We start from the raw sequence: 144,179 nt of genomic DNA, 5'->3' as shown, positions 1-144,179 counted from the left end.
ACATAAATAGACCTTTCCATACAAAGTTAAGTAATGATTAAACAACTCAAGGCAAAGGGGAACTGAAATTTCAGAATTATTTATAAATAAAAATAATGGAAATGAAGTATTATTTATCAGTATCAATGAGATACAATCAAAGTGAAGATCAGAGAAAAAAACCATAGCCTTAAATGGTTATACAGAAAAACATGAAAGGATGGCAATAAATAAATATCCACTTGAATTGACAGACATTTCTTGTTCTTAAATAGGACTTATTTAATACAGAGATGTCAATTCTTCACCAGTATATAAAATTTCACTTGGGAGTAATTAAAAATAAACAGAAAATTTAAAAAGGCAATATTAAAAATCATGGCAAAATAACGAGTTATAAATATAAAAAAGAATAAATTAAAATGTTCAGTGTTGGAAAATATTAGCAAAATAAGAATCAGCTAGCTAATTAATCAAGCAAAAAAGGAACACAAATATATAAAAGTAACAATTAAACAGGAACTTTTTAAAAAAATCATAAGACATTGCATGGTACAACTTTGCTAATAAACTATAAAACCTAGATGAAATATATACATTCAGATATTGACCCTAGTGTATATAAAATGTCCAACAAACTAATTTTCATAAAAGAAATAAATATACTTTTTCACAACAGTAGCCCACAGAAGGCACAAGGCCAAAATGGTTTCATGAGGGAATTCTAGCAAACGTCCAAAACTCTGTCTATCCTCCTTCTAAATACCTCTTTAATTATGATCCATACCCAGAACCATTCATTGCCTGAGCTCAGAGCTTCATAATCTTTTGCCTGGATGGTCCATTCTTTTTCCTCTATTTTTTTCCTATAATCTGATGCTGGAGTGCTATTTTGAAAATGAAAATATGATCACAATTTTATTTACTTTTTCAACTTTAATGTACTGGTAATTGAAGTCATAGGAGTGAAAATTACAATGGGGCAAATTCTGCCATCATCTTAAACACACTCTAGGAAAAGAAAGGAAAGTGAAGCTGCTCAGTCGTGTCCAACTTTTTGGGACCCCATGGACTGTAGCCTACCAACCTCCTCTGTCCAGGGGACTGGAGTGGATTGCCATTTCCTTCTCCAGGGGATCTTCCCGACCCAGGGATCGAACCCAGGTCTCCCGTGTTGTAGACAGACACTTTATCTTCTGAGCCTCTGGGGAAGTCCTTAAACACACTGTAATAAATCTTATTATCAATATACTTTCTGAGTATGTGGACTTAAGGTACCTTTGGTGCATTCAGACTGTTTCTTTGGAAGACATTAATAGTAAAGAATCCACCTGCAATGCAGAAGATGCAGGAGATGTGGGTTCAACCCCTGGCCTGAGAAGATCCCCTGGAGGAAAAAAAGGCAACCCACTCCAGTGTTCTCGCCTGGAGAATCCCATGGACAGAGGAGCCTGGCGGCTACAGTCCACGGGGTCGCAAAGAGTCATACACAACTGAGCGACCGAGCACACTCACAGAATTGAAATCACAGGCAAAGATGGAGTTCTAGATAATATATCAAAGGAAACTAAAGGGAAAAAAAAAAAAGAGGATTTAGTAGGGAAAAGATGAGGGCATAAGACACATCTTTCCAGTGATTTTATGGCATAGTCAGGTAAGTAACCATTTCAATCTTAAGAACCTTGTCTCAGGATAGTCAGGGTCATATAGCTAGCATGTGCTATAGCCAGAACAAAAGCCCAGATTGTAGCCATAGCCAGCATTCTGTAAATAACTGTCTTTCTTCATCTACTAGTCCTCCACATATCTATTCTTTGAAATGTCAAGACTTTTTATACTACCTGTATAAAAAGTATACTTTTTATACTTTTGATAACTCACTTCTCTTAAATTTTATTCTCCTTAAAAGCAAGAAACATATTTTATGGTACCCTTTAATCAACAAGGGTACCTAGCATAGTGAAGCACTAATTCATGCTGCTTAACTCTTGTATATTAGTAACTATTATTCTAAAACATATTTTCTTAAATCTATTAGATTTCTGTGAAGACTGGTACATATTTTTAATACAGTTTTGAAAATGTCAAACAATAATCAGTATTGATGCTGCAAAAAACAAAGAGCTTTATTTGGGGGTCTTAGGAATTGCAATTTGGGGACTTCCCTTGTTGTGCAGTGGGAAAGAATTCTGCCAGTGCAGAGGACATGGCTCAATCCCTAGTCTGGGAAGATTCCACATGCTATGGAGCAACTAAAGCCCACGCGCTGTAACTACTGAGTCTGAACTCTAGAGCCCATGAGGTGCAACTACTGAACCTGTGTGCCACAACTACTAAAGCCCGAACACCATAGAGCCTGAGCTTTGCAATGAGAAGCCATCACAACAAACCTGTGCACCGCTATGAAAAACAGCCTCTGCTTGTCACAAGTAGAGAAAGCCCATGCAAAACAACAGCAACAAAGACTCAGCACAGCCAAAAATAGATTAATTTAAAAAAAAAATTTGAAGAATTGTAATTTGGGACACACAGATTCAGGTGAAACCAAAAGACTGTTTTGAAGAAGAGAAAGAGGAGTTTAAAAAGACAAAAATCATAAGCATGTTAAATTGTGAGAGAATTGTGATAGATTCTGATGCAAATAGATGGGGAAATGATGAAAACAGTGAGAGACTTTATTTTATTGGGCTCCAAAATCACTGCAGATGGTGACTGCAGTCATGAAATTAAAAGACACTTACTCCTTGAAAGAAAAGCTATGACCAAACTAGATAGCATATTAAAAAGCAGAGACATTACTTTGCCAACAAAGGTCCATCTAGTCAAAGCTTTGGTTTTTCTAGTAGTCATGTATGGATGTGAGAGTTGGACTATGAAGAAAGCTGGGTGCCAAAGAATTGATGCTTTTGAACTGTGGTATTGGAGAAGATGTCTTCTGCAAGGAGATCCAACTGCAAGGAGATCCAACCAGTCTATCCTAAAGGAAATCAGTCCTGATTATTCATTGGAAGGACTGATGCTGAAGCTGAAACTCGAATACACCTGATATGAAGAACTGACTCATTGAAAAAGACCTTGATGCTGGGAAAGATTGAAGGCAGGAGAAAAAGGGGACAACAGAGGATGAGATGGTTGGATGGCATCACCGACTCCTTGCACATGAGTTTGAGTAAGCTCTGGGAGTTGGTGATGGACAGGGAAGCCTGGTGTGCTGCAGTCCATGGAGGTCACAAAGAGTGGACACGACTAAATGACTGAACTGAACTGAACTGATGCAAGTCAGGGGATATTTGTCCTTAAGGAATCACGAGTTGTTTTAGGGTAAGGATTCAGTAAGTATATAGGCTGTCACAAATTTATATTAGGGTACATGATGGATAAGTATCTTGAGTAGGATGATAAGTGTTCAAAAGGTCAGATTCCATCTGGACTGAGAGGTACATAAGTCACATTTCCTCAGTAGCTTCTCAGTCTCCACTTTAGAAAGCTCTCTTAGCAATACTGACTCTATTTTGATTTTCACAAAAGAGATTAAGAGGAAATGTGTCATGCATAAAACCTGTACACATAGCAATCTTATGGCTTAGATATTTTTTCCTTAAACCAGAGACAATTTCAAATATTTTGGTCCATTATCACAATAAAAAGTTCCAAAAATTATAGCAGCCATATATTTATTATTAGTTTGAACTGCTGTTGCATGTAAAAATTGTGCTGTAAATGAAGTCAGGAAAATCTAATGACGTGGAAAAATATCTCGACTGATTTAATAAAGTATTCGCAACCTAACGTGTAAATAATACTCTGCTTAATCTTGACTACTGGATATACTTCACACCCTCAGGCTAATACTGAATATCTGAAAGAAGTATGAAAGTATTAGTCACTCAGTCATGTCCAACTCTTTGCAATCCCACGGACTATAGCCCACAAGGCTCCTCTCTGCATGAGATTTTCAAGGCAAGAATACTGGAGGGGGTTGCCATTTCCTTTTCCAGGGGATCTTCCCAATCAAGGGATTGAATTTAAGTCTCCCACACTGCAGGCTGAGTCACTAGCTGTTAATCCATTATGTACATTCAAAGGTTAATTTTTTAATATTATATCAGGAAAAATGCTCATCAGTGCTCATCATTCAGACTAACTGAAGTAAAGGCTAATGTGGTAAAAAGTTTGAAAGATGTATTAAAGTAAACTTACTACTTAAAATATACACAATAAATACATGATACCTAGTTAACTGCTTCAGTGAATAATTGGAAATTAGCATTTTACAACTATGTCTTTCTGAAGTATATAAAGACCCATGGAAAGTTTGCTCTCTTAAGTAGTTTTTAACATAAACATGCAAATTTTATTAACATTGTTAATTTTCTTAGGAAACCCTTTTTACATAGATGGACAAAAAAATTTTAAGCAAATTATCAGAGTGTAAATTCAGCAACTGAACTGAACTGAACTGAAATTCACTAGATGTAAATGAATATTTATGTGCATATAGATTGCTGCCATTTAATTTGGTGTGCATTTCTAGATTATTTATTCATTTTTATTCAAAGAAATTCAAGTCGCCTTCTTTTTACAACCTGAAGAAGTGAAAATGTAAGTTTGTAAGAGCATTGTGACTCTTACTTAGAGCTACTATGGATAACAAAGAAGATTCCCATCATGGCGGCACTAAAAGGTAGTTTCTAGAAGTGACAGACTAGAAAAGAATCCAAAAAATCTTAAATAAGCCCCAGCTCATATAGATGCCAACAGGCCTCAGTTCCCCTCACCAAAGACTTCCTAAAATTCTATGCATTGCAAAAAGTCTGAAGCCTTGTCTTGATACTCAATTGAGCATTCAATACCAAGCAATAAATTATTCAAATGGAAAGACTGATTGTCTTTAAACTACCACGTATTTATGTGGTTTATTTTTTTTTTCCTTTATATTGAAAGTGAAAGTGTTACTCAGTAGTGTCTGGCTCTTTGTGACCCTCTGTCCATGGAATTCTCCAGGCAAGAATATTGGAGTGGGTTGCAGTTTCCTTCTCCAGGGGACCTTCCTGACCACAGGAAGCCAAGTCGAAGCCAGGTCTCCCGCATTGCAGGTGGATTCTTTACCATCCGAGCCACCTGGGAAGCCGAAATAAACAGAGTAGGAACCACTCAGGTCCTGACACAAAGAGATAACTCTGGATTAGCCTGAAATTGGATGACTGAGGATAATTTAATAGACTATAAAAGCATGGGAAGGGTTACAGGAAATCAATTAAGCACAATGCTTTAATCCAGGGCTAGCAGTTGTAGGGTGGTACTATTCCTCTATATCTGAGGGTATGAAGGGAGAAAATGGCTATTCAAACCTGGAGAGAGAAGGACACGACAGGATCTACATCCGCTGCAAGAAAGAGTAAGAACCCCTAAGAATAATAGGGAGTAACTGCCCTGACTTAAGCTTCCAGAGAGATTTCCATTGGCTGAACATAACCAGAAGCCAGAGAGTAATAGAACTCTCTGATGAAGTCCAGATAGGTTAGCCCTCTGGGGCATAGACAGAACGGAGAAGAGTAGGGAGTAAAGTTGGAGGGCAAATGGAACATATCTACTATAGTACTCTTTTGCAGATAACATAAAATCTAACTCAAGCTTATCTAAGTAAACAAGGGTATATATTCACCTAAGTATCGGAAAACTATAAAGGTAGCTCTATCTTCAGGCCCTTCTTCACTCAGCATTTCAAAGGATATCATGGGATTCAGTATCTTTCCATCTCTTAGCTGTGCTCCCTTCTGTGTAGATTTTATTCAAAGCTGCAAGATATTTGATAGCAGTTTCAGGTTGAAATTTTGAATTTCAAAAATTCTTTTTGAAAAAAGTAAAAGAATAATAAAATAAAAATAATAAAGTAAAAAAACAAACAAAAAAACACAAGATCCTTTCAACAAGTTTAAAGAGAGTTCCTGGGCTTAACTCGCAGTGGCCTAAGTCACCTGCTCATTCCTAAACCAATCAGTTTAAACAGGAATGAAACATGATGGCCTATAATGAATCACACGCCTATTCTTAGACTCAATAGCGTGAGCCACACAAAGCCCAAGTACAGAGGGTGGGGAAAAGGTGGGTAGTGTTACCAAAACTAGTAAAAAGATAGGCATCCGAAAGACAGCGAATGACCACAGAAGCCTATTTGGTAATCTAGTTCACATCTCAGCTCTAATTATCATGACCTTCAGGAATATATGAATCCACCAGTTTAGGCTGACCATGGAGCATTAGAAAAATATGGTAAAAACTTTCACTTTTCTTTTATTTCTACATTTGATGCCAATAAACCCATGGCACACTTATTAATATGTATATATTTATATGTACATATATGTAGATATCGCTATATATAAATATGTATATAAAACTTTTCATCTTGGCAATAATTTGATTTGATGTTGTATTAAACATTTATATTAGCTTTCTAGATCTAAAAGCAGTGTGCACATATAAGCATTCTCTTTAGGACACCAATTCTTGAAAAAAAAAGGAGGCATTTCTTTTTTAGTTAGTGTCACTTCTTTCCAAACTATTGGCATAGAAAGATGAATTAGTGAGTCAATTTGGGGCTAATAATAATAAAATTACACTTTGGGATATTTTTCTCTGAAAAGGAATCATTACTTTCAAACATAAACCACACTGTCACAGAAATTTAAAGCCGGAAAAGCTTGGATTATTTCTCAGCTTCTAGCTGAGAACCAAACAAGTTCAAGTGACCTAAAAACTAGGTAACATTTTAAAATCAAATCCTGAAGAAAGGAAAGTCTGTGTCCCATATAAATTAGCCAGGGACACTATATGAACTTGCAGTCCACAGTAAATTAAACCATGTGAGTGGCAAGTGACTATAAAGGCTGAGCCTGGATGTATACTCCCCTTAAATCAACCTGTTAAAGAAAGAAAAGCTCAAAACAGGTAGACACAGAATTTAGTTCTCTCAGATCACATTTATAGGGTAAATGGAGTTTTTTTAACTGCAGCTGTGTATTTGCTGATAAGACAAAGTAAAGAATGCAAGTACTTAATCATCACATCTCAAAAATGATACAGAAATTCATCTATTTTTAACTGTATACTGTGCTTTTTTTACCCTTTCCTCTTAATAACATACCTACATATTGTTTTGAAATTGCTTACCTACACAAAGCACATAGTTTCTCATAGGTTTATAGGCTGCTGCTGTTTATAGGCTGGCTTCATGTTTATTCCTCTACAGAAAGATCACATCTCTAAAATTATCCAGTAACAAATATAAAGCTAGATGATTAGAAAAGCAACTGGAGAGCAGGAAATCATTTTCTTTTAGACTGTTTAACAATAAACAAACTAAGATGTATCAAAATGAAGACTCATTCCTATTTAAGATTGCTTTCCCTTTCTCCTCTTCCTCCTCCCTGTTGAGCTGGAGGACTTAAATACGCCACGATGATATCTGGATACAAGAGCTATCCATTTTGCATTTTAATCAGTCTCATTTTTGGAAAATGGTATCCTTGGAGATCATGTTTCACCATTGTGTTGTTGATAATCCATTGAGATGTGGCAGCATCCTCTTACCTTCTCCCATCTCCCTAGGGTTCTTCTTACCCAGGCTGAGAGACTGGTGAACCTCCTGCCAAGTCTGCTGAGTCTTTCTTTCTCACTTATATTCTGGGCCCTTTCTTGTGAACACAGAGAAATGTTAACTGTTTGTTCATACATCTCTTGGACCACAAAGGTTCCATGGTTGCAGCAGGCACTTGCTGTGACATACCATCTCTAGAGAACACTCTGTTCCGTAATGCTCTCTTGTTGTCATAGTGTGGTAAACCTCAGCAAGTCTACCAAAGTCCCAGACAGAAACAGTGATACATAGAGAGCAAACCCATCAGAGCAAGAGGGGAAGGATTCACGACCATTCTCTCCTCTACCTATATGTGCTCCAGAATTTATTCCAAGGGTATTAGTTTCATTTACATAGAAAATAACAAAGTTATCTTTTCTCTATCTCCACTACCATTCTAAATCTTTATATATATTTATAATAACTGCTTTAAAAGTCCTTGTCTATTAATTCCATCATCTCTTCATTTCTTGGTCTATTTCTATTGATGGATTTTTTTTTTCACCTGGCTATGGGTCACAGTTTCATGATTCTCCATATGTCTAGCAATTTTTTAATGAATGTTTAATATGAAGAATTTTATTGTTGAATGACTTTTGTGTTTCATTAAAGGGAGCTGAGTTTTGTTCTGGTAAGTAATTAATTTACAGGCATATGTTGTTTTACAGCATCTCACTTTATAGTGCTTCATAGATACTGTAGTTTGTTACCATTTGCATTGTCAGATGATGGTAAACATTTTTTCAGGAATATTTTTAATTAAGGTATGTAATTTTAAGGGTTTTTTAGATTGCATTCTTTATAACAGACTCCAATATAGTATAAACACAACTTTCACATGCACTGGAAAACCCCAAAATGCATGTGACTCAATTTATTGTGATATTCACTTTAGTGCTGGGGTCTAGAATGGAACCCACAATATCTCTGAGGTATGCCTACACCTGAAGTATAACATGATCATTTTGAAGCTTCTATTTTAACTTTATTAAGGTTAGTCTGTTCTAACAGATTTTACTCTAGAGATAGTTTTAGCCCTTCTTCTTAGAAGTAAAATGAATGGCATATCCATTTGGTATCTCTATTGAATTCCCTGAGCATGAACAAGCCTTTCCATCCAATTGGTCAGAACTCAAACATCTACCAACCCTGTGAAACTCTGATGGTTTTTCAGTTTATAGCTTTCTTATAGTTGCTCCTTTGCTGGTAGTCATTTGTCTTGTGGAGTCTCACCTCATATATATACAACTTGTGGAGTTCTTGTGGAGTCTCACCTCATATATGTACAGCGTAGTATTCAGTCAAAATGCTCAAAGGGACATCCATACAAATTTCTGGAGATCTTTCCCTACCTCCCTCGTTTTTGGCCCTCTGCCCCATAAATTACAGTTTCCTAAGCCTCTCTGTATGCAGGTCAGGAAGCAACAGTTAGAACTGGACATGGAACAACAGACTGGTTCCAAATAGGAAAAGGAGAATGTCAAGGCTGTATATTGTCACCCTGCTTATTTAACTTATATGCAGAGTACATCATGAGAAACGATGGACTGGAAGAAACACAAGCTGGAATCAAGATTGCCGGGAGAAATATCAATAACCTCAGATATGCAGATGACACCACCCTTATGGCAGAAAGTGAAGAGGAGCTAAAAAGCCTCCTAATGAAAGTGAAAGTGGAGAGTGAAAAAATTGGCTTAAAGCTCAACATTCAGAAAACTAAGATCATGGCATCCAGTTCCATAACTTCATGGGAAATAGATGGGGAAACAGTGGAAACAGTGGCAGACTTTATTTTTGGGGGGCTCCAAAATCACTGCAAATGGTGACTGCAGCCATGAAATTAAAACATGCTTACTCCTAGGAAGAAAAGTTATGACCAACCTAGATAGCATATTCAAAAGCAGAGACATTACTTTGCCGACTAAGGTCCATCTAGTCAAGGCTATGGTTTTTCCTGTAGTCATGTATGGATGTGAGAGTTGGACTGTGAAGAAGGCTGAGCACTGAAGAATTGATGCTTTTGAACTGTGGTGTTGAAGAAGACTGTTGAGAGTCCTTTGGACTGCAAGGAGATCCAACCAGTCCATTCTGAAGGAGATCAGCCATGGGTGTTCTTTGGAAGGACTGATGCTAAAGCTGAAATGCCAGTACTTTGGCCACCTCATGTGAAGAGTTGACTCATTGGAAAAGACTCTGATGCTGGGAGGGATTGGGGGCAGGAGGAGAATAGGACAACAGAGGATGAGATGGCTGGATGGCATCACTGACTCGATGAATGTGAGTCTGAGTGAACTCTGGGAGTTGGTGATGGACAGGGAGGCCTGGCGTGCTGGAATTCATGGGGTCGCAAAGAGTCAGACATGACTGAGCAACTGAACTGAACTGAACTGAAGCCTCTCTGACTCTGTTATTTGTCTCCTCAGTTTAGAAAGCCTGCCATGTTTTGTCTGGGTCCCACATCTCTTCACAACTGTCTGTCTGTGAAGTGCCTCCAGCCAGAAAACTGGGAATCGTAGGACTAATCTAGCTTGATTCCCTTCTTTCAGACACTGTAGTTTTGCACTGCCCGTTGTACGATCTCTGAAAACAGCTGTTTCATATACGTTGCCCAGTTTTATTTATTTATTTATTGTGGAAGGGTGAGTCAAGGCTTTTGATCATCTCATTTATACAAATATTATTGACAACCCCTAAAATAATGGATATCCTTTTATGTAGGTGCCAACTGAGAAGAGAATCACCATTTAATCATTTATGCTAGGAAAAAAATCAATTAATAATTCATAAATCACACTATCAAAACCCACCCTAAATTTCAATAGGTATATAAAATAGATTGTATAGTCAAATTTTATCACAACTGCAATAACTATAATTCAGATACACCATGTAGAGATATCAGCTAGTAGATTTATTCATAAAACAGAACAAAAGAGAAGTTATTGGAAGAGAAGAATATGGGAATTAAAAATGACTTCCTGGAGAACAAAGGAAAAGCAATTTCCTAGAGAACAAAGAAGGGATTAAGTTCTCCTCTTTTCTAATAAAATTGAAAAGTTTCAGAATTTAATAATATGAGTTTGCAGTAAATAACAGGATAGGGAAGGGGTGTTTGTTCACTGCAAGGCCTTAGGATAATAAACCCATTAGAAGAGGACAAATAGGGATTTAAGTAAGGAATATCTAAGAGGATTTTCATGGTTCCCTCAAAAACTGAAAATGGGATAAGTTCAGACTATCCTTAGAGAAGACATTTTTAGAAAACTGAGAGAGTGTATGACCTAAATAGGACAAGCATGCCAAAAAGACGTGTATCCCAATGTTCATCTCAGCACTGTTTATAATAGCCAGGACATGGAAGCAACCTAGATGTCCATCAGCAAATGAATGGATAAGAAAGCTGTGGTACATATACACAACAGAATATTACTTGGCCATTAAAAAGGATACATTTAAATCAGTTCTAATGAGGTGGATGAAACTGGAGCCGATTATATAGAGTGAAATAAGCCAGAAAGAAAAACACCAATACAGTATACTAACACATATATATGGATTTTAGAAAGAAGGTAACAATAACCCTGTATGCGAGAGAGCAAAAGAGACACAGATGTATTGAACAGTCTCTTGGACTCTGCGGGAGAGGGCAAGAGCGGGATGATATGGGAGAATGGCATTGAAACATGTAAAATATCATATGTGAAACGAATCGCCAGTCCAGGTTTGATGCATGACACAGGGTGCTCAGGGCTGGTGCACTGGAATAACCCAGAGGGATGGGATGGGGAGAAAGGTGGGAGGGGGGTTCAGGATAGGGAACACATGTACACTCATGGCAGATTCAAGTCAATGTATGGCAAAACCAATACAACATTATAAAATTAAATTAATTAATTAATTTAAAAAATAAAAATAAAAAAAAGAAGAGCTAAGGCATCAATGTTTGGAAAAAAAGTTGGCTTGTAAATAATGAGATTGCCCAGAAAATTTCAGCATTTATATGCTGTTAATTCACTTTGTATTTCTTATACAAAATGCATTTGCATTTAATCATTTTAAATAGAATCTGTCATAAGAATACTTGCTCACAATTCAACATTCTCTATCTCCATGAATGCTGGGAAAGGGGATTATGTTAATTCAGAATATTCCATAAAACAAATTTCCTAGTAAATGGTATAAAAAATTCAATTCCAATAATTCAGTTCTTATCCACTAATTCCAAGGATCCTACAGATACTCTTTTGCTATATAGTACAGGAAATGAATTATCCTTAATTTAATAAGAGCCAATGACAAAGACTTGGAAATATTTTAATTATACAGAAATAATCAATGTAATGACATGTTACTTTGAAATGATACTATACTATTGTGAGGTTTATTCATCTCTAAATCTTTAAATTTTAACAAGAGTGCTAGTCCTTTTATTCTGTATAACTGATAAAACCTATGGAAATAATTCACTTTTGTATCCAGATCCATAGGTTTAGAATTAAGGGAGATTCATCAGGATGAAAGCAAAATACTAGCAATAACCATTCATGCTATCTTTTTCAAATGTGATGTTTCTATGACTTGTTCATCATTGAATTCCCAGCACCTCAAGATGCTTGGCACAAGTGGATCTTCAGTAAACACTAGGTGAATGAATGAATAAGTTACAACTCTTACACCCTTACTACTCACGATGATGCCAATAATGAATATGACAAATTCATTCAATACAAAAAATGAATACAATAAATTCTGGACCAACAGCTAATGAAAGGTCTAACTGTCACAGAAAAACAACAACAAAAAAAAACAAAATCAAAGACTTTTCCTAACATGATGGTTCTTGGTTTTGTTTGTTATTTCTGGGGATGGGGTTGAAATGTGCCCACAGAAATGAGCATGAGACAGTTTACAGTTAAGGCTATTACCATAAGAAGAGATGTTTTATTCCTGCAACGGGAATCACCTGGGGTCAACGATTCCCAGGCAGGGAATCAAAAGGCAGAAACATGTTCATGCAAAAGGCAGAAAATGTATTACTCAAGGCTCAACATGGAAGTTATTTTGCAGAAATCAGAAGACTGAATAAGAAATCTTCTTAAGTTCTAGATCTTGGAAATAGCAAAATAAAAAACTACAAGTGTAGAAATTTTGTTGATAAAGGCACTTAACTGAAATCAAAGTAATTTCAAGCCAAAGAACAGTGAAATGTCTACAGCTCATACTATAACTCTGACGTAAGATGTGATGATTCAACTCAGAAAGATACTGGGTATAAACAAGTGTGGAACCCAGTAGGCCAAACAACGCAGAATTTCTAAACAACCCTGTCCCTTCAGTTGTTCTTCACATGACATTGTCTCTAGCTGCTTTGCCATCATGGGGTTGCACAGCTCCAAATAAGCATCATTGTCTTAAAATGTGGCATTGAAGTACAACACAAATGTGATAGTTAATTTTATGTGTCACTTTGGCTGGGACACGTTGCCTGGATATGTAGCCAAACATTCTGGGTATTTCTGTGAGGGTGCTTTGAGATAAAATTAATATTTAAGTTGGTGGATTCTAAATAAAGCAAAATGCACTCCATTATGTGGGTAGGTCTCATCCAATCAGTTGAAAGGCAGAATAGCACAATAGACTGACTTCCCTCAAGCAAGAGAAAATTCTGCATTTATACTTGAACTGCAACATCAGCACTTCCTGGATCTCCAGCCTGATGGCCTTCAGACTTGAACCGTAGCATCAGCTCTTTCTGCCTGCCCACCCTGCACATCTTGGACTTGTCAGACTCTATAATCACATGAAGCAATTGCTTAAAATAAATCTCTTTATAAACATATATTTATTTATTTATAAATTTATATATATATATATATAACACACAGAATACTGCGAAGAGATTATTCCTAGTCACACCTCAGAGAGGACAACACTTAATCACAGATAAAATGAAATCAACAAAGATTAATACAAGATAAAGAACAACAACCAAATGTAAACCAGGAGGAAGAGAAAAAATTACATTTGCTTTTTCAGTTATCAAACCATTTAACTCATAATTGAGCTAAAGGGGAAAAAAAAAACTCCTTTTAAGTGTTTTTAAAATAAATCAATTCATCTGCCTCTGGAGTATCCGGTTACCATGCTCCTCTTACCTGTCCAGAAAGCACTTTTATTCCACATTGAATAAATAGTGTGAATCACTTTTTTGAAATACCACCTTTTCTTTGTTGCTATAACTCTCAGATGACATGTTTTGTTTGCCATGACTACCCTGCAAGGCAAGAGGTGGTATCACAGCCCAGAATGTGAAATTATTTCCAGGTCCTCTACATGGTTAATTAAGCCTCAGTTCAGTTCAGTTCGGTCGCTCGGTCATGTCCGACTCTTTGCGCCCCAGGAATCGCAGCACGCCAGGCCTCCCTGTCCATCACCAGCTCCCGGAGTTCATTCAGACTCACATCCATCAAGTCAGTGATGCCATCCAGCCATCTCATCCTCTATCGTCCCCTTCTCCTCCTGCCCCCAATCCCTCCCAGCATCAGTCTTTTCAAATGAGTCAACTCTTCCCATGAGGTGACCAAAGTACTGGAGTTTCAGCTTTAGCATCATTTCTTCCAAAGAAATCCCAGGTCTGATCTCCTTCAGAATGGACTGGTTGGATCTCCCTGCAGTCCAAGGGACTCTCAAGAGTCTTCTCCAACACCACAGTTCAAAGGCATCAATTCTTCGGCACTCAGCCTTCTTCACAGTCCAACTCTCACATCCATACATGACCACGGGAAAAACCATAACCTTGACTAGATGGACCTTAGTTGGCAAAGTAATGTCTCTGCTTTTGAATATGCTATCTAGGTTGGTCATAACTTTTCTTCCAAGGAGTAAGCATCTTTTAATTAAGCCTAGCTCAACCATGTATGTGACATGCTACATATATATGACATGCTACATATATATGACATGCTACATCCTATCCCTTACTCTGAGTGGGTGTGATATCTACATGTAAATATTTCTTCATTGTTATTCATTCACTCAAACATATTTCCTTAGTACCTTATATGCCCCAGACACTGAGCTATTGAGTATGTAGTCCTGAACAAGAGAATGTTCAAACTACCGCACATTGCACTCATCTCACATGCTAGTGAAGTAATGCTCAAAATCCTCCAAGCCAGGCTTCAGCAATACGTGAACCGTGAACTTCCAGATGTTCAAGCTGGTTTTAGAAAAGGCAGAGGAACCAGAGATCAAATTGCCAACATCCACTGGATCATCAAAAAAGCAAGAGAGTTCCAGAAAAACATCTATTTCTGCTTTATGGACTATGCCAAACCCCTTCACTGTACGGATCACAATAAACTGTGGAAAATTCTGAAGGAGATGGGAATACCAGACCACCTGACCTGCCTCTTGAGAAATCTGTATGCAGGTCCGGAAGCAACAGTTAGAACTGGACATGGAACAACAGACTGGTTCCAAATAGGAAAAGGAGTATGTCAAGGCTGTATATTGTCACCTTGCTTATTTAACTTATATAAAGAGCACACCATAAGAAATGCTGGGCTGGAAGAAGCACAAGCTGGAATCAAGATTTCCAGGAGAAATATCAATAACCTCAGATATGCAGATGACACCACCTTTATGGCAGAAAATGAAGAACTAAAGAGCCTCTAAATGAAAATGAAAGAAGAGAGTGAAAAAGTTGGCTTAAAGCTCAACATTCAGAAAACTAAGATCATGGCATCCAGTCCCATCACTTCATGGAAAATAGATGGGGATGCACCTGATGCAAAGAGCTGACTCATTTGAAAAGACCCTGATGTTGGGAAAGATTGAAGGCAGGAGGAGAAGGGTACAACAGAGAAGAGATCGTTAGATGGCATCACTGACTCAACGGACATGAGTGGGTAAACTCCAGGAGTTGGTGATGGATAGGAGGACTGGCATGGTGCAGTTCATGGAGTCGCAAAGAGTCGGACACAACTGAGCAACTGAACTGAACTAAAGTGAACTACCACCTTCTATCATATTACATTATTTACTTATTATGTTTATTGTTCTGTCTCCCTTCATCAGAAGGTGAGCTCCATGAAAGCAGGAATCTCGGTGTATCTTTCCACTATTATATCCCTAATATCTGAAACACTGCCTAATTCTCAACAAATATCTGATGGATGAATTAAATCATTCATTCAATTAACTGTATTTGGAAAATTGACCACTTGATGTCTACCAATAATCAAATGTCACATTTAAAGTGAATAGGATCAAAGTTGAATCTTTACCAAGATATGCTGGCTCTTCCAACAGATTCCATTAAGAAGGGAATATCCTAAAGCAATAATACATTTCTAGTCTCTGAAATTATTCTGTAGTGTTGCCATTAATAAAATAAAAAAGGGTTACTATTTAAAAATTAAAAGATGATCATCACAAGGATTTACTGTATAGCACAAGGAACTATATTCAATATTTTGTAAAACTCTATTCAATGTAATAGAAAAGAATATGGCACTATACACCTGAAATTAACACAATATTGTAAATGAAATACAGTTAATAATGTTTTTTAGAAATATGATCAATTACTTTTTTTCAAAGAGATGCCAAAATTGCATTAAAAATGAGTATCGAACCAACCCAAAATGTATTGACAAGAAATACTATTTCTTTAGCTTCAGTTAACCTGTCAATTTTTCTTGGTTATAACCATGTTCTCTTGCATAATATTCTGAGAAACTGCCACAAAAGGAGATTCCGAGAAGTGTATGTGTGTGTGTGGTGGTATCTTTATAAACAGTCATGACAAATTACACAAAGCTAAGCATACTGATATGTCCATTGCATGTAAGTATTGCACACATCTTTCAACTGGTCTGTTTTCTCAACAGTCATAATAGATTTGTTCTTAAATATCCTCATTCTATTTCCAAGTATTTTTTGTGAACAAACATGGATAAATGGCTAACTGAGAACAGCCCTGCAGGTGGCCACTGTGTGTGGTCAAGCATTACACATCTCTGGGAGTGCCACATGTATCATGCATGGACTATGATCCTAATGCGTTACCACCACCCTTCCGGAGTCGCACAGTATTTACCCATGGGTCTGTTCAGTCTAACCAGCCCAGAGTGGATCTAAACTCAATGACCTTTTCTCCCATTGCTGTTCAGTCACTCAGTCATGTCCAACTTATTGCCACCCCACGGACAGCAGCACACCAGGCTTCCCTGTCCTTCACCATCTCCCAGAGCTTGCTCAAACTCATGTCAGAAAAAGTAATTCAAAATTACTGAGTTAATCAATCCTAGACAATGAGATATGGACTGATTTACATTAAAATAATATCCTCAAAACATTTATCAGTAAGTAAAAAAGAGAAGGTGTTAGAGACACAACTATCTTTAAATGACTTTATGTGACAGGTCAGTTTCCAGTTCCTGAATTTTCATTTAATGGCAGTTGGTTTTCTGGTAAAGGATAGAGAATTTGATACTCATGATGATCTTATAGCACCCTCAAGTGGCAATGTTTTTCTTAGATGTTTTAGCTTTGATAGAAAATAAAATGAAAAAAGAAAGTGGTAGAAACAAATAATCCTGAATGAATGAAGATGTATGAACCCTTATCACAAGGGCTTGTAGCCATCAGCAGCTTATGCAGCTCAATACCAGAAAAACAAACAAATCAAAAAGTGGCCATAAGACTGAAATAGGCAATTCTCCAAAGAGGACATACAGATGGCTAATAAATACATGAAAAGATGCTCAACATCACCAGTCCATCCTAAAGGAGATTAGTCCTGGGTGTTCATTGGAAGGACTGATGTTGAAGCTGAAACTCCAATACTTTGGCCACCTGATGTGGAGAGCTGACTCATGTGAAAAGACCCTGATTCTGGGAAAGATTGAGGGCAGGAGGAGAAGGGGACAACAGAGGATGAGATGGTTGGATAGCATCACCAACACAATGGACATCGGTTTGGGTGGACTCTGGGAGTTGGTGATGGACAGGGAGGCCTAGTGTGCTGCGGTGGACAGGGGTCACAGAGTCGGACATGACTGAGCGACTGAACTGAACTGATCACGCATTATTAGAGAAATGCAAATCAAAATATGATGACGTATTACCTCACACTGGTTAGAATGGCGATCATCAAAAAATCCACAAAAAACAAATACTGGAGAGGGGGTGGAGAAAAGGGAGCCCTCCTGCACCATTGGTAGAGTCAGGGGAGTTTGCAATTTCCTCGGTTCTGTCTCATCACAACAAAAATTTGAAGCAATGGACAGACCAGTGTTACAGCCCTCAGACAGACCGGTGTTACAACCCTCAAATGGGACCAGTGTTACAGCTCCATGTTATAGCTCAGTTTGTTTTTTTTTTTTTTTTAATTAATTAATTTATTTCAATTGGAGGCTAATTACTTTTAATACTGTAGTGGTTTTTGCCATACATTGACATGAATCAGCCATGGGTGTACATGTGTCCCCCATCCTGAACACTCCTCCCACCTCCCCTGCTATTCCATCCCTTGGGGTCATCCCAGTGCACCAGCCCTGAGCACCCTGTCTCATGCATTGAACCTGGACTGGAGATCTGTTTCACATATGGTAATATACATGTTTCAGTGCTATTCTCTCAAATCATCCCACCCTCTCCCTCTCCCATAGAGTCCAAAAGACTGTTCTATACGTCTGTGTCTCTTTTGCTGTCTCTCATATAGGGTCATTGTTACCATGTATATACGCTAATATACTGTATTGGTGTTTTTCTTTCTGACTTACTTCACTCTGTATAATAGGCACCAGTTTCATCCACCTCATTAGAACTGATTCAAATGCATTCTTTTTATTTTTTTATTTTTTTTATTTTTTATTTTTTGTACATAGTCAGCTGGCCTACCAGGTCCTTTATGCAGCTCAACATATAAGGTGACACCAAGTTAAGACAAGTGAAGTTCCAATTTGGGTACTTGCATCTCCCTCCCTGTATCCTGAGCCAGTGCCTGTCAAACCCAGGAGGGGCTTGGAGTCAGGTGTTTGATCGTGGAGAAAGCTGCTAGGGTTGGCCCAGCAGATGGGGAAGGGGATGGCATCACTTCTTCACAATCTGAATGACATCCTCGTCCTCCAACGTATGGTCTTTACCCACTTTTTGAGGATTGTGTTTCACAGACAGACCCCACACCAGAGCATATTTAAATTCTTTGATAAGATTTTTGTGAATCTTCATGCAGAAATCCTCCACAGTGGTCCTGGAGTAAGGCAGCACCACTGGGGACGTGTAATCGGGCAACTGGCCCTTGGGTTTGGTGTAAATCCTCATTAGTTTCAGATAGTCCCAGATCTTTTTCAACAGGTCATCAAAATTCCAGCGGTGATGGGCAGAGATGGGTACACAGTGAGGCACCTTATAGATAATATCCAACTCCTCAATGGAAATCTGATCAATCTTATTTAACACATAGATACAGGGGATATAGACTCTATTTCCTTCCACCACGTCAATGAGGTCATCTGCTGTGGCGTCACTACGCAGGGTCACATCGGCATTATGGATTTTGTACTCAGCCAGAATGCTCTTCACAGTTTCAGCATCCAGCTCACTCTGAGGGCAAGTGGCTGTAAGATTAATGCCTCCTTTATCCTTCTTCTTAAAGCCAATGTTGGGGGGTTTGCTGTTCAAGCGAATACCAAAGCCTTCCAGCTCATTTTCAATTATCTTCTTATGTCCCAAGGGTTTCAGGACATCCAAAACAATCAAGATCAAGTTACACGTTCTGGCCACTGCAATGACCTGACGGCCTCTACCTTTCCCATCCTTGGCACCTTCAATGATACCTGGGAGATCCAGAAGCTGGATTTTAGCACCTTTGTATCTGATGACGCCAGGCACAGTGGTCAGGGTGGTGAACTCGTAGGCTGCCACCTTGGAATATACCCCTGCCAGGTTACTGAGCAGCGTTGACTTCCCCACAGATGGAAAACCCACAAACCCAATTCGAGCATCACCCGTCTTGGCAACATCAAATCCTTCTCCTGGTCCTCCACCACCACCACCTTTTGGAGTAATGAGCTCCCTGCGAAGCTTAGCAAGACGAGCCTTAAGCAACCCTAGGTGGTGTGCTGTGGCCTTGTTCTTCTGAGTCCGAGTCATCTCGGCTTCGATCTCCGCGATCTTAGCTAGGGTGCTGCTCATGGTGGCAAGCTGCGGGGGACTCAACGGCCTCCACAGATACACTTCCCCGCCTCACAGTCGCCGGCCCAAATGCATTCTTTTTAATAGCTGAGTAATATTCCATTATGTATATGTACCACAGCCTTCTTAGTTTTATTTAGAAAGTAAAAGAAAATACATCCTCGAGGCATGAGGGCATGCCAACTCAAAAGACGTCAAGAGAAGAGAGGCACCCCACCCCCGGCCCAGTTTTGGCTCCTCTTTTTATATGTTTTTTCTCCTTCCCCTGGACCTGCCCTATGTAAACTGGGCTAGCCAGGCGTGCTGTTTGTTTTACCTGAGGTCCTCACTCCAGTCCTCAGACCTTCCTTTGTTCTATTTTCATGGGCTTTTCCCTTCCTTGTCTTTTAGCCACTGCCATTCTAGACTCCGTTTTCCTATTCTAACTGCCTAACAGTAGGAATCTAAACTGATACAGCCACTATGTAAGACAGTATGGAGATTCCTTTAAAAACTAGGAATAAAACTACCAAATGACCCAGGAATCCTACTACTAGGTATATACCCTGAGCAAACCAAAACAGAAAAGACACATGTACCCAACGTTCACTGTAGGACAATTTACAGTAGCTAGGACATGGAATCAACCTACATATCCATCGACAGATGAATGGATAAGAAGTTATGGTACATATATACAATGTAATATTAGCCATAAAAAGGAATGAATTTGAGTCAGTTCTATGAGGTGGACGAACCTAGAGCCAATTATTATACAGGGTGAAGTAAGTCAAAAAAACAAATACTGTATATTAATGTATATATATATGAAATCTAGAAAGATGATACTGATGAACCAATTGCTAGGGCAGTCGGACACAACTACACTGACTTAGCATGCAATGGAGATGCAGACATAGAGAAAAGACTTGTGGACATGGGAGTGGGGAGGAAGGAGAGGGTGGCACAAATGAAGAGAGTAGCATGGAAATATATACACTACCATATGTAAAATAGATAGCCAATGGGAATTTGCTATATAATTCAGGGAACTCAAACCAGGCTCTGTGACAACCTAGAGGGGGAGTTGGGGTGGAAGGTGGGAGGGAGGTTCAAGAAGGAGTGGACATATGTATATCTATGGCTTATTTATGTTGATATATGGCAGAAACCAACACAATATTGTGAAGCAATTATCCTCCAACTAAAAATAAATAAATAAATAAACATCTTGTAGTTTGAATTATTTCTTTAATAATGAGGATGGATTTTGGCTGGTCTAAGCATACTTTCCATTTAATATTCTTCACTTTTTTTTGAGTCAATTTAGGAGGACTTTGAATAGAACTCTGAATAGACCAAAGCTACCCTACATGCAGAGTACATCATGAGAAACGCTGGACTGGAAGAAATACAAGCTGGAATCAAGATTGCTGGGAGAAATATCAATAACCTCAGATATACAGATGACACCACCCTTATGGAAGAAAGTGAAGAGGAGCTAAAAAGCCTCTTGATGAAAGTGAAAGAGGAGAGCGAAAAAGTTGGCTTAAAGCTCAACATTCAGAAAACGAAGATCATGGCATCCGGTCCCATCACTTCATGGGAAATAGATGGGGAAACAGTGTCAGACTTTATTTTTCTGGGCTCCAAAATCACTGCAGATGGTGACTGCAGCCATGTAATTAAAAGACGCTTACTCCTTGGAAGAAAAGTTACGACCAACCTAGATAGCATATTCAAACATTACTTTGCTGACTAAGATCCGTCTAGTCAAGGCTATGGTTTTTCCTGTGGTCATATATGGATGTGGGAGTTGGACTGTGAAAAAGGCTGAGCACTGAAGAATTGATGCTTTTGAACTGTGGTACTGGAGAAGACTCTTGAGAGTCCCTTGGACTGCAAGGAGATCCAACCAGTCCATTCTGAAGGAGATCAACCCTGGGATTTCTTTGGAAGGAATGATGCTGAAGCTGAAGCTCCAGTATTTTGTCCACCTCATGCAAAGAGTTGATTCACTGGAAAAGACCCTGATGCTGGGAGGGATTGGGGGCAGGAGGAGAAGGGGACGATAGAGGATGAGATGTCTGAATGGCATCACTGACTTGATGGATGTGAATCTGAGTGAACTCTGGGAGTTGGTGATGGACAGGGAGGCCGGGCGTGCTGTGATTCATGGGGTTGCAAAGAGTCTGACATGACTGAGCGACTGAATTGAACCGAACCCTATATGGTAAAGCGTTAGTCACTCAGTCATGTCTGACTCGTTGTGACCCCATGGACTGTAGCCCACCAGGCTCCTCTGTCCACGGAATCTTCCAGGCAAAAATACTGGAGTGGGTTGCCATTCCCTTCTCCCGGGGATCTCCCTGACCCAGGGGTCGAATCCAGGTCTTCTGCATTGCAGGCAGATTCTTTACCGTCTGAGCCACCAGGGAAGCCCATATGGCAGCAAGTCATAATCTAAACCTCTTGTACCACATGCTTTTGAATGAAACCAGTGTCCTCGTTACAGGAAAAAGTGTTCAAGATTATCTTTAGATGTTAAGATACTAGACCTGCTTTAAATAAAATAAGTTTGATACATATATACTTATAAATTACATCCTTAAGGAGCATAATTTCAGTCGACCCTATAAACGATACAGCATGGTAGAAAGAGTACCAGATATACAGTAAAATAATGTGTATTCTAAAATTATTTTTGAACAAATTATTAACCTCTCTGTATCTGTTTCTTCACACACACACACACACACACACACACACACACACACACACACAATTAGAGTAGAAACCAGAGCAGAGAGTAGTTGGTGGCTTCTTCATGTATTAGTCAAAGTTCTTCTGGTTCCAAGCCCTAAATTTACTCAAGCTGGCTTAGGCAATAAAAAAGAACTTTTTTAACCAAAAAAAAAAAAAAAAGAGAGAGAGAGATGCTGAAAAATTGAAGGGAGGAGTAGTAACACATTACTAGGATGTTTTCAGTTCTACTCACTCTTTTCTGATGTACACATCCCAACCTTGACCCCAGATGAGGAATGGGCTTTGCTGAAATTGTTTATATCAGTTCTAGAACCAGAAAGAACCCGTCTACAAATATTTCTTATAAAAGTCATAGATTAATCTGTGTAAATCTTTTCCAAATGGTAATCTACAACTTTCTGAGATCCAGACAGACCTTATCTGTGGCATACCGTGTTACCAGTAACCACACATGTTATTTTGGGAAAATTGGGGGATCTAAGAAAAGCTACTTTGTAATATGCTGTTTCTTTCCCTACTTCATGTGGCTACCTTTTTTCAGCTAAGTTCTTGTGTTCTTTGCTAAACAAATCAGGAACTTAATCTGTGAGTTGGTGTATGTGTGTGCATTCACACAGAGACAGAGGATCTCTTACCACCAATCTATAATTTGCCTGAAAACACTTAAATAATCAAAATGTCCATTCTTAAAATAAAAATAAAATATCCCTAATTCAATTTCAGTCTTGCAATCGCCAGAAAGTATTTTGCTTTCATACATCTCTACTCCTTTAATTATGTTGTTCCTCATCCTAAAATACACATACTTGCCCCTCATCCTAAAATACACATACTTGCCCCCTCCTCTCCTCTCTTACCTTCATCAATTCCCACTACCTCATCCCCCAGAAACAAAAGGGGAAAGCAGATGCATAGCAGGTGTTCACAACAATAGTACTTACCATTGTGCCATATTTGTTTCTTTTTGTGTTTATTCTTTTGTTGAATGGTGTGCCAGAAAAGAGCCAGATGTGTTTTTTTCATATTTAAATATCCAGAACCTAGAGAGCATTTATTAAAAGCTGTAAATATGTATTTATTTAGAAATGGAATTTGACATAAAAATATGCCCAGGATTAAGACACCAAAGATCTAGTTGTCTTTAATGCTCTGCCCTCTCTTACCTCCCATATATTCATGTAATCATTCATACTGCTTAGTGTGGAAAAATTATTTGAAACTATGTTTAATGGTCAAGCAAACAACCAAACAAATTAAATCAAGAAATGAAAAAAAGGGTCAGCTTTCTATGCCCAACTCAAAAAGCCCCATATGTAGGACTAGTTTCTCCTAGAAGCAAAACTAGTTTCCCCATTTTCTCTCAGTTCCTCCAGTCCTACTTCAAAGATCCAGTACTTGGTCCCCTTCAAAGCCAAAAGCAGCCATCCCAGCAGAAAATGACTAGTTTCTCCTAGAAGCAAAACTAGTTTCCCCATTTTCTTTCCTCACTTCCTCCAGTCCTGCTTCAAAGATCCAGTACTTGGTCCCCTTCAAAGCCAAAAGCATCCATCCCAGCAGAAAATGAATTGAAATACACTTGGAACTGTAAAAGGCTCAAACCCCTGCTGTAGGAGTGTTATTTGGAAAGTGAAGAACAATGTTGCCTCTACACTTAACTATCACTACTCCATTCAAGGCACTAACCAAAGATGGAAAACCCCAGCCTGAGCTTTGATTACCCCTGCTTGAAATTTATTAGCATTTGATCAATGTCACTTGACAACAATGCTTATCCTCTAAAAGCAGCTACTTTTTCCTATTTTCATGGCCATATCACAGCAGTTTTAGATGTTCAAAATATGGGGTAGTAACTCTGATGGAATTAGGAAAAGGAGTGTTGCTGTTTAGTTGCTAAGTCGTATCCAACTCTTCTGCAAACTGATGGACTGTAGCACCCCTGGCTCCTCTGTCCATGGAATTTCCCAGGCAACGATACTGGAGTGGGTTATTTCATCTTTCTCCAGGAGATCTTCCCCAACCAGGGATCCAACCCACGTGTCCTGCACTCGCAGGCAGATTATTTTACCACTGAGCCACCAGGGAAGCCCAAGAAGAGTAGCCAGATCCAATAGCAATGTTACTCAAGAATGGCTTTATAAGGGGACATTCTCAGAGTAGGTGCCACATCTGCTTCTCAGCCACTAGCTTCTCAGTCTCTCCAGAGATAATTAGATCCTTAATAACAGATCAACTCTAACTAAAATCACATACCTTATTTATCAGAAGGTCCATATAGTTTCTTTTTAGAAGTCAGTTTTCCTTTTCAGTGACAGCACCCTCTTTCCTAAAAATAGCTATTGTCTGAAGCTATAGCTTAACACAAGTCAGTCTGTACCACTGATTAAACTTTCCTGATGTGCTCCTCATGACTTGAAAGTTATTATCTTTTAAAGTTACACTCATTGTTTCATTTTCTGGAGTCTCAATAAACTGTTTACCTATTTGCCTGGGTTTTTCCCAAAATAGTGTGGAGGCATTCACTATATTCTGACTGGATCTTCTATCCAGGTGGTGAGAGGGCAAACTAAATTCCCCAATATACATAACTGAAGATGTGACAGAATAACCACCGCTATTTATTTTTGTTCAAGAGGACGATACTAAACTACACGATTTAAGTAGTACAGACGTCTGATATATTTTAATAAAACAAAGTCACATTATTTTAATATTAAAGACAAGCCTTCTAAATGATAAAAAATACTTTCTCCAGCAACTCTGCCGGTGTATATCTATTCAGTGGTAGGTTGAAATTCTAACTCTAGCATTTTGCCAGCTGGTGATATTGAGCAATATACTGAGAGTCTCTGGGCTTGTTTCCTCAGTAGAGCGGTTAGGATCCAAAGTCAGTAAGTGTGGGGTAGGAGGTGAGAGCCTGTCATAATTATCTTCGAAAAATCACTTGAATTACACAGTAAACCTTATGGGCACTAAATTTTGAGAAAACACTTAAACTACAACAAATAAAAAGGAATGTATATATACATTTGGGGCTTTCTAGGTAGCTAGTGGGTAAAAAATCCGCCTGCCAACACAGGAGAGGGGGTTCGATCCCTGTGTGGGGAAGATCCCTGAAGAAGGAAATCGCAACCCACTCCAATATTCTTGCCTGGAAAATTCCATGTCCAGAGAAGCCCGGAGGGCTACCAGTCCCTTGGTTGGCAAAAAAAAGTCCGACACGACTTAGCGACTAAAGAACAAAACAAAATATGCATATGTCTAGGCATTAAAGTCATTCTGGTTTTAACACTAAAATCACTAACAGTGAACAGGGTACGGCTAGAAAACACAGCTGCAGTGTTTAATAAATGTTAATGTTCTTCCTTTCTTCTGCCCTAAAGCCTAACAGGAAGTCTCCCAGAGCAGTCGTTTAAATGCGGTTATGCCTGAGGCATAGATACTTATCCAGCGATAAGGTAAGAAACTTTGTAACAGTTCAGGGTTCTTTTCCTGACACTGGCACTTAGAAGCGCCTCGCTAAACACAAGGATGAATTATTATTTACCACAGATTAGAACTTGGGCCATTTCAATGTAATAACACCTCAGAAATTTTAAAACGGAAACTTGTTACACACCTATCTCAGAGCCACAACCGGCCCTAAACTCCTGAAAAGTCTTGCCCCACTCCTCCCGGCTTCCGTAATCTCGCTCAATTTCGCGATACCAAAACTGCGCTCCGCAGCACCGCCGCTGGGGGCGGTTCCAGAACACTTCCGGGAGGCCACTCGGGAGGTGTCTGCGATGTGTGCTTCCGGCGGCTTCCAGGCCGCTTCCTCAGCCTCCTCGACCACGGCCTGAAGTTGTGGGCACCGAACCGGGGGCTAGCAGCCCACTGGCCTTTGGTCACGACAGTCTCTAGCCATGGACCGAGACCTCTTGCGGCAGTCACTAAATTTCCACGGCCCGTCTTTGCTCTCCCTGCTCCGGAGCGAACAGCAGGACAACCCGCACTTCCGGAGCCTCCTGGGGTCGGTGGCCGACCCTGCCCGGGGCCCGCCGGGCCAGCAGCAGTTCCCGGGCAGGTAATGGCACGGCGGCGCCGCTGCGAGACGGGAGAGGGGAGGCAGCTCCGGGCTTCATTACCGCAGTCCGGCTCCTGAGCCGAGGCTGTGAGCACGTGAGGACTGCGGCGCAGGTTTCGAGGGCAGGGTGCAGGAGGGTACCTTCTCCCTAATGTGGGCAATGCGGGATGTGGGTTGAACTTTTAAATCTAGTACTGCCACCAGAGGCGCGGATTCTTTAGCTAAAATCTTTGGGGCTTGTGTATATCTGGAACAGCGCGGCTGTGTGTTTAAGTTTCCGCGCCCTCCATCTACAGACTGGCGTATGAGGGGATCCCTGGTTAAAACTTTTTCGGAGGATGTGTGGCCAACAGCTTAGGATGGTCACGATTGGGCGATGAAAGCAGAGAGCAGAAGCTTGTACGTACTAAAAAGTTATGCAGAAAAACCAGTTTTCATAAATTTTGTTTTCTTTTTAAGAAAAGAGAGGAGAGTTGACAACATTGAAATACAAAAATTCATTTCCAAAAAAGCGGATCTGCTTTTTGCACTTTCCTGGAAATCAGATGCACCTACAACTGCTGAAGTTAGTGAAGACAATGATGGTGTGTTTAGTCTTAAAATCGTTGCGTTTTGGTTTAACAGCACTTTGATGAAGCAGAACACAGAGCTGTTGTTAGTAATTTTGTTACTTATTTTTTCAGATTATTATGCAGTCATGCCACCGTTAGAGCAATTCATGGAGATACCTACTATGGACCGGAGAGAGCTGTTTTTTCGAGATATTGAACGTGGTGATATAGTGATTGGAAGAATTAGTTCCATTCGGGAATTTGGGTTTTTCATGGTGTTAATTTGTTTAGGCAGTGGCATTATGAGAGATATATCCCACTTAGAAATCACAGTAAGTTACTCACCTTTTAGTTATTTGATTGTTTTTGTTTTTGATAAAAATGTCATCTCAGTGCAAAAATTATATCTTTTCATCCAGCTGTAATTAAGTGTACTCTGCAGACCTAGTTTTGAGAATTAAATAAGTATTAATAGAAAAATTAAGTACTTTTTTACTTTTAAAAAAATTATTAGCCGTAATGGAATTACAGTTTCTGCCACTGTTTCTAGTTTGGGGGATTTGGTCCTTTGGCTGGCAGAAGTGGGGTCCTGTTTTAAGTGCTCAGATATTAGTGGACCTGGTGAGATTCATTAGTAGCCTGGGTTATCTCTTCTAGCTGAAAAGTCTTTAATTATTTAGTACTCAGCATTAGATACTTGCATGTGGATAATTTAGAAACAAGTTCCTGTCTTTTCTGTATATTTCCAATAATTAAGTGATTTGTACATCATGATACTTTGCCCAAGGTGAATAGATATAAATTTGAAATACACTATGTCGCTTTTAATTTGAAAGGTTTGCTATTAAGACAGATAGGGAAGAAAACCAGAAGATACCGCAAACTCGATAACACCGAAACCTAGAAGAATTCACGTTTCATATTCTTGGAAGTCTCCTACTTTCTGGACACATTTTAATTTTATATTTAAGAAGCACAAAATATCTTTTTGTTTCATCATACATACTTATATTCTGTTTCTAAAACTAATTGCAAGTTTCATGAGAGTTTAGCTTTGACCTGAACCAGAAAACTTTTTTTACTTATGTTTGGGCACAGAAATTTAAATTTAGACTCTAGGGTGCTAGTTGTTTTCTTAATGTTCCTTTCAAGTCTTAGCTGTTTATACTGAACTGCTAGAATAAAAGAAGACACTTCTCTCTGAAGAATAGAATGTCTAGTGTTTTACAGTGCTTCTTGTTGCAGGCTCTATGTCCACTAAGAGACGTGCCTTCAATCAGTAACCATGGGGATCCTTTATCATATTACCAAACTGGTGACATCATTCGAGGTGATGAGTTTCCTCATATTAGTGAAAAAAGTAACTGTGGTTATGTTTATGTTAGTTTGCATTGCTTTGCTAATCAACTTAATTTTCTTATTTTTTAAGCTGGAATCAAGGATATTGACAGATACCATGAAAAGCTTGCAGTGTCTCTATATAGCTCATCTCTTCCACCACACCTATCTGGTATTAAGTTAGGTGTAATTAGTTCTGAAGAACTTCCTTTGTACTACAGGTAATTTTATCCACATTGTCTCAACAAGTTAATTGAAAAACAGTTTCTTGGCTAAAAAATTGCAAATTTTGCCCAACTTCTAACAAGAAGGTAGAATTCTAATTTCTCTTATTTCAAAATATGCTAATTTTATTTTTATAACCCATAAATCGGTTCAAACTTGGCAAAAGGAACCAAATCACAATTGCCACACTTTCATGTACAAAAATAGACTGAATATTTAAATCCCATATAATAATATTATTTCCATAATTAAAATGGGACATGCTATTTAATTGTCTTAATCATCTATATTTTGTGTTTTTTTTTTTTTTTTTTTTTTTTTTTAAGGAAAAGCGTTGAACTAAATAGCAATTCTTTGGAATCCTATGAGAATATCATGCAGAGTTCTTTGGGATTTGTTAATCCAGGAGTAGTTGAATTCCTTTTAGGAAAACTAGGAATAGATGAATCTAATCCACCATCTTTAATGAGAGGCCTTCAAAGGTATAGTAAATCAGTATTTGTTCTGTTAAGTGGTGAGGTCTGTGGTGCTGATGTGAGAAGCTGCATAACTGAAGAACATAATTGATTATCCTAAGCCTGGTGGCAGCAGTATGCCAAAGTTTGAATGAACTAGGTTATCCTTTCTCCTTCTGGAGTGGAGTCTTATCGGTGATTGATATGTGCCGTGTGACCAGGTAGATGCAGAAAAAATTTATAAGATGCAGAAAATTTACAAGAATTTCATGTATATGCTAACGGAAAATACTTCTTAATAATAATAGTCATTCCTGAGAGTCCAAAAATTTCGCATTATAAATGGGAATACAAGTTTCTTGCTTGAGATTCAGTTTTTATCTGTCAGGTAAAGTGAGATGTAGTTACCCAAAAAAGTATTTACATTTTGACTTTTATTTTCTTTAATAGCAAAAATTTCTCTGAGGATGATTTTGCTTCTGCGTTAAGGAAGAAGCAGTCTGCATCATGGGCTTTAAAATGGTATGAAGATTTTGTCATTCAACAATTGCATTATTTAACCTAACAGGTTAAGTTAAGGCAAGCATGCTTATGTAATCTTTAAGACAAAATTTGTTTATAAATGAATTTAAATGATACCTTTTTGAGATTAGCTTTTTTATAGATAGAAATGCTAGTATGTTGTAAACTTTAAAGATTTACATTTTAGCCAATGTTTTTTTAATTTTGTTAAAAAGGGATTAGTATATTGATATCTGGATTTCATAAATATTTGTTACAAAATTATCTAAAGACTGTTTCTTAGTTATACTGAGAATATTGAAGACTGATAACTAGTAAATTTGGTTTGCTTTAAAATTTTATTTACACTAACATTTTGTTTGGATATTCTGTGAAATATTTGTTATATATGCTTTAAAATATATTTTTAGTGTGAAGATTGGAGTGGATTATTTTAAGGTTGGACGCCATGTGGATGCTATGAATGAATACAATAAGGCTCTGGAAATAGACAAACAAAATGTGGAAGCTTTGGTAGCTCGTGGTGCATTGTAAGTGGATCATGGGTTTTGAGGAATATTTACAAGATAAATGTATATAAGATTTATGAATAGCTCACAAGATAAATTCCTCTAATTTTGTCTCATATCTATAGATATGCAACAAAAGGAAGTCTAAACAAAGCAATAGAAGATTTTGAACTTGCACTGGAAAACTGTCCAACTCACAGAAATGCAAGAAAATACCTCTGCCAGACACTTGTAGAAAGAGGAGGGCAGTAAGTGTCAGATTTGCTTAATAGTAGAGATCTAATATTTAATAGCCAACTATAAAATCTTGAACTTAAAGAAATCACATCTTTGACTTAGTTCAGATACTCTTAGTTTCAGTTTTGATTGAAAATGTTTTTTAAATATAGTTCTTTTTACATTCTCTGGTCCTTTTATTCTTCCTTATTAGTTACTTTCTTCATGATTGGAGATATTTTAGTGTCTTGAGTTCACTGTTCTGAGTATGTATTATAATACATAGAAAGTTAATAGGTAAATCTTATCCTGGACACACACCAAAAGCTTTTGTTTAATAGAAATTTCTAACTCATTTCATCATTCTAGTAATTATAATGCCAAAAATATAAATTGAGAACTCTGTAGTTCATTGTACATAAGATTTCACTGTTGTAGTCAACTTATTGCTCTACTTTGTCTAATAAAATCCATGAACTTAGATTAAATGAAGAGGAAAACATTAAGAACAAACCCTGTAACGTAACCTATATTATACTGTCCTGAGATACTGGCATAGTACTTGGCATAATGACTAACAGACTAGTCTAACTTATAAAATATTTTGAAGAAATATAGTACTTTTAACATAAATAATTTCGTAACATCCTGCTTTAATAATTAAGGGCCAGCATCTTCTTTGCTATCATTTTTTCTTAAATAGAATCATCCCCTTTCTGCCTCATGAATTTGCCAGATCATTACAGTTTGTATGATCATTTCAGAACTCCATATAAATGAAATTTTGCAATGTTTGTTTTTAACTGATAAGAACTTCTACTTGGACCCAAGTGATTGGAGCAGCTTTTTTCTTTCTTACATAGCTTACATAACTGTGCTTAGTCGTTCAGTTGTGTCTGACTCTTTTCGACCCAATGGATTGTAGCCTGCTAGGCTCCTCTGTCCATGGGGATTCTCCAGGCAAGAATACTGGTGTGGGTTGCCATGCCCTGCTCCAGGAGATCTTCCCAACCCAGGGATCAGACCCAGGTCTCCCGCATTGCTGGCAGATTCTTTACCGTCTGAGCCACCAGGGAAGCCCCTAGGTACATAGGTAATGCCTCGTTAGATGTGGTTGTCTTACTATTCACATACTTGTGATTTTTAGCTCTGTGAATGGCAACACCATCTATTGGGTCATCCAGTCGAGAAATCTTGATCATCTTTGGCTTATTCCTTCCTCCCCTCATCCTATCTGACACAGAAGTGATTGCATTGAAACTACTGGGTTTATTCATTTGTTTTACAGTGAATACCTTTTCTTACTTTCTAAAAACTGAAAGTATTGTGCAAAATCCTTTCACTGATCTGTGTCTAAACTTTCTAATTCTGATATTTCATAACATAGACTTGTGAGCATCATCTAATAATGATGACTATTATCCTTTCTGCAAGCTGGTTGTGATATGTGTGCCTTGGTATTTGTGATGTTAGCAGTGAATTTTCTGGAAAAATTGTTCTGTAGAAAGGAAAACTCTTCATAAACTACTAGGAGAAGCCAGCCTACATAATTCTGTGCTAAAGTTCAAGATCATAACTAAATTTCAGAGGTTGATAGTGTGTTTTCACAAATTATACTAAAATGCCACTGCTTGACCTACAATATGGCTTTAGTTATCAGTAATGAATTCCTGTTTGTTTTTATTTGTTTAATTGAGATTTAGTTGACACGTAACTTTATGTTAGTTTCAGGTTATGTTCAACACAGGATTCAGTTTATGTATATATTGTGAAGAGTTGACCATTGTGTCTGGTCATCATCACACAGTTATGTTTGTTTTTTTTTCTTGTGATGAGAACTTTTAAGATGTACTCTTTGCAACTTTCAAATATACAGTATGGTACTAACTCTAATCACCATGCTGTATATTACATTCTCAGGACTTTATTTTATACCTGGAAGTTTATAAAATGAATCATTTTCACCCATTTTACCTGCCCCCAACCCCATATCCAGCAATCACCAGTCTCTGTATCTTTGAGTTCAGTTTCTCTGATTGGTTTTATGTAGTTTTATATTGTCTTTTACAACAACACTAACAAAAAAATAGCAGAAGCACAGTATTTAAGTATTGTTCAATTTGGAAAATAATTTGCTAAACATAGTTTTCCCTCATGAACTCACATAAGCTTCTGCCCTATATGCATATTTGAGAACTCCTAATTTTTACCAAAAAAGCTAAATTTTTCTTTCGAATTTAGGTTAGAAGAAGAAGAAAAGTTTTTAAATGCTGAAAGTTATTATAAGAAAGCTTTGGCTTTGGATGAAACTTTCAAAGATGCAGAGGATGCTTTGCAGAAGCTTCATGTATATATGCAGGTGATTCTTTATTTCCTCTTAGAAATGTAGTCATTTTTAAGATTAATGCCAAAACTTCTAGGGAAACTATTCTAGATCACTTAATTATGGCATTATGAAAAGTTTTTTAGATACAGCTTTTCTTAATTGGGTTTGACATTACTTCATAGTTTTGTTGAGAAAATTTCCTTTGCCTGTTTGGTATGAAGTTGTCCTTGTAGAATTGTCCTTGTAGTGAGCTTTCCTGATGGTTACAAAATTCAGTATTATTACTGTAATTGAGCTAATTATAAAAACCATTCTGAAAAATATTTTAAACTGTCTTTTCCTGTAATACTGATGATGATGTTTTCTCATGCATTTTCTTCTGAATTGGACCATTGCTGCTGTGTCTGACATCTGGTGCTGCTCATCCCTATCCTCAAACTGGAAAATGATTTCTTATGTAACCATGCATCCAACTGGGCTGTGCTATTTTTTAAATGGTTTGTATTTGAACATGGTGATTCCCCTCTCAACTCACCATATTGGGATTTCTTCCTTTGAATTTTATTTATAAAATTTGTGTCCTGTTTCAATTTTTAATGGTTTTTTAAATATATATATTTTTTCATGTATTTTATTTTTTCTTTTTCTTGCACTCTGGGTCATGGGTATCAATGCAATGGCTTCCCTTTTTTTCCCATGGAATACCAACTGCAATATGGTCCTCAATACTGTTCTGGCTGTTTAATGATTAATGCCAAACACCTGTGATTAATTTTTATATGTTAAAAATACTTTTTTAATGCTGGATATATGGTGATTTGGGTATACCACATTTGGTTTCTGGTTGGGGGGTGGGTTGGTCTTTTGAAAACTGGATTTTACATATTCTGCTATTTTTAACGTGTGGTTTTTTCCGATATCTGGGTTCTAAAAGAAATCTTTGGAATTAAGAGAAAAACAAGCTGAAAAGGAAGAAAAGCAGAAAACAAAGAAAATAGAAACAAGTGCAGAAAAGTTGCGTAAGCTCTTAAAAGAGGAGAAAAGGTAAACTATAATATTCAGTATTTTTAAACTTAAAGCAAGTACTCAGTTCAACCAAAGTGCCATTTGGGAGATAAAGTAAGTAAAAAAGTGTTTCAAGTCATAATCAATGATTCTTAGCAAGTATGTATACCATAAGTTTTTCTGTAAAAGAGATAGAGCAAAGTAGAATGGATGGCTAGAGTTCTGCAAAAAAAAAAAAAAAAAAGAATTAAAATGTTATTTTAACTATCTGTATTTTAGGGAGAAATGTTTCAAAATTAGAGCAGTAGTTCTCAACTGGGTGTGATTTCCCATGGGACATTTTTGGTTTTCATAACTGGTAGGTGTTACTGGTATATAGTGGATAGAGATCAGAGATGCTGCTAAACTTAAACAATGATGTAGAATTTCCCCACTGCCACCCTACCCTCCAAGCAAAGTTATTTGGCCAAAAATGTTTATAGTCCTGAGGTGGTAAAACCATGAACTAGACATAGCCAAATGTAAAACTTCAGTTCTCCTTTATGTATTCAGATGCTCTTAAATTTTTAAGGTAATTTTAGAAATGTCACTGTGTATTTGAAAAATGATGGATTTGGTTACAGTGACAATTGTCTACACAAGTATTTTTTCCCAAAAGTCATGACTAAGGGTAAAATTGGATATTGTAGTAAAAACTAAACTTATTACTATAATTCTTATATAGGCTGCAAACTTTTATGAAATCTTTAAATAGAGAATAAAATAGAACTAAAATCTTTATGGGTAATTAAACATTTTTATACTCAACATATCTGATGAGTTAACTACATTTTTTTAGGCTAAAGAAAAAAAGAAGAAAATCAACTTCTTCTTCAAGTGTTTCTTCTGCTGATGAATCACTTTCTTCTTCATCCTCCTCTTCATCTTCTGGTCACAGAAGGCATAAGAAACATAAGAGGAACCGCTCAGAGTCTTCTCGAAGTTCTAAAAGGCATTCAGCTAAGGCATCCTCAAATCAGATAGATCAGAATAAGAAAGATGAGTGCTTCCCAGTTCCAGCTAATACGTCAGCATCTTTTCTTAACCAAAAACAAGAAGTGGAAAAACTATTGGAAAAGCAGGATAGGTTACCATATCAAAAGAAACAGGTAAAAGAAAAAGATAAATGTTCTTTCTCATCATCTTCTGTTGAAATTCCGGATGATTTTGGAGGTAGGTCTGAAGATCCAAGAGATTTTTATGATAGCTATAAAACTCAGGCAGGTAGTAGCAGAACAGAAAAGCCATATAAATCAGAAAGACATTTTTCTAGTAGAAGAGATTCCTCAGATTCTTTTTATAGGAATTCAGAGGATAAGGTAAAAATGTATGGTTATAGAAGATTTGAAAAAGATACAGAAGGAAGAAAAGAGCACTATAGAAAGTGGGAACCAGGTTCCACGAGACATGCTACTTCACCAGCAAGCTCAGACTACTGTTGGAAGTCAGGAGAAAAATATAAGAAATCCACTTACTCTGGATCACGTGATCTAAGTAGACATGAGCAAAGATATCAATTAAATAAAAATCAAGGAGAATATGAAAGAGAGGGTAATTATGAGGAGGATATTAAAACAGAGATTCAGGGAGAGGGACTCAATAGCAAAGACCATTCAGAAGGTGGAGTTAAAAAAAATTTACCTCAAAATTTACTCAATATATTTAATCAGATAGCTGCATTTGAGAAAGAAAAAGGAAATAAGCCAAAAAACTAATATGCCAAGGGTATCCTCAACATTACACTAAAGACTTTTAATAAAATATTTGGATCTTTTAGTAATACAGTCCAGTGCAGAAATCTGCTCCCGTGGTTATTTTATTTGTAGACATTATGGAAATCAATTGCTTTTTATAGCGGTTCTCAAAGTATATTTGTTTCAGTTATAGGTCCTCTTTTCATAGCTGATTTTTTTAATGTGTGTATGTTATGTACAGTTATTTCTTATTCTGATGATTTAAACTTCTTCACCTAAAGATAACTCTCAAAGTATTGTTTCTTCATTGTACTATGGTATGTTAGAATTCCTCAGGTTCACCTTATCCTGCTGTTTGACAAAATATTAAATTTGTGCATTGAACACTTGGATCATTTTTATGAAAAATTATTTCATTCTGTTAAAAGTTCTTGACTTTCTAAAGAGGTTATTTGAATGCTAAATACCATTTTATAATCGTTATTTGTTTAAAGGTTGATTTTCTTGCATAACATTTTTAAATGGTAGACAGATATGTGTCTTGTCTAATTGACCTCTAAAGCCTGATTTAATTACAATGATTTATGTTCCAGATGTTTTAAAGTACTCTAGGAATAAAGCCATGAAAGTTGAATAGGGGCCCATTTTGCTCATCTCTCTTTTTTTCTTCCTTGCTAGCAGTGTAGCCATAAGAAATTTCTTTAAATACTGACAAGACCATACATTCCAGGCAAGAATAGATCAGAGTAGGAAAGAGTCCTGGCAAAAGCAGCAGTGGCAAGTGAAGCACACTATAAATGTGGTCTTCCACTAAGGGAAAGGAAGTTAGGAAACTGTCCTAGTATTGCAGATGTCCAGTTGAGTGTGTTTTTTGATAGCCTGGAGCTGGCTTCCATTTCTGCTTTTCTTCCTAGAGTCTGAATAAATGATTCAGCTGACAGAAGCTGGACTTACTCAGAATTAATTTCAGCAACTAGAGCTGAAGAAGGAAGAAACTTGGATCATAATGATTCTTCCCAAATTATTAAAAACAGTATAGATGAGAATAGAGAGAGTATACATAGGAGTCATAGGTGTTTAGAATCTCATAGGCTTTAGAATGTTTCCAATTCATGATGACACTGGATGGGTGGGTTGAAGGGTAGCAAGTATCCCCATCTACAAATATCTAAGTGACAGAGAATGCTGGGGAAGAAGACACTTAGTACTTGTTCTCAGTTCTTGCCAGCAATAAAATACCAAAACTTAATATAACTTAGTTCAGTTCAGTTGCTCAGTCATGTCCGACTCTTTGTGACCCCGTGAATTGCAGCATGCCTGGCCTCCCTGTCCATCACCAACTCCTGGAGTTTGCTCAAACTCATGTCCGTCGAGTTGGTGATGCCATCCAGCCATCTCATCCTCTGTTGTCCCCTTCTGCCCCCAATCCCTCCCAGCATCAGAGTCTTTTCCTGTGAGTCAACTCTTGGCATCAGGTGGCCAAAGTATTGGAGTTTCAGCTTCAGCATCAGTCCTTCCAATGAACACCCAGGACTGGTCTCCTTTAGGATGGACTGGTTGGATCTCCTTGCAGTCCAAGGAACTCTCAAGAGTCTTCAACACCACAGTTCAAAAGCATCAATTCTTGGGCGCTCAGCTTTCTTCACAGTCCAACTCTCACATCCATACATGACCACTGGAAAAACCAACCGTAGCCTTGACTAGATGGACCTTTGTTGGTAAAGTAATGTCTCTGCTTTTTAATATGCTATCTAGATTGGTCATAATTTTCCTTCCAAGGAGTAAGCGTCTTTTAATTTCATGGCTGCAATCACCATCTGCAGTGATTTTGGAGCCCCCCAAAATAAAGTCAGCCACTATTTCCACTGTTTCCCCATCTATTTCCCATGAAGTGATGGGACTAGATGCCATGATCTTCGTTTTCTGAATGTTGAGCTTTAAGCCAACATTTTCACTCTCCTTTCACTTTCATCAAGAGGCTTTTTAGTTCCTCTTCACTTTCTGCCATAACGGTGGTGTCATCTGCATATCTGAGGTGATTGATATTTCTCCCTGCAGTCTTGATTCCAGCTTGTGCTTCTTCCAGTCCAGCGTTTCTCATGATATACTCTAACTTAACCATTCCACAAATACTGTGCTAGGCTTTGGTTGGTGGCTCAATGATAGGTAGAAGCTACTGTGCAATTCCAGGGCTTCCCTGATGGCTCAGTTAGTGAAGAATCCACCTGCAATGCAGGAGACTCCAGTTCAATTCCTGGGTAGGAAAGATCCGCTGGAAAAGGGATAGGCTACCCACTATGCTATTCTTGGCCTGGAGAATTCCATGGACTATATAGTCCATGGGGTCACAAAGAGTCAGACATCACTGAGCGACTTTACAGTTTTACTATGCAATTCCAGTGTGTTGGGCCCTGTGCCTTTATATAAATTATCTGATTTCAATCAACTTAACATAACTTTTACTGTCTCCATATTATAAATGAGAAAAAAAGCATAGAGAAGTAACTTTCCCAAGGTCACAGTACTAGTCCCTGCCTGCTTGGAATATACTTCAACTTCCAAGTAATTTGCAAAGTAAAATAGGGCAAAGAATGAGAATTTTGGTGAACATTCAAAGTGATGGTAAGATTAATCAGTTCTTATATTTCACAAATCTCACTGGAATAATGTTTTACAAAAAAAAAATCAGCTTTTTAGCCATCTTATTCATTGGACTTGGCTGTGCCTTTTGCTGCCTATTACAAGAAATGACAATACACCAGTGATCCAGAGAAACAGGTTTACTACCATTACTGCCTTTCAGAAGGAATTGCAAGTGACAGTTGTAAACAATGACGGTTTTTGTAAGAAATACTTTTTCCCAAGATTTGAAGGAGAAAGTACTCATTTAAGTATATATATTCTGATACATTTATTTGAAAACCAGTTTTATAACATAGTCATACTTCACCCTCTGTTCCAAAGTTCAAAGTGTTGGGCACATGTAATGATAAAGGACTGACAGAAATAACTAATTCTTAATCTGGTAGTCTATCTTTACTGGAAATTTACAGAATTCCTATTGCTAAGCTAATTATGCCTGGCTTTCTTTAAACTGTTCATTAAATCAAGGAAATATTGAAAACATTCTTGGTTGTATCTTGAGAGCAGAATCTTCACTATGTTTGACTTCTTTCAAGATCAGAGTGGCCTCCTAGAAATTTAAGTTCCACTGTTGATACATAGCGGTTCTCTTTCCTTTCAGCTGTTTTCTGGTGGAGGGAGGGGGGAGGTAATGCTAAAAGAAGAAACTAACAGATTTCTTCTCCTAAAGTCTGAGAAATATGTTTCTTGTTAATAAATAAAACCTACTTTCAGGATCATCTAGGCTAAAAGAAAATTTTAATAGTGTTGTAAACTATATAGTACAATAAATCTTAGAGATTTCTTCTGAAAAGATTCTGTTACATTAGAAGTGAGAAGTTTCATGGCTAGCATGAAGTTTTTACATTTTTCACTGGATAAAACTTTTCTCTGGTCATTTTGTATTTCTAACACTTACCTCATTAGGACTATATCAGTATAAGGCACCCAGAAATATAGGGTGTGATATACTATTTTAAAATTAGGAGACTTGGTTTTGTGTTAACAACTTGTTCAAGAGAGATCTAAAATTTTATTTGTTGGTCTTTCTGCTTTTACCGGTACTGGAGGCACTGCTAGCACTAGTTGGTCTGGAAGTGCTGCCAGTTAGCGGAGAGGCTGGGAAGTTCAGCTCTAATACTTTGATCGAAGTCTGAGAAGCAGAAGTGCTTGTACTCTTAGATGACCTAGAATAAAACCAGAATTACTGTAATTCAGAATTTTTATTTTAGTAGAGACCCCCTCATTAATTGCAAAGATGCCATAATCCCACAAGTACTTAAAGAGATCAAAAAAGATAATCCTGTTAAGAGTGCTAATAATGAATTTTAAAAGATGACCATTAATAGTATCAGGAAATTAAGAAAAAATGATAAAGTTTCAAATCAGTAGAAAAATAGTTCTGCAAATATATTTCTATTTAAAAAATGTTTCAACTATAACTAATTTAGAATCATTAGGTATTAAGTTTGCCAAATCATTCAACAAAAGGTAGGAAAAGAGGCAAGAAAATTTGAGTGCTGGCAAGAGTGATTAAAATGATAGATTATACAATTTGAGCCAAAAAGAAAAAAATGAGGGACCTATTGACAGGATAAAGTGGTGGGGTCATTTGAAAAGCATAACTATCCATACAATTCTGAATGCTAAGAATGCATGTAAGAATTAAAGATTTTAAAATTTAAAAAATAAAAAACTAAAAAAAAAAAAATAATAAAGTATGCTTTTATGAAAATACTAGGGTGGAATGGGTGAATTTAACTCAGATGACCATTATATCTACTACTGTGGGCAGGAATCCCTTAGAAGAAATGGAGTAGCCATCATAGGCAACATGAGTATGAAATGCAGTACATGGATGCAGTCTCAAAAATGATAGAATGATCTCTGTTCATTTGCAAGGCAAACCATTCTGTATCACGGTAACCCAAATCTATGCCCTAGCCAGTAATGCTGAAGAAGCTGTAGTTGAGTTCTATGAAGACCTACAAGACCTTTTAGAACTAACAGCCAAAAAAGATGTCCTTTTCATTATAGGGGACTGGAATGCAAAAGTAGGAAGTCAAGAAATACCTGGAGTAACAGGCAAATTTGGCCTTGGAGTACAGAATGAAGCAGGGCAAAGGCTAATAGAGTTCTGCCAAGAAAACGCATTGGTCGTAGCAAACACCCTTTTCCAATAACACAAGAGAAGACTACACATGGACATCACCAGATGGTCAACACTGAAATCAGATTGATTATATTCTTTGCAGCCAAAGATGGAGAAGCTCTTATACAGTCAGCAAAAACAAGACCAGGAGCAGCTCAGGTCATGAACTTCTTAAAGCCAAATTCAGATTGAAATTGAAGAAAATGGGGGAAATCACTAAACCATTCAAGTCTGACCTATATCAAATCCCATATGATTATACAGTGGAAGTGAGAAATAGATTTAAGGGACTAGATCTGATAGAGTGCCAGATGAACTATGGACGGAGGTTCATGACATTGTACAGAAGACAGGAATCAAGACCATCCCTAAGAAAAAGAAATGCAAAAAAGCAAAATGGCTGGCTGAGTAGGCCTTACAAATAGCTGTGAAAAGAAGAGAAGCGAAAAGCAAAGGAGAAAAGTAAAGATACAAGCATCTGAATGCAGAGTTCCAAAGAATAGCAAAGAGATAAGAAAGCCTTCCTCAGCAATCAATGCAAAGAAATAGAAGAAAATAATAGAATGGGAAAGTCTAGAGATTGCTTCAAGAAAATTAGAGATACCCATGCAAAGATGGGCTCAATAAAGGACAGAAACGATATGGACCTGACAGAAGCAGAAGATAAGAAGAGGTGGCAAGAATACACAGAAGAACAAAAAAAGATCTTCATGACCCAGATAATCACGATGGTGTGACCACTCACCTAGAACCAGACATCTTAGAATGTGAAGTCAAGTGGGCCTTAGGAAGCATCACTATAAACAAAGATAGTGGAGGTGATGGAATTCCGGTTGAGCTATTTCAAATCCTAAAAGATGCTGCAAAAAGTGTTGCACTCAATATGACAACAAATTTGGAAAACTCAGCAGTGGCCACAGGACTGGAAAAGGTCAGTTTTCATTCCAATCCCAAAGAAAGGCAATGCCAAAGAATGCTCAAACTACTGCTCCATTGCACTCATCTCACACACTAGTAAAATAATGCTCAAAATTCTCCAAACCAGGCTTCAGCAACACATGAACCATGAACTTCCAGATGTTCAAGCTGGTTTTAGAAAAGGCAGAGGAACAAGAGATCACATTGCCAACATCTGCTAGAAAACAAAAAAGCAAGAAAGTTCCAGAAAAAATATCTATTTCTGCTTTCTTGACTATGCCAAAGCCTTTGACTGTGTGGATCACAATAAACTATGGAAAATTCTGAAAGAGATGGGAATACCAGACCACCTGACCTGCCTCTTGAGAAACCTATATGCAGGTCAGGAAGCAACAGTTAGAATTGGACATGGAACACCAGACTGGTTCCAAATAGGAAAAGGAGTGCATCAAGGCTGTATATTATCACCCTACTCATTTAACTTCTATGCAGATTACATCATGAGAAACACTGAGCTGGAAGAAGCACAAGCTGGAGTCAAGATTACTGGGAGAAATATTAACCTCAGATATGCAGATAACACCACCCTTTGGCAGAAAGTGAAGAACTGAAGAGCCTCTTGAAAAAGAGTGAAAAAGTTGGCTTAAAGCTCAACATTCAGAAAACTAAGATCATGGCATCCGGTCCCATCACTTCATTGGAAATGGATGGGAAACAGTGGCTAACTTTATTTTACAATCACTGCAGATGGTGATTGCAGCCGTGAAATTAAAAGACGCTTCTTGGAAGGAAAGTTATGGCCAACCTAGATAGCATATTAAAAAGCAGAGACATTACTTGGTCAACAAAGGTCTGTCTAGTCAAGGCTATGGGTTTTCCAGTAGTCATGTATGGATGTGAGAGTAGGACTGTGAAGAAGGCTGAGCGCCAAAGAATTGATGATTTTGAACTGTGGTTTTGGAGAAGACTTGAGAGTCCCTTGGACTGCAAGGAGATCCCAACCAGTCCATCCTAAGGGAGATCAGTCCTGGGTGTTCTTTGGAAGGACTGATGTTGAAGCTGAAACTCCAATATTTTGGCCAGCTGATGCAAAGAGCTGACTGATTTGAAAACACCCCGATGCTGGGAAAGATTGAGGGCAGGAGGAGAAGGGGATGACAGAGGATGAGATGGTTGGATGGCATCATTGACTCGATGGACATGAGTTTGGGTAAACTCCAGGAGTTGGTGATGGACAGGGAGACCTGGTGTGCTGTGGCTCATGTGGTCGCAAAGAGTCAGACACTACTGAGTGACTGAACTGAACTTAGGGTGTTCAAGTGGGTGCTCACCATGTTTACATAGAAAGTGTTTTTGTTTTACTTAAAAAATATATTTTAGGAAATCCTTTCATGACATCTTGCTGTGGAGTAATGAAAAGTAATACGGTGCTGAATGTGGCAGATTGGGAATTTTAAGATGAGGATCATCTTTAATATTAATAATTATTATTTTGTCAGCAAGGCACAGGAATGTTGACTAAATGTGCACCTGATAGAATTCTGGATAAAACTAAACTTCAGAAGAAAGAATAATTTCCTTTTTAGCAAAACAAAGCAGCATAAATAAAATTCTGACTCCTTAGATTTCACAGTGGATTTTAATCTTATAAATCTTACTCAATATCTGTGTACAGCTAAGTGGTCCTTTTATGGATTAATCAATTCACCCCACACTCGGGATGACCATGCTATGTGTATCATCCAAAATTTCACCCTGCTTTATCCTACTGAAATATCTGATAGTCACAAAGCTCTACATGTCAAACTGGAAATGATAACTCCAGACAGAAGCCAGAAGGGAAGAGTCTTGTGCTGCTGGCTGGTTTCTGCCTCTGACACAAACATCAGAAGGTAGGGAAAGCTGGGGAGAGTACTAGCCGTGCACTGGCAGGTCCAACAGCTATGGCATATGAAGTGGCCGAATTTGCTTGGGATGGAAGCTGTAACTGAGTGAATCAGGAGATGGTGGTTTCTCCTTCCACTTACCTTGCTGATAACAGTGAAGTCTGGGAAGGAGATCTAGAACTGTGACGACTACCTTTAGTACTAGCTGTAGGCAGTTCTAAACCACTCTGGAAAAATATTCAAGAGCAATCATTAGTACCATGCCATTTCAGAATACTTTTCAGTAAATTTAATTTTATGTTGAATACCCTAAATTTTTCTTCATGAAATGTTTAAGAAATATTTGACTAGAAGATAAGTCTTATTACCTGTTGAAAGTATGTTTGAAGGATAACACTGATCTCAGCATTTTCTTGTGTGATATCAACTAACATTTCATCAATGATCTTGTGAAGCTGTTTCACTTCACGAAGTTTAATATCTTGTTCTTCTAATGTTTCATCTTTTGTATCTTTCAAAAGACGGACTTCCTTGGTGAGTTTTGCACACTGTTGGTCAACAGCAGTCAGTTATTTAAACCTGTTTTCTAGAACTAAGTATTTGTTAATGGATGAAGGAAGATGTGAGGTTACCATTTGGAACTCCAAAATATAAATATGACAGGTCAGTTTTTTAAAGTTTCCAATACCTGTTTAGTTACTCTCTCTAATTTTGGCTTCTGTTCCTCAGTTTCTCTTTTTAATTGAAGTACGTAAGCTTGCTTCTCTCTTACTTTTTCTTTGACATTATTCGTTAAGTGTTCTATAACTGTTAAAGTATTTTCCATGCTCTGCAGAAAATAAATATAAACAAATTTATTGGTTAGGTTCAGAAATAACTTTTATAGTTGCCACTTGTCAAGTATTTAATTCTGATTCCTTTGTTTTTGTATATATGTGCTCAGTTGCTCAGTCGTGGCCAACTCTTTGCATATATAATGTACATTCTGTTGGTAGATAATAAGTATAATGGTTTTATGGATTAAGTTTTATATATAATTCCACTGGAAGGTTATTTTTATGGTATTTGGGAGAAAAACAATTCAAACAATGACTATTGAAAGCACATAGTTTTCAAAGATTCCCAACTCATATAATCTATTTCTATTTCTTTAATCAAAAAAAAAAAAAAAAAAATCTCTGTAAGTGCACTCAGTAATGTCCAGGTCTGTGACCCTTTCAACTGTAGCCTGCCAGGGCTCTTCTGTTCGTTGTAATTTTCAGGGAAGAATACTGGAGTGGGTTGCCATTTCCTCCTCCAGTGGATCTTCCCAACCCACGGATTGCACCCCTGTCTATTGTGTCTGCTGCATTGGCAGGTGGATTCTTTACCATCAGGGAAGCCCTTAAATGTTTATATAGAGCCTGCTTATTACCAAACACATTGTTTTCTCATCTTTCAAATTTTTGCTTTAAGGAACAGTCTTTTAAGGTGATTTTAAAGGATTTAACTGAAAAAAAAGATTAGGGGATATCATAGTTAGCTAGCTATAATTTATCCACTGTACCAAGTAATTGTCAGGGCTTAGCACTGGGATTTTAACTAGTTAATACTTTGATCACTTTTTTCTCATTTAAGTAACTGCTTCTCTAAAAAATTGTATATTAACAAGAGTATAATAATTATAATAGTGATAGTTAACTTTTACTAAGGGCTTATTATTAAAGCCTATAGAACTTACCTGGATATCTTCCTGTAGTTCTCTGATTTGTCTTTGTTTGTGTCTGTATTTTTCATCAACAGCTCTTTTTTGTTCTTCTAGTTGAATTTTTACCTCATACTCAGCACCTAGAATTTAAAAGAATTTTTGCTTTAAATTTTTAACATGCTGTGTAGAAAGCAAATTTAAAATATTACATAATTTAAACTTCTAACATTTTTCATTATGAAAGGTCAACTTCCGTATGTCTAATTTTTGAAAAATAGGATGTGAAATAACTATTCTTATTTTGTCAACATACAGCACCCAGTATACTGCTGTTTTTTTCAGATTTGAAATGAACTCCGTAGAGGAGTACTATGCCACATCACTACAACTAGTAACAGGTGGAATTAACACCTTAGCACTTATTTTAAGTGGGGGAGGGAAGGGGGGTTGTGGTGATTAGGTTTTCCAGCTGAATCAAATATGATGCATTTGTTTTCCTTATCGCATAGTGATCCTCTTTTTAAAATAACTATGCAGCTTTCATAGCATGTACATTAATTTAAAAGTTTCAATAATTTCTGCATACTAGATGGAGTCACTTTCTGAAAAGATTGTTTGTAATTGTTGTTGCAGCTGTTCAGCACTTGCAGGGTGTTTCCTAGAGCATAGATTTCTTTTTCAGCTTTGTTGATCTTAGCATCCAAATTGTCACCTTCCCTTTGAAGTTCTTCTTTTTCTTGAGCAGCCTATTTAAAACAGAATAGAATAGATTGGTTAAAAATATTTTATCATGATGGGGGGGGGGGGGCAGAAGAATGTCTGTGATCAGGGCAGGAAGTACTTCACTCACAACAATACCAATTTGCCTTGGGACGTACATGCAGCACCAAGCATTTATTTCTTGCACTTGATTTACCAAATCCTGAAGGCCTTCCAAATATAGCACTTAGGATACAAAACCATGATGGGAGTTAATTAAAACTTAACATGAAAACTCAAACAAAAATGACCAAAAAATATAAACTTTACTGAGAAAAGAAAAGGTTAAGTAGAAGAGGTTTCAAACTAGATATTAAATAAAAGGAATGTATGTTTCTTGCCTGGAAGAGGCTTGGCACACTTTGTCATTTTATCTTAGGAATAAGAGGTTAGCAAGCTAAACCCATGAAAGTAAAAGTGTTAAGTTGCTCAGTTGTGTCCAACTCAGCAACCCCATGGAATGTAACCCGCCAGGCTCCTCTGTCCATGGAATTCTCCAGGAAGAATATTGGAGTGGCTTGCTGTTTTACTCTCTAGGGGATCTTCCCATCCCAGAGATTGAATATTTTTAAGAGGAAAAAATACTGCATGATTCTACTTACATGAGGCACCTAGAGTAGTCAGATTCACAAAAGCAAAGTAGATTGGTGGTTGCCAGGGATTTCAGGGAGGGAGAAATGGGGAGTTACTGTTTAACAGGTACAGTTTCAGTTCTGAAAGATAAAGTTCTGGAGACGGCTGTTGTGTTGACTGCATAACAATATGAATATACTTAATACTACTGAATTGTACACTTAAAAACTATTAAAACAGCATATTTTGAGCCCAATTTCATGTATATATTCCTGGAGAAGGAAATGTTAACCCACTCCAGTATCCTTACCTGGAAAATCCCATGAACAAAGGAGCCTGGTTGGCTACAGTCTGTGGGGTTGCAGAGTCATACAGAAGTGAGCAACTAACACTTCACTTCATGTATATATTATCATATTTTAAAACAGCTTTAATTAAAGACAATTATGATAAATGTGGCCAGGAACAAGTGAAGTGTAAACTGCTGAAAACCAAAAATTCCTCAGTAAGCAGTCAGTGGACTTCTGGATTAGGCCTTCTAGAGTTGTACCAAAACAGTTCCAAAACACTTCTCCAATTAAAGATTGAGAGAGATAATATGCATATATATATTTAAAAATGCCCCCATGAAAAGATGCTCATCACTATTCATTCAGTTCAGTTCAATTCAGTTCAGTCGCTCAGTTGTGTCCGACTCTTTGCAACCCCATGAATCGCAGCACGCCAGGCCTCCCTGTCCATCACCAACTCCCGGAGTTCACTCAGATTTACGTCCATCGAGTCAGTGATGCCATCCAGCCATCTCATCCTCGGTCATCCCCTTCTCCTGCCCCCAGTCCCTCCCAGCATCAAAGTCTTTTCCAGTGAGTTAACTCTTCGCATGAGGTGGCCAAAGTACTGGAGTTTCAGCTTCAGCATCATTCCTTCCAAACAAATCCCAGGGTTGATCTCCTTCAGAATGGACTGGTTGGATCTCCTTGCAGTCCGAGGGACTCTCAAGAGTCTTCTCCAACACCACAGTTCAAAAGCATCAATTCTTTGGCGCTCAGCCTTCTTCACCATCCAACTCTCACATCCATATATAACTACTGGAAAAAACATAGGCTTGACTAGATGGACCTTAGTCAGCAAACTAATGTCTCTACTTTTGAATATGCTATCTAGGTTGGTCATAACTTTTCTTCCTAGGAGTAAGCGTCTTAATTTCATGGCTGTAGTCACCATCTGCAGTGATTTTGGAGCCCCAAAATATAAAGTCAGCCACTGTTTCCCCATCTATTTCCCATGAAGTGATGGGACCGGATGCCATGATCTTCGTTTTCTGAATGTTGAGCTTTAAGCCAACTTTTTCACTCTCGTCTTTCACTTTCATCAAGAGGCTTTTTAGTTCCTCTTCACTTTCTGCCATAAGGGTGGTGTCATCTGCATATCTGAGGTTATTGATATTTCTCCCAGCAATCTTGATTCCAGCTTGTGTTTCTTCCAGTCCAGCATTTCTCACTGATCATTACAGAAATTCATATCAAAACTAACCCTAACCCTAACCTTACAACAGTCAGAACAGCCATCATCATAAAGTCTAAAAATAACACATGCTAGAGAAGATCTGAAGAAAAGGGAATCTTTCTACACTGTTGGTGGGAATGTAAATTGGTGCTGCCACTGTGGAAGACCTGTATGAAGGTTCCTGAAAAAACCAGAGTTGCCATATGATCCAACAATCCTACTCCTGTGCATATACCCATATAAAATGATAATTCAGAAAAGATACATGGACCCCTCTGTTCACAGCATTATTCACAAGACATGGAAACAACTTTTATGTCCATAGACAGATGAATGGATAGATGTGGTACATATATACAATGGAATATTAACTCAGCTATAGAAAAGAATGAAATAATGCAATATGCAGCAACATGGTGGACCTAGAGGTTATCATACTAAGTGAAGTAGAGAGAAAGACAAATATCATAATATCACTTACATGCAGACTCTAAAACAAGCCTATCTGTGAAACAAACAGTCCCAAAGACATATTAAACAGACTTGAAGTTGCAAAGGGTGGGGTAGAGGAGGGAAAGAGTGGGAGTTTGGGATTAGCAGATGCAAATTTAGCCACTGGTCCACCAGGGAAGTCCAGAAGACTATTGGTTTTTAATGACCAACAAATTTGGAAAACTCAGCAGTGGCCATAGGACTGGAAAAGGTCAGTTTTCATTCCAATCTCAAAGAAAGGCAATGCCAAAGAATGCTCAAACTACCGCACAATTGCACTCATCTCACATGCTAGTAAAGTAATGCTCAAAATTCTCCAAGCCAGGCTTCAGCAATACGTGAACCATGAACTTCCTGATGTTCAAGCTGATTTTAGAAAAGGCAGAGGAACAAGAGATCAAATTGCCAACATCTGCTGGATCATGAAAAAAAGCAAGAAAGTTCCAGAAAAAAACATCTATTTCCTTTTTATTGACTATGCCAAAGCCTTTGACTGTGTGGATCACAATAAACTGTGGAAAATTCTGGAACAGATGGGAATACCAGACCACCTGACCTGCCTCTTGAGAAATCTGTATGCAGGCCAGGAAGCCACAGTTAGAACTGGACATGGAACAACAGACTCGTTCCAAATAGGAAAAGGAGTACATCAAGGCTGTATATTATCACCCTGCTTATTTAACTTCTATGCAGAGTACATCATGAGAAACGCTGGACTGTAAGAAACACAAGCTGGAATCAAGATTTCCAGGAGAAATATCAATAACCTCAGATATGCAGAGGATACCACCCTTATGGCAGAAAGTAAAGAGGAACTAAAAAGCCTCTTGATGAAAGTAAAAGAGGAGAGTGAAAAAGTTGGCTTAAATCTCAACATTGAGAAAACAAAGATCATAACATCTGGTCCCATCACTTCATGGGAAATAGATGGGGAAACCTTGGAAACAGTGTCAGACTTTATATTTTTAGGCTCCAAAATCACTGCAGATGGTGACTGTAGCCATGAAATTAAAAGACGCTTACTCCTTGGAAGAAAAGTTATGACCAACCTAGATAGCATATTGAAAAGCAGAGACATTACTTTGCTGACTAAGGTCCGTCTAGTCAAGGCTATGGTTTTTTCAGTAGTCATGTATGGATGTGAGAGTTGGATGGTGAAGAAGGCTAAGCGCCAAAGAATTGATGCTTTTGAACTGTGGTGTTGGAGAAGACTCTTGAGAGTCCCTCGGACTGCAAGGAGATCCAACAAGTCCATTCTGAAGGAGGTCAACCCTGGGATTTGTTTGGAAGGAATGATGCTGAAGCTGAAACTCCAGTATTTTGGCCACCTCATGCGAAGAGTTAACTCACTGGAAAAGACTTTGATGCTGGGAGGGATTGGGGACAGGAGAAGGGGACGACAGAGGATGAGATGGCTGGATGGCATCACTGACTCGATGGACGTAAATCTGAGTGAACTCCGGGAGTTGGTGATGGACAGGGAGGCCAGGCGTGCTGTGATTCACGGCGTTGCAAAGAGTCAGACACGACTGATCAACTGAACTGAACTGATGGTAAAAGCAGGGTTCAGGAATCAAACCTCTAATTCTCGTTTATTCTAAGCAAGCAAAAAGTTCTCACAGTCAACATTACTGCCTCCTTCAAACCTTATCAAATTTTACATAACTTAAGATCTCCAGTTTTTCTTTTTAAAGTCCTTCTCAGGTTCACTGTTGTGAAATTAACTATATTTTAGTTCTTTCCCAAAGTGTTAGCTATTACAATTGGCTCAATTACACGCAAATTTTGATAAAATATATTTCTAAAAATAAACTGATTGACATAGAGAACAGACATGTGGTCACCAAGGGAGAGGAGGTGGGGAAGGGATGGGAGTTTGATATTAGCAGATGCAAACTAATATATACAGGTGGATAAACAACAAGATCCTACTGAATAAACCATAATGGGAAAGAATATTGGAAAAAGAATATATATATGTATAACTGAATCACCTTGCTGTACAGCAGAAATTTAACACTAAACAAATCAACTATACTTTAATAAAGTTTTTAAAAAAAAGTACCAAGACCTATTTTAAGGCAAAATCAACCAATAGTTTCTTTGGTAAAGTTATCCAATCCAAAGTATCTATCTTTAAATCAAAATGTGGTCTCTGGAAGAGTTTTGGTAACATTTCAGTTCTTAACATTTTCACTGTTTGGTTTATTATGCCTCAAGATATACATTTTATATCAAATAGTATGCAATAAAAAGCTTAGAAAAAAAATTCTGAGATAAATTACATCTAGTTCTTTCAAGTTGAGTTTAGAATTAGCAAACATTTCATTTAAAATATAGTGTAGTGGGGAAAAGAGCTAGAATGAGTCAAAACAGATTTCCCACTAGTAAGCTGAATAGCATTAAATAATTTACTTCACTACTCCAAGTTCAGTTTGTCAAATAAAGGCATTGGATTTGTTCATTTATACAAATTCCTGATCTAGTTCCATATATACCTTAAACTTCTAAACCTTTATGGTCCCATTTGCCTGTAAATCACCAATTATATAATGTTTACCTTTTATCCTGGATTAGAAGACAGTTATTTGGAAAAAATGTTTATACCTTTCTGTCAATATTTTTAAGTAATTTTATTGGGCTGTTTCATTAAATTCTGATCAGAATTGAACTGTTTCCTTATAAAGATAAAAGGGAACTTGGAAATGTGATTTGAAAGATGCTAGATAGCATATTGAAAAGCAGAGATATTACTTTGCCAACAAAGGTCTGTCGAGTCAAGGCTATGGTTTCTCCAGTGGTCATGTATGGATGTGAGAGTTGGACTGTGAAGAAAGCTGAGCATTGAAGATTTGATGCTTTTAAACTGTGGTGTTGGAGAAGACTCTTGAGAGTCCCTTGGACTGCAAGGAGATCCAACCAGTCCATTCTGAAGGAGATCGGCCCTGGGATTTCTTTGGAAGGAATGATGCTAAAGCTGAAACTCCAGTACTTTCGACACCTCATGTGAAGAGTTGACTCACTGGAAAAGACTCTGATGCTGGGAGTGATTGGGGGCAGGAGGAGAAGGGGATGACCGAGGATGAGATGGCTGGATGGCATCACTGACTCAATGCACGTAAGTCTGAGTGAACTCTGGGAGTTGGTGATGGACAGGGAAGGAGGCCTGGCGTGCTGCGATTCATGGGGTCACAAAAAGTCAGACACGACTGAGCAACTGAACTGAACTAGACCTTCACTGATTGCTGATTATATTTTTTTCTGACTCTTTTAAGAATCAGATATAGACTCTGCTAAGGTGGGAAAGATTAAAAGCAGGAGGAGAAGGGGACAGCGGGACAAGATGGTTGGATATCATCACCAACTCAAGGGACATGAGTTTAAGCAAGCTCCAGGAGATGGTGGAGGACAGGGAAGTCTCATGTGCTGTAGTCCATGGGGTCACAAAGAGTCAGACATGACTGACTGACTAAACAATACAAGGTGGGTAAAAGGGAACATGACCATGTGTGTAACATAGACAAGAGGATACTTGCAGGACCAAAAATGAGGACTGTGGGTTGAACTGTTAACCTAAAAAAAAATACAAGAAGTCCCAACCCTCAGCACCTCAGAATGTGACCATATATGGAAATAGGGTCTTCGCAGATGTAGTCAAGTTATGATGAACTCATTAGGGTAGGCCCTAGTCCACTATCCCTAGTGTCCTTACAAAAATGGGAAATTTGAACACAAACACAGACGAAGAAGAAAGGCTGAAGAGACACAAGAAGAATGCCATGTGAAGATGAAAGCAGAGCTAATGATGATGCTTCCATAAGCTAAGGAATTCCAAAAACTGCCAGCAAACCACCAAAAACTAAGAGAGAGGCATATATTGTCCCTCCCAACCCTTAGAAAGAACCAATCCTGCTGACACCTTCATCTTGGACTTCCAGCCACTACAACTGTGAGATGTCTATAGTACAAGCTACCTAATTGTGATACTTTCTTATAGCAGCTCTAACAAATTAATACAAGGGTTCACCAAACAGTATGGGAAAGAGTAAATATTTTAGGCTTTATGGGCCAGTCAGTCTCTAAACCACTAGTACTTAATACCACTGCTATTGTAGCATGAAAGCAGCCAGAGACAATAAATAAATGAATGAGTTTATGTATTGTGTGGTTCAGCGCTTATTTATAAAATGGTAGTGGGCAGCATTTAGCCCAGAGTCCTTGGTTTGCTTACCCCTGAAATAGAGTATGCAGAAAATAAGAGTGGTTTGCTGTATAACCAAACTCCTCTCCCCCTGTGCTATAAACATACATATATGCGCCTATCAGGAAAGACCACCTCCAGGAGGAATGTAAAGGGTATAAGGAAGGGAAAGGAGCCTGAGTTGAGTGAATTTACATCCTAAGTCTACGACATCAAAACTAGAAATGATGTTTAGCTTCTAAGTTTTTTCCAGCAGTGAAACTGCTGAAATCATATTTTCAAAAAGTTAAATATTATGCTCATATGAACAAAAACAGGTCAAAGAGTTTATCCAATTCATTAGTGAAGGAACCAGTAAGACATTTAGACAAGTTCAAAAAGAGAATTAGAACAGATTTTACACACATACAGAGTCAGAAATGCTGAAATTAATTTTCTTATAAAACGGGCTAATATCTTTTCAATTCAGTTCAGTTCAGTCACTCTGTCATGTTCGACTCTTTGCGACCCCATGAATCACAGCACGCCAGGCCACCCTGTCCATCACCAACTCCCGGAGTTTACCCAAACTCTTGTCCATCAATCGGTGATGCCACCCAGCCATCTCATCCTGTGTCGTTCCCTTCTCCTCCTGCCCCCAATCCCTCCCAGCATCAGGGTCTTTTCCAGTGAGTCAACTCTTCACATGAGGTGGCCAAAGTATTGGAGTTTCAGCTTCAGCATCAGTCCTTCCAATGAACACCCAGGACTGATCTCCTTTAAGATGGACTAGTTGGATTTCCTTGCAGTCCAAGGGACTCTCCAGAGTCTTCTCCAACACCACAGTTCAAAAGCATCAAATCTTCGGTGCTCAGCTTTCTGCACAATCCAACTCTCACATCCATACATGACCACTGGGAAAACTGTAGCCTTGACTAGACGGACCTTTGTTGACAAAGTAATGTCTCTGCTTATATGCTATCTAGGTTGGACATAACTTTCCTTCCCAGGAGTAAGCGTCTTTTAATTTCATGGCTGCAATCACCATCTGCAGTGATTTTGGAGCCCAAAAATATAAAGCCTGACACTGTTTCCACTGTTTCCCCATCTATTTCCCATGAAGTGATGGCACCAGATGCCATGATCTTCGTTTTCTGAATGTTGAGCTTTAAACCAACTTTTTCATTCTCCTCTTTCACTTTCATCAAGAGGCTCTTTAGTTCCTCTTCACTTTCTGCCATAAGGGTGGTGTCATCTGCATATCTGAGGTTATTGATATTTCTCCCGGGAATCTTGATTCCAGCTTGTGCTTCTTCCAGCCCAGCATTTCTCATGATGTACTCTTCATATAGGTTAAATGAGCAGGGTGACAATATACAGCCTTGATGTACTCCTTTTCCTATTTGGAACCAGTCTGATGTTCCATGTCCAGTTCTAACTGTTGCTTCCTGACCTGCATACAGATTTCTCAAGAGGCAGGTCAGGTGGTCTGGTATTCCCATCTCTTTCAGAATTTTCCACAGTTTATTGTGATCCACACTGTCAAAGGCTTTGGTAATAAAATATAATGCTTGGGTTATCTTTCCTACAAGCATAAGTGAGTTGTATTACACTGGGCAAAATTCATTTGCATTGTTATGAGTGAGAATCATATGCATTACCATCATTTTTCCATAAGATAAAGTCTATCCCTCTAGAGAATGGTAAAACAGATTAGTCAACAGAAAATCAGTCAGAGGTGTGCATTCCTGTAGAATCAGATAATCCTTGGAGGGCCTGATAGAAAATGGCAAGCCTTCTTTGTCACCATGAAGTGGCATCATTGTACACCCACTGATTGCTTTTCCCTATTTTCAGACCATGGATGATTTTTCTCAACATAAGCCAGACTGACTTTAGTTATTAAAGAAAGTTTCAGTTTGATACATCTGGCACACATGAGGTATAGTGAGTAAAACATTTACTAACACATATATATGGAATTTAGAAAGATGGTAATGATGACCCTGTATGAGAGACAGCAAAAGAGACACAGATGTGTAGAGTGGACTTTTGGACTCTGAGGGAGATGGAGAGGGTGGGATGATTTGGGAGAATGGCATTGAAATATGTATACTATCATTTAAGAAACGAATCGCTAGTCTATGTTCGATGCAGGATACAGGATGCTTGGGGCTGGTGTACGGGGATGATCCAGAGAGATGATATGGGGTGGCAGGTGGGAGGGGGGGTTCATGTTTGGGAACTCATGTACACCCGTGGCGGATTCATGTCAATGTATGGCAAAACCAATACAGTGTTGTAAAATAAAGTAAAAATAAAAATTTTTTAAATGATTTTCAAACTAAAAAAAAAAACATTTAAATGTGCTATAAACAAAACATGTAAATAACTGTGTGGCAAGCTATGAACCCTGGAGAAGATGGAAAGAGGAATGTGGCATCAGGAAATTGAGAACAACTGACAGCCTTGATTAATGTCACATATTAGTTATATTGGTGCAAAGGAATACTCCTCCTCATATGACCTGCCTGTTTTTTCCTAAAAAGTGGATACTTCCCATCAACATCATCATCATAACAGCAATAACAATAATTTCAGCTAACATTCATTGAGAGCTCATTTTGTTCCAGGCACTGCTTTAAGGGCTTTACATATATTTTCTCATTTACTTCTTACAACAAATGTAACAGTATCCTAATTTTGCAAGTGAGGACATTGAGGCCCCAAATGGTTAAGTAACTTATTCAAGGTCACCTACCTAATCAGTGATAGAATTAAGACTCGGACAAAAGCACTGTAACACCAGTGCTTTTTATGTCACTCTCATCAGAGCCCTTGTTGGGAGAGAAACTTCACTGCAATTGCAGCATCTATCTACTTCCCAAAGAATTAACAGAACAGAGCCTCCAATTCACCCCTTGGGAACCTTCAAAACCTGAGAGGAGGAAAATACTGCTAATAGTGGACAGAAGCCTGAGGTACTAAAGACTGATGAGGTAAGAAGCATTTGAGAGCTGGGACTCATTTCTCATACAGGTTGGATGGAATTTCCTGAGGCAAAGTGGCAGACATATAGTATGTGTTCAGGGCAGCCTAAAAGAAGGGCTACAGAAGGAAACTGAAGAATAAGTAGAAGTCAACCACAAGATGGCAATCAACTCTCAAAACATCAGGAAAAAAACAGTAAATTTATCTGATCTGTTTGTCTCCTAATATGAAGGCAAAGGAACAGCCTCCTTCCTCTTTGGATATCTGCCATACCAGGACAGCAATGGTAAACTGGAGTGTAAGATTCAGAGGTGGTGGAGCTCCAAGAGACAAAATCTAGGTTGTGGTCATATGAGTGGATACAGTGAAGTAAAGCTTTGAGCCTAAAGTGAATGGGTTGTCCCAAGCATGTGATACTGAGAGTGATAGTAGGTTTTAGAGTAAAAGAGTTTATGAACTTTGAATAAATGGGGGAACATAACATGACACAGATGTGAAGAACTGACTCACTAGAAAAGACCCTGATACCGAGAAAGATTGAAGGTAACAGAAGAGGACAACAGAGGATGAGATGGTTGGATGGATCACCGACTCAATGGACATGAGTTTGAGTAAATTCCGGGAGTTGATGGGCAGGGAAGCCTGGGAGGCTGCATGCAGTCCATGGGGTTGCAAAGAGACAGACACAACTGAGTGACTGAAGTGAACTGAACTGAACGTGACACAAATGATAGCCCAAAAAAAAAAAAAAAAAACCCTGTGTCAGAATGGTCTAGGCTTTTCTTTGACCTCATGTGTATAAAACTAATAGTCCTTCAGTACCTCTATCTAGCAACTCATGTTCTATGACCCTAATTATGTGCAATAGCTACTGGAGTGCTATGAATTTTGAAATTCCATAGCAAAAAAAAAAAAAAAAAAAGGCATTTTCATTGATAACAAAGAGCTTTGGATTCATTCCAATCCCAAAGAAAGGCAATGCCAAAGAATGCTCAAACTATCGCACAATTGCACTCATCTCACACGCTAGTAAAGTAATGTTCAAAATTCTCCAAGCCAGGCTTTAGCAATACGTGAACTGTGAACTTCCAGATGTTCAAGCTGGTTTAGAAAAGGCAGAGGAACTAGAGATCAAATTGCCAACATCTGCTGGATCATGAAAAAAAGCAAGAAAGTTCCAGAAAAAAACATCTATTTCTGCTTTATTGACTATGCCAAAGCCTTTGACTGTATGGGTCACAATAAACTGAGGAAAATTCTGAAAGAGATGGGAATACCAGACCACCTGACCTGCCTCTTGAGAAATGTATATGCAGGTCAGGAAGCAACAGTTAGAACTGGACATGGAACAACAGACTCGTTCCAAATAGGAAAAGGAGTACGTCAAGGCTGTATATTGTCACCCTGCTCATTTAACTTCTATGCAGAGTACATCATGAGAAATGCTGGGCTGGAAGAAGCACAAGCTGGAGTCAAGATTGCTGGGAGAAATATCAATAACCTCAGATATGCAGATGACACCACCCTTATGGCAGAAAGTGAAGAGGAACTAAAGAGCCTCTTGATGAAAGTGAAAGAGGAGAGTGAAAAAGCTGGTTTAAAGCTCAACATTCAGAAAATGAAGATCATGGCATCTGGTGCCATCACTTCATGGGAAATAGATGAGGAAACAGTGGAAACAGTGGCTGACTTTATTTTTCTGGGCTCCAAAATCACTGCAGATGGTGATTGCAGCCATGAAATTAAAAGACACTTACTCCTTGGAAGGAAAGTTATGACCAACATAGACACCATATTCAAAAGCAGAGACATTACTTTGTCAACAAAGGTCCGTCTAGTCAAGGCTATAGTTTTCCCAGTGGTCATGTATGGATGTGAGAGTTGGACTGTGCAGAAAGCTGAGCACCGAAGATTTGATGCTTTTGAACTGTGGTGTTGGAGAAGACTCTTGAGAGTCTCTTGGACTGCAAGGAGATCCAACTAGCCCATCTTAAAGGAGATCAGTCCTGGGTGTTCATTGGAAGAACTGATGTTGATGCTGAAACTCCAATACTTTGGCTACCTGATGCAAAGAGCTGACTCATTTGAAAAGACCCTGATGCTGGGAAAGATTGAAGGTGGGAGGAGAAGGGGACAACAAAGGATGAGATGGTTGGATGGCATCACTGACTCAATGGACATGAGTCTGGGTGAACTCCAGGAGTTAGTGATGGACAGGGAGGCCTGGCGTGCTCCAGTTCATGGGGTCACAATGTCGGACATGACTGAGTGATTGAACTGAACTGAACTGAACTGAATGGATACTTCATTTTACCACAACTGTAAATCCATTAGAAGTGTAAGTGTAAGTCACTCAGTCCTATGCACTCTTTGAGACCCCACGGACTATAGCCCACCAGGCTCCTCTGTCTGTGGAATTCTCCAGACAAGAATACTGGAGTGGATAGCCATTCCCTTCTCCAGAGGATCTTCCAAACCCAGGGATCAAAGCCTGGTCTCCTGCATTGCAGATGGATAATTTACCATCAGAGCCACCAGGGAAGCCCATAAATCCATTAAGCTTACCTTTATTACATAGTAGGCCTGTGTTTTCTCCTCTTCTCCTTCAGGAGGCAGCATAACAACAGTAAGAATTTCATATCTATTCTTCAGCTTATCAATTTTACTTAGCCGCTCATGAAACTCAGCACTAACATGAAAAGAAAAGTTAAACACTGAAAAACAAACAATATACTTTTTTAAAAGACTATACTGTTCTTAGAGAAGACATCTGTATTTGTGTTACTACTGAAACAGTTTAAATAGGTTCTCACTTTGCAGTTTTACATTTCAGTTTGAAAATAGGAAATCAGTCCTGAATATTCTTTGGAAGGACTGATGCTAAAGCTGAAACTCCAATACTTTGAGCACCTGACGTGAAGAACCAACTCATTGGAGAAGACCCTGATGCTGGGAAAGATTGAAGGTGAGAGGAGAAGGGGATGACAGAGGATGAGATGGCTGGATGGCATTACTGATTCCTTGCATATGAGTTTGAGTAGGCTCCGGGAGTTGGTGATGGACAGGGAAGCCTGTCGTGCTGCAGTCCATGGGGTCGCAAGGAATCGGACACAACTGAGCAACTGAACTGAACTGAACTGAACTGTGAAAGGTCTCAGATTCCACCCTATTTAAAAGCTAGCAAGTTAGTCTGCCACTTTCATGGATGCTGGCAGAAAACACAATATATCTGGGTAACAGAAAAAGGACTTTACCACTCATTGGCATACCAAGTAGCATGAGCTGCCTATTTGCATTGGTTCCCCTTGCTCTTAAAGTCACATGCAAGTAAGGAGGGGCTCAAATGGATGCTGCACATACAGTAGGTTTATGTCACAACTGAAGAACTCAAGCTTAGCTAATTCAAATATTTCATAATGGGAAATAAGCAAACATACCTAACCTTTGCTCCAGAGGGAGATACTGTCTCTAGTTCCCAAGGCTACTCACTATCCAAATATCCTTTAAAAAAATATGCAAATCAAAACCACAATAAGATATCACCTCACACCCGTAAGAATGGCTACTATCAAAAAGAAAAAATAATAAATATTGGTGTGTAGAGAAACTGAACCTTTAAGAACTGTTGGTGGGACAGTAAAATGGTGCAACCACTATGAAAAATATGGCAGTTCCTCAAAAAGTTAAAAATAAAATAGCTGTATGATCCAGTCATCCTACTCCTGGGTATATATCCTAAAGAACTGAAAATGGTTTTCAAAGACATGTCTGCACATAGATGTTCATATATTATTCACAATAGTTCACAATAGGCAAGAAGTGGAAGCAAACCAAATGTCCATAGGCAGATGAATGGATAAAATGTGATACATACATACAATGAAGTATTATTCAGCCTTAGAGAGAAAATGTATCACATGCTACATGGGTGAGTCTTGCGGACATTATGCTAAATACAATAAGCCAGTCAAAAAAGACAAATATCAATACTACATGATCTACTTATGTGAGGCATCTAGTGTAGTCAAATTCATACAGGCAGAAAAAATAGTGGCTACCAAGGGCTAGGGGAAGGGGAAAATGCAAAGCTAATATTTAATGGGTATAGAGTTTCAGTTTTACAAGATGAAAAAGTTCTAGAGATTTGTTGCTCAAAAATGTGAAAACACTAATACTACTAACTGTACATTTTTAAATGGTTAAGATAAATTTTAGGTGTTTTTCACCAAAAATTTTTTAAAATATGGTCCAGAACAGGATAGCTATTGCCTCTCCTCGCAAGCTATGCAGAAATATGAGAAACCTTTGGAGAATTATCTCTTGAGATTTACAGCCTTAAAATTGCTGGTTACTTTCTTCCTTTTATTCCAGTAAATTTATATTTTTAAATCATTTTAACTTATTTTGTAATAATACTAATAATGCTAATATATGTACAGCAACATGGAGACTCATTTGCCTGCTACAGCTTGATGAAAATCAGCCTTCTAACCATAGTGAAAAGAAATCTTCAACATACTAGGTTCCTACTCCTAAAGAAAGTTGATGGTAAAATATAGTAAGTATCAGAAGTTATAGCTTTGCTTATTTTTAAGTATTAATATTGTTTCATCAGAAAATATTTACTCATCCTTTATGTGATTGTAAAAGACAAGCCTTGTTGGCCTTTCAGCTTAAGATGGTGGACCAAGCACAAACATGTCTCCTCCTTCCTAAAACAGAAAGTATTAAAAGGAAAAAAAAAAACCTACCACAGCTCTGGAAACAAGAAAGATAATTTTCTTTATGAATGAAAAAATGGAAAACAAATGTGATATGATTGAGAGGAGGAAAAAAAGGAGATACAGAAGATTATGCAGAAATTAGAGCCACTTTTCATGAAAGAAGTCTGTAGAAAATTTTTTCTAGAGAAAAATAAGAAATTTACTAAAACAGATGCAAGAAAAAATGCAAGATCCACACTGTCCCATAACCAATAAATAAACTGAACCAACAGTTCAACTGAACTAAATCTTCCTCAAAAAACTCCAGATGTCCAAAGGCTTTACCGGTGAGGTATTCGAAAATTCAAGGTGTTAATTCTGCTCTTTCACAAACTTACCTAGAGTATAGAAAAAAAAAAAGAAACACAAAAATCATTTTATAAAAGTAGATGTAACCTTAATAACCTGATAATTTGACAAGGACAGGAAAGAAAGGAACTATAAGCATAGAATGTAAAAATTATATAAAAATATTAGCAAATAAAATCTAGATACATACAAAATATAATATGTGACAGTTACATTTACTACAAGAAGGTAAGTCAGTTTAACTTTGAAAAAGCGATCAATATACAGTTTTCAATTATACTAACAGATTGAAGAAGCTATATCATATCAATGACTGAAAAAAAATCACATAATAAAAGTCAACATTCATTTCTGATTAAACAAATTAAAACAACCTCTTAGCAAAGAATGAAAATAAATGGGATCTCTCTTAATATTGTAAAAAAAAAATCAAAAAACACTATAGTAAACTTGATACTTAATGATAAAACAATGAACACTTTCCCTTTGAGATCAAGCACCTGCAAGACAAGGGTACCTGCAATCACCATTACTATTTGGCATTGAACTGGAGGTTAAATAGCAAGGACAATAAAGAAAGAACAAGAAAAGTTATAGAGGTTGAAAAGGAAGACAGAAAACTGTGGTTTGCATATGATGTCAATTAAATACCTGGAAGGTAGAATCTACAGATCAACTGTTAGGATTAATAAAAGTTTAAGCAAGGTTGCTGAATACTTAATGAAACCAACTGCATTTCTACATACCAGCAACAAATCAAATATGAAATGCTTTAAAAAGAGATAATATTGACAGTAACACTTAAAAAGTAGCATGTAATCCAGGAAGGTGAAGTCTCTCAGTCGTGTCCAACTTTTGTGACCCCGTGGACTATAGCCTACCAGGCTTCTCCATCCATGGGATTCTCCAGGCAAGAATACTGGAGTGGGTTACCATTTCCTTCTCCAGGGGATCTTCCTGACCCAGGGATCGAACCCAGGTCTCCCAATTGGAGGCAGATGCTTTAACCTCTGAGCCACCAAAACAAATCTTATACAAGATAGGTGAAATCTCTAGGGGAAAATTGCTTCAATAAATGCAGCTATTGGGTATCCATAAGGGAAAACATGTTATTGGACCCTTGGGCATGCGTGCATACTCAGTTGCTTCAGTCATGATCGACTGTGCGACCCCACAGCCATAGCCCAATAGGCTTTTCTGTCCATGGGATTTTCCTGGAAAGAATACTGGAGTGGGTTGCCATGCTCTTTTCCAGGGGATCCTCCCAACCCAGGGGGGATCTTGGGTCCCCTTGCAGGATCCTGAACCCGCATCTCCTGCATCTCCTGCATTGCAGGCAGATCCATTAAGGGAAAGCATGTTATTGAACCCTTATCACGAACTATATATAAAAATCAATTCCAAGGGAACTGGTGATCTTAACGTAAAATGATAAATCTTCAGAACAAGGAGTTAGCCTAAGGAAAGAGAGAGAGAGAGAAGCATAGATTTGCTACTAAAATATGGCCTATGTATTATATTAATCTTCCCTGGTGGTTCAAACAGTAAAGATTCTGCCTGCAATGCTGGAAACCCAGGTTCAATCCCTTGGTCAAGAAGATCCCTTGGAGAAGGAAATGGCTACCCACTCCAGTATTCTTGCCTAGAGAATTCCATGGACAGAGGAGCCTGGCAGGCTACAGTTTATGGGGTCACAAAGAGTTGGACATGACTGAGCAGACACACACACATTATATTAATAGCCTTTTCAAACAAATAAGAAAAAGATGGACAGGGAAGGTGGTGGAGGGAACAGTCAGTTCTTCTAACATTACTCATGTTTTCAAAATTCATTAGCAATATTTAAAAATTCTAATTATTACCTTATATTTTGCCGTTCTTGATCAACGTTTCTTATTTGTGATGCAAGCATTGTTTTGTGAACCTTAATTTCTTCGGTCCGTTCTTCCATAGCTGTGTGTAACTGTTGTTTTCTTTTTTCCAGAGAAAGAACTTCTTCTGCCTTACTGTGAAGCAGTTCTCGAGTACGTTTAACCTCAAGTTTTAAAAGATTGTCTTCTATCATCAAATCCTATCAACATAACAAAATCATCAAATATTGAAACAATTATTTGTATAACCAATCCAAAATATGTTTCTTTTTTATTGCTACAAAAGTCAAACTTAAAAATACAATTTTTTCTAATTTGACTATTTTCCAAGATATTAATTAGCGTTAAGTTTAGATTGCTCTGAGTCATATCTCTGCTTTTTCCTTTTAAGAGAAGGGTTTATGACTATTCCAACTTTTATTATAATGTAATTGTAAATTCAAGTTTTACTATTAATAAAAAAACAAAAATAAAATCGAAAGTTATAATATCCAGAAAATATATGATGCCCTATGGATAAGCATTTTTATATTTTAAACTAATTCTTACAAGATAATGTATAAATACACTTTTATTTTAAAATAGTTCAATCATAAGTAGAATCCTGAAGGAAAATCATGAGTAGAACAGAGTACAGAAGCAGAAGAGATTAAGAAGAGGTGGCAGGAATATAAAGAACTGTACAAAAAAAAGATCTTAATGACCTGAATAACCACAAGGTTGTGGTCACTCACCTAGACTTGGACATCCTGAAATGTGAAGTGGGCCTTAGGAAGCATTACTACAAACAAAGCTAGTGAAGGTGACTGAATTCCAGCTGAGCTATTTCAAATCCTAAAAGATTAAGACTTTTAAAGTACTGCACTCAATATGCCAGCAAATTTGGAAAACTTAGAAGTGACTACAGGACTGGAAAAGTCAGTTTTCATTGGAATCCCAAGGAAGGGCAATGCCAAAGAATGTTTAAACTACCATACAGTTGTAATCATTTCACATGCTATCAAAGTTATGCTCAAAATCCCTCAAGCTAGGCATTAATAGTATGTGAACCAAGAACATCTCGATGTGCAAGCTGGGTTTCAAAGAGGCAGAGGAACCAGAGATCAAATTGCCAATATGTCTTGAATCATGGAGAAAGCAAAGGAGTTCCAAAAAAAAAAAAAAATCTGCTACATTAACTATGCTAAAGTTTACTGCGTGGTTCAAAACAAACTGGAAAATTCATAAAGAGATGGGAGTACCAGACCACCTTACACGCCTCTGAGAAACCTGGTATATAGGTTAAGAAGCAACAGTTAGAACCAGACATGGAACTGACTGGTTCAAAATTGGAAAAGGAGTATGACAAGGCTGTATATTGTCACCCTGCTTATTTAACTTATATGCAGAGTACATCATGTGAAATGCTGGGCTGGATGAATCACAAGCTGGAATCAAGACTGCTGGGAGAAATATCAACAACTTGAGATATACAGTTGATACCACTCTAATGGCAGAAAGTGAAGAGGAACTGAAGAGCCTCTTGATGATGTGAAAGAGCAGAGTGAAAAAGCTAGTTTGAAACTCAACATTCAAAAAAGTAAGATCATGGCATTCAGTCCCATCACTTCATGCCAAATAGAGGTGGAAAAAATGGAAGCAGTGACGGATCAGATTTTCTTAGGCTCCAAAATCACTGAAGACAGTGACTGCAGCCATGAAATTAAAAGGGAAGCTCTGACAAAACTTGCCTGGTGACTCAGTGGCAAAGAATCCGCCTGCCAATACAAAAGATGTAAATTCAATCTCTGGGTTGAGAAGATCCCCTGGAGAAGAAAATGGCAATCTGCTCCAGTTCATGCCTGGGAAATCCCATGGACAGAGGAGCCTAGTGGGCTATAGTCCATGGAGTCACAAAGAGTCAGACATGACTTAGTAACTAAACAACAACAATGACAAACAGTGTATGATAAAAGCAGAAACACCGCTTTGCCAACAAAGGTCCTTATAGTTACAACTGTGGTTTTTCCAGTAGTCATTACGGATATGAGAGTTGGACCATTAAAGAAGGTTGAGAGATGAAGAATTGATGCTTTTGAACTGTGGTATTGGAGAAGACTTTTGAGAGTCCCTTGGACTGCAAGGAGATCAAACCAGTCAATTCTAAAGGAAATCAACCCTGAATATTCATTGTTAGGACTCAGGCTGAAGCTGAAGCTCTAACACTTTTGCCACCTGATGCAAAGAGCCAACTTATTGGAAAAGACTTTGATGCTGGGAAAGATTGAAGGCAGGAGAAGAAGAGGATAACAGAGGATGAGACAGTCAGATAGCATCACCAAACAATGGACATGCATTTGAGCACGCTCCAGAAGTTGGTGATGTACGAGGAAGCCTGGCTTGCCATAGTCCATGGGGTTGCAAAGAGTCAGACATGGCTTAGTGACTGAACAATATCAGAGTTCTGACGTAAGATCACACTTAATAGATCAATTTTCAGAAGACAAAGCCCAGGAAAAAAAAAATCCAGAATATAAGATTTTACTATTTCAAGACAAAGCTTGTTATTTAGAGCAAAGATTAAACCTCCATATCTCATATGTACCAGAAATAAATTCCAGTTGAATGAAACAACTTAATGTAATAGATGAAACCAAATGCAGCCACTAAAAATAGTAGATATTTTTAGTGTGACTAAAAAGTTTCTAAACATAAAAATTACACAAGGAAAAACACTTAAACATATGATGTTTAAAAATGTTTTATGGAAAAAACTGAATAGAAGTTTAAAGACAATGAGACAAATACTTATGAGTTAATATACAAAGATCTTTTGCCAAGTATTTTAAAAATATAAACCACTTAATAGGAATATATGCAAGAAAATGAACTAGAAATCTAAAAGAAAAATTATAGAAAATAACATAGCATAAAAAATGCTTAAACATTTTCAATGAAACATAAATATTTTAAATTTTATGCTTAAAATGTTTTAAAATGTCACTAACTTTAAAATGCAGGCTTCCCTGGTGGCTCAGATGGTAAAGTGTCTACCTGCAATGTGGGAGACCCGGGTATGATCCCTGGGTCGGGAAGATCCCCTGGAGAAGGAAATGGCAACCCACTCCAGTACTGTTGCCTGGAAAATTTCATGGATGGAGGACCCTGATAGGCTACAGTCCGTGGGGTTGCAGAGAGCCGGACAGGACTGAAAACTTCACTTCACTCACAACTTTAAAATGCAGACTAAAAACAATGAAATACCATGTTTGCCCATCAAACTAACAGTAATTTTATACACTATATTATCCAGGCTTGGTGGTGGTAAATAAAATAGAATGCTTATACATTGCTGGTGGGAGTATTAATTGAACCTTCTAGAAGGCAAATGGTTTGAAAATAGTTTCAAGATACTAGAAATATACATTCTAATTATACAGCTAGAAATTTATCCTAAGAAACTATATGAACAACTGTACAATGAAATATGTGCACAGTACATGAGAGTACTATCTATAACAGCCAAACACTGGAAAAAATACATATCCAAAAATAGACGGTCAAATAAATTATAGTAACTTCATGCAATGGGGTGTAGGATGTCTTTAAAGATACTTAATGTTTGGAAAACATGTATCATATATTTTTAAATTTTTGAATACAATATATAAATCCATTTTCTTTAAAAAACTGAAAGACAATAATTCACTATAACACTGCTTATTATCTACAGTGATTATAGTGACTTTTTTCCTTTATAATTTGGTATATTAAAAATTTTTTCTACAATTAGCATGAAAATATGTGGATTTTAATATTATATATAAATATGACTTTATTGCACCTGTTTTAAAGCTTTGGCTTTAGTAAGTTCTTTCTCTGATCTGTCATTGAAAAGGATTAGTTCATTTATTTTGGTCATGAGGGACTGTTTTTCATCACGATATTTACTATTTGACTTCTTGGTAAAGTAAAGATCATTCTGTAAAGAGGAAAAAAGGTACATAAATACATATTTTAAATAACAACATTATATGCATGACACATTGAATCATATGCTCCATTAAATATTTATAATAATCAGATTTTTAAATCTCACCCCTTCATACTCTGACATCTCTAATAAGATATACATGAATATTCTCATAGAAACACTTTCATTTTTATTATATGTTGATGTTTGGGTTCAGTTTGATTTTAGTAATTCTAGGAAATATCATGTATGATTACCATTCAAACTGAATTATTAAGTGATTGCCCTTTATGGGAAGACATGGGAGGGCAGAGTTAAAGTTTTGTTTGAATACAGGGTTCACCTTCTGGATTTCATCATTTGATTCAACCCAAGCCCCAGAAGGTAAAAATGTTAACAGTGTGAGAAAGCAAAGGGTTTTGGTTAACTACAAGCTCTGGAATTAGACGGTCTTAATTACTTATCCGGAGAAGGAAATGGCAACCCACTCCAGTACTCTTGCCTGGAAAATCCCATGAACGGAGGAGTCTGGTAGGCTGCAGTCCATGGGGTCACTAAAAGTCGGACACGACTGAGCCACTTCACTTTCACTTTTCACTTTCATGCATTGGAGAAGGAAATGGCAACCCACTCCAGTGTTCTTGCCTAAAGAATCCTAGGGATGGGGGAGCCTGGTGGGCTGCCGTCTATGGGGTCCCACAGAGTCGGACATGACTGAAGCGATTTAGCAGCAGCAGCAATTACTTATCAGCCATCCAACACCAGTGGGCAACCTATTCTTCCTTAGTTTCCTCATCTCTAAAATGGAGATGATAACAACACCTACCTACCTGGGCTGCTGTGGAGGGTTAAAGAAGTTACTGTAATATGTGCAATAATGTTTGACACAGGAAAATGTTGTTATGATTATTATTATGTATATAATCACATATTGCTGAAGAGAAAAATGCTAGATAAGATCTAATTCCATCAACTGAATGAATGGGTCATACATACTCATCAGTCTTCCAGCTTTATACAAGTTTGCATCCTCCTTCCCACCCAGAACTAGAATGAGGTTTGCTCTCTTTGTCCTTATTAGGCCCTCTTAGGGGACCTAAAGCAAAAAGTTTCTAGTGCCAAGATCTCTCTCCCTTTCCCCTCGCTTCCTCTCTCCCTTGCTTCCTCCCTCCCCTACCTTTCTCACTGCCTGTATTTCTCTGAACAATCAGAACCTAGGATTGAAACAAGACAGTAGGAATTTTTTCTTTCACATAAAGATATGACTTCAAAAAATTAACTTTTAGAATTAAAATATTAATTTAAGGTAAATTTCAACTATAGGAAATTTGTTATTCAAAATAAGAGATGGAGTGGCATGGGAAAGAGAATGTAGAATGACTACAATCTAACGCTACTATCAAGAAGATAAAACCTTCATTAGAAAGTTAACTAGCTTTAATATCTTTAAAAATTCACTTGTATGACTATTAATTTATTTACCTCTGTCAAAACCAGAGTTGCGATAGGCATAAGTACTAGCCTACTGCATCATGGACAGAGCCCCACAGTAGTTAAAATGGGGAACACTAGAACCACTCTCACACAGCAAAACAGACACAATTGAGTTAGCATCAAAAAACACATCCAGATATGAATGTCATCCTCCTATCATTCTATAGCACTAGTATTCTCATATTCTATACGATTAAAACAATACTATTTATTGAGAACATACTAAAGGCACTGTGTTAAGATACACATTGCTTCTAATTCTCCCAAATGTCCTAAAATAATATCAAATATTGTTTTCCTTTTAAAAATGAGTAAACTAAGACTCAGAAAAGTTAAAAAAGCAGTACTGTGCTGTGCTAAGTCACTTCAGTTGTGTCCAACTCTGTGTGACCCTAAGGACTGCAGCCTTCCAGGCTCCTCTGTCCGTGGGATTCTCCAGGCAAGAATACTGGAGTGGGTTGCCATGCCTTCCTCCAGGGGATCTTCCCAACCCAGGTAGTTAGGTATAACCTTGACATTCAAAACCAGTTCTGATTCCAAACATGTGCTCCTATTACTAATCCAAGGAAATAGTCTTTTAAAAATTTAATCAGGCTATAAACCACTCAAAACCAATATTTTGTCATATTGAATTTTTTTTCTTTCCTAATTTAAAAAAGTAATAGCTCCCTTTCACCTTTGTAGCCCTTAAGGAATTCAGAGCAATTTTTCATTTAACCACTAGAGGACATTCATCACTAGCCTTTCCAGCTGTTCAACATTTAAAATTGGAGTTCTCCTCCCATTCAGATCCATGCTTTTAACTGGCCTTCACTGTTGCCAGTTAAACATTAGCATAGGTTCTATATTACATAGGTTCCCCTAACACAGGTTTTATATTACCATAAACATATTAAAGTACCTAAGGATGAAGAAAATTTTTAACCTTATTAACAAAAGAGTCATATGAAATATGTAACTAAGTAAATATTTATAAAATATTTTTGTAATAACAAAAGAAGACCCATAAAAAAGCAGCTTCTTTTAGATGCCACTTCAGTGATAAAAAGCAATCAAGTTATTATGGGAGACACATAACAGAAACTAGAACTTATCAATTTTTAAAATCATGTACCATTTAAGACTATTTTTAAGTCACATGGACCAAGGATCAAATCCTCTCTGTGAAATCATGAACAAGTTACTTATCTGTAAAACAGGTAATAATATCTTCCCCACAAGACATTTATAAGGATTAAATGAAATAAAACACTAAAGACATAAACATAGCATACAGCAAATGCATAATCAATGTAACGTTATTTTCATATTTCCATATGAGAATGTAAGCACAGAAATACGGGCATTAGTTCATACATTTATTACATATGTGGGTAGCTTGGCAATCATCCTATCCAAAGTCAGTCTTAGGAACATGTTAACGTAAAACGACTAATAATTAGGATATGTGAAGCATTAAAAGTATTTTAGCTAAGTTACATGAAGCTTCTTGATCTGTGTTTCCAAAAGGCAAAGTGCAGACTTTTTCTCTTCCAATGTCTTCTGAAGTTCAACTGTTTTTGCTTCAAGGGCTTGTTTTTCTTCTGAATTAATTTCTCCCTTTAAGCGCGACATTCGGCGTTCTACTTGTTGAATGTAAAAATCCTGTTACAGGTTTTAAAGAAAGTAGGGAGAAACAGTTAAAACCATTTTTGTAGATGCAAACACACTGTAAATATTTTCACGAGTTTGGTCTGATTTCATCATTTAATAAAGTCACTTTAATTTTTTAGTGATGAAGTCCTTCTTACTCCAAGGGGAGAAACAGTAAACTATTCTTCAACAAACAGAGTATATGATAAAAACACACAACTAATCTGAAAATATAATAGAGCAGTTAGGTGGGTATTTATCATACTATCATCATAGAATATCAGTAAATCTACTAGGTTTACATGGACATGGATTTTGGAGGGTATTTTTCTACAGAGTACAAAGAAGAGACACAGATTGTTAGCCATGAAAGGCTCAAATATGATGAACTTTTAAACAATATTTTGAAAATTATACTTCAGCATCTGTAATTCTGAGAAATTAAGAATATATAAGATGCAGAAATTAAGATGTAGAGAGGGAGGACATTAAACAATTAACATGGCCAGAATATGTAAAGAGAACCAAAATGGAAAACTTTAAAAATACTTTTAACCTATTGGTCCAGGGACAGGGATGGAGAGGTTCATGTATGCATAACATACAGTTCTGCAGGGGTTTTAGGAGTTCTTTTTGTTGTTGCTTTTTGGCTGCACCATGCAGCATATAGGATCTTAGTTCCCTGGCCAGAGATGGAACCCACACCCCCTGCAGTCTGTAGCATCTGTCTATGCCCCCCCCCCACCCTCAAGAGTTCATAGAAATCTTTTTCTTAGGACACTGCGGTATCCTGACCATCACAATTATGACAAATCAATATGAAGACATTTATAAGAGTAACATCTACCTGAGTGTACATAATTTCTTGCTGCTGCAAGGTTTCAAAGTCCAGTTTATGTAACTGATGGTTGAGGTGCTTTAGAGAAGAACGGGTTCCTTCAATTTCAGATACGAGAGCTTTTTCTTTCATTGTTTCAGTCTGTAATTCCTGAACTTTCTTAAATAACACATCTTTCACTATGTTCAACTGAACTTCTACTTCCTGATAATAAGAATAACAATGATTAATGTAATATAATACCTTTAAATGTTTTACTGAATGAATATTATAATTTAGGGGTTCATCAATGAACCTTCATTTTAGCCCTAGAGAGTATAAAGCCCTTCTTACAATTTCAACACATTCCCAACATTGCTTGTAGTCTACTCTCATCCACTATTCCTATATCATATACCTTGATACATCATCTATCCTGTGTCACCTTAGCCTTAGAACTTGACTATTTTCACTGGTTTCTTTGGAACATAAAATACATTGAAAACACACAGCTTATAAGTTCCCAAAGTTTACTAAAGTCTTGAAAATGTTAAGGGAAGAACTCTTCCACCTTCTTTTCAGCACTATTCAGTGGTGAGCAGATAAATGCTTAACCACCAAGTTTCTAGTAGATGGGAGGTTAGGAATAAGAGGCTGATTTCCATAATTATTTATATTCCCACTAAGGCCAATTTCAAGCTACTCACATGATTCCTCTATATTCAAAGCTGGGAAGAGATATGCAGTTGTAGATCATTATGCAGTATATCCACTATACAGATATAATAGTCGGACACAACTTGGTGATTGAACAACACCACTACAGATATGATAGATGTTAGTAATTTTAAGTAACCTTAAAAGCACAGACAACAGTAAAGTGTAGAAAACTAATTAGAAGTGATATGTGCTGAGTACTTTTTACTTTGTTTTTAATATAATTTATTTAATTGTGAGTCTATATAGTTTGATTTTTAATAGTAGCTACATTTAGCAGCTGACTTATAAAATTCCAGAAAATTTAACTATCAGCTTTTGTGAGCTGGTAAGCACTGGCACTAACACACTACTGGCACTATTCCTTACTCACATTTTGCCTGCAGCTGACTTCCCTACCCATGCAGCCCACTAGGAAACAGAAACCAGTACCCAATTTTCACTTCTCCCGTCTCAGGAGGCAGGTCTGTCTTCACCTCAAAGTGTCACATTAATGTATTCTAGACTTCAAATAGATCTCACATGCCAAGATCTATTGAAAGCTCTCATTTTAGAATGTTGAAATAATTTCCTTCTGTGCTGTTATAGACAGGTAAGCATATTTCTCTTTGGCCTCCAATGAACCTCAATATGTAACAAAAGAAGTCTGTGATTGGTACATCTGAATTTTCACAAATGAATAAACCTAATCTGACATACAAGCTTATAAAATATATTGCTTTTCATATAATAGAAAATTTCCACTGGGTTCAGGACCTTCTCAATGACTGCCTGGCTGAGTTTTAAAGTCAGGGCTTGGTGGTAAATAAGTCAGCAAAACATATAGGGCTGAGATTTTTCCCAAACAAACAAACAAAACCCCAAGAACACAGCCCTGCTCACACATGTGGCCAACCTTACTGTTTATTAATTCAGCTAATTTCTTTTTAAATATCACTAGTTTTTAATTCTTTCTTCAGAAGGTTTATTTCATATAAAATTCACAGTCTTTAAGATTTCTAATAAGCTCCAATACTGTCCCATTTCATGTGCTAACAGAAAATCATGCTTTCTGAGGGGAAAAAGTCATAACATTTTTTAAAATAATGTTGTATGATTTGGACTCAAATAACACTCAAATCAAGACTGTTGCATGACATTGTTACTCAGGATTTTAAACATACAACAGCACACTAAGGAAGCTGGATTCTATCCAGATAGAAATGAAACCATGCTTGAAACAAGCCTCTGCAAATGGGAGATTCTACAAGCACCTTGAGCTGCCCTTCCTCTTCCCCCATTAGACAAAAGAGAGTAAAAGCAAGAGGTAGTGCCTACACAGTGCCTATGTGACAGGTCACACAAATCATTTGTAGTTTTCAAAGAGGAAATGGCCAACTAGCCTATTCCAGTTCCTCAAAAATTGGCTTTAATGCTACCAGAATGCTGAACAGATTATGGTAGAAAGGGGGTGCCAGGGAAGTTAGTAAGGTGTTAGCATTTATAAGCCCATTTACCAATAATGGTGCCAAGCTGGAAGAGGTTAAAGAGACAGCAGATGCTGAAGAAATATATGTAATGAATGCAGACTGCTGGGAGGGAATTGGATCACAAGCAAAAAATGATAGGCAGGTAGAAATCAGCTGTAAAACAAGGGCATTTTTCAAGATACATTTGCAATTTAAGAAAATACATATGGATTGCAAACAGGGACAAGGACACAGTAGGCATTGGGAGGACATGGAATCTCAGAGGATCTACCTTTCAGAGATGACATCAAAGTTAAATGCTGAAAATGAAGCAAATGGAGAATTAAGAGCTTAAAATAAAAAGAGGGTCAACAACTCAACAATCTAATTACAAATGTGATGACCTCAGAAATCACAGCTTTATTAAAAGACCTCCTGCTCATCTGATCTCAAGAGTCTAGTTTATTCACTATTACTAAATTTGCTGTAATTTCTTAAAAACTGAAACTAAACTTTACCTTCACACCTCTTTCTTCCTCCCTTAGCATGTCTTCCAAGTTGGTAGCTTTCTCCTCTACAGACATAGTTTTCTCAGTTATCTCCTTTAATTTTTTTCTTACAATCTGATTATGATTTTTAATTTTGCGTAACCTATAGAGAATTTGAGGAAAAAGCAGAAAACATGTCTAAAAGATATTTAATGCAAACAAAGAAAGAACAGTTTATCCTAAGATTTCTTCATATAACAAGCTTCTTTTGCCATAAACCTTTTAATACCAGCATATATTTAGTAGGTCATAAAAATATTGCTCCTAAGGCTTTGTATTGAAAAACTTAGTAAAAATTGTTTAGGTTTAATAAATTAGTAGCTATAATTTTATAGTTATTGAACCAAAAAACCAATATTCAATAATTTTTCTAGAAATATTAAAAAACTACAAACATTCTTAAATATCTTTTCTCTTACCTTGCTGTTTCTTCATTAATGTCCGTCTTTATTTTGGAAATATTTTTCCTCAGAGCTTCTAAATCACTGGAACTTCTATTCACAGTGGCTTTTAAAGAATCCAGCTATTTATTAGTTAACAGACAGAAATGATATATTTACTCTATATCTTATAATTTCATTTCTGAGAATTTTTATTCTGAACACATTCATTTCTAACCTACATAACAGTGACAAACATAATAACCATGTTTCTGTAACATATTTAACAATTTTTCTTTTTGATCTGATAATAAATTTCAAATGACTTGTAAGATACTGACAAATTATAGAGATCTGTATATGAGTTAAAAGCACATAGAACAAAAGCTTCACAATATTGCATTCGGCAATGATTTCTTGGATATGACACCAAAGGCACAGACAATCAAAGAAAAATAGACAAGTTTGACTTCATTAAACTAAAATTTTTTGTACAGCAAAAGTAATATCAACAGAGCAAAAAAGAAACACAAAGAATGAGGGGGAAATAACTACAAATTATATATCTGATAAGGGACTAATATCCAGGATATATAGGGAATGTCTAAAACTCAACAACAACAATAAACAAGCCTGATTCAAAAATGGTCAGAGATCTTGAATAGATATTTCTCCATAGAAGAGATACAAAAGGTAAATAAGCACATGAAAAACTGCTCAACATCATTAATCATTAGGTAAACAAAAATCAAAACTACATTGAAATACCATTTCACAACCATTAATATAGCTACCATCAAAAAATCTCAACAAGTGTGGATGAGGATGTGGAGAAATTGGAACCCTTGTGCACTGTTAGTGCAAATATCAAATAGTACTACCATTGTGTGGTAATTCTTCCAAAAATTAAAAATGTAATTATTGTTTGATAAGGCAATTCTGAGATACTTCTACACCCATGCTCACAGCAGCATTATTCATTATAGCCAAAACAGGAATGCAGTCCAAGGTCATTGACAAGGGAATTGATAAGCAAAATACAGTATATATGCACAATGGAATACTATTCAGCCACACAATGGAATACTATTCAGCCTTAAAAAGGAACAAAATTTTGACATATGCTGTAACATGGATGACCCTTGAGGACATTATGCTAAGAAAAATAAGTGAAATAAGCCAGCCAGAAAAAGACAAGTATTTTATGACTCCATTTATATGAGGTACTTACAGTAGCTAAAATTATAGAGACAGAATGTAGAATGGTGGTTTCCAGGGGCTGGGAGGACAGGGAAATGGGAAATTATTGTTCGATGGGTACAGAGTTTCTGCTTTACAAGGAAAGAGTTATGAAGATGGTTGATAGTGGTGGTTGTACAACATTAGCGAGGTATTTAACACTAAACTGTCCATCTGAAGACAGTTAAGATGGTAAATTGTGTATGTATTTCACCACAATAAAAAAATTTTGAGAAAAAATGAAGTACTTTTACATGTTACATCTTATAAGAACCTTGAAAACATTATGTAAGTAAAAAAAAACCTGACACAAAATGCATCATGTTGTATGATGACCAAAATAGGCAAATCCACCAAGACAAAGTAGATCAGGAGTTGCCAGGGCCTGGGTTGGAGAAGGAGAGGGACAGAAGGAAAGCCATTGCTAATGGGTATGCGGTTTCTTTTTGAAAGACCAAAATACTCTAAAATTAGGTAGTGATAATGGTTTCACAATCCTGTAAAATACTAAAAAGTATTGAATTGTATGCTTTAAGAGAGTGTATTTGATATGTGAATTCTATCTCAATAAATAAATTATAAATAAATGAATACCTATATTTTTTTCTACAGCTGGTTTAAGCTTTAAAATTTTGGAGAATGAGCTATTAGCTGTGACATTTAATTTATGTAAGAAATTCACTTTTTTGCTTTTGCAAGATCTTGCTTATTCTCTCCAGATAGAAAAAACTTTCCTTCTTTATCAGAAATATAAAGTATAACAACTTATAAAATGAAAAGCTCTGCAATGTTTCAATTTCCCATCCAAATATCAGTAACTTCAGATAATTTGCTAACTATGGGAATTGCTAACTCTACCCATGGAATAATCTAGTTGACATGTATGCTCAAAAGAAGAACAGACCAAAGCAGAAGATTTTATTCTCTCTGTTTAAAGACATTATACCACTACATTGTCCCATTACTACACTGAAATGTTTTCCCTTAACAAGGTAAAACACTGAACTTCAACAGTAGTTTCTGCTAGAATTTGAGTGGTAAAACCACCATATGCATGTATCTCTGGAAAGATACTTCAAAATATCACCAATGTCAATAATTCATCTTCACATATATCTATTTTCCTTTATCTTATGATTTCCAGCCTAGACTTTTCAGAAGTCTTTTCCCTTGAGTTAATAACAAAACACCACATGTGATAAGAAAGTTGGGCACTGCACAACACCAGGGGAACCCTTTATACCACCTGAATGACAGCCCCCTGTTGCCTTTATCCAATCAAGGTTTCAACAGAAAGTGAAAGTGAAGTCACTTAGTTGTGTCCGACTCTTTGCGACCCCATGGACTGTAGCCAGGCTCCTCCGTCCATGGGATTTTCCAGGCAAGAATACTGGAGTGGGTTGTTAACATTTCCTTCTCCAGGGGATCTTTCCGACCCAGAGATCGAACCCGGGTCTCCCGCATTGTAGGCAGACGCTTTACCGTCTGAACTACCAGGAAAGCCCTAGTGTATCCTAAAAGTTCAAGTTTCACAATACGAAGGAATGTAACAAAAAGAACTAAAAGCAGGTCCTTAACAAAGGAAAGCCTTTATGCTTATCTGTATAGTTATTTGTTATAAACACAAACCAGTCCTTTTAATTGACATACCTCATCCTTCAGCTGAATTCTATTAGCTTCATGACGTTGATATTCTGTTCTACATTTTATAACTTTACGATCAGCAACAGAAATTTTTTTTTCATACTCTGTGTTATTCCCAATTTCACTTTCCAAAAACTTGATTTTTTCCTTAACCAGATTTTCTTTTTCTCTTATTTCTTGCTTTATCCTTGCTAATGCCTAGAATTTGAAATACACATTAAATACATGTGTAATATGACAAATAAAACTAAAACTAAAAGGAATTCAGTTTTTATAGTACTTATTTTACCAAAATTTAAGGAGAGACTAATTTAAATGAATAAAATAAAATATTAGTATGCCACTAGTATCTATAAGCTCATGTTTTTAAAGAACCCTATATTTTATTTCATCCATCTGGTACTTTGCTACAGGGATAAGAAAAATGTCAGTCTTTTATCAAGAAAAGGTGACATCTAAAAAATAAAACAGTATTGAATAGCTTTCACATTTCAATGCAGTTTTCCAAGACCAGTTTAACAAGACCAGTTTTTTTCATTTTTTGAGAATATTATTTTTGTTATTCGTTTCAATAGGAATATCTTCATCACTCAGGCTTCCTGCTGGTCGTGGAGATACAAAATAACTGAATATGCAAAGTAGTAACTGTGATGTGGACAAAGTACCATGGGAGCAAGGAAATGATGAAATCTACCCAAGAGAAATCATTAAAAGCATTACCTAAGACGCTTCATTTGAGTCGGGCCTAAAAAGGTAAGTGGGGATGCATAAATACTCTAACATGGTTAAAGTGTAGGGTGGGAGGGCAAAGATGGAATGGGGGGATGTTAAGAAAGAGTGGATACAGATGACAGAGATGAAGGGTGGAAGGCAGAGGTTAGGGCCAAATGGTGAAGAATTCAACTTTTCAATTGTCATGTTAAGGAGAGTCAAGTTTTAAGCAACATGGAATAAAGATCTTAGAGTTGGGGAATAAAAAGATCATATGTGGTTTTTCAGGTGATTCTGATGACAGTATGTTAGATGAGTTGGAGAGAGAAGGAAAATTTACCCTAAGATATATTTCTTTCAAGTTTTCTGAAATATAGTCTCACCAAACAACTAATCTCAAGAGAATGGGTCAGGGGAGGCTATGTTTCTGAAGTTGGTAAGTTTTAGAAATGCTACATGTAATATTGTACATATTAGCATATTAAATCAATATACATCTGAAATTCACTGCATTTTAAAACACATTATAGATTTGTTTACTCAAGTATTCCCATATATATAACAATTAACATTTTATAATTATAACATTCTGTATCTCTACTGTGTCCATTCAACCAAAGGATAGGTTAAAACTTCCTAAATTTGTATGTGTCGAATAATTATTCTAGAATTCCCTGCTTTATATTAATTTTCTACCACTTACTCAGAAGCTTTAATTCCTACATTACAGGCGTTAACAGGGCAATCTATTCACAGTTAAGTTTTCATGTAGGTGATGCCACAGATCAAAAATACCACAAATCAAGAGCTAGTTGTTAAACACTTAGAGGCATCCCACTACCTATGGAACCACTTCTGAGCACCCTTCCTAGTCTTTTTCAATACATATAGCCAGGAGATGTCACCCTGTGAATAAGGAATCACTGAGGATGTAACCAGAGAGCTGTAGGCTGTGGATTCCACCAAATCAGCAGGCTGAGTAACTTCAGCTACAGGACTGTATGAGCATTCAGATTATGGATTTGCAGTCTTAGATCTTAGTCTTAGATGTGATCTACACAGAGGAAGCAGTCAGGACGTGATGTTTGAAACCAGCATAAAGCAAGAAAGAGAAAGCAACATTAATAGCAAGAAGTAAGAGGAACTCATAGTTAAGACTGATTCTTCCAACTCCCCTCTAAGGAGACATAAGCCATTTTGTTGATAAAATGATTAATCACAGAAATTTAAAATACGGAAATAACATTTTCATATAAGTTACACATAACAAGTAAACCACATCCAGATATCAGAATTCCAAACTTCCAGTGACCTGAATTGCTTGCCAAATGCCTTTCCATGGAGTATATTCAGAATGGAAGTTTGCACGTTTCCTATGTGCCTTCTTTCCTCCTCAATTCCTTCTCCCTCCCCAACTTCCCTAATCTTCCCATTTGCACTCACCACTATTTCACTCTTTAATGACTTCCCCAAAAAGTTTTCCTAAATTACCTCTGAAAGGAGCAGAAGATAACACTAGACCCATGTTTAATCAGCATGGTGTTCCTCCCCTTCAGAACTTTTACCCCATTCTGAATGGTAACTCAGTTTCCAAAGGGACAATTTATTGCAGTCAAGGTTTCTTTCCTGCCTCTCCATCCTTCTTTCTTGGCTACCCATGAGGCTCATTTCCCTACACCTTTTGATTCACACAGAAACAGCACACATGTTAAATCCAAGGCATTGTGGACAACCATGTATATATGAGTCAAGGCATTGGCTTTGCTGCAATAAAGTTGTCTGTTGATTTTCTCTTGTTTCACATTTCAGAGATACTAGAACTCAGTCTTTGGCATTATATACCATAAGTAAATAACCTTCATAAAATCACATTTCCAAATAGATATAGAACCAGCTTTAGAAAAAATTTACCCAAACTATTGGATCATGCTACAAAAGTGACTTTCAAATAATAGTGTGATTTAATTTGAAATGAATGAGTTAAATACAAAAAGAGATAAATACAGCTGAACGTTGAAAGAACCAAACAACCACTTTACCACAGCACAGTTATCGATGTCTTTATCTCTCTTCTGCATCTGTTCTATTGTGCTCTCCCACTGTAGAATGAGTTTTTGCCTTTCATTATGAATCTTTCGAAAATCTTGGGCAGCTTTATCCAATTCTAACTGTAAAATGAAGACCAAATAATATTTCTGTGAATTTCAGTGCTTTTGTGAACATCATTTTGACAATTAAGAAATAAAAATCTTTACTAAACCAACCTGTACACTTAGAGTCTCTGCAAATTCATTGTCAAGTACCTTTCTTCTCTGATTACATTCCACAGTCAGTCTTTCTAATTGCAGGGTCAGGGCCTAGAATGTAGTTACATACAAAAATATTCATAACTATCATTTTACTAATATAAAAGCTGTTAGACAGCATATCCCACATTAATATTATATTATACATATGCAAAGAGTTGGACACAACTGAGCGACAAACTGAACTGAACTGATACATATACATATTATACGTATTATAAGACACATATTCATTTGACATCTAAAATAACTCCAAATAATATATATATTCTTTATCTTCTAACTTCAATGGAAACCCAATTGTTTCTAAAAAGACTTTTAATACTTTTTTAAATGAGTTAGAAAAAAAGATTAAACAATAAATTTTCATTTAAGGTTACTGTAACTAATGCATGCAGTTTTAACTTGTTAGAAAACAGAATGTTTCATGATACTAATATATCACCAGATTTAATCACAAGTAGATTTTTAAGTAGTGGTTATAATAATTATTATTTTATTTAATATATTATAATATATTAAATAATCAATAGCACTATAGTCTCAAATCAGCAAAAATTATCTGTAATATTCAAACTATTATGCAAAATAAGTTAAAATATTAATACATAGTTCTAGTATAAAACTTTATTTTCTGAAATGCTTTTGAGAAACCTTCTCAATCAGGATTCTTAACCTGGAGTCCAAAGATCCTTAAACGGTCAAAGGGCTTTAGAGGAGCTATAAAAGTTGCATCAAGATTGTGTGAGTATTAGAGTACATTCATTTCTCTAGAGAGAGGATAATTGGCTTTATTAGACCCAAAATGTTTAAGCACTACTTTAAAATTATAAGTCCAATTTAAATTACAGGTTGCTTTACTATAGATTCAGAGAAAATCTAACACTACAATGTATAACATCTCACCCTAATCTTATTATCATCTTGCTGAGCATACTTCTGAAGAGTGAGAGCATCACTATCTTTATGAGCTGATTCTTCCAGCCAGGCCTCCAATGCTTGCTGGTCCCAGTTCATTTGACATTTCAAACCATCCAATTTTTGAGTAGTTTTAAATATGGAATTCTAATTTCCAAAGAGAGGGAACAGGGAGAAATAACAAAACATTATTTACTGTACAAACTAAAATAAAACATAACATTACATATTTAAAAGGAAGAAAGAAATCTTGTCTCTGTCCCCAGTCTCCAGATGTATACAACATATCATATTTAATTATATAACTATCATACTGTATTTCAATTCTTTAGTTCTGATATAGAGGGAAGTGATTATCAAATTGAGAACAATAGTTGAGTCAAAGTTTACTTAAAAAGACATTAGGGTATCTCCCATAGAGCAATCTCATTAGTCACTCTACCAAAACTACCTAAGCAGATATGAAATTATAATAAAAATAATGTGCCTCATATGCTAACTCAAGCCCAAGACAAGTTCTCTTCAGCCCCATTTCCAATCAGATTGCTGTCTCTAAAAGGTCTATTATATAGAAATTTTGGAAGCACATTTAATTAAAATGAATATAGTAATTAAGGAGATAAAATATTTTTCAATGTATTTAACAAATTTAGATTCATAAAAGAAAATAGATCAATACACAAACAAATACAAATTAACATGATAAAATAGGTATGTATGTGTATATATAGGATTCCCTGGTAGCTCAGATGGTAAAGAATATGCCTGCAATGCAGGAGACCCAGATGTATATATACAAATATATATGGATATATCCATATATATTTATATATATGTGTATATACTTATTGTTTGTATATATGTTTATGTTTAATATTATATTATTATATTTGTATAAGAATATATATATATTTCCATATATACAAATACATTTCCATAAGTATATACATATGTAAAGAGAAGAATTGAATTTGGAAAGTGCTCCCAACCAAGTAACTAAAAGCTAAGGAAAAGAGAAAAACAGGTTATAGTACTTTAATATTAGAGTCACAGGTTGATAATATGAAAGGTAAAAATTCTGACTGAAAAATGAAATTCAAAATTATAAGTGACGTTTTAAATGTAGATCTTTAAAATGTAGCACTTATAAATAAATTATGCCTAGTATGGTGTAATAGGCAGACAGCAGGGTACCTCACATATGGTAAGGCTCAATGACTATTTGGTAAGTGAACACTGAGAAAATAAATGTAATATTCTATCATTGTTGATTTAAATCACAGCTCCATGTGACTTTCATTGTCGAAAAAACAACATAAGTAAATGTCAGGAAACTAAATGTCTTTCCCATACAGAAAAAAAAAAAATCAACGTTTATTTGGTGAAGGAAGAAGGAGCAATTGCACAAAATTTTAGGTAACAGTTCAACACATACTTCCTTATCATTTTTTTTTTCCTGTATTGATGATATCTCATTTTCCAGTCGTTGAATTTCATCCTTCACTCGTCCTAGTTCTCTTTCAGCAATCATCTTGAAATGTTCTTCACTTTCAATCTCGTGATCCCTGGCTTTGCAAAGAGACTACAGAATAACATACAAAAGAGAAAGACTTTTTACATTTTAAAATTATAAAATAACACTAAAACTAGACAAAAAATAACAAAGTTCCCACAAAATGCTTAGATGACCTATTATTAATTCCACTTCTCTGAAACTTGCACATTAGATTTTGTGATTCAGTGTAGGCAGTGCTGCTTACTAGTTGTGAGAAAGAAAAACAGCTCATTGAATGTGTGAGGAAAAAAATGTTTTCAGCAGATTTCAGTTTTGGTCTAGGGAAGCTGCTGGAAACCAAGTTTACTGAGACTTTAAAAGAGACATTCCATGTTCCTAGGTAGGAATAATCGATATTGTGAAAATGACGATACTACCAAATGCAATTTACAGATTCAATGCAATCCCTATCAAACTACCAATAGCATTTTTCACAATTCATATGGAAACACAAAAGACCCCAAACAGCCAAAGCAGTCTTGAGAAAGAAGAACGGAGCTGGAGGAATCAACCTTCCTGACTTCAGACTATATATGTTAGAAAGCTACAGTCATCAAAACAGTATGGTACTGGCACAAAAACAGAAATATAGACCAATGAAACAAGACAGAGAACCCAGAGATAAACCCAAGTACCTATGGATACCTTATTTTTGACAAAGGAGGCAAGAATATACAACGGAGCAAAGATAGCCTTTTCAATAAGTGGTGCTGGGAAAATTGGACAGTTACATGTAAAGGAATGAAATGAGAGCACTTCCTAATGCCATACAAAGATAAACTCAAAACGAATTAAAGACCTAAATGTAAGATCAGAAACTATAAAACTCTTAGAGGAAAGCATAGGTAGAACACTCAATGATATAAATCAAAGCAAGATCTTCTATGACCCACCTCCTGGAGTAATGAAATAAAAACAACAACAACAACAAAAAAAAAACAAGTGGGACCTAATTAAACTTAAAAGCTTTTGCACAGCAAAGGAAACTACAAACAAGGTCAAAAGACAACCCTCAGAATGGGAGAAAATAATAGCAAATTAAACAACTGATGAATAATTAATTCCCAAAATATACAAGCAGCTCATACAACTCAACACCAGAAAAACAAACAGCCCAATTGAAAAGTAGGGAAAATATCTAAAAAAGACATTTCTCTAAAGAAGACATATAGATGGCTAATAAACACAATAAAAGATATGCTCAACATCATTCTTTATTAGAGAAATGCAAATCAAAACTATAATGAGATACTACCTCACACCAATCAGAATGGCCATCATCAAAAAGTCTACAAACAATAAATGCTGGAGAGGGTGTGGAGAAAAGGAAGCCCACTTGCATTGCTGGTGGGATACAGCCACTATGGAAGATAGTATGGAGATTCCTTAAAAAGCTAGGAATAAAACCACCATATGACCCAGCAATCCCACTCTTAGGCATATACCCTGAGGAAACCAAAATTGAAAAAGACACATGTACCCTAATGTTCATTTAAGCACTATTTACAACAGCCTGAACATGGGAGCAACCTAGATGTCCATTAACAGATGAATGGATAGGAAGTTGTAGTACATATATACAATGGAATACTGCTCAGCCATAAAAGGAATGCATTTGATTCAGTTATAATGAAGTGGATGAACCTAGAGCCTATTAAACAGAGTGAAGTAGGTCAGAAAGAGAAATACAAATATCATACACTGATGTATATATATGGAGTCTAAAAAGATGGTACTGATGAATTTATATTCAGGGCAGTGATGGAGAAACAGAGAGAGAGAACAGACCTATGGACACAGGAGGAGGGGAGGAGGGAAAAAAAAACTAGACAGAAAATAACAAAGTTCCCACAAAATGTTTAGATGACCTACTATTAATTCCACTTCCCTGAAACTTGCACATTAGATTTTGTGACTCAATGTAGGCAGTGCTGCTTACTAGTTGTGAGAAAGACAGTTCATGGAATGTGCTAGGAAAAAATGTTGTCAGCAGTTTTCAGTTTTGGTCTAGGGAAACTGTTGAAAACCAAAGTTTATTTACTGAGACTTTAAAAGAGAAAATTCATTTATTTAAAACTAAGAAATTAAATTAATATTAAAATACTTAGGAAATGGTATGCTTATAAGAATTGACCACATATCCAATAAAGAGAAATAATTTTAAAATAATATGTAAACAGTGATGGTTGTAAATATGCCTTAGAGTATGTTAACATACAGTGATGCCTTTGTGTTAAGTTTTACTTAATAAAATTGTATTTGTTGCCTACTGATCCTATAGGACTTCAAAGTTATCACCAGTGGTATTGTTTTTACATTATTAAGGCTGTTAGTGTTGAAAGAAGTTTATTGTCTTTCATCTCTACTAGCCTACTTGAAGTTTGACTATAATGAAATACACCTAAAGAAGATCTCTCCTTCTCAAACCCCCAACTCAGTGGTATAACTTGAGGAAAAGATGTTATTCTAAACTGTTTATTAACTACTAAATCACAACAGGATTCCAAAATCTTGGGATTGTTTTTAAAAGTTCATTAAATTTATAGCTTTCTAATGAGACTTGTAAAAACCCATGAAATAGTTACTTATCTATATTAATTATAAACTGGTATTAGAAACATGACTTGTTCAGTTTTAAGAATTACATATTTGTACTTAAAAAAAAAAAAGTTTGAGAGAGAAGCTAGTAAAGTCTCCAATGCTGATTTACAGTGCTTTTGGATTTTCTGGGCATCATCAGGGAAAGAGATTCTTCACATGAATAGACTGTCCATAAAACAGATCTTACTTAATTAATTACTCTAAGTTTTAATTTTTATTGTTTGTACTAATATTTCTAAAATGCATTGTACTGTCCCTAGTCACCTTAACTTCCTGAGCATAAATTAACTTTTCTATTATCTCAGGATTGTTATTATAAAATTCAGTCCTTAAACTATGCTAAAATATTGTGGTGTCCTTAGGGCTATTGAAGTGTGTTGACAGTTTGCCTCCTCTCAAAATCACTCCAGGAAGTTGTGCTGAAAATTTTTAAAGTAGACAGAAACTCTATTATAATGTTTTATTAGACCTATTTCCACTTAGGCCATCATTTCTCTGCACTGCCGTCACTGCACCCTTCTCATATAATCAGCTGCCTAATATTATATCAGACTGTCTGAATGATGATATCTCCTGATGAATTAATTGTTCCTTGAATTTGGCGGCAGTAGAGTTCCTAAAAATCTTTTTTTCTACCTACTTTCAGGTTTAATGATTACGTTCATAATCATTTAGTTATGTGAAACTTTCTTATTATATCTCTAAAATCAAATCACAGATGTAAATGCAATGTGAAATGTTCCATGACTACACATGATACAATCAATGTAAATTTCAAACAGTATTTTACCTGGGTAAACAAGAACTCTTGCTTAACATTTTTGAAGTGAGAAGTCATAGCATTAATTCGATCTTCATAGTCACGTAGCTGATCTTGCATGGCTGACCTTTCATCTTGCAGCTTTGATAACTGTAAATAATAAATGCTATGATCAACCAAAGTCCTACTAAGTTCTTACCATATTAAAAAATATAAAATCAAAAGAAAATTAAATTTTCATTTACTTTGCTTCTTTCAATATCCATTTGAATTTCTAAAATCTACTGATCTTTTAAATGTTATAAAATAGTGTTGTGATTTAGAGATAACTGTGGGAAAATTAGCACCATAATATCTGAACCATGAACTTCCAGATGTTCAAGCTGGTTTAGAAAAGGCAGAGGAACCAGAGATCAAATTGCCAACATCCGGTGGATCATCAAAAAAGCAAAAGAGTTCCAGAAAAACATCTATTTCTGCTTTATTGACTATGCCAAAGCCTTTGACTGTGTGGATCACAATAAACTGTGGAAATTCTGAAAGAGATGGGAATACCAGATCACCTGACCTGCCTCTTGAGAAACCTGTATGCAGGTCAGGAAGCAACAGCTGGAACTGGACATGGAACAACAGACTGGTTCCAAATAGGAAAAGAAGTACATCAGGGCTGTATATTGTCACCCTGCTTATTTAACTTCTATGCAGAGTACATCATGAGAAACACTAGGCTGGAAGAAGCACAAGCTGGAATCAAGATTGCCGGGAGAAATATCTCCTCAGATATGCAGATGACACCACCCTTTTGGCAGAAAGTGAAGAGGAATTAAAGAGCCTCTTGATGCAAGTGAAAGAGGAGAATGAAAATGTTGGCTTAAAACTCAACATTCAGAAAACTAAGATCATGGCATCCGGCCCCATCACTTCATGAGAAATAGATGGGGAAATAGTGGAGACAGTGGCTGACTTTATTTTGGGAGGGCTCCAAAATCACTGCAGATGGTGATTGCAGCCATGAAATTAAAAGACGCTTACTCCTTGGAAGGAAAGTTATGACCAACCTAGATAGTATCTGAAAAAGCAGAGACGTTACTTTGCCAACAAAGGTCCGTCTAGCAAGGCTATGGTTTTTCCAGTGGTCATGTATGGATGTGAGAGTTGGACTGTAAAGAAAGCTGAGTGCCGAAGAATTGATGCTTTTGAACTGTGGTGTTGGAGAAGACTCTTGAGAGTCCCTTGGACTTCAAGGAGATCCAACCAGTCCATCCTAAAGGAGATCAGTCCTGGGTGTTCATTGGAGGGACTGATGTTGAAGCTGAAACTCCCAATACTTTGGCCACCTGATGCAGATAGGTGACTCATTGGAAAAGACTCTGATGCTGGGAGGGATTGGGGGCAGGAGGAAAAGGGGACGACAGAGGATGAGATGGCTGGATGGCATCACTGACTCGATGGACGTGAGTTTGAGTGAACTCCGGGAGTTGGTGATGGACAGGGAGGCCTGGTGTGCTGTGATTCATGGGGTCGCAAAGAGTCAGACACGACTGAGTGACAGAACTGAACTGAAGAAGAGTAAGAGAGACCAGAGCTCACTCAGTCTTAGCCATGTGAGAACAGAGCCAGAAGGCAGCCATCTACAGGGCAGGAAGAGGGCTCTCACCCAATATGGCACCCTGATCTTAACTTCTAGCCTTCAAAATTTTGAGAAATAAATGTCTGTTTTTTATTGAGTCTATGTTATTTCAGTAAAGCAACCCAAGCTAAGACACTGATTTAAATATAAAGGAATTTAAAGCTACAAGTTTTCTGTAAGATTTTTGCTGTTTTTCATTCCATGGACAGAGGAGCCTGGTGGGCTACAGTCTATGAAGTCCAAAGAGCTGGACATGAATGAGAACACATGGGTGTGGGTACGAAGTAGTCTCCTTTTACTGTTTTCTAAAAGGCGATTTTTTTCCCCTTTCAATGTCTCTTTAATATAAAGCTATCCAGATGCTGAGGGGCAGGGAAGCTTGGTGTGCTACACTCCAAGGGGGGACAAAGAGTTGGAATGACTGGGTGACTGAACAACAACAACAATTCAGAATATATTTCTGAGAAACTTGCCTAAGCATTTAAGATGTCTATCTTAGCTCAGACTGCCATAACAAAAAATCATAGACTGGGTGGCTAAAACAATGGAAGTTTATTTCTCACAATTATGGAGGCTAGGAGGTCCAAGATCAAAGCGCCAGTCAATTTGGTTTCAGTGAAATTTTTCTTCCTGACTTGCAAATGACTGCCTTCTCACTGTGCCCTCACATGACAGAAAGAGCCCTGGTCTCTCTTCCTCTTCTTACAAGAGCACTAATCCCAGTGCAACCCCCTCTCCCCTATATCTTGTTGTCCTTGTTCAGTGGCTCAGTTATGACCAACTCTTTGCAACCGCATGGACTGCAGCATGTCAGGCTTCCCTGTCCTTCACTATCTCCCAGAGCTTGCTCAAACTCAAGTCCATTGAGTTGATGATGCCATCCAACCATCTCATCCTCTGTCGTCCCCTTCTCCTCCTGCCCTCAATCTTTCCCAGCATCAGGGCATCAGGGTCTTTTCCAATGAACTGGCTCTTTGCATCAGGTGACCAAAGTATTGGAGCCCCCCAGTCTAGAACTCCCAAAGGCCCTACCTCTAAAGACCACAGTCTCTCTTACTCTTCTGGTTGTTCAGTCATCCAGTCATGTCCAACTGTTTGCAACTCCATGAACTGCAGCACACCAGGCTTCCCTGTCCCTCTTCATCTTCTGGAGTTTGCCCAAACTCATATTCATTGCATCGGTGATGCCATCCTGTCATTTCACGCTCTGATACCCTCTTCTCCTTTTGCCCTCAATCTTTCCCAGCAACAGGGACTTTTCCTATGAGTTGTCCGTTCACATGAGATGACCAAAATACTGGAGCTTCAGCTTCAGCAACAGTCCTTCCAGTGAATATTCAAGGTTGATCTCCCTTAAGATTGACTGGTTTAATCTCCTTCAGTCTAAGGGACATATAAGAGTTTTCTCCAGTACCACAGTTTGAAAGTATCAATTCTTTGGCATTCTGCCTTCTTTTTTTTTTTTTTTATTTTATTTTTACTTTACAATACTGTATTGGTTTTGCCATACATTGACATGAATCCACCATGGGTGTATACGAGCTCCCAATCCTGAATCCCCCTCCCACCTCCCACCCCATATCATCCCTCTGGATCATCCCCATGCACCAGCCCCAAGCATCCTGTATCCTGTATCGAACATAGACTGGCACTTCGTTTCTCACATGATAGTATACATGTTTCAATGCCATTCTCCCAAATCATCCCACCCTCTCCCTCTCCCTCTCCCTCAGAGTCCAAAAGTCCATTCTATACATCTGTGTCTCTTTTGCTGTCTCGCATACAGGGTCATCATTACCATCTTTCTAAATTCCATATATATGTGTCAGTATACTGTATTGGTGTTTTTCTTTCTGGCTTACTTCACTCTGTATAATCGGCTCTAGTTTCATCCATCTCATTAGAACTGATTCAAATTTATTCTTTTTAATGGCTGAGTAGTACTCCATTGTGTATATGTACCACAGCTTTCTTATCCATTCATCTGCTGATGGACATCTAGGTTGTTTCCATGTCCCCACTTGTAAAAGAATGAAACTAGATCACTTTCTAACACCACACACAAAAATAAACTCAAAATGGATTAAAGATCTAAATGTAAGACCAGAAACTATAAAACTCCTAGAGGAGAACATAGGCAAAAGGCAAAACACTCTCCGACATAAATCACAGCAGGATCCTCTATGATCCATTCTGCCTTCTTTATGGTCCAGCTCTCACAACCGTATGTGACAACTGGAAAGACCATAGCCTTGACTATACAGACCTTTGTTGGCAGAGTAATGTCTGTTTTTCAACACACTGTCTAGGTTTGTCATTGCTTTTCTGCCAAAAAGCAAACGTCTTCTGATTTCATGGCTGCAGTCACCATCTGCAGTGATTTTGGAGCCCAGCAAGAGGAAATCTGTCACTACTTCCACATTTCCCCCCCTCTATTTGCCAGGCAGTAATGGGGCCAGATGCCATGATCTTAGTTTTTTTAATGTTTAGTCTTAAGCCAGCTTATCACTCTCCTCCTTCACCTTCATCAAGAGGCTCTTTAGTTCCTCTTTGCTTTCTGCCATTAGCACATATCTGAGGTTGTTGAGGTCCTGCTTACCTTGACTTCAGTTTGTAATTCACCCAGCCCAGCATTTCTCATGATATGCTCAGCATATAGGTTAAACAAACAGGTGGCAGCAGACAGCCCTGTTGTACTCCTTTCTCAATCTTGAACCAATCAGTTGTTCCATACAGGGTTCTAACTGTTGCTTCTTGACCTACATACAGATTCCTCAAGAAGCAGGTAAGATGGTCTGGTATTCCCAACTCTCTAAGAGCTTTCCACAGTTTGTCATGATCCAAACAGTCAAAGGCTTTAGCACGGTCAATGAAATAGAGATAGATGTTTTTCTGAAATTCCCTTGCTTTCTCTATAATCCAGCAAATGTTGGCAATTTGATTTCTAGTTCCTCTTCCTTTTCTAAACCCAACTTGGAAATCTGAAAGTTCTTGGTTTGCATAATGCTGAAGCCCAGCATGTAAGATTTTAAGCATGACCTTACTAGCATGAGAGATGAGTGCAATTGTCCGATGGTTAGCAGATTCTTTGATACTACCCTTTGGTGGCTGGCATGAGGATCAACCTTTTCCAGGTTTCCTTCCTCTTTTTATAAGAACACTAATCCCAGTCCCCACCCCATCTAGACCGCATCTAAACCTAATTGACTCCCAAAGACCCCACCTCTAAAGACTATCACATTGGGAGTTAGGGCTTCAGCATATGTATTACTGGGAGAGGAACACAAACATTCAGTCCATAATAATGGAGAGTAATCTTTTAAACTGTTTATTATTAATTCTGTTGGCTTATGATCAGAAAATGTGACCTATAAAATTATCATTCATTTTTAATTGTTGTAAATACATATAGCATAAAATTTACCATTTTAAACATTTTTCAGTGTATATTAAATACAATGGCATTATGTATATCCACACATTGTACAACCATCACTAGCATCCATTTCCAAAAATTTTTCATCCTTCCAAACTGAAATTCTGAATCCATTAAATACTAATCCCACATCCTCCTTATCTCCAGCCCCTGGAAATCACCATTCTACTTTATGTCTATGAATTTGACTACTCTAGGTTACCTCATATAGGTGGAATCATACCTTTGGTAATCATACCTTACCAAATCATATCAAGTATTTGACCTTATGTGTCCAGCTTATTTCACTTAGCATACTGTATTTAAGGTTAATCATTCATTTTTAGGCTTTTGCTCTGGTCTAGTACACAATCTACCTTTGTAAGTGCTTTATGAACATATACTTAAAGAATGTATGTTCTCTTTGTTTTTACTTTTGTTGTATTATTCATATATTGCTTATCTTTATTTTTGCCGTGTGTGTGTGTGTGTGTGTGTGTGCGTGCGTGCACTCAGTCACTCAGTCATGTCCCACTCTTTGTGACCACATGGACTGTAGCACACCAGTCTCCATTGTCCACAGAATTTTTCCGGCAAGAATATTAGAACATGTTTTTATTTTCTACTCCGGGGATCTTCCCAACTCAGGGATCAAATCTGGGTTTCTTGTGTCTCCTGCACTGGCAGGCAGATTCTTTACCTCTGCGCCACCTGGGAAGTCCAGATATTGAAGTACCTCACTGCATATTTTTGTCAAGGTCTACTAGCATTTATAATAGCTTTTACTTTTATGTATTTGGCTGTTGTGTTGTTTGGTACTTTATCACTTTTATTTTCTTTGTCAATTATGACTTTTATCACTATATAATTAACCCAAAGCAAAAGAATCTGCTTTTTAAATTAAAGCATAATGATTAATTCTCCACAACTTGATAATTCCTTCCCCATAGAGCTCCCAAACAACATTTGACTGCCTCTTTCTTAAATATAAAAGGATATGCAAGGATCACCAGCTACTTATTGAAAACTTACATAATGTATGGGACATCAAGATAAAGAGATTCCAAAGAAAACAGATAATTCAGGACAAAAAAGACAAGAACTAAAGACACACACATACATACACACTCAGATTATAATTGATAATATACTCCTAAAACAAGACCATGTGACACAAAAAAGCAACAAGTACATAACCTGATAATTTAAAATATGATTGATATAGTTGCCAAAATTAAAGCTGCTATATAAAGATGAAACAAAAGCTTCCAGAGAATGAAAAAGTAACCTACAAAGAAATGGAAATCAATTAAAAAAAATAAGAACTGGAAATCATTTTAATGTAAGATTATTCACCATCAACACTGCTCTAAAGACAATAGGGCAAAATTCTTGATAAATTCTGTGGAAATTTTATTTTTAATCTAGGATTTTTTTATCCAGCCAAATTATCATCAAATGTGAAGATAAAAATATTTTCAGATTCAGAGTGTTTGCCTCACGTAGACACTTCTTAGGGAGACACAAGAAAGTAGTTCATCAAAATAAGGGAATGACTCAAGAAGAAAAGAAGATATATATGTAGGAAATAGACCATCAACCAAGTAAAAGAATAAAGTGAATTCACAGGTTAACAGCTGGGAAATAGGCTTTCAGAAAAACAGTCCACTTTGGGAAACACAGGATTCCAGGAGGAAGTAGTAAGGCAGAGAGAAAGTATCTTGATGATCCGATACTATGATTTAAGGAATATAAAGTTAAAGCAGGCAGTGCAAGGAACCAGACTGGCAAAGCACAGTACTGTGGGCCCTTCTTGAAACAACCACACATGAAAAGTATCCAACAAGTCAAAAGATGAATCAAAAGTGAAAACTTCAAAATAAGATAAACTTAGTAAAGTAGCTGTATAAAAGACCATTAAATCATATTAAATATAAAATTAAGACTAAACACTTATAGTAAATTAAGAGCATTGAATAGAATGCAAATAAAATAAACCTTGATAATATAAAAATAATAAAACCACTATTTTTAATGGTGAAAAGAAGGTAGCAGAAAGGGTAGGAGGGCTAATCTCTTCATTTCAAAGATGCAGAATGAAAGATCAGGGAGTCAACTCATACTGTCTACAAATGAAGCAAAGAATTTTTTTAGAAACAATTTAACCATTTCATTTTTCTTATTTAGTTTTTCTTAAGGTTACAGAAATTTTTTCACAACCACTATCTCTTATAACCAAGTAACATTCACTGATAGTCAATAATTTCTTTCATCTTCTCTTAAACAGAAGTAAAATTAAATTTCTATGCTAAAAATAGCACATATAATAGGATCTTATTTTTATAATATTCCTGTCTTTTTTGTCTATTACCTGTAGATCATGATGTCTGGGATATTTGTTTAAAGCCATGATAGTCATATATATGGTTAACAGTGAGTATTCTGGGGAGAGAATATCTTGTATTTTTTATTTTATACCCTTCTCTTCTGTTTGAATATTTTAAACTTTCAAGAGTTTCTTTTTTAATATCAGAGTTTATTAGGTGATGTGATTATGGTCCTCATTATTCTTTAATTGTTCTTCAATATTTTTTTAAATAGCTAATTCAAGTAATAAGTATATAAAATCCTGTAAGACATATTATGGCAATAATACCCAAAATGAACATTTTAATGGAACTTAACCTATATTAATGTCCTTAGAGCAGTATAACAACCTTGTGAAATGATTGTTTTACTTATCTCCAGTTTATGTAAGAAGAAGAAACTGACTCAACGCTGATACGCAGGATCTGAACCCAGGACTGGATACTTATTAACATTATTATTCCTCAGTATTCAGTGCTAGATCTCTTACATTTCCCAATGTAGTTCTTCACTTAAAAAGCAAAATCTAAAACCATCTAATTAAATATAAGTAAATAAGTAAGAATATTTTTAAAACTATATTTTCAAGAAGCAGAGCGGAGGATTTTCATTTTCATTTCTCAGAGGAGAGAAGACCTTGTCTTCCATTCTCTAAAGCAGTGTAAGCATCATAGGTTCTTCTTGGACTCTTCCACACAACACATTGTCATGTGATGGAACATTAGACTCAAGGTCTTTAAAAGTTTCCTGAGCTGGTTACAGTTTTTAACAACTGCCATGCTTTGGTTGCAAGCTGGTTAAAATACTCCTTTGTTGTTGTTTAGTCACAGTCCTGTCGGACTCTGCGACCCGCACGAACTACACCCACCAGGCTTCTCTGTCCACGGAAGGATTTCTCAGACAAGAATACTGGAGTGGGTTGCTATTGCTTCTCCAGGGGATCTTCTGGACCCAGGCATGGAACCGCCTCTCCTCCATTGGCAGGAGAATTCTTTACCGCTGAGCCACCAGGGAATCTCCCAAACACTCCTTGCAACGTAAAATATTTTTATACTATTCTATGACAACTTAATCTCACTTTGAAAAGCTGAAAACTGCACACTGAACATACTTACTAGAACATCCCTCTTGAAAACATTTCCTCGAGTCATTTCAAATATCATAGGAAGAAACTCAAAAAGAAAAGTCAACCATACGTGTTTCGTTTACAAACATCCGCAAATAACTGTTGCTACGCAAATCTCAAAAGTCACTTTGCAAACCGCGCTTAATTCTGAGGCAGGAAAAAGCTGGCGCTTTTTTCCTCTACTACTCAGGAGGTTGCAAATGAGTGCAAGAAGTGGGAAGAGAAGGGAGTAAAGATTCAGACTTTATAGTCTTGTATACCAATTATCGTTTCAATTGGATTGACTGATATCAACGCTTATCAAGTACCGAGAAGGGCTAGCAGGTGAGCAAAGAGATGGTACCGAAAAGGTAAACCAAGAAAAGATGGCATTAGGGAAGGAACGAGAGAAATAAGTCCCCCCAAAGGCCCCCTCTCCCCTCGCCCGCCCCACCTCGCCTTCTTCACCTGATCCTTACCTGCTCTTCCAGTGTCTTGTTCTCCTCGTTCGCCACCGGGATAGCGAACCCATCCTCCCAGCGCAGCTCCGCCAGGAATTCACTACTCATGATGACAAATAGATAGGGGACCTCAGAAAAAGTGCAGAAGAAAGAGCCACCTTCTCATTTCACCCGTGAGCGGCACCTGAGGCAACCCCAGGGACTCGCAAAGCTCCAGAGTAGTTGCTACCCGAGCTCTAGCAACCGTTTCGCGCCCTTAGTTACCAAACCGGAAGCGCTCAGGTCCTGAGGCAAAACTTCCGGTCGAAAACACTGTCACTGAATCCAGGGAAACGTTTTCTTCTTGAGCACCCAGGGAAGAGAATCAATTTAGTCTTCCAGAGGTTCCTTCGGAGAAGTCAATGGCACCCCACTCTAGCACTCTTGCCTGGAAAATCCTGTGGCGGGAGGAGTCTGATGGGCCGCAGTCCATGGGGTCGCTAAGAGTCGGACACGACTGAGCTACTTCACTTTCACTTTTCACTTTCATGCGTTGTAGAAGGAAATGGCAACCCACTCCAGTATTCTCGCCTGGAGAATCCCAGCGACGGGGGAACCTGGTGGGCTGCCGTCTATGGGGTCGCAGAGTCGGACACGACTGAAGCGACTTAGCAGCAGCAGTAGCAGCAGAGGTTCCTTGGGGTTGCCAGGTGCCGGCGTAACAGTCCTTCAACATGCAGCTCGGGATAACCCGCATCTGCGGTCCCGGGGGCTGTAAAATCCGGCGCCTGCGGTCTCCCGGGGGCCGCAAGGCACAGCAGATGAAAGCTGACGAAAAGAATGTTCAAGTGGCGTTTGAGTTTCATTAGTGGGTGAAATCTCGGTATGCTGAAGTAGACAGGGATTTTGAAGCAGAATTAACTCCCTGGAAACATTGCTGGATGTTTTGATCCTCGTCTGATTTAACTTCTGGTCCTTCCAGCTTACAATCTTAGCTAACCGCAGACGTGAACTGCGCAGAGGTGGCTGGCTGACTTGCAGCGCAGAGTTCCTACACCATTATTTTCTTTACATTTTCATTTGTTAACATGTGTAAAATCTTTAACTCAGCACAAAAACTTGTATTGCTTCCTAATCTCTAAAAAGGAAATCTAGAATGGCAAACACGTCAATTAACTCATTTGGATTACCTACTTGGCACCGGTAGTTGTTTGAATTTATGCCCTGTGTTGTAGAGCTTCTCAGAACTGGAAAGGACAAAACAGTGAACTAATTTAATCCCTTCAGTTCCTAGATAACAAACTGAAGCTCCCTGAAGAGGGTAAGTGGACAGAACCAGACAGAACCTAAACTAAGATACAGGTCTCAAACTATGCTTTCTGCAATGAGGGGTGTTCTTGGCTGGAATACTCTCTACCACTGCATGTGAAAGTGGAAGTTGCTCAGTTGTGTCCAACTCTTTGCAACCCAATGGACTATAGCCTGTCAGGCTCCTCTGTCCATGGCATTCTCTAAGCCAGAATACTGGAATGGGTAGCCGGTCCCTTCTCCAGGGGATCTTCCCAACCCAGAGATCAAACCCAGATCTCCTGAATTGCAGGCAGATTCTTTACGGAGAGCCACCAGGGAAACCCCTACCATGGCATCCTGAGGATCAAATAATTTTGCTTATCCAATAGTTCACTTATCTGTTGCTTTTTTTCCCCTTTTCTGAGTTTTATTTTAGCTGTTCGTAGTTAAACGTTTATAAAGTTTAAATATATATCCTCATATACTCAGGAACCAGAGATCAAATTGCCAAAATCCTCTGGATCCTCGAAAAAGCAAGAGAGTTCCAGAAAAACATCTATTTCTGCTTTATTGACTATGCCAAAGCCTTTGACTGTGTGGATCACAATAAACTGGAAAATTCTGAAAGAGATGGGAATACCAGACCACCTGACCTGCCTCTTGAGAAACCTGTATTCATGTCAGGAAGCAACAGTTTAGAACTGGACATGGAACAACAGACTGGTTCCAAATAGGAAAAGGGGTACGTCAAGGCTGTATATTGTCACCCTGCTCATTTAACTTCTATGCAGAGTACATCATGAGAAACTCTGAGCTGGAAGAAACACAAGCTGGAGTCAAGATTGCTGGAAGAAATATCAATAACCTCAGATATGCAGATGACACCACCCTTATGACAGAAAGTGAAGAACTAAAGAGCCTCTTGATGAAAGTGAAAGAGAAGAATGAAAAAGTTGGCTTAAATCTCAACATTGAGAAAACGAAGATCATGGATGGCATCTGGTCCCATCACTTCATGGGAAATAGATGGGGAAACAGTGGAGACAGTGGCTGACTTTATTTTTCTGGGCTCCAAAATCACTGCAGATGGTGATTGCAGCCATGAAATTAAAAGACGCTCACTACTTGGAAGGAAAGTTATGACCAACCTAGACAGCATATTAAAAAGCAGAGACATCACTTTGTCAACAAAGGTCCATCTAGTCAAGGCTATGGTTTTTCCATTGGTCATGTATAGATGTGAGAGTTGGACTATAAAGAAAGCTGAGTGCCAAAGAATTGATGCTTTTGAACTGTGGTATTGGGGGAAACTCTTAAGAGTCCCTTGGACTGCAAGGAGATCCAACCAGTCCATCCTAAAGGAGATCAGTCCTGGGTGTTCATTGGCAGGTCTGATGCTGAAGCTGAAACTCCAATACTTTGGCCACCTGATACAAAGAGATGACTCATTTGAAAAGACCCTGATGCTGGGAAAGATTGATGGCAAGAGGAGAAGGGAACAACAGAGGATAAGATGGTTGGATGGCATCACCAACTCAATGGACATGGGTTTGGGTGGACTCCGGGAGTTGGTGGTGGACAGAGAGGCCTGGCATGCTGCGGTTCATGGAGTCACAAAGAGTTGGACGCAACTGAGTGACTGAACTGAACTGAACTGACTTATCACCTTAACACTTTTTTTTTCTTGCCATATTAACTTCATCTGTATCTTTTGTTTAAGCATTTTAAAGTACTACACAAATCTAACAGTTCACTCATAACTGCTTGAGTATATATTACCAACATTTAGCTTATTAATGTTTTATAACATAAACAGTATCATTATCACATCTAACAAAATTAACAGTATCAAAATATCTTAGTGATCAATATCTTTTCACAGTTATATTTCCTCAAATGTCCTGAAAATGTTTTTTCCCTTGGTTTGTCACTATACTTTTGAAATCCTCTTTTCTAGCTTTGGCTCTTTGTGCTCACATGGTTTTCCATGTATTTAGTCATTCGGACTTAGAAGTAGTGACTTCAAAGACTAGAGTTAGTAAGGTATTTTAATCTCTATTTCTACAGTGCCTAAGTTTCCAAAGTGGTTGCAAGAAAACAACTTGTAGAGGGAATATTGACCTATATGAAATAATGGACTTTTACAGCTTAAATAACTTATAGCTTATAGAGACTATATTCCATTTCACAGTAGCTTAATCATCTGTGCTAACGAAAATGTTAGTATCTAGCATATATTAAGATGGCATAGTTTTTTATACTTGAAAATTGTTATAGCAGTGTCTTTTTTAAACAATTATTTTAAAATGTGAATACTGAGGCAGCTGCCTTGGCCTGTGCTGATCTGTTGATCCACCCCTCTCAGTGTCAGCTGTAGCTGCCAACTGCATGACTGCAGCTGTCTTTGCTGGGTACTCCTCTAGGCCCATGGACATAAGAAATTTGACAGCCAAATCCCTGCAAATAGTCCCATTTCCCATAACTCAAGGCTTCTGTTTCCTGAATTTCAGGATGATGATTGTATCCATGTTGAATTTTGGACAAAATATCCATGCATCCTCCAAATTCTACCTTTCCACCTTTAAATAATATCCCTGCTTCTCCCCTTCATCGCCACAGTGTTTCTATCATCCATTTCCCACTTTTATAAATTCTACAGTTTCCAGATTATAACTGTATTCATTTGGATCTAGATTTAGAAACAAAACCCAAAGTTTTACAAGCCTTGTGACTGACCATGAAATAATCAATTTAATTCCTGAATGCTAAGGTAGATGTTACCCTTTTACTATTTCATTCCCAAGTAGATAACTTCATTCAAATTAGGTTGTTCTGGCTAAAATATTAAGAAATATTTGGTTTTGCAAAAAAATTTGTGATCTTTGTTTTAAAAAGAAAAATACATATAAGTATGAAGTATGCCAATCTCACTCTCAAAAGTTTGCCACATTTTGGCATTTATCCTACTGGCATTTTTTTAAATGAAGATATATATATATAAATGAAGCTATATATATATATTTTCTTATAGAAATAAAACAAAACGTTCTTTGCAAATTCATTTTTTCATTTAACAACAGTGGCCATGCTTCCACATCAGTACACTACATCTTTGGTCTTTTAATGGCAGCTTAAAATTCAGTATTATCAATCAATTTTAACTTTATAAACAATGCTATAATGAATGTCTTTAAAATACTCTAGGTCATCAATTATAGAGTGTAATTATTTTCATATTTTAATATCTCCAAAATTGAAATCCAATTTCAATTAGTGTTTTATTTGGTGAATAAGATATAACCTTACACACTTATGTGTGTCTTAGAAGTAAAATTAATGGAAAACAGGTATAAGTGATTTTATTTTTATAGATAACACTAGATTTCTTTCAAAATGTCTTGGATACCCATAAAGTATGACAGTATTCTTGCATATTCTGGATGTTATGAAGTATCAAATATTTTACAATCTAAGGAGAAAAATATATTATCTTATTGTTTATTGACAATTTAATAATTATGAGTGCGACTGAACATCACATTTCTTCTGCAAATAATTTCTATAGCATATTTTTTGCCCATTTTTTCCCATTAGGCTGTCTTCTCTTATTGAATTATGGCAGTGTTTTTCATGATATAGGTAGTTTCTTTGTGCATTTTTGTGTCTGTGTCTGCTGCTACTGCTGCTAAGTCACTTCAGTCATGTCTGACTCTGTGCGACCCCATAGATGGCAGCCCACCAGGTTCCTCCATCCCTGGGATTCTCCAGGCAAGAACACTGGAGTGGGTTGCCATTTCCTTCTCCAATGCATGAAAGTGAAAAGTGAAAGTGAAGGTGCTCAGGCATGTCCAACTTGTAGCAACCCCATGGACTGCACCCTACCAGGCTCCTCTGCCCGTGGAGTTTTCCAGGTGAGAGTACTGGAGTGGGTTGCCATTGCCTTCTCCATCTGTGTCTAAGAAGAATATTTTTTCACCTAATCTTTTTTGTTTTTTAAAAATTTGTTTTTAGTGTATTTTGCTGTACACACCTCAGACACTGCTCATGTTGCCATCAATATCCTTCATATTCCAATGGCTATATTCATCATTAACTTCTTTTGCTCTCTGGGCTGCATTCAGCTCAGCTATTCCTTCCCTATTAAAGCATCTTCTTCTTTTGGCTTTTATGACTTCTCCCCCATCTCCACTGCCACCATTCCAATTTAGACTATCATCATCTCTTATTGCACCACTGTAATTGCATCCTCAACAATCTGCCCACTTCTACTCTTGTTCCCCTGAAATCCATTCTACCTCAACAGCTAAGGTAATCTTTTACTTCCAGCATCTAATTCTGAAGTACTTCCCATACAGAAAATCTGAAATAATATTACACTGAGCACCATTATCCCCCATATCTAGATGTTTCCTAGGTCCTACCATGAATGGTTGACTATTCTTGTTATCACATATCTATCTATCCACTTATCAATCCATGTTATTTATTGGTGCATTTCAAAGTAAATTGCAATAATCAATACACTTCTCTACTAAATACTTCACTATGCATATGTCAACTTTTGTTGACATTCTTCCCTCTATAGGTAAATTTATATACAAATACACAAATCTTGAGTTTTGACAGATGCATATACCAGGTTAACCTAGACTATGCTCAAGAAGTGGAACATCACCACTACTCCAAAAAGTTTCTTCTTGCTTTTCCACTCAGTCCCTGTTCTTACCCTCCTTTAACCTCCCAGAGGTAACTTACTGTTCTAGTATTTTCTCAAGCATAAATTAGTTTCCTCTCTTTTAAAACTTCAAATAAATAGAACAACATTGAGACTATATCATGGCATATTTACTATATTTACAATTTATTGCCTCTCAGCTTCAAATTCGCCCATTTAGCCGCTCTGTGAAAACAGATAATGGCCCTTAAAATTTTCTCTTTCGACAGCTGGCACACCATCAAGCTTTATCAATTAAGGGCACAGGAGAGACACTGCAGGAGGAGAAAAGCCTTTTCTTTCTCCCTGGTTTCAGTGTGCTCACCTGGCAGGTTTCTGCAAGCATTCACAGTTTCTTCAGCATCCAGCTCCTGCATCTCAAGCAGTTTTTCCAGCATCAGGTTCCAGCAGTGCTTATGGCTTCTCCAAGTCCCAGCTCCTGCTGTGCACAGTAGCAGCTTTCCTAGGCATCCACCCCCACCCCCAACTTGAGAAACTGGCAACAGAGTGCCCCCAGTGAGACATCACCCCTTTAATAGATTTCCCTGGCCCCAAAGAGAACAGATTTCCAACAAGTTCAACCAGCACAATGACTTTGCCATTCATTTAGCTGGGAGGGCTGAGTGAGGAGGTTCCTCCTGGGGCTCACTATCTCAGGTTTAAGGATAGTAACTGCTCTTATATCTGCTGTTTCTACATTCTTTACAGTTTTTCTTACTTCTTAACAGCTAGCCTCTTGTTACTCCATCCTCTATTATAGTTGATGATTCTCTATATTGTGCCTTCTCTATAAAATCACTGTGTGATTTTTCACTCTCCTGATTGCACCCAAATGGATAAAAATATGTACTTTTGATGTTAGCCTTTTTTTCACTCAGATTCATGTTTTTTATATTCATCCATATTGCAGTATCAGTGGTTCATTTCTTTTTATTGCTGAATAATATTCCCTTATAATAAATATAACACATTCTGTTTATCTGTTCTCCTAATGATGAACACCTGGACTGTTTTCAGTTTGGGGAAACTATGAATAGCTCTATTATAAATATTCTTCTTTTTTAATACAATTTTTATTTTATTTTTAATTTTTAAACTTATTTTATATTGGAGTAGAGTTGATTAGAGAGAAAATTAGAGATACCGAGGGAACATTTCATGCAAAGATGGGCTCAATAAAGGACAGAAATGGTAGGGACCTAACCAAAGCAGAAGATATTAAGAAGAGGTGGCAAGAATACGCAGAAGAACTGTACAAAAAAGATCTTCATGACCCAGATAATCACAATGGTGTGAGCACTCACCTAGAGCCAGACATCCTGGAATGTGAAGTCAAGTGGGCCTTAGAAAGCATCACTACGAACAAAGCTAGTGGAGGTGATGGAATTCCAGTTGAGCTATTTCAAATCCTGGAAGATGATGCTGTGAAAGTGCTGTACTCAATATGCCAGCAAATTTGGAAAACTCAGCAGTGGCCACAGGACCAGAAAAGGTCAGTTTTCATTCCAATTCCAAAGAAAGGCACTGCCAAAGAAGGCTCAAACTACTGCACAATTGCACTCATCTCACATGCTAGTAAAGTAATGCTCAAAATTCTCCAAGCCAGGCTTTAGCAATACGTGAACCGTGAACTCCCAGATGTTCAAGCTGGTTTTAGAAAAGGCAGAGGAACCAGAGATCAAATTGCCAACATTCGCTGGATCATGGAAAAAGCAAGAGAGTTCCAGAAAAACATCTATTTCTGCTTTATTGACTATGCCAAAGCCTTTGACTGTGTGGATCACAATAAACTGGAAAATTCTAAAAGAGATGGGAATACCAGACCACCTGACCTGCCTCTTGAGAAACCTATATGCAAGTCAGGAAGCAATAGTTAGAACTGGACATGGAACAACAGACTGGTTCCAAAGAGGAAAAGGAGTACATCAAGGCTGTATATTGTCACCCTGCTCATTTAATTACGTGCAAAGTACATCATGAGAAATGCTGGGCTGGAAGAAGCACAAGCTAGAATCAAGATTGCTGGGAGAAATATCAGTCACCTCAGATATGCAGATGACACCACCCTTATGGCAGAAGATGAACTAAAGAGCCTCCTGATGCAAGTGAAAGAGGAGAGTGAAAAAGCTGGCTTAAAGCTCAAGATTCAGAAAACTAAGATCATGGCATCCGGTCCCATCACTTCATGGGAAATAGATGGGGAAACAGTGGAAACAGTGGCTGACTTTATTTTTTTGGGCTCCAAATCACTGCAGATGGTGATTCCAGCCATGAAATTAAAAGACACTTACTCCTTGGAAGGAAAGTTATGACCAACCTAGACAGCATATTCAAAAGCAGAGACATTACTTTGCCAACAAAAGTCCATCTAGTCAAGGCTATGGTTTTTCCAGTGGTCATGTATGGATTTGAGAGCTGGACTGTGAAGAAAGCTGAGCACCGAAGATTTGATGCTTTTGAACTGTGGTGTTGGATAAGACTCTTGAGAGTCCCTTGGATTGCAAGGAGATCCAACCAGTCCATTATAAAGGAGATCAGTCCTGGGTGTTCATTGGAAGGACTGATGCTGAAGCTGAAACTCCAATACTTTGGCCACTTGATGAGAAGAGTTGACTCATTGGAAAAGACTCTGATGCTGGGAGGGATTGGGGGCAGGAGAAGAAGGGGATGACAGAGGATGAAATAGCTGGATGGCATCACTGACTCGATAGACATGAGTTTGGGTAAACTCCGGGAGTTGGTGATGGACAGGGAGGCCTGGAGTGCTGTGATTCATGGGGTCGCAAAAAGTCAGACACGACTGAGTGATTAACAATGTTGTAATGGTTTCAAGTGTACAAAGTGATACAGTTATGCATATACATATATCTATTATTTTTCAACTTCTTTTCCCATTTAGGTTTTTCCATAATATTGAGCAGAGCCTCCTGTGTTATACAGTAGTCCTTGTTGATTATCCATTTAATATGCTTTTTACTTCACAGTAACTTTGATTAACAGAAAACTTGCAAATATAAGATACCCATATATCCCTCATACAGTTTCAGTTCCCTCTAACATTATCATCACACATTACCATGGTATGTATGACAAAAGTAAGAAGTCAGAAAGAAGTGAGAAGTCTATTACTATAAAATAAACTCCAGATTTTCTAGTCTTTCCATTAATGTTCTTTTTCTGATTCAAGGATATAATCTAGCATGCCACACTGAATTTTATTGTTATATCTCCTTAGTTTCCCCTGGTCTGTAACAAGTTTTTAGTTTTGTCTGTTTTTTGTAAGCTAGACAGTATTGAGAAGTCCTGGTCACATAATTATAGAATGTCTCGGAATGTCTCCTAACGGTTTAAATCTCTTGGCTTTCTCCTGAATAGCCTGGAGTTATGAACTTGGGGCAGAAAACCACAGAGATAAAATACACTTCTCATTACATCATATCAGAGGGCTCATGATGTTAAATTTCATGGCATTACTGATTATTTTAACTGTCATCCTTTTGTTTAAATAGCATTTTCCAGGTTTCTTCACTCTAAAGCTACTATTTCCCTCCTGTACTCTGAATAATTCACTGAGCTCAGTCTGCCTTCAAGAAGAGAGATAACACTCTATCTCCCAAAAAGAGAGTATCTACATATATTATTTGAAATCCTTCTGTAAGTGAGATCATCTCTTCATTTACTTATTCAATTATTTATTTATATTACCATGGACTCATTTTACACTTTGGATTATAATTCAAACTATGCTATGTTGTTACTCAATTTGCTCTAGGTGCCGTTAGCCCCTATTTCTTTGATATCCTTTCATCTTTTTGTTTTTTGAGTATCTCCTTTCTGGCCTGCAAAATGCTCTAGGTTTATCTCGTATTTTCCCTTCCACAACCCAAGAACTAGCATTTCTCCAAGGAGCTCTGATTCTTTTTATTGGAGAATGGTATGTAGAAATCAAGATCTAGGCTCTGGGCCTGTTTGCTGTTGCTGGGTTGTCATTGCTTCTGGGCCCTCTCAGCAGACCAAATTAGATATTATATTGATGTTTACTAACCCAGGAATTCATACATATCTGTAATTGTCTTGTGTCTATGTATCTGCATAAGCTAAACACTGGTACATACTGACGTCTCTGACTCCAATCCAGTACCACAAGTCCATTCTTGCCTTCCCTTCTTATTTATTTGAAACTTCCCTTCTAATAACGAGAAATCTTGCTCCCACTATGCATCTTATATTTACTTATTTGATCAACTCCAAAGTATTTAATTTTTTTTTTCAGAATTGTTAATGTGTTCCCTGGTGGCTCTTGATGAAAGTGAAAGTGGAGAGTGAAAAAGTTGGCTTTTCATTCAGAAAACGAAGATCATGGCATCTGGTCCCATCACTTCATGGCAAATAGATGGGGAAACAGTGGAAACAGTGACAGACTTTATTTTTTAGGGGGCTCCAAAATCACTGCAGATGGTGACTGCAGCCATGAAATTAAAAGACGCTTACTCCTTGGAAGAAAAGTTATGAGCAACCTAGATAGCATATTCAAAAGCAGAGACGTTACTTTGCCGACTAAGGTCCATCTAGTCAAGGTTATGGTTTTTCCTGTGGTCATGTATGGATGTGAGAGTTGGATGGTGAAGAAGGCTGAGCGCCAAAGAATTGATGCTTTTGAACTGTTGGAGAAGACTCTTGAGAGTCCCTTGGACTGCAACGAGATCCAACCAATCCATTCTGAAGGAGATTTCTTTGGAAGGAATGATGCTAAAGCTGAAACTCCAGTACTTTGGCCACCTCATGCGAAAAGTTGACTCACTAGAAAAGACTCTGATGCTGGGAGGGATTGGGGGCAGGAGGAGAAGGGGACGACAGAGGATGAGATGGCTGGATGGTATCACGGACTCGATGGACGTGAGTCTGAGTGAACTCCAGGAGTTGCTGATGGACAGGGTGGCCTGGCGTGCTGCAATTCATGGGGTCGCAAAGAGTCAGACATGACTGAGCGATGGAACTGACCTGAACTGAACTGGTGGCTCAGAGCCTGCAATGCAGGAGATCCAGGTTTGATTCCTGGGTTGGAAAGATAGCCTGGAGAAGGGAATGGCAACCTACTCCAGTATTCTTGCCTGGAGAATTCCATGGACAAAAGAGCCCGTCAAGCTACAGTCCATGAGATTGCAAAGAGTCAGACATGACTGAGTGACTAACACTTTGAATTTATCTTAATACAAGCCTTTTCAAGGGCATATGTTTTTATTTCCTTTGGATAAAAACCAAGGAGTACAATTGCTGACCTTAGGATAGGTGCATTTTTAGTTTTATAAAACATGCCATACCTTTTCCAAAATAGTTATACCATTTTAAGGACATTTTTAAAAATTAAATCAGATTTCTCCCAAGTTAAAACTCTTCGGTGGGTTGCTGGTTTAGTTGCAATTAAACCCAAACTTCTTAACCTGATCTACAAAATCCTGTGTGATCTTATCTCAGCTGATTTTTGTTTTTGCAACTTCATCTCTTGGCCTCTTTCCCCTTATTCACCATGTTTTAGCCACCTTGAATTTTTTAAAAGTTATTTCCTCAGAGCTTCAGAAACACCAAGGAGTCTCATAGCCTTTGAGTCTTCATATATGCTGATCCTCCAACCTTGAATATTTTCCTTCCATAATGTCTAGTTTTAGAGTATTCTTCAGGGCTCTACAGTCTTTAGTTTATATATAACCTTCTTAGGTCTTCCTTGTCCATTCAACTGAATATAGCTCTTACCAGTTACTCTCTCTTATAGTAGAATCTTCACATTTGGTAATTAAAATCTGACATTCACCACAATGAGTACTTATGCTTTTATTTCCTTGTTAACTTATTTTTTTTCTATCATTGCCACTAGACTGTAATATGTAAGACAGTAGGAACCATATGCATTTTGTTAACCCTATATTCAGAGACTAGAACAATACCTGCATATGCTCAATAAAAATCTACTGAGAGAAAAAATATATAAATGAAAAGAGGAGTTTTAAGTTTTTACATAGTTAAATCTGTCAGTCCTTTGCCTGATAACATTTATTTTACATCTCACTAAGGAAATAATTTCCCAGAGGACTACAGAGATAATCTATTTTAGCATATTATTTATACACAAATATTATACATAATATGTAATTTTAGTTATTAAATGTTTTATTCAGTTCAGTTCAGTCATTCATTCGTTTCCAACTCTTTGCGACCCCATGGACTGCAGCACACCAGGCCTCCTTGTCCACCACCAACTCCCGGAGTTTATTCAAACTCATGTCCAACCATGAGTTGATGCCATCCAACCATCTTATCCTCTGTCATCCCCTTCTCCTCCTGCTTTCAATATTTCCCAGCATCAGAGTCTTTTCCAAGGAGTCAGTTCTTCCCATCAGGTGGCCAAAGTATTGGAGTTTCAAGTTCAGCATCAGTCCTTCCAATGAATATTTAGGACTGATTTTCATTAGGATTGACTGGTTGGATCTCCTTGCTGTCCAAGGGACTCTCAAGAGTCTTCTCCAACACCACAATTCAAAAGCATCAATTCTTCAGCACTCAGCTTTCTTTATAGTCCAACTCATGTTAAAATTATTATATTTAATATTAAATTTATATTAATATTAAAATTTAGTATTTAGTCATTAAAATGTATCATTGATTGTACATTAAAGTATTTATATATAAATTATTTATATATTTTTCTGGTACTTTTTTTCAGTACTTTTTTTCAGTACTTCCTGAGAACTTTTTTTTAATTGAAATATAGTTAATTTACAATGTTGTGTTAATTTCTGTTGTACAGCAAAGTGATTCTGTTACACATACATATACATTCTTTTTTATATATATATCCTTTTCCATTATGGTTTACCATATAATATTGAATATAGTTCCATGTGCTATACAATGAGACCTTGTTCTTTATCCATTCTATATAAAATAGTTTGTATCTGCTAACACCAAGTTCCCAAGTAGTTTTATAATTATGTAATTACTTTTAAAATCATATATTTGACATTAAAATTGTAATGCACATAAAATTTATGTTTGTGTATGAGACAAAGTAGATTCATAGTTCTTTTCCAAAACAAATAGGAATTTTCCCAACACCGTTTTTTAAATAGCCTCTGTTCTGTGGTTTGAAATGTGTCCTTTTTGTATACTAAATTCTCATATACACAATTTACATATTTCTGGATGTCTGGTATTTTATTGATTTATTTATCTATATGTACAAAAGTACCAAACTGTTTTGAGTAGCATAACTTCTTATTATGGTAGGGCCAAACACATCATCTATCACCACCATCACAACTACTCTTATTTTCAAACACTTCCTTGCAATCGAGTTATCAAGGTCATGAAAAGTTGAAGAACCCTAGGAATTTTCATTGAAATTCCTTGAATATACATGACAATTTAAGAAGAAATTAAACTTTTATTGTCTTCATATCCAGAAATGTGGTAAACATCTCCATTTTCTCAGATTTTCATTTTTACAATTTGTTCTTAATATAGCTGCATATGACTAGATTCAGAACATTTATATAACCTCAGGATTAGAAGAAAATTCTAAGATTGCCTCCAGCTACAACATGCACCTCAGCAACATGCAATGCTTTTACTTTGCTACTGTACTGTTTAGGTACTCACTCCCTCCTGAGGAAATGCATTTTTTTTAAGAAATAGAAAATGACTTGAATTATGAGACAACAATCTCATTGGAAGAAGGTCAGAGGGGTCTTTTAATTGTCCTGTTCCACAATTTCCCTCCCTATATGATATGTGTTTCTAGTACTGAATATCTTAACCAGTATCTATAACATTTTGTAAATTGGCACATTTTACAAGGCTCTATTGGATGACTGGCTGCTCACTTAGTGAAACAAATGGATGTAAGTTTTTACAAAGGAACACTTACTTCAGCCAAATATTATACAATATTACTAAAATTATTGTTCCATTTTTTCAATGTTTTTATCATTGTTACTGAATATAGTAATCCCTTGATTAATACTTGCTGAATTCACAAATGGATCATTTTTAAGGATTTATTTCTCCTCATAACAGAGCCAGAGCTATTTTTAAAAAAAAACATTTTCTACTGCAGAGGAACAGTAGAGGAAAGACCTCCCTGATTATAGACTTTCTAATACCCTTTTCTATGAAATTACATTTACAAATTTAGTTTGCCAATGGCAACCACTGCTTTGTAAAAAAAATTACACAATTTTATTTTTTGATGTGCCTCTGTGTGCATGTGTGTGTACATAAAAAATCAATTGCTGTAGATGGGTAACCTAAAATGATACCTACCAATTTTTTGGTGACTATTTCCTAAATGCAAGGACAAAGGGGAAAAGAAGGCCCTTTATAGCAAAGTAGGCTCATCTAATAGTAAAACAATCCTCAAAATCAAAAGAACTGGCTAAACCAATACTATAGGAAGCTTTAATATTCATAGTTTCATACTTTTGCTAGTGGAAACACTTGTTTTACAGATTTTATTCACTTATTCTAATCCAGTAGATGGTGCTACATGTCTGTCTATGTAAAGTACCACAAACGTCTCTGTTTTTCAATCTTTTCTTTCTTTTAGCTAGAACTCTCATCAAGGTCTACTATTATAATGAAGCTCATTATTCCTGACATCTGAGCCAAATCTCTGGGTGCAGCATTAAGGATGTACTTAAGGAGAAAACCCCCAGAAATAATTTTGGCCCTAATATCAACCTAACAATCTCTTAACAATTTTTCCCCTCATCTCATTCTCACTCTAACGACAAAATCTTTGGTGTCACGCAGAACTCTGTGTCATTCCATTTAAAAACATCCAGATGCAAAATCATAGTCCATCTTATTCTTCTAAACACTGTTAGTTACTATTATTGTGAAGCAACCATAACAATGATAATAATTAACAGTGAAAGTTTAAATGTAAGATCATCATGGATAAATGGAGACATAAATTAATCACTTGGAAGATAATGTATACTAAAAAATTGAGATACGTGAAATTTTATAAACAAAGTTTGTTGTTGAATCTGATTACATGAACCATGAAAATTAATGTTTCATTGTGAATCATGAAAGGCTGAAAGCTGTAGAAAAGTAGGGATTCTAGTTAGGAATTAGCAAAAATAATCCATGTCACCCAGGAACCTACAAATAGTTAATTTATGTTATTCATTTACTGGAAACACAATAATGAAACACTATATGATCTGAATCAGAAATCATCAAGTTTTTTGTCTTTTTTATCTTTGTAGATTTGAAATGTGTATTAGTTCACAGCTTTATGATGATTTGAAAGTATCATTGTATCATAAAATAGGGAGAAAAAGATGTAACTACTAACATAAAAATTAGAACAGTTTTATTATTGCATTAGTTTATTATATAGAATATTGATTGAGTTAACTGTGATGTGATTTCACAAAGTCTTTTCACATACTTCAAAAATTCTTTTTCACTTTTTCATTGTATTGAAAGAAAAATGAAAGCTGTAATCACTAATTTTAGATGAGTTCTATACATAATATAGGTATTAATAATCTGCTGACCAAAGGCTTAATAAAATGAATTTATTCAGTAAATTATATCACTTTAATGACTAGATTCTAATACAAATACAGGGAAGTCAGTAGAAACCTTTCAGATGTCTATTTCATCATTTATACTTTCCTTCATTTGTATCTTCATTAACTCACTAGTCTTTGAATAAACACAAAGAGGCAGAATTGCATAGATTATTCTTGGGTAGGTTGTGCAACATGGAAAAGCCATGATATTAATCCAGCAATGACATCTTGATGAAAAAGCAAAAAAAAAAATACAATTTAACTGGTCAGCTGTAATACAGGCAAGGTAAGGTGAGATAAATCAACTTAGGGATATAAGAGGAGCCACCAGATCAGGGCAGAGTTGCCACTAAATCTTTGTGTAACTAGATTACCTGGAGGGAGTTCAGTTCAGTTCAGTTCAGTTCAGTTGTTTAGTCGTGTCCAAGTCTTTGCAACCCCATGGATGCAACACACCAGGCCTCCTTGTCCATCACCAATTCCCAGAGTTTACTCAAACTCATGTCCACTAGGTTGGATATATCATCCAACCATCTCATCCTCTGCTGTCCCCTTCTCCTCTTGCCTTCAATCTTTCCCAGCATCAGGGTCTTTTCCATGGAGTCAGTTCTTCCCATCAGGTGGCCAAAGTATTGGAGTTTCAGCTTCAACATCAGTACTTTCAATGAATATTCAAGACTGATTTTCGTTAGGACTGACTGGTTGGATCTCCTTGCTCTCCAAGGGACCCTCAAGAGTCTTCTCCAACACCACAGTTCAAAAGCATCAATTTTTGGCTCTCAGCTTTCTTCATAGTCCAACTCTCACATCCCTACATGACTACTGGAAAAACCATAGCCTTGACTAGATGGACCTTAGTTGGGAAAGTAATGTCTCTGCTTTTGAATATGTTGTCTAGGTTGCTCATAACTTTTCTTCTAAGGAGCAAGCGTCTTTTAATTTCATGGCTGCAGTCACCATCTGCAGGGATTTTGGAGCCCAAAAATATAAAGTCTGTCACTGTTTCCACCATTGCCCCATCTATTCCCCACTAAATCTCCTTTGTGTAACTAGATTACCTGGAGGGAGTTACATTCATCCAAAGACCAGATGAGCCACAAGGAAAATGGCTTTTTTTCTTTTTAATTTTTTGGCCGTATCATGTTGCATGTGTGATCTTAGTTCCCTGACTAGGGATTGAATCTATGGCCCTAGCAGTGCAAGGTTGGAATCCTAACCACTGGACCACCAGGGAAGTCCCCAGAAGTGGACATTTATTCATTCATTCATTGTATAGTCACTGAGCACCTATTATGTGACATGCTCTCTGTAGTAAGTGATAGGGACATGTATCATTGAGCAAAACTAGAGTAGGATGCTGCCTTCCAGAACTTTTATTAACTAAGCTAAAGCATACCAAATGCACACATTTTGGCAAAAGTCTCAGAACTCATCAGGGAAGCATGTCTGTCTCTAGGTGGGAGAGGATCAGGGGCACCGCTGTCACACTATTAAAATAAGGTCTTAAAAGAGAGGGTGAGATGATTCATGTTGATATATGACAGAAACTAATGTAATATTGTAAAGCAATTATCCTTCAATTAAAAATAAATAATTTTTTAAATGAGGTCTTACCCTCTAAATTTAAGGCCAGATACTATAAAACTCTTAGAGGAAAACATAGGCAGAACACTTTTTGACATAAATTGCAACAAAAATCTTTTTCAATCTGTCTCCCAGAGTAATGAAAATAAAAACAAAAACAAACAAATGGGACTAATTAAACTCAAAAGCTTTTGCACAGAAAAGGAAATCATAAACAAAATGAAAAAACAACCCACAGAATGGGAGAAAATATTTGCAAACAATGCAACAAGGGATTAATCTCCAAAATTTACAAATAGCTCATGTGGCTCAATATCAGAAAAACAAACAACCAAATCAGAAAATGTGGGAAGATCTAAATAGACATTTCTCCAAAGAAGACAGAGAGGTGGCCCAAAGGAACATGAAAAGATGCTCAACACCATTAATTATTAGAGAAATGCAGATCAAAACTACAATAAGTTGTCACTTCACACTAGTCACAATGACCATCATCAAAAAGTCTATAAAGCAATAAGAGCTGGAGAGTGTGTGGGAAAAAGGGAACCCTCCTTTACCATTGGTGGGACTGTAGATTGGTATAGTCACAATAGAGTACATTACAGAGGTTCCTTAAAAAATGAACACTAGAGCTACCATATGACACAACAAGCCCACTCCTGGGTGTATATCCAGAGAAAACTATGGTTCAAAAAGATGCATGCAGCCCAATGTTCATTGCTATACTGTTTACAAGAGCCAAGATATGGAAGCAATCTAATGAATGAATAAGGAAGATGTGGTATATATATATGCAATGGATTACTTAGCCTTTAAAAAGAACAAAATAAGTCCACTTGCAGCAACATGATTGGACCTGATGGCCATCATACTAAATGAACTAAGACAGACAGAGAAAGACAAATATATGATTTTGCTTATATGAGAAATCTAAAAAAAATGATGCAAATGAATTTATTTGCAAAACAGAAATGTTCACAGACTTAGACCATGAATTTATGGTTACTGGGGGAAGTGAGGGAGGAGGAATAGTCTGGGAGTTTGGGATTGGCATGTACACACTATCATACTTAAAGCAGAAAAGCAACAAGGACCTACTATATAGTACAGGGAACTTGGCTCAATATTCTGGATTAAACGAAATAGGAAAAGAGTTTGAAAAAGAAAAGAAACTTGTATGGGTATAACTGAATCGCTTTGCTACAACACCTGTAACTAATAAATCATTACTAATCAACTATACTCCAATATAATATAAAAATTAAAATAAATAATGTGGCCAATGAGAAAACAATAAAATATATACACTCTATAAAAATAATAAGGTCTTATTTGAAACCTCAAATATGGGGATACAAAGGTTCCTGGTGAAAAGCTGAGATGAAAGTGTATACCAGGTAGAGAGAATAATAATAATGCAATAATGTGGAAAATTTTGAGCCTAGGAGGTGGAGAGCAGCAAGAAATTACAAGCAGTTCAGTACTGCTGAACGGGGAAGGGAGTGATTTTTGAGGGTAGCATTTGCCTAGGAGAGTAATATGAGATGAGTTATAGAGTTAGTCGTTAAGTCGTCTCCAAATCTTTGCGACCCCATGGACTGTAGCCCACTAGGCTCCTCTGTCCATGGAATTCTCCAGACAAGAATACTGGAGTGAGTTGCCATTTCCTTCTCCAAATATGAGATGAGGCAAGGAGAACTGAAAGGTCACAAAAAAATTTTCATATGGACAATAAGGACACACTGAGTAATTTTAAATGGGGGAGATGAATGGAAAAGAGATCAGTAATGAGGATGCAAAATAGGAAAAGAGAAAAAGGCAGAAGATAAGACTTTGTGACTGTTTAAAAGTGGGACCAACCAAGAGGATGGTCCTCTCATTCCATGGGAAATATTGGGGCTCAGTGGGCTTGGGATAAGAAAAGCTAGTTCCAAAATCTGTCAACAATATTGTGCCACAAATAGAAGTGTTTTCAAAATATCCTTAAGACTGCAAGGAGATCCAACCAGTCCATTCTGAAGGAGATCAGCCCTGGGATTTCTTTGGAAGGAATGATGCTGAAGCTGAAACTCCAGTACTTTGGCCACCTCATGAGAAGAGTTGACTCATTAGAAAAGACTCTGATGCTGGGAGGGATTGGGGGCAGGAGAAGGGGACGACAGAGGATGAGATGGCTGGATGACATCACTGACTCGATGGACATGAGTCTGAGTGAACTCCAGGAGTTGCTGATGGACAGGGAGGCCTGGCGTGCCACGATTCATGAGGTTGCAAAGAGTCGGACACAACTGAGCAACTGAACTGAACTGAACTGAATGTGGTTTTGCTTAGCCTTTCAAACCCTCTATATTCTCCCACTTGCTTGACAATGCCACTCTACATTATCAGAATATATAGCATCACCTACTCGTACCTGTATGTTTGTGTATATCATTGGAGTGTTATTCTCTTGGTCCATGATAGGCACAGAAAATTAGAGAAAGAAGACAAGCAGGAAACAATGTCTTGCATTTTATGCTATCCTAGCAGTTAATAAAAATATATATATATTGGTATCAGCTTTCTTTGCTTCCAGTACTGTTCTTCAAAACATAGAGATTGTTTTATATCCTTCTTCGCGCCTTTGTGAACTCTTTCATATTCTATACAAGCCTGAATTATTTTTATGACCAAAAGAAAAATACGTTTAACAATACCACCCAGAAAAAGTCCTTGAGGGGTAACATGGAGTGGTGAAACTGCAAACAAAAATGCACACCCACCATACAACTACTGTATAGAAAAAGGTAGGGTAAATATACAAGGAAATGTGTGTTATGATATGTACACACCATCCATGTGAACAAAATATAAAAACAAGTCTAGTGGAACAGGGCTGTGGCTTCCACGCTGCTACATGGACAAAGCACCATTCCGCTAGGCTAAGAAACATGGCTTTTTTATAGTTGTGGCTTTAAGAAACACGACAGAGTGGTGGCCTGCATGAATTCAGTGAGCTATAGCTCTCCACATAATATACGGGTAAGTTTACTCAAAGCACTTTTTATGAGCTATCAATCTGTTTTCCAGCCTGCATTTGGCTATAGTTCAGGTAGCAAAGGAGAAAGGAGGAATTGTTCCATGGTTTTTGTGCTAGGGAAAATAACTGTTACCCATTACTTTAGTGAATTGTATGTGAAGTAATTGCTGTTCTCCTGCTGTGTTTTGTAGTTTTATTCACGTAAACCTATGTAAAGCTAGGTCTCTATGCCATCTACTTAGTTTAGTCAAAAGTGGATGTCTGTATACATGTGCCTGGATAGTTGGAAGTACTAGTTTTGTCTTCTCATGTTGAGACATCTGTGAAGGTATATTGAGTCCTTCTTGAAATCTGTTCAGTGTGTCTACCCCCACTATAAGAAATTTGTGCCATCATTACTCTTCTTCTCTACACATTGAATGATGATTTCATGTTAATCCTCTAGCATTACCTTACTCCAAAATCTTTTGTGAATGAGTTTCTTAAGTTTCAGTGAGGATGCTGAAAATACAAACTATCCTACCCTCTTTTCTCATCTTCTTTTAACTCTCTCACTGAGGTTCATGTAAGTGTGGCTAGTAATGTGAGGAGAGAGAGAATGAAAGAGACAGGTGGGGGAGAGAGGGAAAAAGATGCACATATTAACCAACAGTTTTCTTTTATGAACAAGAAAATTGGCCGTTTTCCTATTAGCATATGAGGAAACTAAGAATGTCCCTTGTTGTCAAGGCAACAGCTGTTCCTTGGGTAGCTGCAATAGAAAAGAAGCCATAGCAATCTTTATGGGATCAAGTCTTTTTTATCATCAAATCATAGAAAGGAACCTTAAGAGTGTACCCAGTCTATTCTCCTGCCTTTAGTTAAGGCCTACTTAAATAATTTGAAGCTAATACAAAAAAAAAGTCTAAATTTAAATAATTCTACAAATGTTGCATATTATTAATTAGTAATCATTTGCAATGTTTTACAGTTCACATTACTTAGAAGTTTTTTTTTTTTTCAATCATCCTAACTTAAATCTTCCGTCCTGCAGTTTGAAAGCCACTTCCTATTATTCTAATATCAGTGGAAATAAACAACTGTAGACTTTCCTCTCTAAGAGAATCTTGCCTGTACTGGGAAAAAAAAAAAAAAGTCTGACATATTCCTTAAAGTGAATAACGCTAAGTTCTTTCATCTTTTCAGCCATTTGTATTATAGGTCTCCTCTGATGACATCATATACTCTGTAAGACCATACCTTCTCAGGAAACCCATTCCTATCTTGTTACTTATCTGAAAGCCTGATCAATGGTGCCCAAAAGAGGAGGACACCACCCAGTTCTTAGTCTATCTATTCAAGTCTTTTAGAGTGCAATAATCTTTAGATTTACATTCATGATACACTGTTTTGCACAGACTGGTTGATAGAGCTTTTGCTTCTTGGTTTGATCATAATCATTCATTCCTCACCAGATACTTGGGCAACTGATTTTCCTTCTCCAAATAGACTACCATCACTTTTCCTGGTAAAAGCGTATTTTCTTGCTTCTTTCTTTCAAGGAAAAGCTCATGCTCTCCCTGCCTCACACTGGCAGGCTTAATAAGCATACTTTCTGTGCCACTGTCCAGGTTACTAATTTATATATGCTGAGCACTAGCCACAGGAAAGCATCATGGAAGTATATTCTAAAAGATACCCACATTGTTCAGTCACACAAAAAAATTTATCACCTAGAACCATAAATATCCTCCTCACTGTATTTCCTGTATTATTTTTGCTTATGGGAGGTTAGTTCTTCAGCCATAGATGACATACCTTCTGGCCCTAATTTTTCTTATCTTTAAAATGGAGGGACTGCAAACACAGACTAATAGTTAGCATTTATTGATCCCTTCCTCTATGAGAGGCTCTATTGTGAATCGTCTCATTTCAATTTCACAGCAGTCCTAAAATGTAGATATTTTTATTTTCATTCCTATTTTATATAAAAGCAAAGTGAAGCTTGGCATGGTCAAGTCACTTTTCCAAAGTAACATGGCTATCAGACAATGGAGCCAGAATTTGGCCTGACCTCTCATAGCTCAGTTGGTAAAGAATCCGCCTGCAATGCAGAAGACCCTAATTTGATTCCTGGGTCAGGAAGATCCCCTGGAGAAGGGAAAGGCTGCCAACTCCAGCATTCTGGCCTGGAGAATCCCATGGACTGTATAGTGCATGGACTCACAAAGAGTTGGACACAACTAAGTGACTTTCACTTCACTTCATGTCCTATACTTTTAACTACTCTGCCACGGGAGCAGGAAAATGGGTACTCCACTCACATGCTGCTTTAACTGGTAGGATCTTTCTGAAAGGTAACTTGGTAGTATCAGAATCCTTTAAAAGATGTGCATCCTTTTCTCTGGGATTTATTTTTTATTTAACAAAAATCTATATAATACTTACTATTTGCCATTAACTGCCCTAAGCACTTTTTCATATATTAAAAATAAACTTTCATGCCAACTTTATAATATCTCTATTTTACAAAAAAGCAAATTGAGGCGCTTGGAAACTAAACAATTTTCCTAAAGTTTCACAGTTTGTAAGATGTGAAGCTGGGTTGTGGCTAGCTCCTGAATCATATATTGATAAGAGACAGTAAGTGAAACACTATTATGGTATATCTAATTTTTATTCAGAAAATAGACATTTATATTCATATATGGACACACAAAAAACTAGAATACAAGAACAACAAAATTAAACGGTGATGAGGCTATATATGGGTGATTTTTTTCTTGAATATATCTATGTTTTTCTTCTTTATACATCTATATTTCATATAGATATATGAAAGTGAAATTGTTAGTCACTTAGTCATATCTGATTCTTTTCAATCCCATGCACTGTAGTCCGTCAGGCTCCTCTGTCCATGAAATTCTCCAGGCAAGAATATTGGAGTGGGTTGCCATTCCCTTCTCCAGGGTATCTTCCCAACCCAGGGACTGAACCTGGCTCTCTTGCATTGCAGGCAGATTCTTTACTGTCTGAGCCATCAGGGAAGCCTATATACATAGCAATTCTTAGTTTAAAAGTAAGCTAAAGAGATGTAATAAGGTTTCTTTGGAGTCTTTTTGGCAGTGTATGATGCTTATATTGCACAAATATATGTGAACAGCCATGCTTGGAACAAACTTTGACTGGAAATCTATCTCAGTAGTCCATCCTTCATTAATATCAGCCTTGCAAGCAAGGAGGATTATTTTATTTGCTTTAATTAAGTTATGTGATCTAGTGAACAACCCTAATTTATGAATTTGGAAAACCTCATCCTAGATCCATCAATACAACAAACCATTTAACTCCTCTTGCTACCTCTCTGGGTCATGTTGAAGTTATTTGTGGTTCTGGGATAGAGTGATGGTTAAGAGCCAGTTTGGAGGGCTGTAGTTCTATTCCTGATTCCACCACATATTTTAGCTGTGTGGACTTGAACTCTATAGGATTCATTTCCCTTATCAATAAAATGAGGATACTAATAGCATTGAGCATTAAACCCTAAGGCTTTTGAAAGTATTAATTGAGATAATCTGTGTAAAATACCACTATGTCAGGTACAGAGTAGTAACTCAGTATAGGATAGCTGTTTTATTATAACTACTTATTATTGCTTAATGTTCATTTTTAAAGTACTTTTGAGATTCTCTAGTAAAAGTTACCATGCACTTTCTTCAGGTATATTCATCTGAGGGATTTAAATTTTTCTTTAGTAAGGAGATGAGAGAAACCAAGGCATCATCTATGATCTGATATACTTAAACACTTGTTAAACTTCAATATTTTAAATGATCCCTATGGTTTTCTAAGATCAGTTTTTATAATGAATTTGATTACTACATCTATAATGATTAGTAATTATTTTATGAACTAGTCAGGATCGAGAACAGAATGGCAACCCACTCCAGTATGCTTGCCTGGAGAATCTCCTGGACTGAGGAATCTGGCGGGCTGCAGTCCATGGGGGCACAAAGAGCTGGACACGACTGAGGGACTGACACTTCCACACTTTCAGAATCTATAGTCAATTTGTACTTGTTCTGGCTATGCCACAAACTATTTGCTTTTGCGTATAGTCTCAGATAAAGCTGTGGACTCTCATGCATGCTAATCTTAATCAAACACCCGTGCTATATTGTTTGACTATTGCTAGTTTCTATGGGAAAGGAACATCAGATTAAATTCTGTGTGTTATAGAAAATAGCAGTGAAATAGCTTCATCCTGTAGCCCTCTATGGCCTTCTCCGAGACTTCTTCCATGTTTCTATGCCAGTGCAGGGAAGAATGAATGGTGCACACAAACACACACACCCCCAAACCTCTTTCAATAGAACAGATTAAGAGAGTAGTATTGGCATCCTTCTAGCACTGTTTCTTCTGAATTCTGAAGAAACAGCTTGAGGAAAACCCTTGCTGTCTTTTGCAAATAGAGTCATTACACCAAAATCTGAATTGTCTTTTCAACTGGATTCGGTCTGTGAGTCAAAGCAGAGCTTGTGTTGTTATATGTCTCCCTACCCCTCTCCACTCCCCACATTAGTTGAGCCTCACTGCTCTTCCCTGTAATCCTCCTCGCCCCACTCTCCAGGTTGGTTGAGGCTCACTGCTCCAACAAGTAATGCACTCCTGACACAAAGGGGGGCAGGAGGGGCAGTGTGGGGGAAATCAGATAATGCACACACCAGCTTGACAGACTTGCTTCCCTTCAAGTGTCACATTATAAACTGGCCAAGTGAAACAGAGAGGTATTATTCTGTCTTATCTCGCGGTTGAAAGGGGTTGCAGCCTCCTTATTGGTAAGGTTTTGGTCTTGTTGCCAGAGGATTCTCCCTTTCAACTGCTTCCCGTGTTCACCCAGAGCACTGTCTCCTCCTCTCTGTGAGCTGTTTTGACTTGAACTTGCTCCAGGATGAGAGATCATGACCTGTCAGGACCAGCTGATGTCACTGCTACACAGGTTTTATGAAGAACAGGTCAATTCTGAAGTCAAATTAGAAATGTCTACAACCTGAGGGAGAGTTTAGGAACTCCAGGATACCTCAGAGATAACCTAGATTTCTTACAGTTTCTCACTCCCTCCCCTGGACCGGCTTTAGTTTTCTCCCAGGGAAACCTTTGCTCTGGGATCACTGTCTTCCTATCTCAGAGAAGAGCGTGTAAACATATACACACATATACACACCCTTCAGAGTCAGAATCTGCTTCTAGTGGCTCCAGAGTTGTTTTTTTTTTAAGCTTCACAAGCGAATCTGATGCCTAATCTGAACTTTGAGGGAGAATGACTGCCCATAGCATTCCTATAGTCCCAACTAGAGTCAAATTCAAGGACTAACTTTTAAAATTTATGAGCCATTCTAATAGAGCAAAATGCGCTGCAGCTCAAAGTTCCTCTTATTGCTGATAATCAATAATAAAATGTACAGCACTACTTTTGAAAAAATATCCAAACACATACCTAGTTTTTACTCGGTGTTATGAGTAAATGGCTTAGTATGCCAGAACCAAAAACATAGCCTTTTTGCAGCATAATTAATTCTACAGAGATCAGCACAAGACCGTCATCCAATTGTTGTTTGGTGACCTTGAAGAAAATTATCTGAGGTATCTGAAGTTTGGTCTCATTATGGGTAAAATGTATTCTCTATTTCATACAATTTTCTAAAGATTAAAGATAAGTAAATACCCTTGCTCAACATGCGGTTGGTAGATAGGACCATCCAGTTCCAAAGGGAAAGTTGGGTTCCTTCCCTTTTATATTTCTGTATCTCCCTTACAAACAGCTAGACTTTGTTTTCCACTGAACCAAAGACCTTAATTTACCCATTTGTCTGTGATACTAAATAGCTACTCTATGCAAGGACTTAGGAAAGTAATGCACACTATCCTAGGAATTCAAAGGCATATATAGGTAATATTTCATTAAACCATATAGAAGTCTGATGTTGAAGGAAGCAAAGATTCTCATTTTCATTTTACAGGCACTTGAATTTTTTGAGGTTGTATGCGTCCAAGAAAACAACCAATCTGTGACCAAGATGTAATTAAGACTCACGATTTCTAATTCTCAGGCTTTGACTCCAACCTCTGAAAATGCTTCAATTCAATGAAACTAATGGCACTTCGGTCTCTGGAATTAGATCCTGTTATCAATGACTTCCACATGGAAAGATCATTCCAAAATGTGTAATTAACCAAGAAAATGCAAATAAACCAATTTGTACCTGCTATTTAGAGGTAAGACACAGAAGTGGCTTGAGTTCATTATTTGAAAACTACCCTTTTTCTACTTTGAATGTAGCTTATGTTCTTCACTTGTTCACATATTTTTCAAAAATTACATTTTCAGTGAAATATTGTAGATCATTAGTGATTCTATTACCAGCACAGGGCTTAGAACAGAGAGAGAAATACATGTCATCAGGCACAATCAAAGAAAACCCTTCTTTGAACAATCTTAACAATTCAATGTAATAAATGTTTTTTTAAAATTCTATTGTGTACTAGGCTCTGTGCTGAGTGGGGTATGAGTCAAGCTTCCAGTCTAGTCCAGTGGGAAACATGGTAACACTTGGCAAATATTACTAAATGATTGAACCTAATGGAATAGGAAAATAATTAGCTATACCTTCAGAAAAAGCAGCTGGCAATTGCATAATAAAGCAGATCTGTAAGGTTACAGGCTAGAAATCTTCATAGAGAAAGAAATATTTAATGTGGATGGACCTGGAGGACTATTTATTTTAAGTTACAGATTCAATTCTAAAAAAAGAAGAAGAAAAAGAAGATTATGATTTGGCACTGTTAGATCAAGGTCTGGAACACCCTGACTCTCTCAGTCTCCCCAACTCTCTTATCTTATTCTCTTTGCATGTTGGCCTCAGAACATCCTACTACACGTGAGCTTTCACCTTGTCTTAGGAAACATGGTCACCAGCAGCTTTGGGCTAAATGTCACTCCAAAGTAATGATTCAGAAGACAAGGGTACCTCTCAAGTACCAGCAATCTTGGAAGGACTCCAACTGGCCCAATTTGGATTACTTGCTCACACTTTGGTCAGTTATTGTGACCACAAGCATGATGATGTATATGGCCTCGGTTGGTGGGCAAGGCTTTCGGAAACACATCATTCCAAAGTGAAAGAAGCAAGTTTTCCCAGAAATAGGAGTTCTGGGTGGGTCAAAAGAAATCCACTGCAGTCCAGAAAAATAAATTGGCTACTCCCGTGCTAAGATGGAAAGAAGAGTCATTATGAGCAGATAGTTTGAGCAAAGGCTAAAAGATGGATAACACTGGATGGTATTGGTGGTAGTAAGGTAAGGTTAGACTGAAGTAAGGTAAGGCTAGATTGAAGGCGGGAGGAGAATGGAACGACAGAGGATGAGATGGTTGGATGGCATCACCAACTCAATGGACATGAGTTTGAGTAAACTCTGGGAGTTGGTGATGGACAGGGAGGCCTGGAGTGCTGCAGTCCACTGGGTAGCAAAGAGTCGGACATGACTGAGCAACTGAACTGACTGAAGGTAAGTTTACTTACCTTACCTTACCATAATGGGAAAGAATGGAAGGTTGGTTGAGGTCAATAATGTGCATATCTGAAGCCCTATAAAGAAGTTGGTGTTCCTAAGCAGGATACAGGTTTTTACGGTTTTGAGGATTACATAATACAGTCTGTATTTCAGAAAAATACTTTTCTTATATCACGGAGGATATGCTAGACAGAAATACTAGAGATGAGATTGGGTAGAAAGGTATGGTGGGCATGCTGTTTTGTCTGAAAGCCTTCATTTCCTAGTGAGAACTTCCTCCCCACTCTCTGCGGTCTTAGTGAGACTGTCTGTAAATCAGTGTCTCACAGAACTAAAAGGTTGGGTCAATTTTAATGCTGTATTTCCTGGAACACACAATCGGTTCATGGACAAACATGTGACTCAAGCAAAGCCAATCAGAGTTCTTTCCTAAAGTTAACTCATAGTTCCTTTCAGAAAACTAGTCTAAAGGTACAGGCTAAGAGCTCCCATCCCATGGACAGAGGAGCCTGGTGGGCTTATAGTCCATAGGGTCACAAAGAGTCCGACACAGCTGAGTGACTAAGCACACACATGCACATCCTGTCGTTACACAGGTGTAAAATAGGATCCAACATAAAAGAAAAAAATATGTGAAAGGAGAAAAAAAGCTCTACAGACATTGTGTCAACCCTGGGTGAGGGTGAAATTCCCAGTTGCTTGTGTCAGTATCATTTATCTTTCATTTGTCTCTTAATTGCATTTACCTCAAAAAGTACCTGTCATTTATTGAACACCTATTAGGTACTAGGCATGGTACTGGATACTTTATGTACATTAAAATATTAAGTCTTTACAATAACCTCAGAAATAAATATTATGATTCCCTATTTCATAGGAGGGAAAACCATAGGTTTGAGACTAATACATCTATGCTAGTGTTTGCCTCTAGAGTGGATGAGACTGTTCACAGACAACCTGTGCAAGTGAGCTCAGTCACTTTAGTCATGTCCAACTCTTTGTAACCCTATGGACTATAGCTCACGAGGCTCCTGTGTCATGGGATTCTCCAGACAAGAATACTGGAGTGGATTGCCATGCCCTCCTCCAGAGGGTCTTCCTGACGCCGGGATCAAAACTGAGTTTCCTGCGTCTGTTGCATCGCAAGCGGATTATTTACCACTGGACCACCAGGGAAGCCCCACAGACAGCCCATAAAATGAGAAAAAAAAGATGGCAGAAAATGACTCTTCTAGATTTGAAAACATCAGCATTTAAAGAGTAAGCCTTTGTTCCTGCCCCTCTAAAGTACTCTTCTCCTTGTCTACCTTGTGTATGGATAGACATTTGTAATGACATTACACAAGCATGATACCTCTTCCATTCTTCATCCTCCAATGGAACTGAACGCTTCAACCTTTGTGCTAGGCCCCTGGAACTTTGCACAGTAATATTCTTATCACAGTTCTTATAATACTTTTATTCTATAGCATCAAGAACAAGAGCACAGAGATCAGATTTAGACAAACCTGCATTGAATTTCCACTCTATGATTCACAAGTTATGTGGCCTTTAGCAAATTATCTATCTTTTTTTGAGTCACGATTTTCTCCTACATGAAAAGAGGATGAAAATATCTCTTTTTGAGAATAAAGGAGATAGCTGTAAAACTCAGGTACAGAAGCTAGCACACAGAAAACGCAGGACTAGGAGTAGACATGCTTTGTGTATGAATCTATTTCTACTTTTCATATCTCTCCCATGTCTTATGCATCTTTATTTCTCTGTTCTCTGACAAAGCATGCGGTACCTGACGACCACTCAGGAAATATGTGCTTAATTCACACAGGACTAGATACGAGTCAGAGAAACAAGAGGACAATCCAGAGAGAGCAGTCACATGGAAAGAAGTAGGAAGAGCATTTCAGGAAATAGGAGCAATGAACAGTACCAAACGCTCTAGAGGGATCTGAGAGAACAAGGTCTGCAAATATGGCATGAGATTCCACAGGCAGGAATTTGATCATTTAGTGATTCTAGCGAAATGTTGAGTCTCAAAGGAGATTACACTGCCTGAGGCATAAATGGAATGAGGAGATCAGAAGACAGAAAGTCTAGATAACTTTTGCTATAAGTTGACTAATAAAGGGAAAGAAAGAAACTTGGAGGTAGTTTGAAAGTGAAACAAGAAGGACAATTTTTGCACAGTAGGAAAAAAATGTTAAATGTATTTAACCAAAAGGGAGGACATGATTGGGTCAGAAAAAGTATCTGATACATGTGTGTGTGTGTGTTCTTACTAGCTCAGTTGTGTCTGACTCTTTGCGACCACATGGACTGTAGCCTACCAGGCTCCTCTGTCCATGGGAATTCTCCAGGAAAAAATACAGAAGTGAGTTGCCATGCCCTCCTCCAGGGGATCCCCCCAACCCAGGGATTGAACCCAGGTCTCCTGCATTGCAGGTAGATTCTTTACCATCTGAGCCACCAGAGAAGCCCCATCTGATACTTCAGTTTAGTTTAGTTCAGTTCAGTCGCTCAGTCATGTCTGACTGTTTGTGATCCCATGAATTGCAGCACGCCAGGCCTCTCTATCCGTCACCAACTCCCAGAGTTCACTCAAACTCATGTCCATCTAGTCAGTGATGCCATTCAGACATCTCATTCTCTGTCGTCCCCTTCTCCTCCTGCCCCCAATCCCTCCCAGCGTCAGAGTCTTTTACAATGAGTCAACTCTTTGCATGAGGTGGCCAAAGTACTGGAGTTTCAGCTTTAGCATCAGTCCTTCCAAACAACACTCAGGACTGATCTCCTTTAGGATGGACTGGTTGGATCTCCTTGCAGTCCAAGGGACTTGCAAGAGACTTCTCCAATACCACAGTTCAAAAGCATCAATTCTTCAGCGCTCAGCTTTCTTCACAGTCCAATTCTCACATCCATATATGACTATTGGAAAAAACATGGCCTTGACTAGACGGACCTTTGTTAACAAAGTAAAGTCTCTGCTTTTTAAGATATTATCCAGGTTGGTCATAATTTTCCTTCCAAGGAGTAAGCATCTTTTAATTTCATGGCTGCAGTCACCATCTGCAGTGATTTTGGAGCCCCCCAAAATAAAGTCTGACACTCTTTCCACTGTTTCCCCATCTATTTCCCATGAAGTGATGGGACCAGATGCCATGATCTTAGTTTTCTGAATGTTGAGCTTTAAGCCATCTTTTTCACTCTCCGCTTTCACTTTCATCAAGAGGCTTTTCAGTTCCTCTTCACTTTCTGCCATAAGGGTGGTGTCATCTGGATATCTGAGGTTATTGATATTTCTCCCGGGAATCTTGATTCCAGCTTGTGCTTCATCCAGCCCAGTGTTTCTCATGATGTACTCTGCATAGAAGTTAAATAAGAAGTTAAATATACAGCCTTGATGTACTCCTTTTCCTATTTGGAACCAGTCTGTTGTTCCATGTCTAGTTCTAACTGTTGCTTCCTGACCTGCATATAGGTTTCTCAAGAGGCAAGTCTGGTATTCCTATCTCTTTCAGAATTTTCCACAGTTTATTGTGATCCACACAGTCAAAGGCTTTGGCATAGTCAATAAAGCAGAAATAGATGTTTTCTGGAACTCTCTCGCTTTTTCCATGATCCAGCGGATGTTGGCAATTTGATCTCTGGTTCCTCTGCCTTATCTATAACCAACTTAAACATCTGGAAGTTCACGGTTCACATATTGCTGAAGCCTGGCTTGGAGAATTTTGAGCATTACTTTACTACCTAGAAATGGGCAAAAACAATTATTGAATGTCCTACTGGGCCCCCCAAGTGTTTTCCAACTATGTGGAGGTAGAAGTTAACTTGTTTAAAAAAAAAAAAAAGAAGAAGAAACCTGGGTAGTATTGCAAATTATTCTTGGCAATAGCTGCAAATGGATTTTGTCCAAAAGAGATAAAATTGATTTTTGCGCTATAGAAAAGATAAACCCAAACATACCAATTGGATAATATCCTAAAAGATATAACCAGTTTTCTATCTATTAGTAAGTTTATTTCAGCATTCCCAACTACTCTGTGTTTCAAATTCTCCTTCTCCAGGAGTAATTATTTCAATAACATTCTTTCATTCATTAATGACCTGAATAAACTTTTTGCCAAATGTTTGTTTTATATTGTATTAGAGTCATTTGTATGAGTGGATGAAATTCATATATTAACACTGAAAATTATGATTTAGCGGTGGAAGGCGCTGTTGAAGGACAGAGAGTAGAGAGCTGACTGCACAAGATCCTGGAAAACAAATTCAGTTCAAGACTGGTTTTGGGTGAAGCATCTCCTCTTTAGGAAGAAGGGAAAAGACAAGGAACTTTCTTTTTCTCCTTTTTGGATGTTTAAGAAGTATTTTATTTTTAATTAATTTTTTAATTTAAAAATGTCTGTACAATTTTTAAAGGTTACTTTCCACTTACAGTTATTACAAAATATTGTTATATTCCCCATGTGGTACCTTTGAGCCTCTCTTACACCCAGTGGTTTATACCTCCAGCTCCACTAGCACTATATTCTCCCTTCTCCCCACTGGTAACCACTAGTTCATTCTCTGTATCTGTGAGTCTGCTTGTTTTTTGTTATATTCATGACTTAGTTTTATTTTTTAGGTTCCACATATAAGTGTTATCATGCAGTATTTGTCTTTCTCTGTCTGACATATCTTGATGGAAGTATAAGTCAAAATCTTGATCATGTATTGTCTAATTTACTCTCCACTGACTGTATAACAAAATGATGAGCTCACTTCATACTAGATCGCTTTCATTGCCCCCTGTTTTGTGAGGCCATGGTAAATGCAGTGCATTCAGTTGGTATGAAGAGACACTAAGTACTTTTTTTTTTTTATGGCAGGTATCTGTACTGCTGCTTTTCAAGAAAATAACAAAACACATTTTCCCGCAACTCAAATATCTGTTATGTTCTCCTGATTTAAAGACATTACCTGAAATGTTGCTGCTTTCTGGGAACACTCAAACACGGTGTTCCAGGAACACAGGGAACACTCAAAACATTGTTATCAAGTATAAGGTCAATTTGGCATTATCTATTAAGAGACTTCAAGATGTAAATTCTGATTTAGCAATACCACTTCAAGGAATGTATCCTAAATAAACAATCAAAGGCTAATATTGCATTTAAAAATGTTCATTGTCACAGGGTTTATTATGGAGAAAAAAAATAAATTACTGTTTTTCAGTAGGGTATAGATCAAAAAATTTTAGTACAATAGATTACTGTCCTATCAGTACAATTACATTTTTAAAAATTATATGATGACACAGGATAAATGTAAGCAACAAAATGTTAAATTAAAAAATCGAGACAATTACACATGCATTTGAAGCCAATTCTGTGGAATGTACACATAAAAATAGTGAAAAGAAATGCAAATATCAAAATTTATTTCCTGAAATTAGATAATAAGCTTTCAGACAGAAACATTTGTATGTTAAAGTAGTCACCATCTCTGAGTTAGAAATGACATTATTTTCTTCACCTACTTTTGCAGATTATGCACATTAGCTAAATTAAAATACTTCCTTTTTAGTTAAAAAGTTGTTAAGATACAAATATTTCTATTGTTACAATAAGAAGAGATTAAAAGTATTTTTCTTTTAACCTCAGCTTTTAGGAGGTCACTGCAACTCTGTGATTCTATATCATTTCAAATCTAAGTTAAGGTACTTTCTTTTTCTTTGCTGTCAAGTGGTTAAAACGTATATACACTGCTATATTTAAAATAGATAACCAGGAAGAACCTACCGTATAGCACAAGGAACTCTGTCCAGTATTCTATAATAACCTAAATTGGAAAAAAACTTGAAAAAGAAGGTACATGTATATGTATAACTGAATCATGTTGCTGTGCACCTGAACTATCACTATATTGTTAACTACATTTCAATATAAAATGAAAATTTAAAAAAATAATCAAAATCAGATATAACTAAGTAAAGCAACCTATCAATGCCCCAAACTTGTGAATCACCTAGAGTTATCTCTCTTTTCAGTCTATACACATCATCTAGCCTCAAGAATGGTATATGTTTCCCCCTTAACAGTCTTCAGTCTACTTCTTTTTATCACCACCATTATTGTGTTCAGTACACCATCATCTTTTTTCCTAGATTTTTTTCACAGCTTTTTAAATTGTCTGTGTACTTTCAGCCTTGCCCCCTCCCCTTCAGCCCAGCTAGTAAGCATAGTGATTATCCTGAATTTCAAATCTGACAAAGTATCAATAAAATCCTTCAGAGGCTTCCCCATACCCAGTATTCAGGAGACAAAGTCTCAACTCTTTAACACAGTTCATGAGAGCCTCATCTTTTGGAGTCTACTTAATTCTCCAGCCTTATGTCTTCTAGCCTCCTTGTCACACTCTATGCCCCAGCACTTGCAAACACTAGCACCAGAACCCTTAGAATATGCCATGCCCTTAGTCATGTCCTCTTGATCTTGGAACAGTCTGGTCTCTATGCCTTGAATGTTTTCTTCTTTCTCCCCTTCTCATTGTGCCTGGTTATCTCCAGGTCTTAATTGAGATAGCTTTTTCTGCAGGAGGCTTTCCTTGACCTCTTTGTTTATGTGATATGCCTTTCCGCTTGCATCCATGTCATCTTGTTCAGAAAACTAAGATCATGGCATCTGGTCCCATCAGTTCAGGTCAGCTCAGTTCAGTCGCTCAGTTGTGTCCGACTCTTTGTGACCCCATGAATCGCAGCACGCCAGGCCTCCCTGTCCATCACCAACTCCCAGAATTCATTCAGACTCACATCCATCGAGTCAGTGATGCCATTCAGACATCTCATCCTCTGTCGTCCCCTTCTCCTCCTGCCCCCAATCCCTCCCAGCATCAGAGTCTTTTCCAATGAGTCAATTCTTTGCATGAGGTGGCCACTGGAGTTTCAGCTTCAGCATCATTCCTTCCAAAGAAATCCCAAGGCTGATCTCCTTAAGAATGGACTTGGATCTCCTTGCAGAGTCCAAGGGACTCTCAAGAGTCTTCTCCAACACCACAGTTCAAAAGCATCAATTCTTCGGCACTCAGCTTTCTTTACAGTCCAACTCTCACATCCATACATGACTACTGGAAAAACCATAGCCTTGACTACACAGACCTTTGTTGGCAAAGTAACATCTCTGCTTTTGAATATGCTATCTAGGTTGGTCATAACTTTTCTTCCAAGGAGTAAGCGTCTTTTAATTTCATGGCTGCACTCACCATCTGCAGTGATTTTGGAGCACCCAAAAATAAAGTCTGACACTGTTTCCACTGTTTCCCCATCTATTTCCCATGAAGTGATGGGACCAGATGCCATGATCTTCGTTTTCTGAATGCTGAGCTTTAAGCCAACTTTTTCACTCTCTACTTTCACTGTCATCAAGAGGCTTTTTAGTTCCTCTTCACTTTCTGCCATAAGGGTGGTGTCATCTGCATATCTGAGATGATTGATATTTCTCCTGGGAATCTTGATTCCAGCTTGTGCTTCATCCAGCCCAGTGTTTCTCATGATGTACTCTGCATATCAGTTAAATAAGCACGGTGACGATATACAGCCTTGATGTACTCCTTTTCCCATTTGGAACCAGTCTGTTGTTCCATGTCCAGTTCTAACTGTTGCTTCCTGACCTGCATATAGGTTTCTCAAGAGGCAGGTCAGGTGGTCTGGTATTCCCATGTCTTTCAGAATTTTCCACAGTTTATTGTGATCCACACAGTCAAAGGCTTTGGCATAGTCAATAAAGCAGAAATAGATGTTTTTCTGGAACTCTCTTGCTTCTTCACTTCATGGCAAATAGATGGGGAGACAGTGGCTGACTTTATTTTTCTGGGCTGCAAAATCACTACAGATGGTGATTGCAGCCATGAAATTAAAAGATGCTTACTCCTTGGAAGAAAGGTTATGACCAACCTAGCTAGCATATTCAAAATCAGAGACATTACTTTGTCTACAAAGGTCCATCTAAAGGCTATGGTTTTTCCAGTGGTCATGGATGGATGTGAGAATTGGACTATAAAGAGAGCTGAGCACTGGAGAATTGATACTTTTGAACTGTGGTGTTGGAGAAGACTCTTGAGAGTCCCTTGGACTGCAAGGAGATCCAATCAGTCCATCCTAAAGAAGATCAATCCTGGGTGTTCATTGGAAGGACTGATGTTGAAGCTGAAACCACAATACTTTGGCCACCTGATGCGAAGAGCTGACTCATTTGAAAAGACCCTGATGCTGGGAAAGATTGAGTGCAGGAGGAGAAGGGGATGACAGAGGATGAGATGGCTGGATGGCATCACCAACTCGACGGACATGGGTTTGGGTGGACTCCGGGAGTTGGTGATGGACAGGGAGGCCTGGCATGCTGTGGTTCATGGGGTCGCAAAGAGTCAGACACTACTGAACGACTGAACTGAACTGAACTGAACTGTATTGAACATCCTATTATAAGCACTTTTGTGTATTATCGTATCAGAAAGTATAAGATGTGGTATGGAATATAGTGTAACATGTTTTATTGTAATTGGTTTTTCTTTGTATGTCTGTTCACTTGATTACATATATTTATTTGTTTGTTATTTGGAGGAGAAGTGCTCTACTTATTTACTTCTGTACTCTCAATGTCTAGCACAGTTCCTAATAGGAGCACTGATAGGAGTAGGAGCTCAATTATATCATTCCATGATTAAATGGACAAATGAATGAGAGAATCTCAAAGCCAGATAAAAATGTCTCTTGGGCTACCCACTAGATCCTGAATTAATGTAGATAGAAAGCAGCCACTATTCCACTATCAGCATGGACAGACACTTTTAAAATATAAGACATAGAGAATTACATGGAAAGCAGAGGCTTGCTTAAGAAATGAAATAAATAAATGTTAACTGATCAAAAGTGTCTAGCTATATTTAAATATACCACTCATTGTTTTTAATTGAACCGAATACCTTTATTTTATCTTTATCAGAATTTTGATGTCATTCATGATTTTTTCCCTTGTGATTTCTTTAAATTTGCTCTATGTCTCACTCTAAAAAAGGAAAAAGGAGATGTAATACTCCATTGCTGCAATTCCCAAAAGAACATTGTACACAAGTGACCTTTTGTATGTATTGTGGAGAATGGGAGTCTGGGCCAGGAAACTTTGGGAAATGCTGCTTATTATTTCCTGCTCTTAGAAGGATACAGCACAGATAGCATACTAAAGGCTGAGAAAAATTTGTTAGCTTCACTTTTTTAATGCTTGAATTATCAAACCTAAGTTTGTAGCCCAACTAAAACATTTTAGAAATTGGTGAAATGTGGATAGATTATTGAATTCAAGGTCAGGAGACCAGGCTTCGGTTCTGTCTGCACCAGTTCCTACAACTCACTTCAGTTTCCAACTCACTTTAATCACTAAGTTGCCTGATTTATGAAATAAGGAAATAGATCTAGATAGTATCAAAGATCATTTTCAGATATAAAATTCCATTTCAGTCATGCCAAATAATTTGTTGATCTACTTCGCATGGGAGATACTTAAGAAAAAAATATATGTCACAGATTATTTAATGTAATCATAGAGAATTGAATTTTACTACACTTATATTCTGCTTTCTAATTTTGCATCATCGTCTAGACCTCTAGATGGACATTCACATAACTGAAACATATTTGATCCTCACTCATGAAAATAAAAAATAGTTAATTTGGCCCTCTCAGCAATGGTCCTCTTAAATATATAGAACCATTTTCTTCTTTTCCCTCCTGATAAATAACTGAAATAAAACTAATGGATATACAAGTACAAAGATATCAGAAGGTTGGGACCTCAAAGTCTGACAAACAAAAAGCCGATTCCACGTCTGCAGCATGCTGTAGACACATCTGGCTTACTTTAGCTCACAATGGAGTAATATGAATTGTGCTAAAAACCACTATTTGTGCAAATGCAAATAATATTCCATCTGCTCAGGATTTTTTTTTTTCTTATATAGCTTTTGTTCCAGTGTGGTAAAAGGCTGTTTCTTTACCCTGAAGTGCTCCTGCTGATGAAGAGTGAAGTACATGACAATGAACGAAAATCCATTATCAAACAAATACAGTGAGCTTTTCAGCAAGTCATCACAGGAAATGTTGCCTTTTTCTCTGGCATTAAGTTGAAAGCGATTTGTGCTCATGCAAATAAGACAAAGTGGTGGGGTTTAAAAAAAAAAAAAATATATATATATATATATATATATATATATATATATATATATTCCATACACTGTAGTTTGCTTTGTAACTCATCCATTTTTATATCTCTCTTGGTGAGGGAGGGCAACGGAGAAGTGTTTTGGCAGCCTTGTTTAAATTTCCTTTTGGTTTGAGTACAGTGATAAGTTCTCAACAGAAGAATTTGAGCTCTGCCTTATGCTGTCTTGAATAACTTCCTTGGGAATTGGGAGAACTGCCTTCCCAGCTCCTGAGAAAACCTAGGGCAAATTGGAAGAAAATTTAACCCCTATACTGCTGAAATCATAGTAAGTTTCAAGAGCTCCAATTCAGGACTTCCTGATGTTGACAGTCAAAGGTAATGGCTAAAGTTCAATCTTAAACATTTCTGAGTGTTCAGACATTCTTTTCAATGCCCTGAGCCTTAATCTGAGGACTTTGTGAAAGTTAGACTCTTCCTGAAATTAATAGACTATTTCTCTGTTTTCAGGAAGCGTATCTATATGAGTGACAATTACGCCACTTCTGCTATTATTACTGCTACTACACAAGACGTTGATAAGCCAACTCCAGAGAACAGTCAGATTTGGGTAAATGTATGCAGCCTTCTTTTCAGTCCACTTCTCCCTTAGCTTTGCCCTTTGTTTCGCTTTCTTGTCCCCTTCTCCTAAGATCTGTGATTTCTATTTTGACAAAACAGAGAAAAAAAGCAAAAGAACTTGATCCTTTCTTCCTGAGATCAGAGAAGTGGGGCAGAAGAAGATTATAAGCTTGTATAAGCATGAAAACACACTTTCATTTTTACACAAAAACTGAAGGCTTATTTTACAGCATTTCTGGCTGTTTTATTTATGCCTGATGATTTTATTCAATATTAGTTGGATTTTAAATAATCCAACTAATATTTTCATCTTTGTGAAATTTGAATGATTTTTTTTTAAACAGAGCATTTTTGGAGGTTTTTCCTCTTTTATAATTTTTAGAGTTCATAGATATCAGACTATGCATTTTTCTTTTAAGTTTAAATTTTCTAATGCTATTTTCAATTAACATTGATTTGTGAGTTTGAAATATAATAAAACACATATAGTGATGTTAACATACAATGAAATAATAAATGTAAAATCACTTGAATTTTTAGAGAAAAGGTTGCTTTGAACATATAAGATGGTAATGCTGTAATGCACATAATTTATAATTCTGGGGGAAAATAATTGCCAAAAAAAATAGTATTTCCTTTCTAGAGTATATTGTAAATATCAGCAGATGATTATTTTCTTACAGCTTATTTTCTAGGACATACATTAAACTATCTTTTACAGCCAAGTAAAAACTGAAATTAAGCACTTTGAATACAAAATTACGTTATATCAACAATTTTGCAATAAACTACCTGAAAATAATATTAACATTATTCCCCAAAGAGTTCAATTTCAGAACTAAAAACATGATCTAAATGAATAAGCAATTTAGAATTCAAACTTATTAAACTAAGCAGTTATGTTGGTATAGCGTCTATAATTATATTTACAATTTTTTGGTATGTTTTAGAGCTACTGAGAATTGTAAAGAGATAAAATAATATTTGCCCTATTAAGGCCACTTCTATCAAAGGTGATTTTCTTTTATGTTAAGGCTAGATAACTTTTCACTCCTCCTGACTTCAAAGGAAAACACATTATTCCAAATATGTTTTAAACTTTTAACATAAAATCCTTACACATTAAACCATTAATATATGGTTGGTCAGTAAAATGTCTCATTCCACTCACAATAATGTCTCAGTTTAATTAGACCCTGAGAAGTAATGGATTTAAATTCAAATCCTGGCCAACATTAATTATAGAATTCTTAATATTGTAGCATGCCCTTTACTAAGTTCTTAGGATATGTCCTATGCTAAATAAGAAAGGAAATGAGCTTCTAGGGACAAAGGACTGATTATTGTAAAATAATGTATGTATTGATATGTGGTTCAGTTCAGTTCAGTCACGCAGTCGTGTCCGACTCTTTGAGACCCCATGAATCGCAGCACTCTAGGCCTCCCTGTCCATCTCCAATTCCTGGAGTTCACTCAGACTCATGTTCATCAAGTCAGTGATGCCATCCAGCCATCTCATCCTCTGTCATCCCCTTCTCCTCCTGCCCCCAATCCCTCCCAGCATCAGAGTCTTTTCCAATGAGTTAACTCTTCGCATGAGGTGGCCAAAGTACTGGAGTTTCAGCTTTAGCATCATTCCTTCCACAGGAATCCCTGGGCTGATCTCCTTCAGAATGGACTGGTTGGATCTCCTTGCAGTCCAAGGGAATCTCAAGAGTGTTCTCCAACACCACAGTAAAAACGCATCAATTCTTCAGCGCTCAGCCTTCTTCACAGTCCAACTCTCACATCCATACATGACTACTGGAAAAACCACAGCCTTGACTAGACAGACCTTTGTTGACAAAGTAATGTCTCTGCTTTTTAGTATGCTGTCCAGGTTGGTCATAACTTTCCTTCCAAGGAGTAAGCATCTTTTAATTTCATGGCTGCAGTCACCATCTGCAGTGATTTTGGAGCCCCCCAAAATGAAGTCTGACACTGTTTCCACTGTTTCCCCATCTATTTGCCATGAAGTGATGGGACCAGATGCCATAATCTTAGTTTTCTGAATGTTGAGCTTTAAGCCAACTTTTTCACTCTCCACTTTCACTGTCATCAAGAGGCTTTTCAGTTCCTCTTCACTTTCTGCCATAACGGTGGTGTCATCTGCATATCTGAGGTTATTGATATTTCTCCCGGCAATCTTGATTCCAGCTTGTGTTTCTTCCACATCATTCTAAAGTCTTCTCTTAAGACTTAAAAAAAAAAAAAAACAAAAACAAAAACAGAACTTTGAAGTCCTAGAACTTTGAATTTTGAAGTACTGGAACTTCGTTCCAGTGATCTTTTTCTATATGCATGGGAAACCAAAGACCAGCTGTTTCTAACAGCTAACTCTTCAACATTTTCTTAACCTATTTAATGGGGAGATCATTCTTCCATGTCTGTGTGTGCATGTTCAGTTAGTCATATCCGACTCTTTGTGACCCCATGGGCTGTAGCTAACCAGGCGTCTCTGTCCATGAGATTTTTCCAGGTGATAATACTGGAATGGGTTTGCCACTTTTTTCTGTGGGATCTTCCTAATCCAGGGATCAAACCCTCGTCCCCTGCATCTCCTGCATTGGCAGGCAGATTCTTTACCACTGAACCACCTGGAAAGCCAGAGTCAGACACAACGGAGTGACTGTAGCACACACACACCTGGGAAGCCATGGTTCTTCCTTAATCCTAGTTCCATGGAGAGTTGGTCCGCATACAGCAGCTATGGACACTGCCAGGGAAGAAGTATTCCTGGGCCATTTCATGGATGGTAGGAATAGGACATAGCAATGGCCAAGAATAAAATGCACATCTCAGATTCTCTCCAGATTTATTCTGAGATCCTTGCCAGCCTCCTTTCACTTCAATTAGACATGACTTGCTTCCATGCCAATCAATCAATCAATAGGTTTTTATTAAGCATTCATTTTCATATCAGGACTTCTATGAACTACTCCTCAAGCAGCACTGACTAGATTCACATTCACACCTAAATTCTACCAGTTACAAGCTGAGTATGTGACCTCCTTGGTCTGTCTGTCCATTAGTTGCAGTCTTAACGTGGCTCAGTTTTCTCATCTGTAAAATAGTGATAATACCTGCCCCGTGTACCTCTTGACATCGTTCTGAGATCCAAAAAGTTACATTATGGAGAGAATGCTTTGGAAGTTGTAAAATACAAAGCATACAGAAACTAAAACTATTGGAATTCATTCTATGTGATTTACAAATTTCTGTAACTTCTTGGGAAAATGGGCCTTAAATAATTTTAAAATTGCAAAAAAAAAATCTCTATTATAAGAGGCACTTCAAACATCACTGTCAACTCTAATTTCAGTAAATAGTCCAATAAATTAAAAGTTATTGAAGGACAAACAATAAAAAACATTTGATTTTCCATTTATTTATTTCTTACTTTATTTCAGCCAAAAATTTAGACAATGACTCTGAATTTCCAGGAGTCAAAAAGAAACAATCCCAAGTCAATTAATACATTGTAATTTGGTTTTAGATTAAAAGAATTTTTAAAAATTCAGTAGAGTGTCACTAGTGTTCTGTGCAGGATTCCTTTCTGGTGTTTCTTAGTATGTTTATATGTTTTGTCATAGCCTATATTCAGAGAAAACTCATTTAAGAAGTTGGGATAGGAGGAAATGCATTATAATCATCCTTTGTGAGTGAAGGCTTAACAATCAACACAGAGACACAACTAGTTTCAAGGAATCCACTGCCATCAAGTCAAGAGCAGAAAACACTGAGTATCAGAGTAACCATTTACCCACCCTGAAGCATGGATCTGTGGCCTCCTCACCAGTCTCAAAGCCAAAAAAGAATATTAAGCTATTAAACGATATTTTACAACAAATAGGCAGTACAAATTGACACAGTCTGCTCAGAGGAGAGACCTTATGTTAATAATCCAAACCAATCTAGTTTAAGAACATTTATAACCTGTTTCTAGATAAAAACTGATCTGAAGCAGCAAACCAGGAAGGGAGAAAAAGACTGTAGAAGGGTATTTCATACAAGCAGAGCTTAGTATATTAACAAGACATGACAATCAAGAAGAAAAAGAAAAGGTAGAAACACCATAAAATGCAAAGCAAGGATTCAAAAAGGGAAGCTGTACAAAGTTCTTTACGGATGGAGCAGTCTCACACACATCACAGGAGCAGTCTATAGGAATCTACCAAAGCCTCTTGGAAGCGTTTCCTTGGTACATAAGTGATTGAAACTTATACTGGAAAAAGTAAAATATAATAAAAAGAGTTGATCATCCTTAAGAGGATGAGATGGTTAGATAGCATCACCAACTCAATGGACATGAATTTGAGCAAACTCTGGGAGAAGTGAAGGACAGGAAGCCTGATGTGCTGCAGTCCATGGGGTCGTAAAGAATCAGACATGACTGAGTGACTGAACAACATAACAAATCCTTAAGAAGAGTGCTATATAGTACAATTCACTTGCCAAGAGTTCAGAATACCCAGATGTAACTACACTTAACTTTTTAAAATCATCTGAATTTTTCTACAAATATATATTACTTGATTTTCTATTATAGTATTATATATTATACATATGATATATATTATAATATTAGTGGCTTTTTCTTGATGTGGAAATCATTTAAGAAAATACTTCATGTGATAATTTCCTAGTTCTACCTGCCTTATTGGGCAGAAGTAATCTCATCGATTTAACATGGCTATTTCTTAATTTCCACATTAGCACCAACTACTCTATTTTTGTACTTCTGATTGTGGTTATAATTTGTGGCCAGAATAAAAACAAAAGCCCCTACATTCATAACAGTTTATTAACTATTCTATTGCCTAGGACTGATTTTCAATTGTTTTGCTCATGATAGTTCTTTCCGGAAAAAAAAAGTTAGATTTTTAAAAATCAGTTCATAATTGATATTTAACCAGTGGATTCCTTTGCAGGGAACTGATATGCCAGGAGGACAAAGAAAATCTATTGACATATGGGAGAAATAATAAGTTTATCTTTATCTTTAAAAAAGAATAGAAGAAACCCTATAGTGTTTAATCTACAGTTGATACTGACACTTTAAATTGGCCAGCCTATCATAAAAGGTTTGTCAGTCTAGCTAAGGGAAGTATGTGGTTTTAGCAATGCCAAGGATAAACAGGAAAGCCTTAATTCATTTACAAATTTATTATGGCCTACTGAAATTTATGCATGAGGCCAAATATCCATACAGATATTGCTTTAAAGAATGGAGTCTTTACACTGACATTAGATTGGGAAGGAAGCCTAATAGATTACAGATTTTGTTGGTAACTTCTTCAAAAAGTACTTAAAAGTATTTGAAGTACTTAAAAGAATTTGGAGTTGTGACTTTTTTTTAAAGACAACTGTTCATGATTTATTGACCCTTTCTGAGACAATAAGGATTGGATAATGGTGTGTGATCCAATAGATAATTTTATAAAATAAATAAACAAATTTAATAATGATGCTATTAGTGGGGAAGAGTTTCCTGTAACATTATTAAGTGAACAAAATAAAATTATTTTTAAATTAGTCATTTCATCTTTATCTCTTCCTAGTTCCTTCCTATTTTGTGAATTTTTATAATGAATATAATATGTAATGTTAATTTATTATATCTAATATATATATTTTATATATCACATAGATATTTACAATAATGACAGTAATGCATTTACTAAGTAAATATATTGAAGCTACATTCTCAAAATATTTAGTTAAAAGAGATGTGTGATCAACTAACTCATGCCTAATGACACAACGTTTCATATCTAATGACGTCTTAATGATGACAATCACGTTTTGGTGCATCCTGGTGATATTCTAAAGCACTATGGAATCATGCTTTTATCTGCTTATCAAGCTAAACCAGGAAGAGATAATATGTATCAATCAGAATGGTTTCAGTTGCAAGTAACAGCAACCTGCCAGAAGTAGTGTGGGCTTCAAGGACAGATAAGGGCTCCAGGCTGCATCTCCTGTTATTTTCCGAATGTTCCCTGTCTTTCAGTCAGTTGTAGTGTCCTCATACTGGTTTGTCTCATAATCTCAAGATGACTGCCAGTAGAAGATAGGGAAATGGAATTCCTCATCCATGTGAAAGGGAAACGTGTGTGTGTCAGAGAGACAGACAGACAAGCAGACAGACAGACTGAAACCACTTCTACCCATCTGTTAAAGCGCAGGAAGCTTCTTGTCCAGTAGACTGAGTAAGACTTTTCTCAAGTTTTATTGGCCCAATTGGTTTAGAACCTTATCTAGACTAATCACTGTTAAGCATGAAAAGGCAGTCATAATTGGCCGCTAAAGAATTTGAGTGAGATGCTTACTGAAGAGTCAATCATCATATTCAATAGATACTGTTCTCCTCATTTTACAGATGCTTCCCACTTTACTTAGCCCAAAAGGGTAAGTAAGTAGCTTACCCAAGGACACAAATGAGTCATTGACTTGGTGATCATTCTTTTCCTAATCATAATTATCATTTATTGTAATTATTACTATATTATTGCCAAAATAGTGATAAAAGGACAAAGATTTCTATTGCACAAAAGTTCACAATATTAGGGGAAAACTACCAAAAGATAAATAGGTAGTCTAACTGATACCTGAGAAGTAAGTCAGAAACTTCCAAAAATCCATGAGAAATCTAATATAACATGTAAGGAAAATGTGGCCTACTATGTGAAAAAAAAAAAACAACTAACACCCTACCTCTTCATAAATACAAAAATAAATTTCAGATAGTTTGTATAAAGTGTAAAAAATAAAACTATAAAAGGAGAATTAATTTTAAGCAATAATTTTTCTACTCTGAGCAATATTTTGGAAATAATATTTATTAAAGCATGAAAATTTTATTGTTATAAATAAAGGATCTATTTTTTAACTATAAAAATATAAAACTATATTAATTTTAAAACACTATAATATTAAAATGCCAACAATAAATGCAAAATATCAAATGCTTTTTATTTTATTATATAAGTAGTTCTTATAAGTCAAGAAGTAAAAAATAGTTAAATAGTTAACCAATAGTTAAATGATAAAAGGATGACAGGAGATGATTCACCAAAGAAGACAATTCAAATTCCAATAAACACAGAAAAAAATTATTCAAGCCCACTAGCAGTTTTTAAAAGCTCTAATAAAAATGAACATACATTTCATTCAAAAAATAAATTTCACCAAAACCTTTAATTAAAAATAACCTTGTTCTGTTGATAATGTCCAGTGCTGATTTGGTTTACTAATATACTTTTGATAGAAATAGAATTTTTCATTTATTAAATCCACAAAAGTTTCAAAAAATAACATGCTCAATTTATGCAATGGGCATTTGAGAAGGGTTTTATTTCATTTTACTTGTGGGAATATAAGGTATTATAACTCTTGTGGAGTTTGGCATTAAATTCCAAATACCTCAAAAATGTCTATATTAATTGACAACTATTTTACCAAAGAAGGAGACAAAAAAAATGCAGACAAAAATTTGTTAGTTAAATAAATTTATGTAAGAACCCTAAATTAAAAACAATCTAAGCATCCAAAAATAGTAAATGGTTTGGTAAATTATAAGATTATTCAATTGACTATTTTGCATTCTTCCCAGGTGGTTCAGATGGTAAAGAATCTGCCTGCAATGTAGGAGACCCAGGTTCCATCTGGGTCAGAAAATCCCCTGGAGAAGGGCACTCCAGTATTCTTGTCTGGAGAATCCCATAGACAGAGGAGGCTGGTGGGCTACAATCCATAGGGTTGTCAAGAGTCAGACACATCTGAGCAACTATCACATTTTTCAATCATTAAAAATTATGCTTATAAAAATATTTATCATGAGAAAGGACTAATATGTTATTAAATGAAATGTTTATCAAACCTTAGCAAATATAATATGATCTCAGTTTTGTAAAAAAAATATGGATATGTATAGAAATAAACTGACAACATCTTCAAATGTCTTTGGAATATGGAAAGAAAGAATATTTTCATTTTTCAATTAATATCATTGTATAATTCTCAAATATTCTACAAGGAGCTCAAGTATTTTCTTATTTAAGAATGTATTTAAATCTTTTGTATTTTCAAAACCCTTGTCCTTTCTAAAGAAGCAAACTCTTCTTTCCATCTCAGATGTATGTACTGAGGAATTTTAAGGAAATCATAATAATACACTACAAAAATATATATTACATTTAAGTACAACAGCAAAAATTTTTTACATACTTACAATTGACTAAAGAGAAGTTATGTATGGAAATCACATCTATAATTAACTACCAAAAATACATAAAATCTGAAGCCCATTTTAAAGCCTTACATACCTGAAGCTAGTTAAATGCACTAAAGAAAGTCTAATTTTTATTGAGCACCTACATACCCATTAGTCAATCATTTTCATGCATGACCTATTCAATCCTCCCAAAAAACATAAGGTATTATCCCACTTTTACAAAAGAAGAATTGATGCTTTTGAACTGTGGTGTTGGGAAAGACTCATGAGAGTCCCTTGGACTGCAAGGAGGTCAAACCAGTCAATCCTAAAAGAAATCAGTCCTGATTATTCATTGGAAGAACTGATGCTGAAGCTGAAACTCCAATATTTTGGCCACCTGATGTGAAGAACTGACTGACTGGAAAAGACCCTGATGCTGGGAAAGACTGAAGGCAGGAGAAGGGGACGACAGACGATGAGATGGTTGGATGGCATCACCGACTCAATGGATGGGAGTTTGAGCGAGCTTCGTGAGTTGGTGATGAACAGGGAAGCCTTGAGTGCTGCAGTCCATAGGGTCACAAAGAGTCAGACACGACTAAGTGACTGAACTGAACTGAATTATCCCACTTTTACAAAAGAAGAAGCTGATGCTTAAATCAGGTTATGAACCTACCCAGCTAAGTAACGCTGTAGCCAAGTTTCAAATAAAGTCTGTTAGATACAAAAGTTCCTAGCTTTTCACAACTTCATGCTGCCTTTCAAGTCATTTACAGGGAAAAAACTGAACGATTAAATGATGCATTAATTCAAAGCAAACAGTTTATAGGAAAAGCAATCTTTAGTTTTTAAGGAATAGCATGTGATTGATTTACTTGCAAAAGTTTATTTTAGCTTTTTTGCCTGAATTATCCTAATAGATTAATTCATCTCCTATTTTCAATTTAGATTTAAGTTTCTTCCCAGCCCACAATCCTCACAACTGACGAGAAGCTCTGTCTACAAAGTGCCAACCATGCTGTTACCTTAAACTTTCTAAAAGAATAGATGCTTCTCTTTTCATGCAAGTGTTAGGTTTTATGCAGATGCCTGGGGAGTAATGACACACTAATTATTTGTCTTCCAGGGGATTTTTTGGCTCAAACCATTATTGCCAAGGTAAAACACAAGTCATCTAAGAAAATTCAACTAGTTAAGTATTTTATAAACAGAGGATTAACATATCATGATTCAAGTAGTTCACTAATCTCAAACTCTGTATTCTTTTTTGATACATTTGACAAATTCCACCTCTTAAATTTCGGAATAAATGTATTTTTTAAGGCAACATAATGCCGTCTATGGGGTCACACAGAGTCGGACACAACTGAAGTGACTTAGCAGAGAGAGAGAGAATACCATATAACTACACACTGGACTTTAGAATTAATAATGCTGAATACACAGATAGTATTTTTTCATCCAGTTTTCTCAAGGAGCAAACATTCTGTCAGTAAACTTTGACAGGAGAGATGACCCCATTTGAAAAAACTCTGCGGACAGACCTGAAAATGATATTTGCCTCAGGTGTCTTACAGTAGCAGATTTCCAAAATCATTTGTATTCTTTTTAGTTGTATTGCTAGGTTTTGTTTGCTTGGTAGTCCTTTTCAACATCCATTTTGGACATCAGCATAAATACGTTTGTTACCTTTGTTTGAAATATTTCTCCCAAAGAGAAAGAAAATGGCTAGTTTGGATTCAGAGCAAGGATGAGGGAAAAAAAAGGTATGTGTCTCCTTTCCCCATTCCACCATTCTTTCCTGAGACTGCTGTACTTTCACCCTAGACATATACCACAAATACTCATTTGACTTTTATTTGCATTAATAACTTATACTGTCAAGACACTATTTTAAAAACTCCATTTAGTTATGTGCAAAGCTTGTATCAAAACACTATGAAGATCTTAACAACAGAAACTAATGAGCATGTTTAATTTCTCAGAATTAGGTTAAATGACCTTTGAGTATGGTAACCATCCTCCCCAACACAGAATGCAATTCTCTTTTTAAAAAATCTGTTTATATTGAAATATTATGAAACAGCTTGGGAGTGTTCTTTATTTCATCTCTTATAATATGATCCAGAGTTGAAGTTGCTTTTCAAAATAATGCTTTGAAAACTTTTTTAACACCATGGTGTTACAAGGCTAGAGCTTCATCAATACTTATTCAGGCTTCAAAGACATGGCCACCAATATTCTAAGAAATTTGTAATCATAATTGAACAATGTAATGTTGACAGAAATCAGACTCATGATATTAAGAACTTTGGACTTCAACACCCTCTGAAAATAAAAACTTTTCACCTGTCCTTAAAACCAAGAGGTCAAGTATTCATTGACCAATAAAGACCTCCCCCCATCAGCTAGACAACATTCTCTGAAATCCAATTAACTCTTTCACACAGACAACCTTTTCTATTTTCTATTTTATCAGAAAGTTAAATTTGCCATTCTATACTCCAATGAAAGTTGTTTTGATCTGATAATTGTAAGATGTACTGTATGTATCTTAATTTGTAAGTTTTTAATGCTAAAGCTCAAAGCTTTTCAGATATAACAGGAGTGCTGGAAATGAGGTACAAAATGCTGGAATTCAAATTAACCAATAAATATATTTTAATATATATCAGCAGGACTCTAGAGGATTCCATTAATGTCGAAAAATAGAAAGGATTTAGGTTAATTTGGTAAGAAGGCAGGTCAGAACGTTTACAACAGTGGTATAGAATTGTATAGAGATGCAAAATTTTTCAAGAGAGCAGAATTTTTTCAAAAACGCTGACTCTAGCTGTCACAGCCCTGCCTTGGCTAAATCCAGTGGAGAGATAGGAGGACTTTCTAATTTGCTTTCCCTCTATTTTAATAATAGCTGTGCATAAGTAATTTATGAAAGGCCAACCAGGCAGTGGGCAACAGAAAATTAAACTCATTTTATCTGAAAGCAGGTGGATTTCTATATATCATTAGCATGCATAGAATTCTCACAATGTTATTTCTCATACTGATGGAATGTAACCAAATAATATATGAGTTTTTTGCTTATGCACGAGTGAAATTTTTAGATAAAAGTGCCAGCCCCAATGGCAATTTTCTGCAAAACGAAAACTAATTCTGCGAAGCTTCTTATTACTGGAAAGACTCATTTGGCTTGCATTAGAGACTGACATAAGTGACTTTAGGATTTTACTAACAGATTAGATGAGATGTGCCACATACTGTAATATCATTAGAGAATGTAACAGCCCTGGAACGCTTTGGGGCACTTATTAAGGGTACTGGCACACATAAATTGTTTTCCTTTATGACACAAGCTTTTGAATTTTTTCTCTGCTTAGAATGCTTTATTTTTATGGATTTTTTTCTAACATTTAAAACAACTTTTATTTTACACTCCTCAAAATTGCACACAAATTCTGTTTTGCGTGATTC

The 144,179-nt window shown here is 37.0% G+C and overlaps 2 protein-coding genes and 1 pseudogene across 6 annotated transcripts; 1 reads left to right on the top strand and 2 right to left on the bottom strand.

Annotated features, from left to right (window-relative positions):
- Positions 1-18,513: 18,513 nt before the first annotated feature.
- On the bottom strand, positions 18,514-19,836 carry LOC138423474 (developmentally-regulated GTP-binding protein 1 pseudogene; annotated as a pseudogene).
- Positions 19,837-26,265: 6,429 nt separating this feature from the next.
- Positions 26,266-35,902, top strand: TTC14 (tetratricopeptide repeat domain 14). Of its 5 annotated transcripts, none has more exons than XM_069559316.1 (12): positions 26,266-26,630; positions 27,090-27,214; positions 27,314-27,513; positions 28,427-28,511; positions 28,611-28,740; positions 29,071-29,226; positions 29,650-29,721; positions 30,132-30,251; positions 30,356-30,478; positions 32,688-32,805; positions 33,707-33,816; positions 34,616-35,902. In XM_069559316.1, exons 1-12 carry the CDS (start codon positions 26,470-26,472, stop codon positions 35,529-35,531), a joined length of 2,316 nt encoding a protein of 771 aa, XP_069415417.1. In that variant the 5' UTR covers positions 26,266-26,469; the 3' UTR covers positions 35,532-35,902. The 5 variants fall into 5 exon arrangements, 3 of the variants coding, with proteins under 3 accessions (XP_069415417.1, XP_069415425.1, XP_069415430.1); XR_011250265.1 differs by having other exon boundaries at positions 26,295-26,630; positions 32,688-33,269; XM_069559324.1 differs by having other exon boundaries at positions 26,302-26,630; positions 27,095-27,214.
- Positions 35,903-38,404: 2,502 nt separating this feature from the next.
- On the bottom strand, positions 38,405-94,868 carry CCDC39 (coiled-coil domain 39 molecular ruler complex subunit). Its single transcript, XM_069559310.1, has 20 exons — positions 93,938-94,868; positions 84,972-85,091; positions 81,461-81,607; positions 80,014-80,172; positions 79,066-79,158; positions 78,841-78,969; positions 76,097-76,288; positions 73,247-73,350; positions 72,798-72,930; positions 70,145-70,339; positions 69,145-69,309; positions 66,043-66,180; positions 62,211-62,419; positions 57,842-57,965; positions 45,362-45,521; positions 44,809-44,915; positions 43,777-43,917; positions 43,457-43,636; positions 43,230-43,315; positions 38,405-39,319 (listed from the first exon to the last, which is right to left on the bottom strand). The coding sequence occupies exons 1-20, from the start codon at positions 94,025-94,027 to the stop codon at positions 39,166-39,168; spliced, it is 2,826 nt and encodes a 941-aa protein (XP_069415411.1). The 5' UTR covers positions 94,028-94,868; the 3' UTR covers positions 38,405-39,165.
- Between the last annotated feature and the right edge of the window lie 49,311 nt (positions 94,869-144,179).

The sequence above is a fragment of the Ovis canadensis genome, chromosome 1 (assembly GCF_042477335.2).
Source record: "Ovis canadensis isolate MfBH-ARS-UI-01 breed Bighorn chromosome 1, ARS-UI_OviCan_v2, whole genome shotgun sequence".
In the NCBI taxonomy this organism is placed as follows: Eukaryota; Metazoa; Chordata; class Mammalia; order Artiodactyla; family Bovidae; genus Ovis; species Ovis canadensis.
Note: the sequence above shows the minus strand (reverse complement) of the source record. Positions and strands in the feature narration are given on the sequence as shown.

Coding starts and splice junctions, on each gene's coding strand:
- TTC14 (XM_069559316.1), top strand. CDS start 26,470: ATGGACCGAGACCTCTTGCGGCAGTCACTAAATTTCCACGGCCCGTCT. Junction 27,514..28,426: donor TATCCCACTTAGAAATCACA/GTAAGTTACTCA, acceptor TTCTTGTTGCAG/GCTCTATGTCCACTAAGAGA. Junction 30,252..30,355: donor TTGGTAGCTCGTGGTGCATT/GTAAGTGGATCA, acceptor TCATATCTATAG/ATATGCAACAAAAGGAAGTC.
- CCDC39 (XM_069559310.1), bottom strand. CDS start 94,027: ATGAGTAGTGAATTCCTGGCGGAGCTGCGCTGGGAGGATGGGTTCGCT. Junction 81,608..84,971: donor AAGAGTTCTTGTTTACCCAG/GTAAAATACTGT, acceptor GTTATTCTGTAG/TCTCTTTGCAAAGCCAGGGA. Junction 69,310..70,144: donor AAGAAATTATGTACACTCAG/GTAGATGTTACT, acceptor AACCTGTAACAG/GATTTTTACATTCAACAAGT.